This window comes from Lytechinus pictus, chromosome 12, assembly GCF_037042905.1.
Source record: "Lytechinus pictus isolate F3 Inbred chromosome 12, Lp3.0, whole genome shotgun sequence".
NCBI lineage: Eukaryota > Metazoa > Echinodermata > Echinoidea > Temnopleuroida > Toxopneustidae > Lytechinus > Lytechinus pictus.
The window spans coordinates 7196735-7340913 of record NC_087256.1 but is presented as its reverse complement, the minus strand read 5'-3'; the positions used below and the strand labels follow the sequence as shown (position 1 = coordinate 7340913).

The 144179-nt window shown below is 35.5% G+C and overlaps 3 protein-coding genes and 1 long non-coding RNA gene across 4 annotated transcripts in view; 2 read left to right on the top strand and 2 right to left on the bottom strand.

Moving 5' to 3' along the window:
* The first annotated feature begins 40808 nt into the window (after nt 1-40808).
* Nucleotides 40809-56210, top strand: LOC129273252 (single-minded homolog 2-like). Its single transcript, XM_064107855.1, has 8 exons — nt 40809-40821; nt 41522-41691; nt 48742-48945; nt 49601-49714; nt 50316-50506; nt 52097-52203; nt 52704-52845; nt 53225-56210. Exons 1-8 carry the CDS (start codon nt 40809-40811, stop codon nt 54588-54590), a joined length of 2307 nt encoding a protein of 768 aa, XP_063963925.1. The 3' UTR covers nt 54591-56210.
* Nucleotides 44509-45291, bottom strand: LOC129273454 (AP-5 complex subunit sigma-1-like). Its single transcript, XM_054910485.2, has one exon. The coding sequence runs from the start codon at nt 45202-45204 to the stop codon at nt 44608-44610; it is 597 nt and encodes a 198-aa protein (XP_054766460.2). The 5' UTR covers nt 45205-45291; the 3' UTR covers nt 44509-44607.
* Nucleotides 56211-61462: 5252 nt separating the features above from the next.
* Nucleotides 61463-118493, top strand: LOC129273453 (huntingtin-like). Its single transcript, XM_064107303.1, has 58 exons — nt 61463-61691; nt 66012-66095; nt 66521-66641; nt 67536-67595; nt 68479-68625; nt 70080-70151; nt 70629-70770; nt 71144-71325; nt 72039-72249; nt 72820-73359; nt 73795-74016; nt 74679-74843; nt 75377-75471; nt 76077-76216; nt 76533-76593; nt 77415-77515; nt 78146-78413; nt 78933-79105; nt 79477-79637; nt 80239-80459; nt 81387-81516; nt 85739-85857; nt 86726-86833; nt 87738-87815; nt 88200-88420; nt 89237-89306; nt 90011-90172; nt 91549-91604; nt 91969-92117; nt 92949-93085; nt 93778-93894; nt 94718-94840; nt 95286-95494; nt 95985-96136; nt 96902-97047; nt 97613-97804; nt 98262-98365; nt 100611-100744; nt 101509-101707; nt 102138-102264; nt 102710-102835; nt 103134-103592; nt 107161-107338; nt 107674-107745; nt 108689-109009; nt 109389-109480; nt 109947-110170; nt 110702-110816; nt 111445-111696; nt 112226-112381; nt 112851-113038; nt 113278-113395; nt 114214-114359; nt 115256-115438; nt 116266-116428; nt 116772-116932; nt 117471-117561; nt 118306-118493. Exons 1-58 carry the CDS (start codon nt 61570-61572, stop codon nt 118390-118392), a joined length of 9153 nt encoding a protein of 3050 aa, XP_063963373.1. The 5' UTR covers nt 61463-61569; the 3' UTR covers nt 118393-118493.
* Nucleotides 118494-141272: 22779 nt separating this feature from the next.
* LOC129272921 (uncharacterized) overlaps nt 141273-144179 on the bottom strand; it is a 6726-nt gene continuing 3819 nt past the window's right edge. Inside the window, exon 3 of the long non-coding RNA XR_010295343.1 lies at nt 141273-143833. This is a non-coding gene — a long non-coding RNA (uncharacterized LOC129272921). The remainder of the gene's footprint in view (nt 143834-144179) is intronic.

The window sequence follows — 144179 nt, the reverse complement described above, 5'->3', positions numbered from 1 at the left end:
ACTTAATCTTGGCAATCCCTAAAAACTCTATCATGGAGAATTTTGGCCAATATTTGAACTTGAGTCTTGAGTCTACATTGTGTTAGGTATATTGATGACTAATTGCATGCATTGTAAGTAATCCCTGTACTAATAATGAATCCGAATTATAATAGGCTCCATCGCGCTCAAAATTTGAATTTGTTTTTGGAGATCTGGGAATATAAGAACAGTTATATATAGGCTACATCAAGAATATAATCATTAAACAATAGTCCGTTTAATCCTGTTAATGGGAAATAATTTTCATTGTGCATATTTTCGAACTTCTAGATTATACAATAGGCTTCCAAATTTTCCATCTAAGTTTATTTCGGGTAGGTGTAAAAAAAAACCGGGGAAAACCCCAGGCTATATATAGCAATCGAACTTAATTGAATCGACGATGAGTGAATTGACTAATAGCTCAAATAAAAGTATAAGCCAATAACACTTACTATGGTCTATTAAAACCTCTTTTTAATTTTGTTTAAAAATCAAAGATTATCATATATTGTATCGTCTTTATTTTCATTTTGCCCCTTTTCATTTCCTTTGTTTACGTGCTCTCTTCGTTGCCAGCTTGTCATCATTATTATTTTTTTTTTGTTGATTCATTTATTCTTTAATATATCGATTTATTTATCTATCTATATATGTATTTATCTATTTTTATCTCACTTAAAATTCATTAGTGATCGCTTTTGTCTTTTTAACAACTTACCTCAGTGTAAGAACTCTTTGTTGTAATCTATCGATGATTGCATTTTGTAATATTTCGTCACCATTTGAAATGAAAGATTTTGAACAATTTTATCGATTTGCTCTTTTCCTCTCAATAATTTATACAACTTGAAAAAAAAATCATATGCAATGCAAAAAGAAAGCATTAGAACGCAGATTAAAACCACTAAACTTGGCATAAGATATTACTTAACACATACAAAATTGTCTATTTTCGGCGCGCCGTTGTGTACGAACACTTGGTGCGAGCAGCGCACAGAACCTTTTTTTTCAGTTGGACATTTTTTCACCTTTGTCGCCCCCTCCCCCACCTGAAACATGAATGACTCGTTGTTACGGCACATTTTGGTGTAAATTGCACCTTTGGGTAAATTACTATGTAACGGCACATTATTTTTGGTAATTTACCAAAATGTGCAGTTTCTAAAATGTGCCGTAATAGGGGCGTTCAGATGGGGGGGGGGGGGGGGCGGGCAAAATCATGAGTCATAAATCAACATTACAAAGGCGCTCGATCGCACAAACAAAATCTCTCTTTTTCACACACACACACACACACACCCTCCCTCACACGCTCACACACATACTACCCCTGACTTTGTATCTAACCCAATACCATAATTACTGCATTATAACCGTCAAATAATCTGGTTTATAAGTTGTTACAAAATGAGCATATTGTCCAAATTGTGCATGCACATCTGCAAAGTTTGCAAACAAAAAATCCCGTCAGGCATAGGTGCACTATCGGCACATTTTGGTTACCAATTTCCTTCAGCAAAATGTGCAGTTACCAAAATGTGCCGTATTATTGGTACACATTTTTGTAATTTACCAAAAATTATTGTGCAGTAACACTATACCCAGCTTCTCGATTTTCTCTTCCTTGTAAAATATATTTGAATTAATATTACCTATCAGAACCATTTACAAATTCATATACAAATGTAACAATGAAAACGAATTTAAATGTATAAAAGCAAGGTTAATTGGTCATTCGTAAACAAAATTCATAAACTTGTGCATCCAATGACACATCCGCCTTCAGTTCAACCCAAGAATGCAAACCCGCGAATTTCCATTCATTTATTTTGAAGAGAGCCTCAGCATCCACCTTAGTTTTCCTCTTTACGAACGCATGATCTGATGAAAAATGACGTCACCACGACGGCGACACCAGTCAGTATCTACTTCAGTTTAGCTCGGGCAAACATTATTGAGGTGGAAAGGAACAAACTATTACTAAACCGATGTTTTCCCTACCTTTCATTCATGCTTTCCATGTTTACACTTCTTTAGGACTTATCTGCACCGCTTTCTAAGGAGTGGTGTTTGCCCCCGTTACTCTGTATAGAGGATCATGATGAAAGTCAAAGAAAACACCGTTTTCAGTACTCTCTGATCGTAAAGATTAGCGGTATCTGATAAGATTGCGGGAAGTTCAGATGTACGTGATATCATCGACGTCTGTTGACACGGCAATGTGGACAAGATTATGTTTGACCTGACCAGAATTGTCGGTCAAGTTTAATTCAAGCCATCGGAGAAGTTCAATTTCTCAGTTCTTTTTCTCATTAGGTCATCATAATCAATATGTCAATAACTTTGAGGCGTATCTATTTCATAATGATACACTTAGTTCTGCTTTCTATTCATTATCATCATCATGTTTTCCTTTTCCAATACTATGATTTAGAGTAAAAAACGTGTACAAGGTTATATTCCCCAGTCTAGTAGAATAATTAAGCAGTATGATTTATGGTAATTAATTTTGCCGGTTTTATCTACATAGGCCTTATGAGATGTATGATGAGAACAGGAACAATTATGAGAGAGAGAAAAAAATCAAGCTTCTTCATTAGTATTTAGAAGATTTTATGAGGCAAACGGCAACCATTTATTCAATTATTTATTTTCTTAAAATCTATTTATCCGTTTATTTCTTTATTGATTCATTTTATCTAATTCCCAGACGAATTTTACACAGTAAAGTTGTAAGAAACAAACAGTATATTGACACTTAGCATATACATGCATGCAGTGCATCCAAGAAAACACGAAACCCGGAATAATCGATGCTTTATCCTAACTTAATCACAAATATGATAAAAATAAATGACCGATCGTTGTGAAGCTTAGAGTCTTCTCTTTTATCTAGTATACTTATGGATGAGCAAAACTACTTCAGCATAATGCGCTGGCACCGATGGGGTTTCGGACCCAGTTGCCCGATCGCGAGACCACCTCGAGTTATCGCACATATTCTAATTTTCCATGCATGCATTTTAATTGGTTTTATCAACTGAAAATTAACCAAACATACTTATTCATCCATATATAATTTGTATAAAATGTACTAACAAATATCCATCAATAAAATTCATTAAAAAAACAAAATGAGAGCCCGCAACACCGTCTCCGAGAATATTAAAAAGTGTTTTGTGGGTAAATTTCTTTTGCACTCATCGAATGTAGCCCTTCTCTTTTAAATACAAAACGAAAACATGAAAAAGGATACAAAGTAAAGGCCCTCAATGATGATCAATAAACCGAACACACCCACGCGATAGCGAACGCACACACACAAACACCCTCTCATCCACCCTCATACACATGTATAGACAATTCCTTACCCCGATACCCGTCTTATACACACACGCATACCTATATGTACCCACATACACCTACGCACACATTCCCAATTTTTTTTACCTACCCCACCACACATCACAGCCAAACCTTATACCAACTGACCCTGACACTTATGTGTATGCACCCTCACTCACACACTTGGAGGCAACACGAAACATTGTTTAGTTGAAGAGGTTAACTGTCTTTTTAATCTAGATTTTCCCAATATCTATAAAATCACTGCAGAAGTTAAAATATAATCGACCATCATTGAAATAAATTTTCTTTTGACCTCCTTGTAGTCCTTGAGCTTTACAAGCATGACAGGTACATTGTTTGTTTGATAATTTATTTTTATATTCACATAAAACATATAGTACCATATATAGCAATATAGTCAAATGCACGCAATCATATACATATTGATACAAATGAAATACGTCTAAAGAAATTACAGTGTCACTAAAATGTCTTTCAATTAAAAAGAAGGAGAGGATGAAACATACCAGTTTATCAGTGGAAAATGAAGAAAGAAAAAAAAAGCACTAAAATAATGCCATGTGGCCCTGCAAAATAAGTTCCCTTATATGTAACAAAATGAAGTATTATATTATAGAAAATAAGTTTCTGAAAAACATCGAAAACATTGAAAAAAATATGTTTTCAGATGTTATGATTTGGTAATGAATTCTTAATGATTTGTAGACTAAAAAATAAACCTTTCATGAAAATAATAATTAAAATCTTAAAATCCGAAACGTAACCAAAATCTTTATAAAATTTCTAATGACATTTTCTATCTATATTCATTTCTGCAGCTTTAAAATATAGAATGAAAAATGTACCAATGAACGAAAAACTCATTTGTTGCCGAATTGAAGGATAACAAATGATCAAACTCGGCTTTAAATGTTAAATAGATAAGTAATTTTCCCTAAAGGGTTAATTCAAACAAAATCGCTGGTCACTGTTATAAACCTCTGAACCCGATGAATGCCAATCACTATAGATTCAACGCCTTTGAATTCGAGGGAGATGGCTGATTAATTAAAGAGCAAATTTAGTTGTCATTCTTTATCAATAGGGGGTTGGACCAATGCGGTCGAAAAGAAGCGATTATAAAGATAAAATTTGTGATACCATTGTTTTTGCAATTTGCTGTGATTCTTTTCAGAAAAGAGGATTTAAGCTAGAGGAGTGTTGAATGTCAATGAGTTTGATGGTTTAGAACAGGATTATACATGATGCAAATGGATTGATTCATCGATTGGCTTAAAAGATTGCCTTCAACAGCTTTCTGATAATGAATTACCAAATTATTTTTGTTTGAATTAATCCAATATTATTTCATGGTTAACTCTAATATGCATGATGCATATTGATAAAAAAAGAGGCAAATTATACGTGATTCTTTTTATAAAATCCATAATTATCGATCAAACAATAAACACAAATAAACACAAGTATGAATATGTGAACATTTGTAATAAAAAACATAAATGTTAGCATACAACATAGAATATGTAGAAACATATGAACTTTCTTGAATATGATATCGTACACTGCTGTATATGATTAAAGTGTATGATAAATTGCAGGAGAAATATCAAATAGATATTGAATAAAATGCAGAGTAAAAACCTTTTGATAAACAAATATTCGAAAAACAATAGTGTTAAAGAAATTTAATTTGTACAAAATATGTAGAATCTTGCTCTTCGATTTTTTTACATAATATACTACTTGGTCTCAGGAAACAATTTTGGGTTCAAAATGATTAATTGATCTGATATCAACTTTATAAAATGAAGAAAAAATTGAACGAACAAAGACATATAAAACCTTTGGTTTTCTCGTTTTCTGTGATGGAACTAAGAATGTTATAAAAAAATTACCTCTAACATTATAATACTCATTCTAGTAGTAGTGCTTCTATATCTACTGCGGACGTCTACGATTTCCATGATAATGACGAAAAGTGAAAGTAGGAATTTCCTAAGTTTTCATTATATTATATACCGAAACCGCTGCATGCTCACATAATTTCTTCGATCAAAGTTAGTTTTAAATGTGTTTGCATATCGATCACCAACAACCGTTATCCTTTCGTTTAAAGAAATAAAGCTCATCCTTTTTCTTCGTAAATTATGTATCAATATATTCTCTTTGATAGGACATACAGTAGTTGTGTGTAATGGGCTGAATTTCGATATCAAACAATAACTGAAGTGAAATCCCAATCTTAACTCTTGACATTCTGCTTACTTTTGCTACTTAAGTAAAAACAAAAACAACAACTGAAAAAGCACGCATGTATCACTAACATAAAGAATTATGCATGCCGGAATATATAGATGAAGAAAAAGCAATTACAAAATATCAATGCAGTGTCACATAAAAACCATCGTTTTCCCTTCTTGTTTTCTTTATTCTTTAATCATGTAAACAGATAAAATGTTAAATTTTAAATATACAGGAAATTGTTGAAGCAAAACATCATTATTAATATGTTAAAGAAGAGAGAGAGGGTACGAAAAATGTGTGAGAAAGAGGGGAAGGGAGAGAGAGAGAGAGATGATGTTGAGAATACATATTTGCGTACTCTTCAGAAAAAGAGGGGGAGAAGAGAGAAAAAGAGATAAAAATTGATAACAAGAGAGGTTAAGGATGGTATGAAGTTCAGAAATAGAAAGAGAGGGAGAGAGAGATGATGGGGGGGGGGGGTAGGGAGAAAAAAATGCTGTTGTTATCTTATCACGTGTCTGGTTGTCATGGGCTTTTTGGTTGGCTATATAGACTCGTCATAATGCTTAGCGTCATACAGCAACCAAAGTTTACCCCGTTACTCGCGCTCTCCCCATCAATGAAAAATCACGCCGTCTTTTTTCCTTTTTTCATCTTCTCATCTGATGGTACCGATGGTTGGACGTTTAGTATTCGCCGTGGATCTAGGGAGGGAAAAAATGCTTAATTAAAAACGGCTATGAGGAGAGGGGAGAATGGGAATCAACGGATCCCGGTCTTTTAAAATTGTCTCATAATTTCTGACGTCTACCTAACTAGAGGGCTGGGGAGTATTACCCGCTGACTGAGTTCTTGCACTTGACTGCAGCTTAATTTTTTCTGCTCCGATGCATAGAATCAACATTTTTTTTAAATATCCCCTCCAATTTACGGCTTTAAGCTAAAGAATAAGAGCGATTCTTTGGTAGGTGTACGGTGAACATTCTCATGATTTGTTGGAGGTGTCCCATGTTGGATTTGTCCCACTAGTTTCGTGGATCTTTTGGTCAACCATGTTGTCACCACAGTTAAGTGAATTTGATATTCTTCAGAATATGGGAATGGAGACGGGTGCATCCCTTTCTCGTCCATCACCAAGACGAACAGGTTCGGCGGGACCTCGGTCAACCAACACCTCCAAAATTGACCCTAGGTAAGGTATCTTTCGAAAGTATCCTTCAATTCTGCAAATAAACATTTGTTAACGTTCTTTAAAATCCCTTTCCGCGTCTCAAGCAACGCGTCCAGCCACCGAAAATTTTCTTGATTGTTTCCGGTATTTGGTTGTTTTCCCTCTCTATTTATCCTCTCTCTCGACAGTTCATTGCAAGGTAAGGGAAAAGGGAAGGATATAAGGGCCAATACAGCTACTAAATTGCCCCCGCCATTGAATACTTAATGAAGCTCACGCGAGCTTGCTTCATATCTAAAATAATTATGCATAGATCCATCGGCATGTAGGGTTCGTGTTCTTGGGGAATGCGACCCAGAGGTAGATCGGGTGCACCCCCAACTAAGCCACACGTTCCTAAAATCACTGACGTATTAAGAACAAGCCCAAACTTCAGAACACTCAAACAGAGGGGGACAGATCTAGAGAGACGCCGCGATCGGCCAACCATCCAAACCACCTCGCTAACACGAACCCCCACTTTACGTCCTAATCACAAATCTTGGCGCATTTTGCACGCACCAACAAAAACTTCAAACTCCATCTTCCCCCGTCAGATCCTCTCTCAAAATTTAATTGTTGGCAATCAACAAGTTCGTTTTACCCATCATCCCTTCAACCTGAGCACGTTCTTACATTCTTCTTTGTCTCTCTTCATTTTTTTTTCTCCCAAACTTCCTTGCGGACTCTATCAACGCGGTTTTGAACGCTTCACACGTTTGTTACCCTTCGTCACCCCGTACCCTCCCGGGGCGTGTCTCTCTGTGTCTCCGCTGGGCTCGTGTTACCTCTCTCCGTTCTTTCTAATCCGCCACGACCTATTGTTTTCCTATCATCATCATGGTTCTACATGCGGACAGCTTCAAGTCCAAGAGGTACCGGGACAAACTCAGGGAACAGATTAAAGCTTTGGAGAATCTTCTACCAGTCGATAAGGCTACATTGCACAGGAAACTTGACAGCCAAACCGTCTTCAGATTGGCCATCTCTTTCTTCAGGATAAAGAGTTTCCTTTCAGGTGAGAACTGTCAGAAAACTACTAACGATTTCATATTCAATGTGATTGTTCCCCTGTAATTCATTGTGTCATTGTCGTTTGTTATGTCTATTCCTACATTCTTTTTTTCACTAGCTCATTTGCAGTTGATCCCTATTCATACCACCATATTTTTTTTTGTTTTTGGAAATATCGAGTAAAACATCGAGTGGAGTGATCATCAAATATTAAGTCCTATTTCAGTCCTTTTGTCCAGAAGAAAATAATAATTTTCAAATTTCACCTTCTCTCTTTCTTTCAAAAAGTAACCAGTTATTAGAAATATTATTAGATAAGCAACAACAACAATAAAACTACGGAAAAGGTATTTTTTTCTTTTCAGATAAATTATTCACTGTCTTAAGATTCGAATTCCAATTCAGATTAATTTATTGCCCCCACATATAAATCTGTTATTGACATTATATAATAATACACAGAAGTTAATAACAATAAGTAGTAATATTACAGTAACATGGTCATACGACAATGAAACAAAATAATATAATACAGATATTATCATGATGGTGTCTTTTGACATTAGAATTATCTACATGGAATACATAAACTCAATATTGATTTTTTTTATAGTTTTATTCCTTAGGTAATAGCAATTTTCTTCTACGAAAATGAGCATTATTTGTAATTGAAATTGTAAAATGTATGGCGTAATCAAAGCGACTGATATTGCCTGATTTTTATTTTTAAAATATAGGAAAATACAATTCATAATATTAGAATAATCGACTATACGTTATGTGAGTATACTCTTGAAACAAACATAATATTTATAGAAATTTTGGGAAATATATTAACCGACTTAAATTTTCCTTGGAGCAAAATTAAGGTTGGTGATTTAAACCTATTAGTAGTATATATGTATGTATATATACACACACAAACACACACACACACGCACATATATATATATATATATATACAAATATATATATACACACACATATACATACATACGTACACACATACTTACATACACTTATAACCCGATATATATGTGTGTAATATGAATACAGTGAAAGAGACATACAGTAAGAGGGAGAAAGCGCAAGAAAAAGTTACTTGATATACAAAAATATAAATTCGTTTTGTTGCATATTTTTTTTAATGAAATGTTTTTTTTAACCCCTTAACAATATTTATTATAATGAAGAATAAAAATAATGCTCATGCTGAAAAATGCTTCTGCTGATGAGGGTGATCATGAAGATAACTTAATAATGGTGATTGTGATGATTATGATAATAGTAATGTGATTTTGAATAATAACGAAATGGTACAAGGATAACATTCAATGGTTCAGAAAATCCTATCATATTATAGTAAAATGAGCACTCGATTTATGACACTACTGTGCACAGTACCCATGCACTCTGTGCAGTGTTAACAATTTCAGTCCTTTGAAAATGGCTGCAATCTACAATAGAGATTGATGGTAAAATCAAACTTCAGGTTAATCAAACAAAAATAATGAAATAGAAATGAAAACTTGTCTAAATACTTGTAGTTTGAATTTAAGAAAATTACCATTCCCTTTTGCAAAGTTATATTTTCATATTGCAATAAACAGGATAATTTTGTCGAATGACTGCGGGTGTTGTTTCTGTTTCTGTTTATGCTAACTCCCGTAGGAACTCGACAGGACAGCATTTGTGCTGCTGGTAAACGCCAAGCTGGTATATAACCAATCACCTAGGTAACATTTTACTTCTAGGTTAATTAGTCATAGCGGCTGACCTTATATGCGACAGATATCACTCTCGGGTCTTTTTATCAAAGTGGCGACAATGGCAGAATGGGGATTCGAACTCACAACCTTGCGATTATGAGTTCAATGCTCTAACCACTAGACCACACGACCCGTTGTGATTGTGAATGCCATAAAATTTCAAGAAACGTAAATCAGAGCATGACTCTGTTGACAGCATAAAATGAAGAAACTTGGAGGGGATTATATCTTTATTTCTTATGATCACTCTGAAAAATTTTATCCTCAAAACAAATACTTCCAGCAATAGAGTTTTCGAGAACACATATAATCTTACTGCACTCAGTAATCTAACATGCATTAAAATTACAGAAAATTGGTATTTGGTGTATGAAAGCTATATTCTATAAAGAAAGAAAGAAAAAAATTACTTTTCCTTTTTGAAAATAGACCTGTTCTGTTATTGCAGAATTAATTTTGGCATTATTTATTCAATCACAGGACGAGACAAAAAAAACATGATAAAGTTATTCCAAATGCAAATGTCGATAGACAACTTGTCTGATTATTGCACCCTTCGTCGTCATACAACTGTAAAAAAAAAATACTCATGGTGAAAAATGTTCAGATGTTTGAGTTTAGCGTCTGATATTTACAGATTGCCTAAGTTTGATTGATCTTCTGTTTTTGTCCCAACGAGGAAACCAAGCTGTTGAGTTGGAGTATTTTCGTCATAACCCATCTATTTAATGGATGCTTTCGTATGAATTATAGTCTATTTGCATGTACTTTTGAAACTGTTGAAATCCGAGCCCCTTTGTTAATTTTCTCGATTTTAGGTGAAATCATAGGAAAAGGGGATAATGAAAAGAAATCGCATAAATAAATGAAACACTAAATGGATGGATATAATCTGCATGCTAATGTTTCATTATAGGGTACTTTGATCATATTAAGATTATAAATAGAGGGTAAATGGTTGATCAATTTGTAAAAGATTGGTTTGTAGTTTATAAGTGAATTCTTACATGTATTTAATCAGAGTGATTTAAAAACCATTGTATTACCTCGGAAAACGACAAAAATATCGGCTACATTCGGTCATGATCGGACTTGAGTAACCCTGAGGGTCCGATTTGTCATGTTTGTCATATTCCGCCCTCCGTATTGCCAATATTCTTTCAAATGATTATTCATAAATAGATTGAAGAAATGCCTATAAAACAATGTGGTTTACATCATTGATTTTAGAATTTATACTCTGTATAACAGTTCACCCAAAATATTAACGATACATTCTGGGGCAGAACTAGAACATGATTCTACATTGAATCATCGCCCAGTCCTCCTTTACTTTTCCTTAGCTGCCAGCAATCAGTTCTGATTTCCTATAAACGAGAAAATAAGAAGATAAACGACCCTTTAATCCAACAAAATGAAAACATTTTGTGTTATGGTCATGCTGGCATTTGAGCGCGATTTTTCAACCCATTTTTGCCCGCGGGACATTTTCAGGGCGCGAGTCGCCTGTATACTGCGAAGATTATTACGAGGGACTTGATTAAATATTCGTCATAATTTAGCCAACTGGAATCGAGTGCACGTGCATTTTAACATTTCTATCACCTAAACTACATCAAGGCTAATATCTATATAACAATCTCCCTAACCATGTTGCAGGGATTTTCCTTTATGAGCATGAAAGAGGATGATTGTACATGATATGTAAATCACATTTTGATCATGTTTATCAACAAGATTATGGACCAAATTTAACCCGACGTTTCGCATGAAATTGGCGATGTTATTGCATTTCTTGAGGCACCATTTGTTATCTGTTGCATACCCCTTCACACAACAATGTCCTCTTCTGTTTTTATTCATTATCTGTGAGAAATTACTGAGAAAATACGAAAAGAATAGCCTAATTAACACTCGAACATCCGAAACCATATTTTAATTACTCAAAATTACAATCATAGGCCCTTTGTCACTATATGAATTCTCTGTATGTATTTACCTAAATGATACCGTAAGATTAATGTTAGCGATGGTTTTCAGTGGCCGGGCCTTTTTTTTCATAAAATCATATTTTTTGCGTGGATTATCGCTTTCCGGTTCCTGACAAAGTCAAGGTTGCACATCGTCCCTCTAACCACGCTCTACTGATGGAAAGCGGCAACGATTTTCGACGCTTGGTATATATTAAATTATGAGAGCTGGAGCATGAAAATGAGCATGACGATGGCGGACTCTGGCTGCCTCGCTCTCCCGATAGTCTCCCGCTATCTCGTCATAAGGTACCGCTCCCTCGCACATTCTAAAACTGGTCTCATAAACTTAAATAAAAAATAGGCCTACGAAGAAGAAGAAGAAGGAGATAGTGTTTTAAGGGGGAGGGGAGAATCGGTGATAAATTTTGCAATAAATCGAGCAAAACGAAAAAGAAAAATTCTATCATTAATCAGGGAATGTGAAGTATTTGATTAACGATTTGTTTTATTAAGTAAAAATAAATAAAGGAAACCTGTTTTGGCCAATGTGATCACGATTTTTATATTCATGATAAGTACCACTGGTTTCTGATGTTTTCAAAGAAGAATTAGAATAGATCCAATGTGTTTGATTTTCGTACGACTTTATCTTGCTTTCTATATCTATTATTTCAGTGACCAGCTTACAAATTTGCAATATACAAAACTGACTTTTTACATTAATACAAAGGAAAGTGGCAAAAATACCTAATTTCACATTTTAAGTTTTTCAGGGCCCCTTAAAAAGATCATTATCGAAAAGGAATACCTTTTTGATAGTTCTATAACCCGCCCAAGTCGGCTTTTAATGTCAGATCAAAAGTGTATTAAAGTAATTTGTTTCCAATGATCGTTGGTTGATTCCTTGTTGGGGTTCCATAGACGGGGATGGGTGTCATTTAAAGCTAATGAGCCAATGCAAATTGATCCCTTAATGGACATCATGCATACATCTTGCTTCATTTTGCATCTTTAATAAAGATGGTCATTCTCATTGTCTCCTTCGAGTGCCGTCCATTTAAAGTCCATGTATTGCTTATGCGTTTAATCGCTTTACAATTATAAGTATGAATAAGATTTTAATTTGATCGTACGGCTAAAAGTTCTTTATATTTCAACGGACGGCACTAAATACCGGACATGTTCTGGTATCTCTTGTTTCATAAGACGAACCGCGGCCATTCCAATATTTGTGAGCGTGCTTCCAATTGCTGCTCTCTCATGATTTTCGGAATTGAGTTTGGGGACACCAACATTGGGGATTTCTTCTCTCTTTTATTGAGATAATAGGATCGTTTAGTATTGAATGGTAAAGACAGTCTGAGGAAATTAATCAAGGAGCGATTAGGGCTGCGTAACGAGGAGGCAAAAAGAATGCTGGTAATTATTGCGCATTGCTCATGTCCTCGAATAATTGATTCGAACCACGAACCATCTATCAATGTGGGGCTCGCTATTTTTTTTTCATTTACCCAAGAATTTCAGGCTTGTGTTTCAAAAGTGGAAGGATGCCACAAGAGAATGTAAAGGGATGTCTGGGGAAAGAAAGGTTTAGAAATTGGGGATAAGTAGGCCTATCAGAGGAAGGTTGAACGATTAGGTCATCAAAGACAATATAAATGATGCTTTGCGGATTGCATCTGTGGCGGAGTGGGAGGAGGGAGAGAAAAAAACAAAAGAAAGGGGGAGAGAAAAATTAAGATGGAGAGAGAGAGAGTACAGATTTTCAAAATAAGAAAAGTAGATTAAGAATTGTAATTTCAATAAAGGAATGATATATCAATTTGTTTATATAAGGTATATCAAGAGTTGTAAAGCAGAGTAAGAAAAAAAGAAGCAACAGAAATAGTAAGGGAGAGAGGTAGGCAAAGAGATGTATGGAAAGAGAGGATGAGTGAAAAGGGTAGAGGGAGAGATAGAAAAAGAGAGAAGGGGCTGTAAATAAAAAAAAAACGAAGGACGGCGAGAGAATATAGGGAAATAAATATCCGAGTTCTGCTTGACTAGCGCGAGTAATGAAGCCTGTACATAACGGAACTTGCCGACTCACCACAGCCGAAGTCAAAGAGGAGGAGAATCGCGAATACCCCGTCTCGTATACCACCATCCTCGCATTTATGAATTTGACGAACCAAAATCCCCACAGTCATAATGCCATGATTAGCATCATAAACGGCGATCTAAGGGAGAAAGTAAGCGCTTCAATACATTTGACAAGTTAAAAGTGACATGCTTCCATTTTTCTACCCTTCGGCGTTGTGTTGTTTCTATTTCTTTCCCTTTCCTACACTGCTTAACTATGAAGAATATTTGCATTAAATTAAAGGGTTTTTCTTATTTTTGAGGCAAACTTTCACGTCAAGTGTCGTTGTTTTTGTCTCAACTGTTAAGGTATATAGAAATCAGCGTAATTAGAAAGTAGTTTAAGCTAGCTTTTTCATAGTAAATAAATGAATGTAGTATATACCCTCATTATTTCTGACTACATTATTATGACATTATTCACGAATGGACATACAGGCGCGCACGGGCACACACACACACACACCCTCACCCCCACACACAAACCTTCTCACACTCTTTCTATTTCATGCTCTTTCTCTCTCTCAACCTTAAAAAATACTCTTTCCAATAAAATCATTGTCATCGTCTTAATCTTTCTATTTCAAACACACTCACACGCACACACACACCCCATAACGCACCCACACGCATACGCACCCAATAAATTTCCCACCACAGGGCCTAAGGTTTGATTTAAATGACAATGGATATAATAACTTTCCTCGTGAAATTTTTCCATGCACACTGTCGTGGTTTGATCATTTTACGAACCACTATGAATACAAAATCACAGCCCTTTGACATCATTCGGAATTTTCATCATATTGTCATTAACCAGAATGTTCATCCTTTTGACAATAATGATATTATCGAAAATCCCAAATCATTACACGCACTTCAGATGTTCAAATAGCGGTAATTACAGTAGTATTAGGGCGTGTAATTTGCGAATAGAGAACTTGAGTGCATGCCGCTCCAAAGTTAAATCATGGAATCATTATCAGATTGGGCATTTTCATATGTCTTTATGATGGCAATTACCACTGTGCATTGTGAGAATGATTTTCATTGTGTTTTCAGAGACTAGGATAGTTCTAATTGAACTGAAGGCGAAAAGGTCATTATCATTGAAGCTCAATTGCCCATCACTTCCCCGGAATATTGTAATAATCTGCTTAAATTCGTGTAGTCCAAATAATTATGGTGTATAGTATACCATCAATATTTGCATTATTATTACTCGTTGTGGCATTTAATGTTCTATTTTGAGGTATGAATTGTATCAGTGTTGAAAGTGAAATCATTTTTATTCATCAATCAATTTTATTCATTTTTACACAACAATATGTAAATGGATAGAATGATAATTTGTGATAGTAATTCCTTTAGTCGTTCGTCAACCATCTTTCACAACATCCAATATTTAGATAATAAAACATCCGAATTATTCTTAATATGTATCTCGGTTCTTTTTCGTTTTGTTAACTTAGTATTTCATGAAATAATCTTTTCGAGGATTTCGGTTACTTCTTATATCCATGTATCTTGTAAGCCTGTTTATTGTACTAATTTGACTGATATATCGCAATTTTTAAAAACAAATGTGATCATATTTGTCTGACTAGCAGTATTGTAATGAAATACATGTATACCTAATTCTTGTCCAAGCATGACCAAATTGTAATTAAGTAATTTGAGATCTTCGGATCAACTGGAAATGAACCAATATATTCAAAAATTCAAATTTCAGCAAAAAATACCCCACAATACTATGATGTGGTCGAATTGACTACTACTCTAGTCAGACTTTAGTGAAGTTTGACGAGACTCGTGCTGGTGCCCATGGGATCAAGTTAAAGTATCTTACACGAATTACCTGGTCACTTTGACTATATCCTATCCGTCTGACTTTAATCGTCCTTTGAATAGGTTATCTAGATTTGATATTATCGTTTCTGAAGTCTATACATTTTGGATTGGCTTATAATACTTATAAAAATTCGTCTCATCTATTGGAAATCCCTCTCTGGCATATATTTGGGACATGGGAAACTAGAAAATGTCTGCATAGACAGATCAGCATACATGTTAATGAGTCGGTTTGTTCTCCAATCAGTTTCTTTAACACCCATTCGGGGAGTAGGTTGATAAATCTAGGTTATGGCTAATGTAATAAATTGAGTTTTAATCGGTCTCTGAATACCACTCACCACGATTCGCATGGCTTTTAGCCTCCATCTTCTCAGACCTAACTTGCTACACAAAACGAGAGATTTGCTTTCGGTGCGATTATCCAAATTAATTTCGTAATCACTCATGATGTATTTCTCCTTTTTGTTTTCAAGTTTGCCCAATTAGAGCATTCGTAGTCGGGATAAATTGGTTTAAGAGTTTGTGTCAATAGCGCTGCCATTACCTCTTCGTCCACAAGTCGCCGCCTCGTGAAGCCCGGGAAGAGATACATCGCATGCGGTAAACCAGCGCTTTGACTAAAGATGCAGCTTATGTAGAAACCTTTCGTTGACATAACGAAAGAGATCCGATTTTAAGAGGTTTGTCTTTCAGTCGAACAACGCATGTGTCCACAAATTAAATCATCGGATTAATTTTGTTGTAATATGCGGCTAATTGTTATCAACACTTGTCAATACATCTCTCCATTACAACCAATGTTTGTTTATAATTGCCTCAACAAAGCTTAGTCTTAAGCACACATCTCTATTTCATTTTATTCCTGACTTTCTTATCATTATTAGCCAATTAAGATTCGTAAAATGTTACAATTGCACCGTACCCGAGGCTGTAGGTTTATTTCTCTGTGTTGATTGGTCGAAGTTTCAGAACTGCAGTGCAGCGCGGACTAATGTGTGGTTTCGGTAGTTTCATTATTTAATTCCCCTGACTAATTGAAATAGATAGCTGGATTATGATCCATAATGAGCCTTAATAGATCCCGGTTGTACAGATGCTCTTTGCTACAATAGATTGATCATTCAAGTGATTTTGACCCTTCTCCTGTTCAGCTACACGACAAGGCCCTTAGGATATCCGACAACAGTATGTCATTCTTGCAAGACAGTATGCACGGTATATCCCACAAGCACAACACATCAATTGTGGTCAATTATTAAGGAAGACATCTTCCATTAATCATCTTATGCATAAGACACCGTTTACAACGAATACCACTATATATGCAAACTTCAATGACATATGAAAAGATGATTTGGTTCCAAAGATAGTTTAGAATTTGAATTGAAATGGAAATTGTTTAAGTAATAAAACGCAATACATTATGCTCAAAAGCATTGTCAATATATCATGAGGGTCAGTGTTCATAAAGCTTGTTGATGTTGGCATTGGCAAAAAGTACTAGCACACACTTAAAATGTTAAGGCAACTTAATGTCCACTGTGTTGGGTTATGTATGTTGGTAGAATTATATATTCTGGGCAATTATTATTGAGCAAATGTATTACCCAATTATTAGTTTTTATTACCCAATTTGGACAGATTTTAACCAATTGTTGTGTGGACAGTATGTAGCCCAGTAATTGTTAAAGATTGGGCCTTTTTTTGCCCAACCCTTGTAAGAGTGTATTAGGTAATGAATCGGGGTTTTTTTATCAGGTGAAAGTCTATTATATCGGGAAAGAGCATTGACATTTCCGTGACAGATTTACTAGCCATGCTTTCACGAATGTATAAAATAAAGTCAAACACTTCGCATTTCAATCCACCTTTCAACGCGTGTCAACTTTTGTACGAAATATAAGAATGATAATCTCAATAATTCATTGCTTTAAAAAAATGCACGATTTTCCTGGAAATGTGTTTGTTCTTCCGAGTGTCAGATAAAAGAAATACTTAGTATGAACATTGACCACGACCATTTGATGCAGCTGCGTAGAAAATGAAAAAAATAGGAGGGAGAAATGGTACGCAAACACTTCTAAGGCCACCTGTTTCAACTCATCTCTGGAAAGATATGCATTTGTGTTGAAAATGTGGTGCTTAAATGTCAGTGGAAAATCCACAACTTTAAAAATCGAATGATATTCAAACATCAAATATATTTTTCTACGTATCTATGATGCATAATGCATGTCATTTACCTCAAATTTGGTTCTATAAATCTTAAAAAGGAGTGTTTATCGTTTGGATAGTGCATGGTTGACAAAGCGCTTCAGCATGTTCAAAATGATAAACCGGTCGTTAAATGATTGTCATCTCATCTCAAAGTATCACGTCGTTACTGTTCGTGAATGTGGTAATAATCTAACATGTCCAGTGTGTAAATTGGGGTGTTTGCTCCAGTCACAGAAAGAGGACAAAATAAGATGGTACTATAGGGATGTCATTGGTCCGCCATTGTTCATTAATGTGGTAATTGGCACTAAAATGGAGAACCGACTTCCTTTATAAAATCACCAAAAACAAAGTTAGAAAACTTCGCCTACATGTTCAAAAACTCTCGATAAAGAATTTAAAATGTATACTGTATGTATAGAGGAGACGGGAGGGAGGCAGGAAGAGAGAGAGAGAGAGAAAGAGAGAGGGGGAGGTTTGGATGATCTCTCCTTTGCTCCTTCAAAGTCGAGAGTATGAAACAAATTAGAAGAGGATTTTGGTAAACATTTCCACTTTGGTGGCCGCAATAAATATCAAATGAAAATCTATAGTGAGAATGATATGATTGAGGCTGTGATGAAAAGATGATTCCCAATCTTACCATAACAAATCAAAATGAAAATCGCAAGTAGGAGTGTGAGGCGCATAATGGCAGACTTCTATCGAATCTCCTTGGGCGCATCGCCCCAAGGCTCAGGGGAATTAATTGTGAAGTGACCGCCAGGGCGTTGAGTTTTCATGCTTGGGAAGAGATCTCAAGACGTCACTTATTAATAACAATATTCTATAGAAAGCTGGTCAACTTCAAAAGTGTTATTTTTCTTTATCTATGTGTTTCAGAGTGACAATTGCGATGGGAGAAAAATGTGTAACCCTTTCTTTGGTGTGTAAACAAAACGGCGGGTGGACCGTTCAAAGGGATAGAAATAAAATGCGTCATTGAATACCAAACGTCATATGCACTCTTTATAGAAAAAGGAAGAAGTCGTCATCGAAATAGGCAATAAGGAGATATACCATTCATGACAAATGATTTCTGACAGAATGTCAATTTCACATGGTTTCACAAAGATCATGATTCGTAAGAATCTTGTTGAAGTGATAAAGTATGGTCGGTTTTCGTGCAAAGAATTACAGAAATTGACCAAACAATTCAATGTAAACATCGTTATATTTGCTAGTTGGTCCTGATTCAAATACCGTAGGCCTAACGGATGTTTTTCCCCTTGTATCCGTATCTTAAACATATTGGAGATATTGTTTGATATAAAGTTTAGTTGAGCTAAGGCCAAATTTGTTTGAAAAAAATAATGTTTTTGTAAAGTGAAAGTTCTATTTTCAACAATATTCAATAGCACAAATGTAAAAAAAAATGGCAGAAAATATCTTCCAATAAAGGACATGCAGAGACATGCCCTCTCTTAAGTATCGTAATGGGCCAAAAAAATGAGGGGTCAAATATGTTATATGGGGCAGTGTTTCTAACCAACTGCGAGCGAGCAAAACGAGCAATTTGACCTTCTTGCTACGAAACTAATGTTGTTATAGATTTTGACATAATATTTAGGGGAAATTTTTACCTTTTCTCTCTTGTTCTTGGACGTGAAACTTTCTTTGTGGGGGGGGGGGGGTGACCCCCAAATGTACGCCAGTGGCACTCTTCAAGTAAACGACAGAGAATCGCCTGCCATGCTTGACCCAGCAATTTTATGCTTGGCAGATTGCACTAATGCAGGCAGGCCTAAATGGTGTTGTTTTTTTTATAATTAATATATGGTATAATCTTCAATAATTGTAAGATGAAGAAAATCTTTCTGATCGTTGTAAAAAAAAAGCTTTACTGTCATTACTTTGAAAGTAGCGATTTTTCTTCCATTTGAATATAATGAGGCACTTCCACGGAGAAATCATAGTTGCTATGGTAATTATCGTACTCACCAAGAAAATATATTTCACAACCCTATAAACTGTTTTTTTCAGAGTCGACACATACTGTATATTACGTTTTCATCATCTTGGGAAGATACACGAGCTAGCCATAATTATGAAGATTCTGAAATCGTGTTGTCCATAATCTCATCGTTAAGGAAGAGTCTGCTATTCCGAAAGTGCACTCATCATGCTCGTATACTTCTTGGTGCAGAAGTCCATTTGCGTCAATAAACCCCATAAACATGGAAAAGGGGCATCATATTTTGAGGGGGGGGGGGGGCAATTATGGTTGGGCCCTTCATATTAACAACAACCCGAAGATACCTTTCGAGTGCCATCTTTTAGAATAAGACTGATGTCTGATTATTATTCGTTTGGTGCAGGCTGGAGCAGGAAAACAGAAAAAAAAAAAATTTTAAATGTATGTATCACGTATAAAGTCTCATAATCACGCGATATTCAAAAGAAAGAAAACAATACTTTACATTGATTTGATTCAACGTATTCTAATTAAATGTTCAATTCTTGCGTTACTTCCATATCTACAGCTTATTATTATGATATATATACACTTTCAAACAAAGGTTACAAAGGTTAAAAAAGAACATGCATGTTTGGTAAAATGACGTCCAATGCTGTGGACCCATGAAATGTGTTTTTGTTACCCAACGAACCTGCATTTACCCTTTAAGCCAAATTTTGCACAAGTTTAACTCCTTTTTAGTGGAAATATAAGGTGAAGACCAACAATACAATATTTAAACATTTGATCAAAGCACACGATATTTACATTCCAGTTCTAAAATAGTACTTAAAACGATTTAATGTGATTTTTTAAGTTGATCAATCTACCATCAAGCATTGGAAATCGATATCATTATTCCGTAAGCAAAATGAGTTTTTGTATCACTCGGCAGAGACTATAGGAGTTGATTATTACAAGAAAAGTGGAAGGTTGCTGGTAAATTACACATTTAAAAGGGTATATTGCACAAGTCAAGTTGAAATCCAGAATCACTGGCAATATTTCATACTGGATTCTCAATTGCAAATCAACGTTTGATCATAAAGACTAACAGTCATTCATATCAACTTATCTTTTGATTCTACAAATTTTATCCAAAATAATTTCCTGTGATTCATTTTTTATCTCTAATATCAATACCAAATACCTCCTGCGACTATTTTTTCTTTCCTTTCTTCTAATTCCCTTTCGTTCACACTTCACACCCATTTTATCAAACAGTTTACTATAACACTTCAATAGCCGATCCTTACCTCAACAGAAAGTTACGTGGGACTTTGCGAACGAAAGAATTATGAAGCGCTTCTTGGGTTTCTCATTCTTTCTTTCTTTCTCAAATCATTTAAAATTAAATTAAGTTAATTAAATTAATTAAGTTAATTGAATTAAGTTAGTTAATTAATATTCATAAATTGAGAGTGTATAAAAAAGTGTTTGTTAAACTTCAAATGAGATTAATTGAATTATTTCGTTAAATGAAAAAAAAAAAACGGTTGAAAAAACTCGGGCTCTTATAATGGCACTTCATTCTTCATCGATTTGTTAAATAGCAACTTTAGCATGCAAAGCATTGCAGACAAGGGGGTATTTCATAAAACTTCCGTAAAGTTCCGATTGACATTATATACGTACTGCTGTTGATATCATGTATATGATTCTTAATCTTATCAAATTAATATCAAATACGATCTCTATGCACTATACCATCTATATTGTTGACAAACTTTGCAATGGAGAATTTTTTTTTCTTCATTCGAAATAGGAATATCGGAAATATAGTCAGATTTTGGTGGTCAATCTGGAAAAATGAGCTCACTTTTTGGCACTTCGTATTCAAGTAACGAATAAAACAGTGCTTAAAATTAATTTGCAAACAGCTTTAGAAAATCAAAACGTTTGTCTTACTACAAAAAAACATGGCAAAAGTTTATTGAGTGGGCATACCCACTTTTGGTTTATTAATCATTTTATCATATACAAGTGTAGCCCTTATTGAAAAACAAACTGAGATTGAAGTGTTTGTTATCCCAGAAGGACATATATAGATTGATTTTGTTTGAGTTATACGTCTAGTCGTTTATATATTTTTTTTAACACTATTTCATTTCAAAAGAATTCTGTCATAATTTTGCGTATCATCGTGTACATATTGTCTGTGCCTTTTCAAGTATCATTTTCTTTGATGAAAATGTTATAACGTCAATCATTGTAAACCTGGTAAAAAAATGAATGCTTGACGTATTTTTTTTTGGCGTAGGCGTCGATGGTGTGCTCCACCTTTTTTGCCAGTCTTGAAATTGACCATATCTTCATGCGAAGTAAACAGGTTGTTTTATGGGGGAAAATGAAATACAATGTGACAAGTTGAAATAAGTCGGTTATTAATGGGGAATTAGAATTAAAAAAAGAAAAATCATAGACTAGGATTTCCAGAGACCACTTTCGTGTCAGATAGCGTTATGAAAATAGTCTGATGGTGGTAACCATGGCAACTGATCGAGCTGCTTCATGCACGTATTTCATTGGGTTTCAATATATTTAGCATAAGCATGAATTATGATAATAACTTCTTAAAAATCATCAATTATTGGATAGAAAAGGGGATTATCTTTAGAAACAGGGCCATTTCTTTTAGTTTCAATAAACACAGTTAATTTGAGAAAGTGCACCCTTACTTTAATTGTAGTTATTGTAGCATCGTTTGCCGCATAACTTTTGTATAAATTTCAAAGGAAATTTCTAGTTCCGACGTCTCCCGAAATCATGTCGAAGTTCCGACCTACCAGATGAGAATGGAAAGCAAACGTATTTATCACCTTTTATAATTTATGTATCTTTAAATAAGTGTGGTTATCACTATATACTTTCATTATCGCATTTTATGAATTTCATGTTTCAAAGGATGTTTTACAGCACTGACTTTTTTGTTAGTATGTTTACAATACAATAATTGTGGTTAAAACTGCCTTCATTATCGAATTTCTATGTTTCAAATGATGTTTTATAGCACTGATCTTTCCTAAAGTTAAGTCTAAATCCCGATTTCTTATCAGAGGAGAGTAGAAAGCAAAAGTATTACTCATCGTCGTTACTTTTAAATGAAATGGCTCTCTACCTTATGGGATTGCCTAATTAATTACCGTATAACCTTTTGCGTCACTTTTGGTCGAATTAACGAACCAATAAACTGGACGATGTAGTGCTGATAAGGACCCTAGGTGGGTACCCTTTTTTCGAAGGGGGGGGGGGGTATTCCGCTTCCTAATTCTAATGAGCTGTAAACGAACCTAGCTTAAGAAAATATGAGACCAATTAGGAAGCATGATTCTGTAAAATCGAAATGACGATGAGAGCACAAAGGCAATATGAGGGGTATTTAACACGGTTGGTTTGCTTCTCGAGTAGGACTGAAGTCATAAGTCAGGTTGACGCCGCGCGATCGACGCGAGTGGTGGCACGCGAAGGTTTTCCTCCACCCGTGCTCGTCTACCATAAAACCACCGCACGATGCACCCTTGGAATCGCATCCTCTGCTCTTGAAAATGGGGTTGATTTGATCTGAAGTGCTTGCAAGCGTGCGAATGTCACTTTGATTAAACATCAAGTCGCTAAGGATTCTTTCACAAATTGTCTTGATTAACTGTTATTCCATAAATCAGTATTTGTTTTTTGGTTTACCCCCCATAGTTGAAATCGACGGGGGTTCCACTTTCTAAACAGGGGCTGGTGAACATAAGACTCGGCTCTTCATGCTAACATAGCGCTAACTGTTGACTTTGTAAATACATCATCCTTTGACTATGAAAATATTTGTTGCCTAGGAACACCGAAACAAAGGAATGTTGATTTGTATTCAAAGAAAAGTTAGGAAGTTATCTATTTTTTGTTAGTGAAGAAGTAATTACAAACATACATGTTAAATTTGGTCATCGAAATAAATTTTCAGTCAACTTTTGGAAGGAGAAATAATGAAAATGGCCTCGCAATGCAATCTGAAAACAGGTTTATGTAATGAAGGTCCGTGAACTTTTTTTAATACTTCTCAACGTATCAAACGAAACAGTGGCGTACCGTGGGTCATGGCATTGGGGGGCACCAGCAAAAATTTTGAGTCACTAAGAGAGCGCGCAAAGCGCGCTCAGTTGCCAGGTATACTGATCTAATAGAAACATTTTAAGGACCATGAGGACAGTGCCATTGAACGAATATGTATCTCACTGATCAAATAATGCGAGCGCGAAGCGCGAGCTGAAAATTTTTGATATTCAGACCTAAAAAGGGACATTTTAAGCACATTTTTGTAATCATGATACGTACCTGTCTCGCAAAACAAACAATGCGAGCACAAAGCGCGAGCTGAAATTTGTGTATATATTGACCCCAAACAAGGACATTTTAAGGACTATATTTTAGGAATCCATTAAGAGTATACATATCCCACCATAGTCATCTAATGCAAGTGCTAAGCGCTTGCTGACTTTGTTAGAATTACATCTAGCACTTTTTGTAGTCATTGTAATTATGATTATCATACGCATCTAACTAATCAATTATTGCGAGCGCGAAGCGCGTGCTGAAAATTTGAACATTCAGATGTGATTAGGACATTCTAAGGCTTTTTTGTAGGAATGCACTAAGACCATACGTATTTCACTAACCAAATGATGTGACCGCGAAGCGCGAGCTGAAAATTGTTGATATTTCAGATCAGAAAAGAGGACATTTTAAGGAGTGATTTTAGGAATTCATGAAGAGCAGACATATCTCACCGATCCACTAATGCGAACGTAAGCACGGACGGGAAATGTAAGACCTTAAAATGGGGCAATCACTTCAAGTAGTCATGAAAAAGAAGCATAAGTCACTACATAAAACAATAATAACTCAAAGTGCGAGGAAATATTGACTTGAAAACAGGTTCTAGTACAGCAGGATTATATATCTCGTTAAACAGACAATGCGATCACCAGAAACAATGAAGACATAGGCCCTGAGCAAATTATGTTTCATAAAGTATGAAAAAATGTTTCTTATGTAATGTAACATAATATAATTATTATGATATGACATTATAATGAACAATAACTTCTTTTTTCCCACTACGTTTCTCTTCCTTTCTCCCTATTTTTCTCTTTTTCGTTTTTTTTTTGCCAGCTGACGGGGGGGGGGGGGGCACGTGCCCCCCATGCCCCCCCCCCCCGTAGTTACGCCACTGAAACGAAGAATGATGAAACATTTTTCTTATCAAAGAGAGCGCATTGTTTCTATAGAATTCAAAATAATGAATAATTTACAGTGTAAAACATTATAGACTATTTAATTACCGTCATAAATTCCAAAACCAACGTTTTCTGTATTTTGATCATATCACCAACATTGTCACATTCACCTTGGAAAGAATCAACTTGAGTAAAGGGGAGCTTGTCATGGAGATTTTTGTCAGTCACTTTCACGGACAAATGTTATAAGCTACTGGATTACTTGCATCCGATAGGCTGATAGTAAATGAGTCAATTAAAATAATCGAAAAACAGCATGAAATGCTTTCCTGAACTACACAAAATGTTGTACGATTCATTACCCAGAATAGTTTGATAATGCCTTATATGTCCCGTCGAGAAACATGTAGAATGGAAATACTTATATTCCATTCTTTTTTTATAACTTTTAACATTCATGCAACAACTATTCCCTATAAACCGAGGAATGGCTGCACGCTTGCAAACATTTTTTTTTCGATTAGGATCAAGTGACTATTCACAATAAACCGATATCGAAATAATAATTTCGATTCTTTTATCAAAAGGTGTATAATCAAGTTAAAGTTCTCGAAGGTTACATTCGACTATTGATAGGCCTCCCACTTATGGTGGATGGTTTCACTCTAAAGAGACATGCGACCTTTCTTTTGTATAATATTTCACTTGTATACAGCAACAAAAGAAGTAAGCATGTGTTCATAAAATAACGCTCACTCTGATACCAACATGAAACATTGCACAAATACTATATAGAAACGACCAATTACTGGTCGAAACTTCATTACTTGATTGTTCTTTGCTCATGAATTGCCATATTGTCCATATAGGAGAAAGGAGGACGGATATCTCAGTTAATTAAAGTCATTTAATGTGAGACATACAAACGGGAAGAGTTCAAGAACACTTGTTCTTTATTTTTCTATTTTATTGAATTGGGCATAACATTAAAAATGCCAAGATAGCTAGGTTTTGTCAGAAATGTTATTTCATATCAAAATAGATAACATCAAGGTCTTTATTTCAATAATAAGCTGGTTTAGAATGTGAGCATACAGCAGAGGACAAGGTGAATGAAAAAATAGAAGAAACTGAGAGGGGGGGGGGGGCTTCGACGTCTCGCACATGCTATTGTGTCAACGCACACGTTCCCAACATGTTGAATAGCAGCGGGCGCATTTGTGGTCCACACGTTTTGCGCGCGCCCTATTCTTTTGGCGGGAAAATAGAGAACAAGAAATCTATTCTCCTTGGTCCTGGTGGTATTGGGGAAGCTTAGCGTAGTAATTGCGATACAAACATCTCAAATATATTGATATGAATACTACCACCAGTTCTCTATTGAAAAATAGCAACAACGGGAAATGGAGCCACTCGCTATTCGTTTGACTGCTAATGGGAAGATAATTGCTGTCGTATTATTCAGGAATTTGTAAGAGTTTCTTTTAGCTTTGAAATCTATTTTCCTGTACTAGCCGTATGCAGTCCGGGAGAGATAGGGACTGTATTTCTTATATTGAATGAAAAGTGCAACAAGCTGGAAAAATATTCCTCATAGATATACCTTTACAATATTAGTTTCAGTCTGAATGGCTATGAAATGAAATATTACCGAAGGACATCTTTCGATATTTAGGAATATTACTGCGGATAATTCAGATTCATTAAAGAACTAAGTAGAAATGAATGATATTGTAAAAAAAGTATCATACAAAAACTAGAGTATTGAATAGGAACAGTTTCTTCCTTTTGAACCAAAGTTTTTAGATTGAAGTAGGAGGCCTAATTGAGTACGGAATCGAATGCATTTTTATTAGGTTTTTCAAATATATCTATTTTGATATGACGTCTTGTTTGGACAATAAGAATAATAAATATATTTAATTATTTAGAAAAAAGAACGAAGGAAAATCAGCCAATTATTCAAATCAAGTACCCTATACTTTAATCACGATTCCTTACTCTTTCTTAACTTTTCATTATTGCTTTCGGAATAGACCCAAGTTAGCCAATTGCAAGGTTTTTTTTAAATATCTTAATAAGTTGCCAATAATATGAAATTTTCAGTTTGAGGAATATTTCTGTAATGATTATAACATGTATGACCACAATCCTTGCACATCACATTAATAATGATCCGATATACAAACTATAGGTGATGCAAAGTCCGATTCAAATTTTTATATAACGTAAATTGCCAAATTTTTAGTGCGTATAATTGTATCAGTATTTTCAGTGCCATCAAATAAACATGATTTTATTCATTTTCCAAGGATGCTTTATTATTGAAAAATTCATTTAAGTTTGAGATTTAATTCACCGATAACTCTCTGGATATCCAGTCATCTTCTTCTTTTATTGGAAGTTGGGTTTGTAGCGAGTCTCGGAGATTTTCTTATAAAAACAAGATGGCCGCCTCTTCCCCCGGGCTAGCCCGGCAGTGTTTTGATATCAGATTTTTTTTTCGCAGTATAGTTCGCTTCACTTTCCGCCCTGAGAAGCATGGGTACAGTAACGCAAAGGAGTTTCTAAGAAAAACATGAAACCATTCTATAGGTATTGGTAAACATTAAAATTACTACCTGGGATTCAATTTGTCGTTGCAAAATTAAGGATACTAGTCTATAAAAACAATGTTTAACTGTCAGTGTCAGTGAGCTGACAGGGTCGGAAAATAGAGTAAGAGCAAGAATGTAAGGAAAATCGGAAAGATAAAGGAGAAATAGAATGTAAATGTCAGGGAGATACATAGGAAGGGTGTAGGTTGATAAATTGTGAAAGATAGAAAGAGAGAGAAAAAAGGAAGAAAGAGAGAGAGAGAGAGAGAGGGAAGAGGGAAGACAGACACTATGCAGAGGTCTGACGTCGGAGGCTGTAGTAGGCCTAAAATATGCTCATACCTTTCGTATACCTGGGAGCACTCTTTAAAGAAATGAGTTTTATCCGATAAGCCTTCGCACTAATGATCGCATTTAGAGCTTGGATTTAATTTGCGCGCCGTAATATAGGAAGTGACATGATCTTTCTGTTTCCCGCCAATTTCGCCGTCTTGGATCCGTTATCCTGGGGGTATGCGGTAGTATATTAACTCATAACGACTGCCTCTTGATATTGTAATCTGTTTGTTCTTTTCTTGCCATAAACTTCCTCCAAAGTCTATTTCTAATCCAACGGCAACCCTTTCTTAAGAAAAATTAAACAGTGTTTCTATCGAAAAGTGAAATGAAAATAAAAAATAAAAGAACAAACAAAATGGAGAAGCATCGTTGGGTAACACCCACTTTAATATATATATATATAATGAGATGAGGCGAGGCCAACTCAACAGATGACGCAGGACACCATTATTTGCTTTAGCTTTATTTACTTTCAACAAAGTACAAAAACATCACAAAGCCAAATAGTTAAAAATTTGCAGTGATGTGATGTTCACGACATCAGTTACATGTTTCACTAAATTAAGGCAAATCCGAGGTTAAAAACCTTTCAATGGCGACTAATAAACTCTTTTCACTTTCCCACACGTCTTCCACAGTAGGCCTACGCTTCACCATACACGTCTAAATCACAGGGATTTTTTTAATCACCGTTTTTGGCGCCTCGACCATTGCTACCGTCGCACCGTGTGTATGTTGCGTCGCGCCTGCTTTAATTACCTCGAAATAAATCCCCTAATATCACCGGGTTATATGACATTGATCTCTTTATTCTAGTTGATTATGTTAGCTGTTTGCTGTCATATTTTTGCTAAATGCCAAATTAGTACCTCGGTATTAAGGCGGATTTCATCAAAATATGGATATCCACTCGTCAATTTCCCACGAGGATGAGAAGCAAGGTGCTTTTTAATTCAATCAATGACCGTTTGATTGTAGAATAGTTCAACAGTGTACGATAGCATATTACTTTGTTTGATAGCAAGGCGATCAATGTGTAGGTATAAATAGCCTTTTCGGTCTCGTTTTGTCATTAAGTGGAATAATTGTTTTTACAGCAAGTGATATTTTCCTCCTTGAATGATGTATGACCAATCAATACTTTTGAAACAGTTGAGCCTTCCAACAAGTAAACAACGATACACTCTGATTCGACGTTGTTTTGAATATATTGCATTTCAAACTACCTGACTATGTATGCACCATTTTCTTCTATGAACCTGGCTTTGCACAATAGTCGAAATACAAATCCTGAAATGGCATTTGAGCAAATCTTTTATTTATATCTACTATATATTTTTAGCATTTAGCACGGACAACAATCATGTTTGTTTGAAGAGGGAACAACGAGATAAATATTATTTGAACATGTGGATCTAAATTTTGCAAACGTACATAATTTTTAAGTAAACCAATCTTACACTTTTAAAATGTTGGACAACATACTGTCCACAAAACAATTGGTTAAAAAATTGTCCAACTCTGGGTAGTTTTCAACCAGTACTGTGTAGTTTTCACCCAAAGCACACATTATTGGTTTAAAACTACCCAGAATTGGATAAAGTTTTAACCAATTGTTGTGTGGACAGTATATTGCCCAACATTTGTAAGAATGTATGAAATATTCGGAGGTGTTTTATTTTTTTACCATTCGTATCGTCTCACAACATGTACAAGGCATATAAAAATTTCGGTATATGTTTTAGTGGAGCGTTGTGGCCCAGTGGATTAGTCTCCGGACTTTGAAACAGAGGGTCGTGGGTTCGAATCCCAGCCATGGCGTAATTTCCTTCAGCAAGAAACTGATCCACAATGTGCTGCACTCAACCCAGGGGTGAGGTAAATGGGTACCGGTAGGAAGTAATTCCTCAAGAAGCTGTGTGCGCTGTGAACGCCTAGCTTAGCCGGGTAATATAGGAGCGCCTTGAGCACCTAACAAGGTGGATATGTGCGCAATATAAATAACCTATATTATATTATTATTATTAATAATGAGAGATGAAATAAATAACATGGGATGATGATTACAGGAAGTAGCATTGACAGAAAAGGCAAAGACAAACATTTCATCAGTAGATGTGACGCTCTTGTTTAGTGTGTGAGTGGGTGTGCGTATGTCGGTGGGCGAGGGTGAGCGTGTTTTGCAATGATTTCAGTTAATTTCTATGAAGGAATTATGATGGGACGAGTGTGGATCATAGCCAATGGTGGATGTTTGCATGTATGTTGCATGTGAGGATGTGTGTTGGTGTGTGTGTGTGTGTGGGGGGGGGGGGTGAGTGTGAGAGGATGAGATATAGAAGAGAACCTTTTGAGAAACAGGCGTGAGATATCGTAAAAATCATATAAAATATCTACCCTACATGTATATTAGTTTAATAGGGAACGTGTGCGTTGGGCATAATACGAAACCAAATGATGTTTAGATTTTACCCTAAGTGTTGATTACTATTTTCCAATAAATTATCTATTAATAGTAAACCTGAAGATGGGGGCAAAAGTTAACCCAACCAAATTACTATCAACATATTCCCTTTCCACCGAAGTTTGAGTAATTTTTACTCAGGCCCTTTTTAAAGTATACAAGTGAAAAGGGAAAAGCAAGGAGGGGGGGGGGGTTAGAGAAAGAGAGGAGAGAATGTGTGTGTCTGTGTATGCGCGTATTATTTTGTATGCGTGAGAGGGAATGAAAGAGAGAGACTGGAGAGGGAGATTAATGAGAGGGTCTAAATAGACGGACGATCTATTGCTGAGGGTGATCGCACGTTCGGAAGGAAAAAAAAGATGCAGGAGGAGACCGATTGGGCTTGCGACGTTGAACACCGGAAATCGGCTCGAAAGCGCAGATACCATCGTATCTTCAGATATCGGGGGCCCCTCTCCAAAAAAACGCCATATAACCACCCCAGGGCAGAAAGGGCGGAGGACGGCGTTAGAGAAAAAAAAATATGGCGGCCCACTTAAGCTCGCTGACAGAGACTGATTGTAATGAGAGTACGCTAGTGGGATCATTAGTAGTAATTCACCGCAATGAGTCGACGAGAAAAGGGGTACTTAACAGCTCACAGTGCCGCGACTGTTCACGTTTAGCATCACTCATAATGTGGAGATAAAGCTACCACTGATGAAAGATGTATGTACGTCTAGACCGTTCCCATAAATTTCAGAATCAGCTTGGTACCCCGTTTTCCATTAACTAGATAGGGAGAGAGTGAGAGAGGAGGGAGGTAGAGAAAGGGAGACGGAACATTTCCGAATGCGACATTAATAATGAGAGAACAATTGCATTTATTCCATTAAGACGATCGGATATCACTTTGTTTTACTGTACTCACGAATAATAGTTTGGAAGTCTGACATACTATAATCTTTTCCATTGCTCTTCGGCTCAAATTGATTTGGTTAATTTTCTGCTTTTGCTTGCCTAAAAACAGTTCCTTATTGATGTATGATTTCTCAACATTTTTAGTGATGTAATTTTCTCAGGATCGTTGTTTAAATGACACATAAAATGAAAGAGGCAATGTCACATGTGACTTGATTTGTAAATGTACTAACGTTTGAATATATAGTCTGTACACACTAATATATCATCTATTTAATTCATTTATTTATTAACTATCTTCTATTTTTATAAAGGGTAGCTTCATCAGTGGTCTTATTATATACCCAGACGTTAAATAACCTGTATTTGTAGTTTTACGATATTGCCCTGTTTAACAAAGTATTAGATAGGCCTTCATGAGAAAAGGGCATTTGAAACAAAATTAACAAAACTAAGACAACATCATAAGTCCCTAAATTATAGATCTGATGTTCAAGTTAATACATTTTGATACAATCATTTGGTAATTAGAGATGATTACACATTTTCATACATTATCCTGTTTTCGAAATATCGAAATGTTCCAAATGATTTTTATTCCCACTCTATCTTTTTAGGACACCTTCATACCAGACTGAAGTTCCTTCCATGAATATTATAAAAACCTATGCATTGTTTTTGTCTCTTTTAAAAGCCATTTAAAGTACTTTGGTCAGGGGAACCATCAAAAACAAAAGCAGAACTATTTCATTTAAACAAAAAGACTATCAAAATTGCTTGGGCAGTTCTTGCACTTGTCTTAGCGAATGCCCGCGAGCTTACAAACCATTAGATGCGCCTAGTCATCAATATTCCCCCGAAACTCTTCGCATGGATAGTAAAGAGCGAGGGGTGTAACTACCGCGAGGGACAATGTCGTAAATAGATCATCTGAGTAATGATCACCGATTTACGCTAGTTTTTCCTCGCATTATCTTCCCCTGAAACATTAAGCAAGTGGGGTATATTTCATCTGCTGCGTTAACGATAAATTCAGATTCTTTAACAAAACACCAAGCTGTGATATATCACCCACTAGAGAATGGATGCATTAGAAATAAACTTGAACGAGGCAGAATATGGGACAGAGGTTGAAATTGAAAGAGTACTCTGGATGTAAACTCTCAAAAAGTGTAGAAAATACTTAAGGGTATAATCTATTTCCGATTGGAAAAAAAAATCATTTCCCTTTTTTCATACGCTGAGTATTTCTATCGGCAACTTGGCTTAGGTCAAATGATTGGTCTAAAGCACCAGTATTTATACCCTTTAAATACAAGGGAGGAGTGGGCCAAACATGCCAAAACAAAAAGTTGATATATATACCTGATCGTCATTATTATTTTGTTCGTAATGGAAAATATGTGATGTTTTCAATACTCTGAAGAGTTCAATTTTCCCTTAGTCATATGGCATGTCTGATGAAGAAAAGAAAAAATAAATCATCATACATAACAAAACAAAACATTATCCTATGGAGGCATAAACCGAAGAGATGGAATAACAAACCCACCACTATAATGCATCCCCTGAAGTTTGGAAATTTTGCTAATCCCAAAAAAAATTAGGGTTGTGAATTCGTATTATATGGGGGCAACTAGCACTTTCGACAGACATGTTAAAGAGAGTGAGTTTTTACTTCTTTCTCGGATTTGAGAATTACTTCTTATGCCGATGTATTCGGAAGGAAAATGAAGAATCAATTTGATTTTCTGTCTCTTTTAACATTTTTTAATTTCCCATCAGAGAAAAAAAATTACTCAGCATCGTCTAGAGCATGTGAGTTGCGTTTTAATTCGAGTTGAGTTTATATTTGATACTTTGCAAGCAATTTGATTATGTTGAAAATCGCTCTTCTGCAAATTTTGAATGTTTTAATAATTTGGTAGTTGATTCATAATTGTTTAAAATGATATTTTAGTCCATTTATTTTCTCTGTCATTCTTGCCAAAAATTAATAATCAATACATTATGTTCGATATGTAATGAAAATGTATCATATACGAATGATATAGAATGCATAAGAAAAGAATGAATTAATTCAAATCAAATCAAATTTATTCATTATTATAACATGACTGTGATACGCCATTGAACTACTTTATGCGAGATCGTTCCCTGGATTATGCAAGAAAATAAAAAATACTTTAATTATTATACGAAAAAAAGAGGCGGAAAGGGGAAAATAAAATAAAGAGAAGGAACAAGGAATATAAGAAGAAAAAGCAGCATATGTTTGATTAAATTTTATTTAATTTGGCTTGGATTTTTTTTATATTTTTATCATTCATAATATTTAAACAAAGTCAACTGAATGCAGATTCTGTCCTCCTATAGCATACCTGGAAGACAACATATGCAAAATGTGTTTTATTTGTTGCATTTTAAGGCTGCAAAGAAAGGTATTACCTTTTTGTGAAAATTCGCAATAAAATAGTAGGTTTTCAAAATTTCATATATGTACGATGGTGCTCATAATTTCCACCACAAAGGCGGCATAAAAGTATCCATACATTATTCTATTTTTTTTGTTCTGATTATTAAGCAAAATCTCACTGTGAAAGACATGTGTCCGTATTCCCAAGAAGACACATCGGAGAAGTTGGGGGAGGCAGGACTTACACGCGCCGCTACTCTTAAAACCACTTCAATGCGTAGCATCTTCAAGAATTATTGCTCCTCTAAACGAAGCAGTTCTCGGCATTACTCGTAAAAACACGAAAATACACACGTATCCTAGCTGTGTTCATTAAATATTACCTTAGAAATTCATCTTCGTAGACTTCAAGCCGCTCGTGATTTTTGCATACTTGGAAAGGGTGGGAACGGGTATACTATGCCAGTTGTTGTCATGTTGAGTATAGCAATTCATTCTGAATGCGAGAACATTAGTTTTGAAGTGTACCAACATTAATTATTAGTGTATAAATCTTAGGGTACAAGCTTTTCCATTATTTTTTGTCTCGTAATTTCACTCGCTCTTGAAAGTAGAAATGTTGAGAAATGCATCATATGTGAATCATTCTGGATTATTTTTTGACACGAGAACTTTGGCAAATGATAAACTTTCAGAGATTTCTTCAGTCCTTGACATTCAACTCTGGCACACGGAACAGTCACACCAACGAATCCGACTCCAAACTGACCGATGACAAGTCATTTAAAATAATGTAATAGCTTTGATCGGTCTGGAGTCGATTTTATTTGGTGTGATTACAGAAAGTGCAATACATAAGACCAAAGAATGAATAGAAACCTCTATGCTGATAATCTTGGGCTTCACCGTTACCTTTTTTCATACTGCAAGAAGCTTATTTCCGATCTAGATTGAAAACACGTACCTGATATGACCATTGTTAGCAGTCCTACATTTGAAATCGACTCATAAGACATTTCTCAATATATGAGAGGCCTTGGAAAAGAATATGGGAAAAGGTTAAATCATACGGAACTCGTTCTTGATTTTTTTTCAATATTGTCAATTGATTTATAAATATATGCTATAGGTTGATTTTCAGTATGAGAAAGGAGCATAGACATATCCTAAAACTTATTGACTATCACAACTTTTTGATTGACTTCGCTAACTTTTGTTCTTAGTTCTGAAGTTACCAAGAAATATGATAACAGCAAAAATCGATAATTAGAATGATGGTGACGAGGTGATTATTGTGATAATAATAATAATAATAATAATAGTAACAATAATAATGATGATGATAAAAATTATAAAGAAAATATAATAACACTGATACTTTTAAGAGTAATAATTAGAGACATATCTAAATATGATAACAATGATAATATAAAAAACAGTATATATAATAACAACGATGGTAATGATGATTACAATTGCATAAACCTCTTTGCAGATGATTGTCGCTTTTAAAGACTTGTTGATTACAAACTGTAGAAGCATGTGTTTTCAAATATTCATCGAATCGGACAGGATGTACCTGAATGTCACATATAAAACTTATCAGAAGCTAATTTTGAGGTGGGAAACCCTAATCCACCTCTTCCAGTCTCAAAATGTTCTCTCTTGTTTTTGTCTGGCGATTGCAAAGATCTATCAATCAATATGAATGACAACCTACGGTTTGGATCGGAGAAACAGAATTGTTAATTTGTAAACCGTTTAGATCTCAATTTATCCGGATTATAAAGATTATTCTAGCTTGTTTGTGGCGGAAGACAAACAGTATGAGAGGGGTCATGGGGTCAAAGCGGAAACCCGTCAGATAAACAACCATGCTATATTCCTCAGACGGTAATAATGTTGCTGATTCATTGACTACTTAAATTTATAACTAATAAGAATGTTTACCAGACTTTAAGGTGTGCCAGTTTGCATTAATTTCCTTTCTTTCATTTTTTTTATTTGGGTAAAGTCAGTCGATAACAACCCTTTTAATAAGTTTTGTATTTTTCTCTTCCGTATCATTTTGACTTTGCATTGTTGTAGATGAAGTGATTTCCTCATCTTTGTCTCGGTCACATTTTGATTGACCCAATGAAGCAGGGTAGATTTCCTAATGAATTTTGTTTAGTCTTTTTTATTAATCATTAAATTTAAATATATTTTTAGGAGTAATATAACTCCCCAAAAATATTCGTCCAAGTGAAGCTAAACAAAAATCACGGGTTCAAATTGAAAACACCGTGGAGACAAATACAAATCTCTAGAAACTGATGTAAGAGCCTGCCGAAGTGTTTTCAAACAGAAAAAGGTGTTATGACGTATGAATCTCGGAAGTTTTTGGAGTGTCTCAAAGTTCTTTTGCCATCATACTTGAGGGTTAGACATGAGAAGTATGAGTGATCAGCTCCTTCTGGTGTAGACGGTAAAATTTGTCCAAGTCCTCAACTGTAACGCCTGTATGAAAACGTTAATGCTCCAGTCACACCACGGGAACCGACTCCAATCTGATCGATGGTATGTCATTGGATAATATGTGAAATCATTGGTCGGTCTGGAACCGGTTTCGCCGGTGTGACGGCGGCTTTAGGAAAAAGCTGCGCTGTGTAGGCATTGCGTGCTAACCCCGTGGCGTCAACAACGTTGTAAGGCTATTCAAAATGGCGCCTCCGACTGTGCGCCACTCCATGAACATGAAAATAATGATGAGAAGTGTACTAGAAATGATTGATTTTGTGTTTTGTGTATTTCTTCGGGACATGAATGTTATTCGGGACTGAGGGAGTGTGTGAGTAACCCGAGGGGTGTCTGTTATGCGTTGGATGTGTGTGTGTGTGTGTGTGTGTGTGTGCGCGTCGTGTGTATGTGCGTTTAGATGTATGCCTTTGAGTGTAAGGGGCAATAAAAAGATAACAAGAAAAGCATAAAGTTGGAATAATTATTGTTAGAGACAATAATTTATCTTAAATCATATCTGATATCCATATCCTTTCCATAAAAGTCGATCCTGAGAATTTCATTGCGGTCATTCAATATCATATAGAGTACCATGATTGTGTAAGGAAATTATTATTCTTTGTTCTTTGAAAGCCAAGAGTTAAAAATGTCACAAAGTTTATTCTATTTACCAAAATTGTAAACCACAAAATACACAGTCGAATTCATACTGTGTAAGTTCAGTGGGTCATGTCTGCAACTCTATTTTTCTCATGTCATTAGCCATTATAATCTTATTTCGTAAATTGTCACAGTTATCACTGAATTACAAATCCTACATTTTTAATCCCGACATCTCTCTTATCAAACACGTTATATAATAATCAAATCTACGATTAGTAATGATAGCCCTATGTTTTATCCGGGGTAGGGCTTTATATGTCAATTTGATTGTGATTTAGTTGTGTAGTTTGTTGTAAATACACACGACTTTTCCGGTGGAAATTGGCTGTCATTCAATGTCAGAAGGTTTAAAGTGTTGATAAAATAATGTAAGCTTACACAATTACCATTGTTGTTTGTTTTAATTTTTAAATCATATACTTCCCATTATCAATGTAGTATGCACTCTAAAATAATCGAAGAGATATCTTATTTTTTATGTTTAAAAGAAAAAAGGTGCTTGTCGAAATGACTAAATTATGTTCGTAAACATTGACATTCAAAAATACCTTGAGATATTTAAGAACATTATTAGCAAAAGACTCAGATATTTTCAATGCAAATTTTTATGTGAATGTGTTTTAAAATGTTCATTGAAATGGGTAGATTTTAGCAGTTAACAACGTACTTTACTTGCAATCGAAATGCTTATGTCCCGAGGAAATAAACCTCATTGATTTTTTGTTGATGAAATTTTTAAATATGGAATATCTTAATTTGAAAGACCTTAATATCAAATGCAACCACACTATCTTAAGATAGATTTGTATTATACTTAAACCTTATTTGAAAAAAAAAACTATCATTGGGGGAGATATGAAAGTAACTTCGTTCTTCTTCTCTCGATTGCTTTTCTTGTGTTAGCCATGATAATAGTTTTCGAATGCCTTCAAAATCCTTGCCTATAGTTATCGACCTGATATTACAAAATATCAATAATCACATTAATTGGAAATAATCAGGCCGCTAACCTGCACCAATTATGTACAGCGTCAGAGTTTGATCACGTGATTCAAGAAGAAGGTCAGATATATCACCTCCCCTGAGCATTAATTTAATTTCATGTGTGCACCAGAAAACATTATTGTTTTTTAAAGGAAAATATTTGTACTTATCGAATTGCCTTCATCAAACCATGATAGTTTCAATGAAATAAATCCAATGACCGGGGTAATAATATGCTGTAAAAGCGCTTTATTATTATTATTATTATTATTATTATTATTTATTTGGCCATAAAAAACATACAAAAATTGTACAATGTAATTACATAAATACAATTTGAAATTGAATAATTAAATATAGATAAGGTAGAAATGAAAGAGAAGAAGAAAAGAGTAAGAAAACTGTTTTTCCATGGGCCAGGGCTCGCAAAAGTAAAATTCAGTACTATTGCCCAGAGGCATGCGAGCCCTCATGGAAAAACCGTTGAGAAAATATTGCACATTCAATTTATAAAATTGCACATTATTAAAATTCAAATAAAACACATTCACAAACATTATTTTAAAAAGTATGTACGTAACGCCAGGCAAGATACAGTAAAAGAAATAAAGACGGGTATTGGGAAGAATTTGAATACCCATGCCGGACTGATATGTGTGTAATGCTTAACATAACATAGCACAAAGATAACTTAGATTTATGTGAGGTACTAGAGCCGGAAAAGCAACAATGAAATGAAATAAGGAGGAATGCCCTAGACAACAGCAAGAGCATGCATCCACATTCCTATTAATGACATGTGTACTCGCCAGGCTCCAGCACCTAATACATAACAATCATTGAGACAACAAATAGTAAAATTACAGGAAACTCGCCTCCTTTGATGAAGAAAAAGAAGAGAAATTAAGAACTGCATAGTAATAATATGGGAAAAGCGTTATATAAAAACTAGATATTATTATTATTATTATCATAAGATTGCATTTATATAAATGATACTGTTGTTGTTGCTGCTGTTCGTATACAACGGCTGAAAATATATCGTATATTGAATTCAAAACGAATTGATCCTTATTATGATAACTGTTTTAACTTGAAATGTGGTTTAAAAAGTGGATTTATTAAGGGTGACCAAATGCGACACAGTCCTCTAATAGTTGATATTTAGTTTTTCAGCTAATTTTTGCGCTCAATCTATTCACACTCGCGTAGAAAATCAAACTACAATATTTTTCATACCCTTAAAGCATATAAGAAGAGCCAAGTAAACATAAAACTATGCAGCGTCGAATTTCTTTGTACATATTTGACTACCAGCAAATTTTACCACAGATTTACACCATCGCTATAGTTAAGACATAGGTTAGAATGCATATACATTTTCACAATTTTGTTGTAAATCAATTTCACTTATTGCTATTTCTATATACTCTAGTCTGAAAGGGTCCTTCCTCGGTCGGGATACCAACGATGGCAAGTAAATTGGGCCATTTCCCAAGGCTAGGTTTCCAGCCTTTCCTCTCTGTATAGATACCCCTTCTCATTTTCCATTTTGGATTGTTGATTAATCAAATAGCGAGGCGTAAAGAAAAGGTGTCAAAGGGGATGAGCCTCCCCTCCTTTGGACATTGATCACCGCGACTTCATATTCAGTTAAATTTGTTATGTACATTTTCAATCATTACTCTATTGGTCAAAGCCTAGTAACTATACTAATACAGTTTAAAATAATTTCTAAAGCCATCGTTTTCTGTATGAAAAAAATATTTGAGTATCATGAAGGTGTTTTGTCAGAATTTATAAACTTAATTAAAAGATTCTAATGATATAGATATAATTGATTACAATTATAAGTTATATCGCATTTCATATTGTAGTACTATACATGTGATATAAAATACAATTAAAACATAAATGTGATATTTCAAATGGTAAGACAAACCCAATAAAACATACAAACAAACAAATAAGCATTCATATGTCAGTCAATATCATTACTTGTCTACAAGTCTGGTTAGTTGTAATGCGATCTAAGAAGAGCTTCGAAGGTTCATTGGTCAGAGTTGTGGTCTCAAAATCACACGACCTTGGTTCGAATCCAATTTGACGCACTAGTGACATTTTGGTATTGTCTAAATCCTTATTACTACACCCAGAGAAAATTGTAAGCATGTATTCTTGTTACAGAGTTGGAGTAAAAAGCAACAAACAAATATCACTCCTGACCACCTTAAAACTCCATATTTTGCATAGAACTATCATGGTGGTTGATCTAATAGCAATTGGCCTCTATCATAGACGTATCGAATCCCCGACCCCCCCCCCCCCCCCCAGTCCCAGACAACTTCTTCCACCACTGATTTTTGACGCAAACCAAACATGATGTCGGGCAATGCCGGAGTATGTAGCGATGGATATAATAATTAAGTATTTCTTGGCGCTCTGCCGCGAGGAGGGGGGTTAAGTTAAAACCCCGATAGCTTTGCGGACTTGCTTCTCGATATATGATCGTAGCTCTAACCGTATTTAATATCATTCGTTTCCCCCTTTCATTTTTAATTGAAACAAGGTGGGTTTCAAAAGTACACGCTCTATTATTGGCGCGAGAAAAGTGCATTAACAGGTTTCTCTCCTATATAACGTTGTTATCACAATATACTTTTCGCTTTGTGATGTGGCGTACAATAAATGTGTTGAATGGTTTATAAAACTATCATTATGACACCGAAACACTAGCACTTTTTATAAATTAATAATACCCTTAGATATTTAGAGGTCCCTTATTTATAAATAATAGTACAATATGCATACCTCTGACTTACCCCTTCTTCTTAAGTTGATTTTCAAAAGTAGAATATATCAATTAAAATGAACGCCAATGTTTATAAAGAACTATGAAACAGAAACCGGTTATATAAGGCAAGCAAGCAATAATGGAAAGTGTAGGTAAAAATTGATTTTCCCATTTCCTCATTTTTAACGTTGTTATTTGGTGAAAAACTAAAACAATGTAGACCTACACATCATTTCTTTATCATAGGCTATATTATCTCCGTCTGGGATATAAGGGCACAAGAACCCACTTCATTCTCTTAGTTATATCAATCAAACTCCAATTTTGGAAGTTGTTGCTATTTTCCCATAATGTTTTTGTAATAAGTATCATCATCATTATTACCACCACCACCACCATAATAATAATAATAATGATAATAATAATAACAGCAACAACAACAACAACAACAATAATAATAATAATAATAATAATAACAATAATAGTAATAACGGTATATTTACCCAGGGTATAGCCACTTCAGTTCCGAAAACTGTTCTCCCAGCGGGCCCCGCTATTATTATTACCCGGCTGAGCTAGGCCACCTATTTAGGTGCAGTGTGCACACAGCTTTTTGAGGAAGTACTTCCTGCCGGTACCCATTTACCTCACCTGGGTCGAGTGCAGCAAAATGTGGATGAATTCCTTGCTGAAGGAAATTACGCCATGGATGGGATTCGAACCCACGACCCGCTGTTTCAAAGCCCGGAGACTAATCCACTGGGTCACCATTATCATTATTATCATCATTGTATAATTCATTACTCTTTTCACATAATTATTTTCATTACTCTTTACTATTTTTTCAAATAGCCGCTGGCCTTGAATCGCCCCAACCATCATCTGATCAAGCAACGATTGAACTACCCGATGGCAGTCTTATCAAGGAAGAGTTTCCCGGAGAACAGCCCGTCTCCGTAGATGGCTCGCCGCTACCTACCAGTAGATTGGAGGGTCAACTTGAGACGCAGTTATCCCTTGAGGTAAGTCATCTGGTTATATTTCTCTGGTGAGGGCTAAGCTTCTTCTTCTTAATATTATTATTATTACTGTCATTATTATCATCATCATTCTTCTTATTACTATTATCATCAATATTATCATGTTTTTTTCTCCTTTCCCCTTTCTATCTCATTTCCCCCTCCCCCTCTCTCTCATTCAGTCCTTTCCTTGTTAAATGAGTCAGGACTCATTGGACTTCTCACCCCTTTCTTCAAATTCCCAATCATTCTATATTATCTCTGCATATCTGATAAAGAATATGGGTCAATACTCAATAGTGTAACCAAGAACTGTCCTAACTCTCCAGTTGTCGTGGGTTGGTCGTCATATCTTGGGTTTGTTTAAGTCGAATCGGATGTTTTTACCCATTCTCATTCAGATCGCGTCGAAAACACTCGAGAAAATCTCCCACAAAGTACACAAGTCGCCAAGGGTAGTGGCCTTTTTTTAACACCGTCATCTAATAGTAGATCAGAGCTGTGTAGATGGACAGAAGGGCGTAGAGGTTTGGGTTGGGGAAGGAGGGAAAACTTAGGAAAGACAAGTGTGTGTGTGTGTAGTGTGTTTGTGAGAGAGAGAAAGAAAGAGAGAGAGAGAAAAAAAAAAAAGAGAAAGAAAGAGGGGACAGGTAAATCAGAAGAAAAATTATGAACAGTAAATAGACAGACATGGAAAGAAAGGTAGTTGACAGAAAGAAAGAGAGATTCAGAGGGAGTAAGAGGGGAGACAGCGAGGCAGAATAGAGGGAGAGAAAACAGAGAGGAAGAGAAAGAGGTGGGGAGAGGTAGATAGACAGATAGATGGAGCTGTAGAATTAGGGATGTACACAACCTTTGGTTTGATGTTTGCTAGATTAATCTTATAGACAAATGCCCTTTTTAGACTTTGGTTCTTTAAACAGGCCCGATCACCCACTCCCTTGTTAAAAATAAACCACATACACGTACAGCCACACACTCTCATTGTACCCGGTGCTGTTATATACACATATATCATACAGACATACCTTTAAAGCACAGTAAGATAATATTCTGTGTTGAGGTATTTAGAGACATTTGATATTTTATTAATTATATATGATTATGCTCTACTGTACATGTAGAATAATACCATGGTAACAGGGCTCAGCAGCCAATCACAATCAAGATTTCCATGGAAAATTTACTATAGTCATAAGTCTTTTTAAAATGGGCCCCAGAACATCTACCAGTGCATTTATGTAATGGTACACGAGCACTTTGTATCAGTATACTGCAAAAGCTAAACACCATACATAGGCCTACAGTGATTTGTTTTACTTCCTCAAAATGGTAAATGTACAATCTTACTAATGATATTCTACAGGATGCTCCGGGTTGAATATATACATATATATCTCTCAATAAAGTAAAATAGAGTAAAATTCACAGAGCAAAATGCTGAAAATTTGATCAAAATCGGATAACAAATAACAAAGTTATTGAATTTCAAAGATTTGCATTATTACGGTGAAACAGTTCTAGGCATGTCTTCATGAATATTCATTAGGTTGAATATTCATTAGGTGGGCTGATGAATGATGATGTCATATCCTTACTTGTTCTTACGTATTGTATTTATGAAATGAGAGTTATTCAAAAATTTTCTACCAAGAACTAAAACAATTGGATTGAGAACTGATTAAGCGCATTAGTTATTTCTTGCTGCAACTTATTTCATCATAATGGAGACACTTCATTTACACATTTATAAAAAATGAAACAATTATGATTTCATGTAATAACGTAATAAGAAAAGGAAAAGTGGGGATATGACATCATCAGCCCAGGTAATGATTATTCATGAAGACATGTCTAGAACTGTTTTCCAAAATAATGCAAAACTTTAAAATTCAATAACTTTGTTATTTGTAATCTGATTTTGATCAAATTTTCATCATTTTGCTTTGTGAATTTACTCTATTTATTTAGATATAAATATCTTCAGCCCAGAGCATCCCTTTAATCCCAGTGATATTTTCCACGTGTTCTGTATGCAATATAACTACATATCGTTGTATATTTTATTTCCAAAGAATTGGATTATGTAATTATGTACCTTCAAATGTAAAATATAGGCCTAAAGATTTTAAATCGTTTCTTTTTAATTTTTGTTCATAATTTATAATCAGTATACATATGTTATCTCTCTAAATGTTCAATTAAAAAAGTACAAATGCATTTTAATATGAATGTGTAAAGTAATTGTTCAAGTTTCACAAATTTTTCATCATCAACATTGCTGCTTGCAAATAAAATGGATTCATAATTCCAAATATTACAGGAAAAATACTTTTTTGCACTGCTGTACAGTATGTAATTTCTTACAATTACAAAATTAATCTATTTTATAGAGAAATGCATATTAAGATATATTTTACCTGTAAACATTGATTAATTGTTCAGAGAATGTGAAATATAAAGACATGGTAATGAATTATGTTGCTTAGCTACTTCTAGATTGTGTAACACGAATAAAATTGGTAAATATAAGAACTACATGTATATGGGGAAAGGGGCTATGTAGAAAACCTATGAATAGAGTGAATTAAAATTAAAAAAAATTTCTCCTATAAAACTATATGGCAATCCAATCCCAGTATTGCCTAAAAAATAAAAGAATACAAAATACGGAATATGTGCAAATAAAACTGTCAAGCGTTTACAATGCATACATTACAAATGACAATTATCAAAAATAAATATAATATAACAAAGCAAAGTTTTGTAACTTATTACAGGGAAATTAACCTACATGTAGCAAACAAGTTGAACCATAGTGCAATACATATTTGAAATATATCTTTGAAAAAGTTGGAAAATTATATAAAAGCAAATACAAGCAGATATCTGTCAATACAAGCAGATACTGGCAGACCTTCATTTCAGTTTCATTGCAATATCTAGCTCCTTTTCAGTTTGTTTGATTAAAGCATGGTTCATGAATATTATTCGTCCTGACGGCAAGAAATGATGAAGAACCTCCATCACACGATCACCCTTCTCAAGCACTTCGGTCGGTTGACGAACAGCCTTCACATGCTCCTGTAAATTCTTCACCAACAAACGCAATTGATTCTCCACCTGTAAACGGTTCTCATGAGTCTCACAAACAAGGATGAATCCCGTCTTTCCAACCCCTAACCAGACAGCGATTTTCTCTGTCTTGAATGGATCACCGGCCGCTAGTCGGAACATGCCAAGCTCTGCATCTCGCAACAAGTCATCCTGGCCACTGCTCAAGCCATCACTGTAAGTTACTCGCTCCGAAACAGCCTTCTGGAAGGAGAATTCCGATTGAACCTGACGTGCCACCAGCGCCATTTGCTCTTTCCGAAGCGTTCTCATTTCCGTGACAGCACCCTCGTTTTCGATGCTACGTTCATCCAACTTGGCATTCTCAAACCCAAATGTGCAAGAAAACAACACCCGGCATGTGTCCGGTGGTAGCGTGTGGATAATGAAGGCATAAACCATTCTGCTCCCCCGTCTACCGTTTAGCGCTAGAAGTCCCACCTTGGCCGCTAAACTAACTCCGACGTCCAAGCACAGGTACGTTCATGAAAACTACGCAGTTTTGAATAGCACGGGACTGAATTTATTGATGCAGCTGCAGTTCCGTGTTGCCCATTCAGCAAAGAAACGCCAAGTGTTGCTACTTCCTGTCAATAATAATAAAGCATGACGAATTCTGAGTAATGGTCCTAAGAAACTGATCAGATTTTAAAATGGTAGTTAGAAGTTGCAGTCCGCAAGTAAACTACCGTAAACTTCGTCTTCGGCATCGCCATTTGTTTACTTCTTATATACTATGGCAAGCTGTTGGTTGTTATTTTGTATAAATAAATTTATTATCAATATTCTGAAATACATATGGTAATTAGTTGTTACAATGTTTCTTTACTTATGATAGTGATCAGAATTCAAAATATTATTTAGAGGTTACAAATGATTCGCAAGTTGATAAGTGGGCGTCGCCCCCGGGCGTTGCCATCTCTTGTTTACGTTTGATGATTTATGGCAAGCTGTTGGTTATATGTATTATCAATACTTGATCCGATCATTAAACTAGATGGAAATCCAACAATTTTAAAACATTTTTTTTTTAATCCAGTAACACACTGCATATTCAAGAAAACAATGAATGTATGATTCTACATCACATTTCGAAAATATTTTGAAGAAAATGTATTTTAGATGTTGACATTGCTAAATGTATATCTTTCCATAGTCGTGGCTGATATCGTTCACTTACTGAATTATTGCATTTTTGGCATATAAAAAATCTTTATGAAAATTAAACGGGCCTGGGGTCCGTTGCAGAAAGAGTTGCAATCAGTCGCAACTCTAAAAATCATGCGTAACTTGATTTTCAACCAATCAACAGCACGCATTTGAGACTTGCGATTGATTTTTTGACTTGCGAAAAAAGTTTACACTTTGAAAAAGCCCTGGGAATTAAAAAATATCCCATACAACATGTGGGTAATTTTTTCACATATAATCTTGGGTTTGGGTCTCATCTATCCAATGAAAGTGAACGTTTTGACAGAATGTTACACTTGAGTGAGCACTGTCTATATTTGTAAAGCTCGCAGAAATCTGTTTGCGCAGAAATGCTCGTTTTCACGCTGTGTCAAGGGGAAAGGGCGAAATCAACTTACCCTGCGAAACATTTCTCATACATTTCCTTTGCACTTTTCGTCAATCGAAATAAAACGGATACATTCAAGCATTTTGTAACAATTTTGCCACCCAAATTGAAATTTCAACACTTAGTAAGCACAATCTTTACCCTTTTTGTGCCAGCTGGATCTGAGGACATAACTGACTCTGAACAAAAGTTTATATCAGACATTTCCAGCATTTTTTCATGAAGTTTTTATCATTTAAAGTGGGTTTACATTTCATCTATAATTTAATACTTGTTTCTCCACACTTTTTCCAAGCTTGACAATGATTAACAAAATGAAAATCAAGCCTAAGCCATTTCTTGTAAATCACAGCTCAGTGTAAAGCAAATATCGTCACGATGGACTCGGTGTGTGGGGGAGTGGGGTGGGTCGCAATGCACTCTTCGGAGTGTTTTGGGCAAGGAAACAAGTTTAAAAAGGTAAAAGATATCTTAACATCAATTTTACTAGCTAATTTACACGTTTTCTTCATGATTATGGTCTACTTTTATTCGCATAACTATTCCAAAGTTCTGCGCAAATAATTTTTCACTAACTTTTCAAAAGAAAGTGGTGCTCACTCAAGCGGAAATATTTTTCGACAGTTAAATCGTCATTTGCTTAAATGGATCTGTATTTTGTACCAATGTTGAAATGTGGAAAAATCTTCAGGATATTACAAATGTATAATTTAACAGAATTTTTTCTAAGTGTAAACTTTTTTTTGATACGCACTGTATAAGATACACATTTATACTGCCCTTAAATTAGGCCATAGCCATGATAGCTACATGGGGGTGAATCACCCTAGAATTTTCTGGGGTATTTTTTTGTTTTAATCACCATTGTTAGGAGTGAAAACTTTTTTTTTGCTTGTCAATTTTTTGGGGAACTAAAATCATTTTCATTATGGAGCGAAAACTTTTTTTTTGCGGCATGTCAATTTTTCTCTCCACAACCAGCACCCCTTCTTAAAAAATCGTTCCCATGCCCTTTTATACCTAATCACTTGACGCCATCAACGAATCCAGATTTTTCTTCCTCTTTGTTTTTATCTTGCTGCTACTTTTCCGGGGGTGTGGTGCTATATATATGCGGCCTAATCACCCTGGCACAATTAATATTTGCGTTTAAAGTAAAAAGAAAAGGGAAATAATAATTCACACTTCTTATTAAAAAAACAAGATGGGGAGAGGGTCAATGGAAAATACGGGGTTGAGAATTGGGACGCCAAGATCCAAGAAATTAACATAACTGTGACAAAAGTTAAAATCGTTCCCCCTCAAAAACAATTTCATGATGGCGTGGCGTTGTTATACCTTTTCGTCTAGTCCCTGATATCAACATGCATGATCAAGTCGCAAAGATTTCTATTTTTTTTTAGGATTGGAGATAGTAATGTCATTCTAAGGTGTGGATTGTATGGATAGCTAAGAAGCCACACGTGCAATTAAGGGCAGTGAATAAAATTGTATGTATTCTTGATTGGGGGTATTACCGGAGCGCATTATCGAATTTTGGCAATATATCTTTAAAAAAAGAAGAAATAGTAAGTCTTTATGCATGTTAGAGTCAGTGGTCAAGTCCTTTTTTGTTGATAGTTTTATACCAGAACACTTAATTTATTATTGCTTTCTCCCCCAACTGTGTATTTTTGGTACGTTTGCAATGCACTTGTATCAGAATCGCATCACCATAATACCCACTAAAGATATTGAGTCAGGAAGTCCTGTTCTATATATAGCATGTGTTTCCTGTTGTTGTTTCTTTTTTTTTTCATTTCTTTTATTCCCTTTTTTCGATTTTGGGGGTCTTTTCTTTTCTCTCCATTTCATTTTTTTCTTTCACTTTCTACTTTTTTTGTTAAAACTCTTTTCTTTCTTTCCCCTGTTTCCAGAATTTCTCATGCATGGGTGTGATTACAACACCTTTGGCTGTTTATACTTTAATCATAAATTATTTTAATAATAACAATGATGATGATGATGATAATAATAATAATGATGATAATAATCCGCTTTTATATAGCGCTTAATCCGGGACGACGTCTCTTAGCGCTTTACAGATATACCCTGGTCATCGGAACCCGGCATGCTCGCATACGCTGTATGCACTTTCTCCACTTTCTAGGGAGCATTTCAACAGGAGTTGCAAGACTCAAGACTTTGATGTTAGTTTAACACCACAGAACCAACTGGTGCCAGCACCCCGCAAGTTTTTTCCCATTGTTTATACTTATAGTTTGTAAACTTTAATTCATGTATACTTTGAAACCGAAATAAAACAAGTCAATTAAAAACAGAATGAAATCAATCAATTATCAACGCTCTTCTTTTTTCAGGCACTGGATGGATTCCTCCTCGTCATCACGGTGGATGGGACGATCCTCTACGCCACCGACAACATGTCAAGCCATCTTGGTTTTCATCATGTCGACCTCGTCCACCGCTGCATCTACGGGATCGTACATCCAGACGACCACCAGGAACTTCGCATCATTCTGGAAGAAACGTTGGGTGTTTCCCATCAAAGACAATCTATGCAGGTACGTATTTGCGCCATCAGTGGAAGAGGACACTGCTCCATGCTACTCAAAGCTTCTATTAACAAAAATGAAAGTGTACATTGTGCTGTTGTGTCCCCTTATTGAAATGAAAATATTTGTCTTTATCTTGTCATCTTGGGGGGGGGGGTATTATTGTGCTTAATAGTTAAAACTTCGTTGTTGGTTTGCTGTTTCCTCCCTTCTTTTGAAACTGTTTCCTAATTTCGTCGTATTTTTTTCTTCCTATATACAGTGGTGCTAGAAAGTTAGTGAACCCCACCAGATAATGACCATAATAAAGTGTTCAGTTTCTGCTATGTTATATATATTCAATTGTGAAGTTGTGTGATAACGTCTTACATTCAATAACGTTTGTTTCTCTGGGCTAGCTGAACATTGTAGTGTTTTTGTTTACATTCAACACTCGGTATGAAGGAATTGATTTTATGTTGGGGTTCACTAACTTTCTAGCACTACTGTATATCTTGTAATCATTACGTCTTTTAACGGCATTCAGTTATACTAAAAAGCAGTATTAAGGTGATATGATTTTAACCGTGAGTGAATAAATAAAATACTACACAAATATAAGTACTTCCTCGTTGCATGAGATCAGGTTTTCATTCAAGTATCATTTTTTATGTCTGGTTTCCAGGGTGCTATGTCGGGAGCAGAATCTACAATGCCATTGAGGGGTGCCGGTGCAAGTCGAGATGTTTCCTTCCTCTGCAGGATGAAATGTTTTAACGGCACGAACACTGGCTTCGTGGTAAGATTTTAAATAAGTTATTCGAGACAATAAACACTGGCCTACGGGGGGGGGGGGGGGGTTCTCGTCACCCTAGAAAAAAATATACCACCAAGAAAAAAAGAAGAAAAAGTTGAGAGAAAAAGGAAGTATTGCGCCAGATCTATCAAAATTAGATTTTCATTAAAAAGAGGTCAATCAGATATTTTGTTCATAACGTCCCCGGGATCACGCCACTGCCAATAAGATATTTATTATAGTCCCATTGAAAACTACGGCAATATACAACTGTATATTACCAGGCTGGCGCCTCCGAGTATCAATTTTATTGAGAAGCCTTTTTTTGTCACATTAATATTCACTGTTACCTGTTTAGCAGATTAACTTATGTAAAGTGGGAAGAGAGGTGGAGTAAGAAAACTTTATCGTCTATTTACAAATAAAAAAAACCTCGTGACAGATGAATTGATTAAAAGAACAAAATACAGATAAAAATGAAAATACGAAACAAAAAACAACAGAACGAAAAAATAGCCCCCCCAAAAAAAAAAAAAAAAAAAAAAAACCCGATATTGTTTCTTGTAATAAGGGAGAATTTATTCTATCTTCTTTTCCCCTTAAGAAAATGCAGTGTACTGGTACAATGAAGTCATTACCAGATGCTCAACGTGTTGGCCACGCCCCTCATCAGGTACTCTTTGCCGCCTTCAGGCCGTTTATCCTCCTCGCAGCCGACACAGACATCGAAGCAAAGCCAGGAACATTCTGGACGACACACGATCTCGATCTCAACGTCTCATCCGTTGACAACAGGTATTTGCTTTACAAATTCATGTACAATGTAATTTTACTCTGAAATATCCCATTTAGGTAAAGATACTGATATTATGATGACAGTGATGAGTTAAACAAGATTAGTTGTTATCATTATCGTTTTCATTATTTTCGTCAATATTAATATTAATATAAGTTTTACCACCATCATCACTAGCATCAACATCATCATCATCACCACCACCACCACCACCACCACCATCATCATCATCTCCACCTCCACCACCATTATCACCACCATCACCATCGTCGTCATCATCCCCATCATCATCATCATCATCACCATAATAATAATAATAATAATAATAATAATAATAATAATGATAATAATGATAATAATAATAATAATAATGATAATAATAATAATAATAATCATCATCATCATTATCATCATCACCGTTATCATCATCGTCATCATCATCATCAATATCATCATCATCATTCATCATATAATTTCCTTCCTAATTGTCATATTCATCATTATCATCATTCACCATTATCATCATCATATTTCATTTGCTGGCCAAATAATTAAGAGATCCTTATTGCCTTTTCACAATTTTGCATATTTAAAGAAAACCTATATTACAATTAAGACGAAACAAGCGATCAAACAGTAACAATCCACTATAAAATGATGAAAGGACTTTTATCTTTCTTTGCTGTTGGGGTCGGTAGGCTAAGGATATTATTTTCCGATGATATACGATTGAATCGGCATGCACCTCTAATTAAGATTTAATGATGAACATGCATCAGTTTCCATTGATGCTCTGAAAATTAGACGCACGAATTTGAAATTCTATTGTTCAAGATTCAATGAAGAAGCATATTTTAATTACAAGACAAGTCCAAGGCCTAGCCCCTTTCGGTCAAGATAAGAAGTATTATATTGCATCTCGGAGTGGATTACTCTTTAATTGAATGCGATGACGTTGACATAAAGAAGAACACTTGATAGTTTCATATTGATATATATTTAGATGAAAATTTCATTGATAACCACATTTGTTTATACATTCAGGTACTTATACAATTATCAGTTTATTTGTTGAAGTTATTATACCAAGAACGCCTTTCATTTTTAATTCAAGGAGAGAAAAGAATGCCTTTATCTTATAGTATACCTTTAAAATTATGTGATACACCAATTTACACACTTCAGAATATTTACAAAACTGCACTATGGCGTGAGGACAATAATATAGAGTCATCCTATATTGTCTTGCTATCAATATTAAATATTTTAAATATTCAATATCTGTTCAACGGAAATTCAGTCCGGTATTGGCATCCATACAAAACAAAACCAAAATATCAATGTTCATCTGAGGTACAAGCATAAAATATAAGAGGTGTGAATTATTAAACAAAATGTATACAAGCATAGCAAAATTATTGATAATTACTCTCCCAAATGCGTCATCAGTTCAAAAAGCCTTCATGACAAGCATTGCAGGATTTTATTTGATTTAACATAATCATGTTTCCCACTTATTCTAAATATTTTCTCAATTATTCAGCATTATCCTTACGATTTGATTCCAAATATTTGTATCTATTTGACAGGTCGTGTGAAGTTATCGGTGTAGACTCGTCATATCTGGAAGGAAAATCCCTGTATCATCTTATTCATCCTGACGATCTCCTCGCGGTATATGTCTGCCATAAAACATGTAAGTATCAAAATGATTAATAATAATGATAATACTGATTATGATATTGTGATGCTATTACTTTTGCATCAGCTCTCACAATCTAACAATCTTTAAAGCGTTTTAGCGGAGTGGTTATTTTTCTCCATGGGAAAGCATTTTTTTTTTTTACTTCTAATTGTTTTCATAAATAATCATCTCGGCTTGAAACCATGCAAAATATCTTTATAATGACAATAAAGCTTTTCTTCGCGATCTTGACAATGGGATAATGCTCACATTAGAGTAATTAATACAATTAATCATATTACTATATGGTTCCGCCTTGCTACATCTAAAATGGTGACTCCGTACTCCAAAGCTTCCTCGCCTGAATATGATTGCCTATCAGCAGTTTTGTTCATGGTATTACATATTCTCTCTTCTCTTTCTCCTCCAATTATACCCATCACCTTCATCTACCCTTCCCTCTACCTCTTTTCTCTCATCATTTCTCCCCCTTTCTTTTTCACTCCGTGCAGTGATAGAGACGGATGAGGTTCATACAATGTTCTTCCGTCTCATGCGTCTTGATGGAAGCTGGCAATGGCTCCACACGAGAGGGCGTGCGATCACAAAAAATGGCAGAAAGAACTCTCTTGTCTTCGCTCACAACCCTGTGAGGTAAGGATAAAAAGTATGATAAATTATGGTGCATGTAATTTGATCTATAAAAGGGAAAACGTCCCTCTCCCAGATAATGAATACTTAATTTTTATTTTAATTGTGTGTTCTTCTAATGCATACTTGCAGCAACTTCGTCGGATGTTCATGTCAGGTCTGTTAAAACTCAAAACATTATTTTTCTTCCAATTGGTCCACATCTTATATTGCATTCCCCCCGGATTTTTCCCTTCAGAATGTCAAACATAGGAGTAACAAAGGGATCGAGATACAAAGTATAAAAACAGATATCTCATACTTCATGGTTATGAAATTGTCCGAAAATTTGTGAGTGCATGAATCGACGGTTAAAGCCTTTTTCGTCCGATTTGTATTTCAGGGAGGAAGATATTCCATTACTGCGGCAGGAATCGGCATCCAGGAGTTGTTACGGCCAGGAAGATCTTTTGAAGATGTTCTTGTCGACGCAGTCAACAGATCAATCTGATCAACTCCATGCAGGACCATCAACCAGTAGCAGTACGAGTACTAGCAACATGGATAGCGTGCCGAGGAGAAGGTGGATGAGTAATGACACTTACGTTGTAGCGAGTCAGACAGGTCCAAAGCTCAAAGACGACTACTCTGTGTCGTTGCATAGTCCACATGGAAGCTGTCCTTCAACATTCCACCAGGCTTCAGATAGTCAGAGTCCGGATAATTCAACAAGCGGTGTCTTTTCTTCTAAGATGAAGAGTCAAGAAGATACCATGGGTGACGAGCAAGGATTTCCGATGAGCGTTGGGGCAATCCCGCAGACTGATATACCGTACGCGATGACAAGCAGTTACTACAGTCCGCCTCAGTTGGGGTATGGAGAGCCATCTCTTTACAGTGGGTTTGAGCACCAGCCCTTGTCGATGTACCAGATGGTTGCGCACCTTCCTCCAGAGATGTACGATGCTGATTCATACCGGAAGCATGCCATGCGCGTCAGCGCAGAGATGCAGCAAGAGGACCTTCTGATTGCTTCACATGGAGGCTATGGTTCACAGTATCACCTGCCACCAACACCGCAAACATCGCCACCATCTGCCTATCCTGGGGAAACGTCCTACCACATGCAATACATGCCTAGTGAACCTGTGTGCGGTGTGACGGCACCACCGTCGCCGCCGCCGTCCCCAATTGCGTCGGGTTACCAAGGGACGACATCAACACCCTTGACAACGTCCGCTACGTCGGGAGATTGTAGCAAAAGTGGCTACCCAATGGACTGTTGTACAGGACATATTCCTCCACGGACAGAGTATTGTGCATCGTATATAGTCAATGGTGCAGTTCAGGTCAAGCTGGTTAGTGGTGCACAGACGGGGAACCATCCATATTCCGATTACGAGTCGCCGTACCTCCCATCGTCGTCGGCTGCGTACTCGCGGAGAGACCTCTTCGAACAATGCGACAAGAAACCATTCCAGCATTATCAGGGGGACAAGAACGTCTTGTCCGAGTGGGAATCAGCTATCCGGGGTTCCAGTGACTATACCGTCGGCGGGTCGAACCCTTACCATCAGAAGACATTCCTTCCTTGTCCAATGGCCAGCACGAAGTCGGGTTGTCTGGCGCAGAAAACTTTCCGCCTGGATGACGCCGAGTTCAAAAGCAGAGCAGCAGCCATGTTACATCAGGGAGCTCTATCGGAATTACCTCCTATTGGTAGTTTTCTCGATTTCCTCAACGAGGAACTCAATGCTTTACAATCATAGACTTGGATTTATCAAGTGAATTATTTGAATATTTTTTTTGTAAAGTTCGGATCAACACAAGTTTGAAACCTTTTCTGTTTTCTTTTTTTTGTACTGCCAACTATAATGCAATAAGATTTCGTAATTGAAATGACATTGTCACAATCATTTCGTAAACAAGAATATTTAATATAGGACGAGGGTCAAGTGATTTATCACTTTTCATTTTAATGGAATATAACATTGTCATGTTTCTTGAAGTAACCAAAAGTCAACGACTCTGTATTTGGGATGGCTGAGTATGTAACTCATTTAGATTATATTCAATTGGAAGATAAATGCACGCGTGCAATATCCCTATTCATTGCAATTAATTATATAGACCTATACACGACCACTAGGCATATTTTAAAATTAAGAGCATCATTCAGATCATTTGCATTGACAACTATTGTACGTTTTCTATTACACCAATTTTCAGGAGTATACTCCACAATATAAACTGAAAGTATAGCATGCCACATATATCTTTTGAAAAGATATGGACCTAATCATTCTTCAAGAATCAGTTTTAAACTCGGAACGTCTGACTTACCAATGGTAAACGATAAGTAAGTACTAGTACGTACAAGCATGATTATTTATAGTTTATAACAACATTATGTAAATCTTTATTTTTTTTCAAAAATGATAGTCAAGTGAGAATAGCCACGAGTAATCACAATACAAAAATAGTATGAGACACTCTTTTGAGAATCGTTAAAAGTTGGATAATACTGGAGAGCAGAACTTGGAGAATCGTAGAAATTTGGATAGTCGTAATAATTGAATGACTAAAAATGAATAAAAACTGAGGAAAATATGTTCGCCTTTCTGTGGTTCAATTAAACCAGAAAATGTTTAATGAGCCCGGTCATTGTCCAGAACACTTTTTTTAAATACAGCTCTTGGTTTGTTTGTTTTTTGCAAAAATCATGTATTATTTATTTCGTCATTGTTTTTTATACATATTTTAGCATTATCATCATCATTTAGACAAACCTCAAATATTTATTTATGTGATATGTATATAATACTAGCTCAAAAACTGTATAAATAGATATCAGATAGGAATATAATATTCTTTTGTACGACTTATTTTACTTGTATATAACTTGCACTCAACGATACATTGCCAAAATAATTCAATTTGCCAAACTTTTATGATGTTTTTATTTGGTGACATAAAGTAGCAAATGTTATTGTAGAAGAAAGGCCATTCTGGTTGGTATTATTGCAGAGTAAGTGGAATGCTACTCACTTCAAAAGAATCAGAAAAAGAATTATCAAAACAATGTCGAAATTCGAAAGAATTCAAAAGTATTTTTATTTGTCTTTTTAAAGTCAAAGAAGGGAGTAAGATTTGTCTCCTAATTCTGAATTTTCTGAAATTCTAAATAATGCAATACGATTTCTATATCGGGGTATTAAACTTTAGAATTTAACAGCATTCCACAGCGTGTTTAATCTGTATAGAAACGACTGGATGGCCTTTAATTCTGTAGACCAGTACTTTGTAACAGACTTTAGGACTGAAATCATATTGATAAATTAGGGTATATTTATTTGTACATTCTTCAATAAATGAAATACTAGATAAAACTTTACCTTTATTTGTGTGTTCAATCATTGCAGGCAACAACTGGGACATCTATTTGTTATGATGATTGAAAAGAAATACAGATGAGTCTTCGGATATAGAAAGAAAAGGAAAGAGAGTGGATGAAAAGATGGGTGAAGAGAAATGGAAGAAGGGAAAAGGAATTAGGAGAAGGAGAAAAATAAGTAGACGAAAGAGAGGAGGGAGAGAATGAGAATGAAAATATAAAATAACAAGTGGAACGCCTCCGGCAGTCTTGCCTGCATTACGCAATTCAATATACACTGATATAGCACCAGTGCTGACTTTGAAAACAACTACATGTATCGAATAATTATTCACAAAAACACGATAATAAAATACTATGTTCATTGACCCAAAATGACCTATGACCTTGATCATGTGACCTAAGACATGTGCAAAACAATCAGTCATACTTGATTACTCTTATGTCCACGTTTTATGAATCAGATCCATAAACTTTCAAAGCTACGATGGCAATTCAACAAATACTCCAACATGGCCAGAGCTCATTGATTTAAAATGACTTTTGACCTCAATCATGTGACCTGAAACTCAAGCAAGATGTTCAGTTATATACCTGATTAATGTTAATATATCCAGTTTCATTAACTAGGTCCATATACTTTCTAAATTATGATGACATTTCAAAAACTTAACCTTGGTTATGATTTCAATGTTGACGACGCCGAGTCCGCAGCCGTCTGAAAAGCGGTGCCTATAGTCTCGCTCTAGCTGTTACGCTGGCAAGACAAAAACAAGAAATAAGAGCGAAAGAGAAAGGAAGAATAAAGGGTGAAGAGTGAGAAGAGAGCCGGGGAAGAGAGTAGGAATTGGAACGAAGACATGAGAGACAGGGGAAGACAGCAGAAGCATCCTACTCGAGCTGTAAAGTGCTCTAGAAACAGGATTTTCACTCTTCAATTTGTTCAAGATTTTCTCACATGGTAACTGTTAGTCATAACATTAGGTCATTAGTATGGAAGCTTAAAAGTGCCACCCTGATGTTCATTACAATCATCCCTTCTAAATCATTTAGACATGACGAGATCCGAGATCTTGCCATCATATCATCTCTTCTAAAATATTTAGACATGACGAGATCCGAGATCTTGCCATCTGATCATCTCTTCTAAAAGATGTAGACATGACGAGATCCAAGATCTTGCCATCTGATCATCTCTCACACAGGATGTAGACATGACGAGATCCAAGATCTTGCCATCTGAACATCTATCCCACAGGATGTAGCCATGACGAAACCATCTGATCATCTTTTCTATAAGATGAAGACATGACAAAATCAAGAATCTTGTCATCTGATCATCTCTCACACGAGATGTAAACATGACGAGATGATTATATGAACATCTGGATGGCACTTTTAACCTTCCATACATTAGGCCTATATAAAAATCCAACTTTATCTCGCGCTTCGCGCTCGCAGTGGCTGTTGCGTATAATAATAAGCGATCTACTCAATGGGGCTTAAAATATCAAATTTTCAAGTCAATCTGCACAAATCATTCTTCTCTTTATTTGATTTTTGCAAGATACACATCCTGTTCTAAAGTGCTAAATGAAAAAATATCAGCTTGCGCTAGGCGCACCCATCAGTTGTTTAATTAGATACCCACCCTGTTCGTGGTTTTAAAAATGTGCTTAGAACGTTAGTTATCAACTCGGAATATTAAAAAAAAATCAGCTCGCGCTTTGCGCTCCTATTATTTGTTTGTTGAGACATCCTTTTTCATAAGTCACTGCAAACAGTCCTTAACAGGTATCTTTTTAAGTCAATGAATAAAAATAAAAAATAAAAATCAGCGCGCGCTCCGTTCTCGAATATACAAAAACTGCGCAGAATGTTCAATTTTCGGGTCTAATTAATACATAAAATATTTTTGAAAGAATTGAGCTCAGCTCGCTGCGCATTATTCATTTAGGCCATGCGAGATACATTATCTTGTTTGTAACTATAAACTATGCTAATCTCCAGTCTTAGTTAGGACCATGGCCCTGGGAAGCGGGGCCGCTGGGGGTGATGCGTGTATTATTTTCCATATAGGCAGCACCCCCTGGTATTGGAAGGTGAGACGAAATTGAAAAATGTAACAAAAATTACCTAAATTTTGTACAGACCCTCACCCTAGCTTTTTTTTTTGGGGGGGGGGGGGGGTTGTCAAATTTCTGCGGACTCAAATTACTTTCATTTTGTAGTATTTTTTTTTGCTTGTCAAATTTACATCAGCACCCCCAATCAAATAATCGTTCCCATGACCCTGGTTAGGACTCCCCATTCTATAAAACATAAACAAAACTTAGCTTCTAGGGGGTGATCGGGGATATAATGTGCATGAAAATAGTTTTACTCCCTCTTTCCTATTGAGTATTGGCAGTCGAAATCCCGCTTTATAAACTGTAATAGAAACGCCTATGTGTGATCTGCCCCTGGACTCCTCGATCCATACCCCAAAATGTGATTCCAAGCACCCAAGTCACTAAAACTCGCTCTTCACACTTGATTCTGTGAAATACGCAACAACAAAACAAATCCCTTCTTCCCCCATACTTTTCGTTTGCCCTTAGTCCCCCCAGTTTATAAATCCTGATGCCGCCACTGTAAAAATGATTCACATCTCACTATAATCAAATAATGAGAGCGCGAAGCACAAGCTGTTGGTTTTTTTTTCATATTCCGACCTGAAAACTAGGTACTTTTTGTAACCATGAAATGTACAGGTATACCATTTATGCGGACGCGAAAAAAAACCCTGTTGAACAAAATATACGAGCTCGAAGCCCTAGCTATTTGGTTTTTAGATTTTAATCTAAAAATGGGACATTCCGCTATGCACTTTTTGTAATCATGAAAGGATTGTATCTAACTAGATAATAATAGCGCGAAGCCAGAGTGTGTTTTTTATGTGTTGAAACGAAAGAATCTAAACATTTAAACACTGTTTAACATGCAGGAAAATTGTGAAGAGGATATGGAACTCACATGATGCGAGCGCGAAGCGCTGGTTGAAAATTTTAGCCGATTTATACCTATAAACGGGACATTTTAAGTACGTTTTGTAATCATGAACAGGATGCTTATCTTCAATGCCGTGAATGCAAAGCGCGAGGCTGCTAGCTTTAATTAAATACTTGATGTTAATGATCTGAAAAGGGACCATTCAATGGCATTCAGGAATTTTAATCAAAAGGATATTCGTATCGCATTAAAATGAGAGCGCCTCAGGCTCATGCAAGGCCCAGTACTGGCGAGGCCGCAAGCTGACTCATTTCTAGTCCAGACATTATTTTATGTAATTATGAACTAGATGCGTATCACACTCAAACAAAATAATGAAAACTCGAATCTCGAGCAGAATAATTTGTAATTATTGACTTGAAAACGTGATACTTTTCGGCCTCATAATCCCTCATAATATCCTCTTGAGCAGATTACTGTCTCACTCTAAAGGCATTGCGAGCGCGAAGCGCGAGCGAAAATTTTATGTTTATATGACTCAATTAAAAAAAATCCTTTCCTCCCCCTCTCTCCTTCGTTTTTTCAATTTTCCCCCTTTTTTCCTCTTTTTTTGCTTTACTAACTCAGGGGGGGGGGGCGCTTCGGCCCTCTGTGTCCGTCTATATGTAAGAATTGAGTAGATAAGGATAGAAAATGATATGATGAACATGATACAATACATGGCCACATGGCCCCCAGTCCCAACACTTTTATCCTTTAGTTGTTCTATCCTGGACCGGAAAGCTGTGGGTATTTCAAACTTAACATTGGATTTGACAAAGTTACGAGGATTTATACAATTTACTGAGGCGAACTTGAAAGTCCTATAGGAAAAAAGAATAGAACACGAACCTTTACATATTAATTTTTTGTTGCAGTACAACATAATGGACAAAAGTAAAACACCATGGGTCTCATTTTGACTGTGGAACGCCGCCATTCATTTAACAGTTTATAGAAAATACACAGCATCAATCAAGGTCTTGAAATTCAATAACCATCTCTCTTCCAGACCTTTCCTATATACCACATTGAATTTTCATACTATTGTGATATCCATAAAGGAAAATACCAATAATTTAAGAATGTGGTAGGACACCATTTTTTCATAGCGTTAAGTTGATCTTTGCATAATATAGTTAACTATTCAAGAAATGAATTTGTGTTCTACATTGTGAGGAGCTAGCTATTCCATCTATGTCAGAAATCGAAACAAGTTTGATTAATTTTTTAAAATACACATGTAGATAGATAGATGTTTCTCATGTCCACATAAATTTACATGTATGTTTTTATTGAAATTCACCGAATATCACAGGCAAATAAATAATGGGATCACTGTGCGATTCTCATAAAATAATACAATTTTAATGAAATGTATAGGGCTAATTGATAAAATAATAATACCAAATTTAATTTTCTTGAATATAGATAGACAATTAGATGGTTTAAGAAGTTCGTTGTGTCAAGAGCCGAAATGTGATGGATACAAACGGCAATTATTGATACTTAATCCAGCTGGTCTATATGATATCATTTGATCTTTAAAAAATACTAAGATTAGTAAGTAACGTATAATTTTGTTGTGATTTATGTCCAAAAGTCTAAAAATTAGCAAGTGTTTGTTGTGTCTCAATATCACACAGCTGAATTCCTTTTTTTTTTTGGGGGGGGAATAATAATACCAAAATTAATTTTCTTGAATATAGATAGACAATTAGATGGTTTAAAAAGATCGTTGTGTCAAGAGCCGAAATGTGATGGATACAAACGGCAATTATTGATACTTAATCCAGCTGGTCTATATGATATTATTTGATCATAAAAAATACTTAGATTTTAGTAAGTAACGTATAATTTTGTTTTGATTTATGTCCAAAAGTCTAAAAATTAGCAAGTGTTTGTTGTGTCTCAATATCACACAGCTGAATTCCTTCTTCTTTTTTTTTTTTGGGGGGGGGGGGGATTTTTGCGAGACCTAGAATGATGTTCACGCCCCTTAGGGGTTAACAAGTACAGAGAGCACATGCCCATTTTTTTTCTCTAGGTGATTATACTCCATACCTCTATCTATGATATAGTCCCACTATCTAAGTTATGTTTAAAGAAAAGAAAATTACTTTAGTTTTTATGTAAAACTGAGACCTCAGCTTGCTTTTTATATCTTCATTTATTTCACCAAATTTGCATGAACAAAATGCGAAGCAGATATCTGCCGCCCTCTTACGTTTAAAGATGACTAGCTTTTGGATTACCGTGAATTCGCCTGCGATGATGGTGGAAATTTCAAGATAATTCGTGAATTCTGACTACAACCGGTCATCATGAATCGAGCGGTCAGTGTATCAAACATGGAGAAGCTGGCCAGGTCCTTTGAGGCCTTGAAAAATCACCAGCAGAGCTCGACATCAGTCGACGATACGACGAGCACTGGCAAAGATGCAAAGTGAGTATCGAGAATCACTCCCACTGACTCACCTGACTGTCACTGCACTGTGTGCACTGTGATTGAATGGAGATTGTGAATGTGTGAGGGGGGATCAATTGAATGGCAGAATGCACAATGAATGCAAATTGCAATATGTAGGCGTGACTGTCATGACTGTGACTGTGTGAGCCTTGTGTCTTTGTGAGACAGTGTATGAAATGATTTTGCACTAGCTTGTGCCTAGCCAGGAGTAAAAATCATTAACTAAATTAAATATTCTCCACGACTACGGGCTCGCGGAGCCAGGAATTGTGCCCATCATGTGCGTAGTATAAGTAGGACGATCAAAGTTGCAACTTTCGCCCCCGAGATTTCTACCTTGTAAAAGTTCTTGCCCTAAATCATGTAAATGGGCTAGAACTTCATTTCCAATAATTATGCATTATTGATTACATTTTTAAAACAATGTAAATTAAAAAAACAAAACAAATTTATTATGAGAAGATTGGATGTAACGTACCGATGTTTACGTTGCCATCTTGCCCTCTTTGTTTGTAGCTAAGCTACGACACGCAGCAGCACAATATCATGTCGCCCTCTATATGCGTGTCATATACATTTCAATTTGTTTATATTCATTCAAAATTTAAAACAATATATACAAGGTAAACAAATTTATAATGAAATAAAATGCAGAGACAGCTTAAAGTGATCATTTCACTTTGTTCTGATTTAAAAAATTCTCCTTTTGGTTCCTGAAAATGGGCTAAACATTAGGCTTATAGTGTAAAAATACCATCCCAAAAGTTTCAAAGTATTATATTTACAGGATCAATTTTAAAACCTTGGAGATGTAAACCAAAGTTTGAAATAATTGGGAGTTGGTTTCAATGACTATGTGTATACAGGGAATCTGTGCACCACAACACATTAATTCTAGATGAACACAGCATGACCTACATACAGTGTGTACAAGGTATACACTGAATGTACAGTACAGCTAATAGTGTGTGTATAGAAGATACACACAACAGAAGGCAGGCAAAATAGCCAACAGACTTTTTGAATTGGAGAAAACTGGTCATAAGCTGAACCCGTCTACTAGACGGTTCTCAAAATCAGGCTAATAAATTGCTACTTGTATCTAAATTAGAGTTTTTCATCCTATATTGTGGTCTGTTTCAGGGTTTTTGAGGACAAATACAGGCACTCATACGCACGTTTCAACTCAGTTTGAGAATTTTTTAAATCAGCTGCTCACAAAGTTAAACGATCCCTTTAATATAACAATGTCTTATAATGCTGCCACCAATATTTTCCATCAATTGTAGGGTGGCCTAGGGCTAACATTTAGGCATGGTCTATCCAAAAAGAGTTGTACAACATACACGTGTTCACCCCCTGCTTGCCTGTATAGATCTGCCCTGAGCCAGATCACGATTTTAACCTTGGGGGTTTATTTTGCATACATGTCTACATACTTGGTTTGCATGGCAAAGAGAAATAATGAATATTCTAATAAGCACAGACAACCAATAAAATAATTTATGAATATACATAGAACATGAAATATGAATAGCTGCTACTGAATATTCAAGGCTCCACATTAACTTTTTTCGGTGGTGGCCCGTTCAGGCCACCAAAACCTTCAAATAATTTTTTTTGGTGGCCCGATATTGAAGTTTGGTGGCCCGGAAAATATAAAGCAAAAAACATTAAACATTCTGAAAGATTAATTCTGCAGCCACTACCACTAAGTTACTTTCACTTTGTACATCTTGTGTGTAAACCTTGTTTGCTGTATTTTACTTTGCTAATTGATTTGTGGTAAAATATAGATTGTTCTAACTTCTATCATTTATATGAAATGATTGAAAGAGAATAAATGAATTGTGTGGACTTTAAAAAAAATCTCCGTATAGACACAGATTCATAATGGAAAAGTAAATAAATACTGCATAGCAAACTCAGATAGATGTACAAAACAATGATTTTTCCTTTCTTCCTCTTTGAATCCTAAAATCTAGATTATGGAGGCCCCAAATCCAGTTAATTTTTTTCTCTTTTGCATCATATTATAGCAGGAGAAAATCACAGAAAAATATGCTGCAAAATTAGAACAATGCATAAAAGGGGGAAACAAACAAAAATAATTTTCAAAAAGTATATTACAAAAAGGAAACAATAATAATAAAAGAAATAAGTGAAATAAAACAAAAGAAAGAAAATGAAGAAAAAACAAAGAACAGGAAAAAATTAAAAGAAAAAGAGAAAAAAGATTTAGACTATAAAATAAACAAAAGAAAATAAAAGAAAAATGAATCAAACAAAATTTATATAAAAATGGGGGAAAGGAGGAAAAATTAAGAAGCCATTACAAATATTTTTTAACAGTCTATTCTGACTGGAATATAATTAAAAGCCAAGCAAATAATTTTCACTTATCTTTTGGTAATGGCGCATTTCTATTTTTATATCCTTTAGTTTGCATTATTTTTTAGTAGAAACATTCTTTAATCAGGCTTATTCAATGGGAAGGGGCATAAAAAAATGAAAGAAAAAAAAAGAAAATGACATAAGTTATATATCCTGGAAGAAAAAAGTGTGAGAAAAGTCATTCCCTATATTTGCCAAAATGTTGGAAAAATTCACATTTCATATTAATGAAATGACTTCCCAAAGTATTTACTTTCTCAAGAGTGGTTTAAGAAGTCATGTATAAACAAGAAAGAAAGAAACTGTTTATTTTTGGCTAGAAAAGACACAGCTCCGAAAGAAACAAAGTATCAACATACATACAAATGCACACATGGGACTGTGATGTACTCACCTATGGGTTTTTATGTGTATTAATTCATTTGGAAATCGGTCTTTTTGAGTCAAAAGAGAGGTCATAATTCCTCTTTTTAATGCTTGCAAATAATCAGGGTACACCAGATTTTTAGTAATATGGACTGTAGAAGGGCATTTCATTGGTGTAAAATGTGACTTTGACTAAGATTTTCAAAGTTCTGTGGAAGATTTCTTAGCAGCAACATTTCATATTGCAGCTCCCTGAGTCTGAATAGGCTGCCAGCGCACAGCTAGCTACGCATGGCTGGCCGGCTCACTCCAGCCTGCCGGCACGGGCGGCTGGATAATAGCTACTGTGTGCTGTAGCGGTAGTACTGTCATGACTATGCAAAATCTGTGTGTGTGTGTGTATTTGTGTGTAGATCAACAAAAAAGGCGCATGACGAACTGGCTTGCAATTTGAATTGTAGAAAGTTGATAAATGCGTGCAAAATCGGGAGAAAAATTGTGCTACTTTGAAAACTATTGGTTGCCCGATTTGGGCCACCAGATAATGGTTGCCCGAGGTGAATTTCTGGTGGCCCCGGGCCACCGGGCCACCGCTAATGTCGAGCCTTGGAATATTGATGAACCTAAGTCTGCTGAAAGAACCAATCAGAGAATAAGAACTTAACTACTGTGAAGTATGTGTGAACATGAACAAAAGAGACAAGGATGGAAGGGTGAGTGTGGTATGTCGGAAAGGATGCAAAGAAGGTGATGGAAGAAAAAATGGAATTTTGATGACTAACATAGGAGAGAGAATGGTTTATTTCCAATTCGTTTATTGCCAATTCGTCCAATTGCCAACTCGTCTACTATCATTTGGTCTACCATCAGTTCATCTACTCACCACATGGTCTGCTTTCATTTAGTCTAATGCCATTCTGTCTAATAACCAGTTATTCCATATACATGTACCATTTGGTCTAATTGGACTAAGTGTTAAATTGTGCAAAATGAATGAAAATGAAATGGATATTAGACCAACTGGTTATGAGACGAAATGGTCATAGACAAAATGGTGATTAGACGAAGTTATGATTAGTTCAAATGGTTAATGGACCAAATGGTTGTTAGACGAAATGTTGATGGACGGAATGGCATTAGACTAAATGAAATTAGACCATGTGGTGAGTGGACGAGTTGGCAGTAGACGAATAGGCACTTTACCGAGAGGATGAACAAGAATAGTACAAATTTATAGATAACTACCGTATTTCAGAACCTTGTTCACATTACAGCTCTACACAATAAAAGCGCAAGTATGTGCAAGAATATAAAATATCATATAGAATATGTTATATAATATAAGAATATAAAAAGATCATTTCAAATATAATAAAACATAAAGAGCATAATATGAATGAGATAAATAGAACAGTTAACAAGAACTATACAAACATAACATCAAATTAGTAGAAGGTTCTGATTGAACAGTACACTGCTTTGTTCCATTTTCCGTGCTGTTGTGTGATCCCTTGTCTTTTGCTTCCTTCCTTCTAGGAAAAAAGATGTAACACTAACCAAGAAGGATTACATTGCAAACCTGACTGTCATTGCAGAAGGGATTTCCACTGCTAATTTCAGGTACATGTATGAGTTGTATCTTAGACTCTATTCATTAGCTAAAAAGTGTAGAATTGTATTTAGCTGATTGTGCTTTTCTTCTCTGTAAATGTATGTTACCCCTCAAATATTTGAAGTAAAGTTTTGTGTGTTGCCCAGTAATTATATGTTTAATTTGAATTGTTCGGTATTAATTTTGGCGTAGTCTGGGGAGTCCCAAGAATAGCTATAACACTTTTATACACCATTTTAATACATGTAATGCATCAAATTTTGAAATTGCTTTTTGATACAACTCTTGAAAAATTTTCTTGAGCAATTCAAGTCATACACATTTTGACAACAAAAGTAATGGTAATGTCAGGTTTATCCATGACTAACAATGAATTCTTGAAAATAATACTTTGTACATCATCTGAATCATTTTTCCTAATTTCTTAATATAGAACTCTTGGAGAGTTCCCCAAATTTCTTGGGATTGCTATGGAGATATTTCTGACATCATGTAATGATAATGAATCAGATATCAGACTGAAAGCGGATGAGTGTCTCAACAAAGTCATAAAGGTAATGATGATGGTAATTAGCCTCTTGGTATACACCCATGTCTACCTTTTGTTTGGTCTCACTCTCATCCTACTTGGTCTATACCTAGTTCGTCTACAATCAGTTTGTATACAAATCATTTGGTCTAATTGCCACTTATCTTGTATGATTAGATGAATTGCTTATGAAACAAATTTGAATTTGACAAAGTGTGTGACAGTAAGTAGACGAAATGGAAAGTAGACCATGTAGGCATTAGACTTAATGACAGTTGGTCTAGTGAGTGTAAGACCTAAAATAATGGTTAGATCAACTCGCAATTTAGACCAAATTGATAGTAGACCAATCGTCTTTAATCATGATGATGTTATACAATCTTAGAATTATTCCAATGTTTTTTTTTAAGATGATGATATGGATCGTGGTCAACTGATTGGATTATGAGTATTTGCGCAATGAGACATTTATGTTTCCTAACAAGTATTTTTTTTTACTTAATTGAATTACATGACTGATATTTGTTTGGAGATGATAGTGATTTATGAAATAACAAGGATTGAGATCACTTTTTATTTAAAAAAAACCCATACACATCATTTGTTTGAGCATTAGTATCTGCTTCAGAAATTTAAGAACTATTCAAAAGGGATCTTGTGTGGGTAAGTTTCATTAATGCCTTCCTTCTCTGATCTGTATCAACTATTTTTTACCCAAGATGATTACTTAAACATAATTATTACCCCTCACCATTTTATATTTTGATTACTCTTTTGTAAGACCTTGCAGTCAGTAATAAGTTTACATGCACTTGCATTATCAGCAAATCAGATTTCTATTATAATTCAAGACTTGTTTATTATTTCAGTAAGGTTGAATCATGTATTTTCTTTTGTTTTTCTTTGTTTTTAATTTCAGGCTTGCATGGAAAGCAGTTTAGGTCGGCTGCAGTTAGAGCTGTACAAAGAAATTAAGAAGGTAGGTGTTGATTAGATTTCAAGTGCTCAGAAAGTTAATTCATAGATTTGATTGTGTAGATTTTAAAAAGTTTCTCCTACATGTAGTTATTTTATTTTAGATAAATGTGAATGATTAAAGGCCAAGTCCACCCCAGATTTTTTTAAATTTGAATCGATAGAGAAAAATAAAACAAACATAACGCTGGAAATTTCATCAAAATCGGATGTAAAATAAGAAAGTTATGACGTTTTTACGTTTAGCTTATTTTTCACAAAACAGTTAAACGCACAACTCGGCGATATGCAAATGAGAGAGTCGATGATGTCCATCACTCTCTATTTCTTTTGTTTTTTATTGTTTCAATTATACAATATTTCAATTTTTACAGATTTGACAATAAGGACCAACTTGACTCAACCATAAACTGTTAAAATAATGGTAATTCCACATGTTCAGGGAGTAATAAAATTTTGTTTCACAAGACAATAGGGAGAAAATGAGAATTTTTCATATTTCATATAATAAAATACAAAAGAAATAGTGAGTGGGTGACGTCATCAGTCTGCCAATTTGCATACCGTCCAGGATGTGTATATAACTGGTTTTGTGAAATTAAGCAAAACTTTAAAATGTCATAACTTTCTTATTTTACATCCGATTTTGATGAAATTTTCAGTGTTTTGCTTGTTGGATTTTTCTCCTTTTATTAAAATTAACTTTTTGGTGGGGTGGACTTGTCCTTTAAGAAGGAAAGATAAAGGTTTTTTTTTTTTATACAGTTTGATTCAAAACTATATACCCTTTGTGACAGTGAAAAAAAATGAAAAAAGTATAAAGAAAGTAAGAAAGAAAAAACACATGAAAAATGTACTGCTAATATAATACATGTATATACATCTAGAATGGACTTTCTCGAAGTCTTCGTGCAGCCCTATGGCGATTTGCAGAGATGGCCCACCTGATTCGGCCACAGAAATGCAGACCCTATGTCATCAATCTCCTACCAAGTATTGCCAGGATATCGAGGAGACCTGAAGATATTGTTCAGGTGAGAATGGGGGTTATAACACACCATATGATATCTCCCTGGGAGGAGAGCCAGCTCCCCTCTCCTCCAACTACTGAGAGTTGAGGAGAATGGATTTCGGGAGGAGTTCCCTCCTGGGATATCTACTTCAGGGGAGCTGTGCTCTTCGGTGATTTCTGGTGGGAATCATGTCAGCAGTATGTGTCCTTGATGGGATACAAATTGTATCTGGGGGAATTGTCCTGTTTTTGCCTTAGGCCCGTATTCTGTACTTCGGTTTATATTAAACCCTGGTTTAAAGTTGTGGTTTAACTATGGAGAGCCAATTGGGGCACAAATCCCTAGCAGTACACATAATCTATCAGTACACATACCTATCAGTACCTAGCAGTACACATAATCTATCAACTCATTTGACACCCAGTTGGTCAAAATTGTCTGGGAATGATAACTGAAGTATTTTGATATATTTTTTCTTCATTATAAAAGTAAAATGGCACAAAATAGTAAACATAAGAATTATACAATATAAACAAAATTTAGGCTCCCCATAATTTTAGGCACAGACTTGGACCGTAGTCTAAGTTAAACCTGACTTCAGAATACGGCCGTGCCTTCGTGTTTTAGCATTTACCGGTAGTTTTCATTGTTGAACCTTAGAAGTAATGGCGATCTTAAGTAAATCTGCTCTATGGCCTATGCTTATTCAAGCGAAGTAAATAGTGAGCTGTGCAAAACTAAATGCAGTTGAACTCCAAGGCCCGTATTCTGAAGTCAGGTTTAACTTAGACCACGGTCTAACTCTGTGCTAAAATTATGGCAAGCCAAAGTTCAAAAAATTTGTTTATATTGTATATTTCTTATGTTTACTACTTTCTTTGTTTCCTTTCACATTTATGATGAAAAAAAAAATATTTCAAGTTATTATTCCCAGACAATTATGAACAACTTGGGTGTCATATGAATTAATATATTGAATGTGTACTGTTAGGGATTTGTGCTCCAATTGGCTCTCCATAGTTAAACCACAACTTTAAACCAGGGTTTAATTTAAACCTGAGTTCAGAATACGGGCCCAAGTGAAGAAGGTGTTATCAAGTAAAGCAATGATTGCTGAGTTATCCTGTCTGCTGGCTGTGTATCAGTTCACAGGAATTATAATCCTGTGGTCCAAAAACACAAAGCCAAGAAATTGACCTCATCATTGATTTGTATGCTGATTGCACATAATGGTCAATGCAACTGAGCATAAAAATTAAGCCATACAATCAACTGTCAAGCTTTGTTTTTTTAAATCTACAGTCACACCAAAGAAACCGATTCTAAACTGACCAATGATATGCCCATCAAAATTTTGTAATGTTTGATTGATCTGGAGTCAGTTTTATTGGTATGACTGTAGCGTAAAGGGGCTATGTGGTATTATGTGCCTTATGAATGTGGATTATATTAAATTATTATTTTCTTACCAACAGGAAGCCTTGATGAATTTCCTCATCAAAACTCTTCCAGTCCTTGGATCTTTCCTCACGGACACAGAAGTCAAGGTAAATATTCATCTTATTTTGTTAAGATAAAATTCAAGGAGTATTCTCTGTATACATATTTAGTTTCTCCAAACATAAATAGCTTCTCTTTTAAAATCTTTGATAAGATGTTGCTTTCTGTTTCCAGGGCCATGCAGGGTCAAAATAATTATTTCATTACTATCTTTTCCATAAAATTAACTATATTATGGTAACTTTGCCATGCAATGGTAAGCACCATAGTCAAAAGATTCCATGGAATTTACCTTTGTAAAGATACCATGATAGTGACTTTTATACCATGGGCCCTCAATCATCATCATTACATTCTAAATGTTAAGTCTACCCCATCATCAAGTTGATTTGAATAAAAATGGAAAAATCAAACAAACATCGCACTGAATATGTAATAAAAACATTTAATTTGCTAGCTTTCACTATCAAAATATACTAAAGGATACATTGCAGATTATCTTAATTTCAAATATTATCTTTCAGAACCTTATGAAGGTGTTGTTTCCAAACCTCAAGCATACGTCAGCCACTACCAGAAGAACAGCAGCTAGGTGTATTGTTCTTATCTGTCAATACGGTCGCAAACCAGCTCTCTACTTCTCGTGGCTTGTGCAAGCTCTCCTCAGTAAGTTTCTATCCAGTCATCATAGAGATATTCCAGGGGCTTGTTGGAGATACAATTGTGTTTAAACACAAATAGGAAGATCGATCACATGTCTAAAATATGCACTTCTGATTGGTTGAAGATCAAATTGCATTTAATCTATGGAGTTGCATTTGATTGCACCTGTCTTTGCAAAGTGTCCACATGACTTGATGGCCAAGACTCCACTAAAATCACAAAAGGAGTTGAACTGATGCAATGCAGTAATAGGTTATATAACCATAAATATCTAGACCTTTTCTCAGTGATTGGGTATCCCCTTTAAAATGTTGATCTACTTTAGAATATAGAGCATCAGATTAAAAGGTTTTCAAATATTCTATTTAATTTTCAGTGTTTGTAATACCAGTGAAGGAGAGTTTTCCAGTTCAGATCCACCTGGGTGTCCTGCTGTGCTTGCGTTACACCGTTCCTCATCTGGTCATCCAGAGGTCAAAGGAACAAGGGTTGAAGGGCAGCTTTGGGGTCACCAAGAAGGAAGAAGAGACAGGGGTCAAAGATGAACAGCTTGTAAAGGTATGTTTACTTCATCAATATCATATTACTTCATATGAAGCTTGTATAAATATGAATTGAAGATTGAAATTAAATGATTCTTTTTCTCATGTCACTTATTCTGGCAAATTATTGAAATCAGGTTTTGTCATATTCACTCATAAAGTTGTTTCTAGAAGTCTTTGAAATTACCATCTTTATCATTGGTGTCATAAATCGGTGTAACCACTATCATCATCGTCATCATTAATATCATCACAACATGTATGATCATTGCCAACACTTCCACCACCATCACTACACTGCTACCATCATAATCCATTAGAAAAATCTCAATTTCCCACTTACAAAGGATGCTAATATTTAAACCACAATACAGTTTTAATGCACCTTCTGTCACAAGAATCCTCTTCATTTAGACTTACTGCATCTTATATTTACTATACCTTTTCATGAAAGCTTTGAATTTCTTTTTCTCTTACTCCATTATCCCTCCCTTATCCCATAGTCCCAATATGTCCATATTATTTCAAAGAATTTTCCACCAGTTTCCCTGCAAAGATTGTCCTGCTAATGATATAGATGATCTTCCATATGACAGGGAAGGGAGCTTATATAATGCATGGATCAGTGCGTCGTCAGAGCAGTAATCTTCATAACTTGGTGTATCCAGATTGTATGCTGAATCACTTGTTGAAGTTAACAAATCCTCGTATGATTTTATTTTCAAACAGATTTATGAATACTTGATCCACTGTACCAAACATGCTGACCACAACGTCCTGACTGCAACGCTAGATGCCCTTCAGCAACTCTTGAAGGACCCACCCAAACCTTTGCTGGACATCCTGATGTCCAAGAAAGGGATTGCAAGGGTCAGCATCTATGAGGACAAGGAGAAAGCATCACCCAAGCATGGAGAAGGACCTACTGCAACAGCCACAGGTAGGAATACTGGAAGTATAGGATGAAACATGGGTAGAAGTTTAGAACCACAGTTCTTAAGTGCTCTTTAGATGTCAGTTTTGGTAAACTTTAATAGCCCCACATCTATTCTTTCAAGGGAAATCCCAAGTTATAGTTCAAGAGATTTAGTTGATATTCAGTTCAATTTAAAAATGTTCAATTAAAAAATGTTAATCATGTTAAAATTCTATATTTATTAACTGTAGTCTACTCGTAATCTCTTCCCATTCTACTCTCTGACATTCTTCCTTTGTATACATTTCTCTCTGAATCCCATTCCCTATATTATACATTGATATACGTTGTTTTTTTTATACTATGTTTGTATACTGAAATTTTATTATATACAATTTCATTTAATTCAGCCTTTGGCTGCTAATTGAATTTGATCATAATAAATACCATTTATCTATCTAATTGGTAAGTTCCTGTAGTGATATGCAGTAAAGAGCAGAAGTCTAGATTAAGAGGCATATTTTTTTAAAGATTTAGATGGATGAAGTTAATGTTGTCTTGCACATTGGATATACATGTATTGATTTCTCACAGAAGCGGAAGTAGGTAGCACTTTCACATCCGACTCAGGACTCGATGAAGACCAGTACTCTACGTCAGCACCGTCAGAGACCTCATCTTCCGGTCTCGCGACCACGCCCACCTCTACCCCGTATTCCTCCACCAGTCTAGAATCCATCCCCTCCTCTCTCTACTCCGCCACTCGGTCAGACCGCACCTCTAGGGATCTCTCCGCTTTTGGTGACCAAAGCAGCGCCAGTCTTGCCGATCTCGAACCTGAGAGCTCGGAGCTCATTGTAGACGATGGAACGTCGGATTATTCGAACATGGCAATCGGTGGTGAGGAGGACAACACGGGTGATGTCGGCAGGATAGAGGGTGGGATGGAGAATGGTGGAGAAGCCGTAGAGCAAGCGGTTGAAGCAAGTGATTATGCTGCTACAACGCCCTCTAGTGATGAGATCTTGGATAGTCCAGGGGATACAAATGACATCAGTCCTATACGAGAGAGAACTGCCACCATAGATGAAGGCTCTCCTGATGTAGAAATGAAGTTTAGAGCTGGAGATATTGGTGAGTTGATGCAAGTTTAGGGTTCAAAGCTAAACATGAGAAGTTGGAGCCTTTAAACTCAAGGATAATTGTTATGATATCACCAGAAATCTAGAGAAAGTGAGTTTTTGCATATTTTAAGCAAGGCAAAAGTTTTGAAGTGATGAAAAAAGCTTAAAATTAGGCCTGAGTCTAACCGGTTGGTCCACTGGTGCCGACCTAAGGCTTCCTGTCACTGATGCATTTTTATGCATACTAGTAGACCAATAAAATAAAAGAAAAAGATTATAAATTCACAATGTCAAAGGTTTTGACACTTGACAAGTTTAAGAGCTTTTTTCCAAAAGTTTTGTAAGATATTAGTTTTCACTCAATCAGGTGGGACCATAATTGGGGATGTCTTAGTCTGCACAAAGCAAATGCAATCCTTATCATTCATGTTATCATTCATATCAGGATCGTATACGGATGAGGACTTGCCACTGCGTCATCTTCTACGTCTACTCTCCAGCTCTTTCTTGCTGACCGGCTATCAGGGGTCACTTATACCTGACCGCAAGGCAAGGGTCAGTGTCAAGGTATTGGCCATGGGCTGTGCTAGTCATATCATTGGCATGTACCCAAGACTCTTCTTTGACCATCTCTTCAAAGGAACAGAACAGGGAGTGAAAGTAGAGGGTGAGTGAAATATATATAGGGTTTTATATATTATGTACATGGGCTACGAAACCTCATACTTATAAAAAGTTCAATCAGGGGCCTATTGCAAAAGCTTTGTATTTAATTGCAACTCTCAGCATCAAATGCATGTCCCAACTGTATGCTTCAGATTGGCTGAAAAGCACATTGCTTTTTATTGTATAAGATGTGTTTTATTGCTTTTTATTTCTGCCATGGGCCCCAGGAGATGAAAACAATTATAGTCGTCATTAATCTATGATTCTTCTCTTTGAAATAAAATAATGGCTGTATTTTAAGTTGTGATTTTGAGAGGAGCTAGATTATCTAGTCATGCACATGAATAAAAATATTATTAGGGTTGTATGATAAATTAATAAGATGATTGTAATATGTGTTGTGCATTAAAATTATTAACAGATATCAATCTATTTTGAAAGGCATAAAATCCAAATGGTATTATTTTATTATTGTATCAAAATCTTGAAAGCAACATTGAAGGAAAATATAAGTAAATTAAACTGAATTAAAAAAGAAATGAACAAATAAATGCAATAAAAAAATGAATTATTAATTTAATTGAAGACAAATGTATTATCTAATAATTGAATTAATTGATAATTTGGTAATTCAACAAATCAATCAATTATCTTGATTGACAGATGAGCAATACATCCGTGACCTTCTCCTGTATGTGGGTCACTCAGACCCCCAGCTGAGAGGACAAACCTTGATGCTGATTGGTCAACTGTTACATGCCTCTCTGATTGAATCCAACTACCAGTATTCTGATTGGTGCTGGCAGATATGTGGAGAAACCAATACAGGTAAGCCAGTATTGTAAGAATGGAATTGAATGAAAAGGAGGGGGGGTTCTCACAAAGATGTTTAAGTAATTAATTACTTTATGCGTGACTGAAATATGATAAGACAAATGGGTCGCTCAATCACATTAATAACACGTATTGAAATATACACAGCCCTGTTGCATAAAATGACTATAGGAAACTCTGCCTAAGTCAAATCTCATATGACCACAGTAATCTTTTCGACTTGGGCAAAATTCAACTTGCGGAAGATAAATAACACATATCTGGCATAATTTAGTCTCAGTATTGCTTTGACTTGAATGTATGCAATTATTTGACCTATAGAAGGTTGATTTTTGTAAAGTTGACTGTACTATGGTATTTTAGTAGTCTAATGGTAAGTGCCATGAATTCAGATCTCAACAGTCAACAAAAAGGAAATACTCAACGGAAGTTATCATTGGATGGTGAAGTTGTCATGGTAGTTACTGTTATGTCAAGTAACATGATATGTATTAAGTTTCTGAACACTATTTTGTTCTTCTTTTCAGATCCAGTAAGCATTGAGTATCTTGTGTCCCTGCTCTCTTCAGCTGTCTCTGATGATTCTTCTGTCACTGCAAGAAGTATATGTCAAGCTTCCAAGGTATGTATAATCATCATCATCTTCACCACCATCATTATCGTCATTATCATGGTCAGCTTCATCATCACCATCATCATCACCATCATTATCGTCATTATCATCTTCATCATCATCATCAACAACAACATCGATATCATCTAGGACCTTCATCATTATTAATAATTATCATCACCATTATCATTATTATCACCACCATCGTCATCACCACTACCATTTTCATATTTATAATAAACAGTTCTTGTCTATCGCACATCGCATTATGATGCAATGTCTCTTAGCTGAAGGAATTGGATTTTATTGCTTTGGCATTACAGTACACAAGCACTTCATGCAATTGATTCCTGCCTGATACTCATTTACCTCACCTGGCTTGAGTGCAGAACAATGTGGATGAATTTCTTGCTCAAGGAAATTACGCAATGGTTGGGATTTGAACCTACAATCCTGTTTCAATGTCTGGAGACTAATCCTCTGGACCACAATGCTTTAAATAATTCCATCCTTTTAAGTCTTCCTAATTCTTTGGTTCATTTGAAAGCATTGAAATTTTACAAGTAAGAACTCATTTCAGTGAACTATACTATGTACTTTACATCTTTGTACAGCTGTGCCTTCAAGAGCTATGCAGAAGTTGTCATGGCAGCCTAGGCCTGACGTTGACCTATGACCTATTGAAATTAACCAGCACAACCTATTGGTTGGTACAAGTGGAGTTGCTGGAATTGATCAGTGGATTTGACTTCAAGTAAGTGATGATAAGTAGAAGCTGTTTGTAGATGTATAGTCTAGTGCCACTGCTCTATGTTTATGCTTGAGTTTGCATATTTGAGATGCTTATCGACCAAACACAAGCTTTTCACTATTCTATAGTCCTAAGAACGATAGCCTTTCAAAATATATGTAATTATATAGAAAAAAAATTATTAATATCAATAAAAAGTTTTATCTTTATTAGGTTTTCTCATTCTCTTAAATTTTTTTTTTTTTTGTCCCTTCCTTATCACTTTTTTTTATTTGTCTTCTATCTTCTTTCTCATTTATTGTCTTTGATTCCCCTACAGATTGCTTCACTATCTTGAGTCAAGGAAAGTGGAAGAATTGAGGAGGGGATATACATTTATGGTGAGATATATGAGTGCAATCTGTGATTCATGAGTGGATGAATGGAAGCAATCAAGACATATGTATGAGTGCAATGTATCATGATGTGTAGAGGCAATTAAAGCAGTGGAGAGCTAGAGCTAGCAACATTTCATCACATCTTAACCTGTTTGCTACATGAACTGGGTGTTCCTTGTACATATGCAATTGACAATTCAGTGCTGTAGCCTTAACCAAAAATTAAGGCCACGGCCGGGCATCAAGGCTCTACAGCACCGGTATTTAATGTTTTAAGAATGATTCCAACCTTTGTTTCGGAGTAGATATATACCTAAGTTTTCCCAAATGGGTGATGTCACATGCGGGGGGTGGGGGACCTGCGGCTTACAGAGTTTTGTTTCAGTATTTGTCCACTCTTAATATACTCTGTACTCTTGACTGGATGTGTTACATCTACAACCTTAGAAAAACCACTTCAAGAACAGAGTTGCACAAAAGTTTGGGGATACAATCTATAGTTTTCTGATGTTCTGTACATGAACAATAACTAAATCTGTAAGATAATTGGTAGGCCTTTATTAAGAAACAGCATTAAATTACTGACAATCTGTCAAATTCAGATTTTCATAAGAATCAATCAGTGAAAATTAAATGCAATAGTCAGGACACCTTTTAAGATGGAATGCTAGAATGATAGTGCGATATGATTCATATTCTTAAAACCAAGTTTTTGACAGGCTTTAAAATTACTTCCTGAAAGCATGTTACCATGATGCTGTGTGCTGTATACAAATTGAACATCATTATTCAATTCATGGTTGCTTTTTTTTCCATTAATACAGAGGGAAGATATACAAAGGGTCGTCCTAGAGGAGGTTGTATTCAAGCTCTTAGGAAGCGAAGATGGCAGAGTCAGAACTGCTGCTGGAGATGCACTCTCCAAGTAAGTCAAGGGCCCGCCACTCACATTCGCCTTTTAGTCCTTAGTTCTGCTATTTCTATAATTCTATTGATATTTTTCTTCTGAAACTATTTGTGTGCTGATTTTCATTAAAGAAGACAAATAAAGGTTATCATTTCAACATTTGACAATCACAAGAAGGTTTTCTCTTTCCTTCAGATGCCATGTTAAAATCTGAAAGTTTACAAGTATTTTATTGACCATGGCCTGTATTCTGAAGTCAGGTTTAACTTAGACCATGGTCTAAATTAGTGCTAAAATTATGGGAAGCCAAATATGTCAAAATTATGTTTTCATTGAATACTTCTAATGTTCACTGTGCTCTTTCCTAATTTTTTTATGGTGAAGACAACTATCTTATTCACCCTTCCCAGACAATTACGAATTATTTGAGACTAAAATGAGCCGATAATTCAACCTCTACTGTTACAGAATTGTGCCACAACTGGCTTCCCATAGTTAAATCACAACTTTAAACCAGAGTTTAAATTAAACCCGACTTCAGAATACGGGCCCATGAATTTATGTCCACTATGAATCAATATTCACAGGAAATGGTCTTTCAACAAGATAGGATTTAATACTTTGATTAATGCATTTCTCTACGTGTAGACTTGTACCAAAGCTGTTCTATCCAGTGGACCAACCCCACCAGGAATCCATCTCATCCCTAGCCAAGACCCAAGTCACTCGGTACCTGGACCCTGTGATGAGGGACCTCCAGCCCTACACACCTGCCATCACGTCCACCATGGATAACCTACCAGTATTTCACAGCAGAGCTCCAGAGGGAGGGTGCACATTCTCTGAATCTGCCCTCTCTAGAATGGTGGCTGTTCTCTTTGATGTAATGAGTAATACCATGTCAAGATATAGCACTGTGAGTTGTATTCTTAGTTTTCTCTATTCTACTTTGTACCACACGGGGTACTTAAAGCTTCATATTAATGTTACGATTATCTATACAACTGTAATATATTCCTTGTGCTCACTACTCTTTTATCTGCTCATCACTGCAGGGACTTCTCAACTCATCTACTATGCTGCTCCAAGTCATCATATTCATCTGGTTTTCACTCCTTTTTAGGACTTTACCTTTATCATGAAAGATAATTTTCAATGTCACCTTTCTCTTCTTGCCTTTCAATACCCATCTCTTATCACTTAACCATCCAACTATCTTTTTCAGGACTAAGTACGTCTCCGTAAGCCTCCTCTACATTCTTAGAAGAGATGAGATGGGGCAATATGCAAATTTCAATCGTATCATTACTTTAATTTGATATTTGACACATATTGAATATTCATATAAAATACAAACGTCAGTTGTCAGTGAAGTTGTAGAGGATTGCTGTGTCACAAATACATAACATATATTTTGTTTGGTTTCCAAATACAGTATGGCTGTGTACGTGCCCTCGCCCGACTATCGGGCAGTTTTCCAGTGACAGTCCACCCCAGTGCTTGGGGATGTTCACAGAACCTTTCATCTTTGTCTCGCTCTCATGAAGGATCTCATCCTAAGCTACAGAGACAGAGTAGTCTTACATACAAAGGAGGTTCAGGAACGAGGTTAGTGAGATGTAATCAATTGGTTGATTTATTTTAAATCTAAATCATTTTGCAAATGGGTGACTGATCACCCTGGTCTGAGGGATGCTCCCAGAATTTGAAATACCCCTACTCACCATAAAGAGGCAGAGTAATTATCTGGTGTTTCCTACCTATCTGGAACAGTTCAAAGCTTCACTCAAGAATATTATTCTCAGCCATGCATTCAAAGGCATACATTTTAAGAGTCAGCACCATTGAAAGATTTTTAACACATACAGTATATGGTGCTATACAAATACTATCAAGATCGCTTCCCTTTCAAACCCATAGACCCCAAACTAGTTTTATTCACCAGGATATTATATCTGTTCCCATATTTTTCCCTGCAGTATTGGAAGCACAGGCAGTGGAGCGAGCGCTGAGGAGTTGGCTGGAGGGACTGGATGTGGGAGTCTACCAATGGTTGTATCTCTCCTCACATCCTCAGTGTGTATGCTAGACCTCGCAGCCCAACATGACATGCTGCAGCTGGCTACCAATCTACTGCTAGGTGAGGATGTAAATGATAATATTCCACTTTTATCTAGTGCTTCATCACATTGCTTATCACATTGGAATGACCTGTATTTTACAGATATCTCATTACTTATGTCATTTGATTCTTGTTTGCCTACATATTGCGAATACACAATCTCCAGTTCTCTGGGGAGTATTCTAGCAGTGAGCAGTCGGGTATCCATTTAAGATCTGGGTTGAGAATGGCAATTTGTAGATATATGTTGGGATTTGAACAAGTGAAAGTTGGAACTGCTACACTGTGACACTTCCACTATGCATATGTATGAAATTATGTGTGATAATATCTAATTCAAAAAGTAATACACTTTTTAGCTTTCCAATCACTTGTGTTGTAATTAATGTTCATGATCATTGTCGAGTTATTATCTATTTACATGTAAATATAATGTATTTTAGGATAATCTTAATCAGAATATTTCATGAGCTAATCAGAATATTGTATAGGTTTATTTCAATTCTGCATGCAGATGGTTATGTACTTTGTTCACTCAGATGTGACTTAAACCTGCCAAAGTCTCTAGAAGACACATTTCAGAATGGTTATAGTTTAGATGTACCCTGACCTTTAACAGGTGCTGCGGCCAACTCACTCAAGGGCAGCTCCTCCAAGAAGACCGCATCTCCTGCCACCTCCCCATCCCAGGAGGCAGAAGGGAGCGGAGAGACCTGGCAGTGCCTCAACAATCGGCTCCTGGTCCCCATCGTGGAGCAGGTCCTGCTCCATGTCACGCGGCTCGTCAGTATCTTCAGTCATGTGATTGATAACCACCAACCAGGTCCAGCCAAGTCACAGGTATGAGGATCAAGTGAAATGTTGTTTTTAAAGACAGAATTTAATTCTGGTTGTGAATGGGCATTATAGAGGAAACTGTTCAAAATTGATAGTGATAGGCTTTATATAATGTACATGTACCTAGGAACTGGCAGGTTTCACAGAACTTGTTACAATAACAAATTTGTAATTATTATCTTTTAGTGATTTTGTTTTTGGCATACCAGGTGGAAATTGTTGTAATTTTAATATTCTACATGCTAATTATTATATATTTTTCAACTAGATGTGTAAAAGGTATTTGTCACATCAAGAGAATTTTAAATATCAGCATGAGATACAATATGAACATCCAGCAAAATAAGTTTATTGTATATCTTGATGGATCGAGGCAAATCACAGCATAATACTGTATGTGATGTGTTACATGGTTTGTGTTTGATTATATGCTTTTTGGAGAAATATTGAGTAACAGCTTTCTTTGAACAAAAGACATTCCGATAACAGTTTAAAGCTACTGAAATCCTACAATCTGATTGGCTGATAGTATATTTGTTAACGAAAGTTTGCGTTTGTTGTTATGTAATGGGACCCTTGTGTTTGCTATAATGCATTGAAATCATCAAAATTATAGCAAAAACAAGTTGATGCAATTCTTGTTAATGTCACATACCCTCACACAAATTGGCATACATGGGACTACGCCAGAATTTTCTGCCTGGCAGTTCCAGTCCTTATTTGGTCTAACTTGAATGTGAGGGCATTTGTATAATATCCTTCCTAAATATGAAGAAAAGAAATTGATAACTGAAAGATTATTTCCCTCTTTTCCACAATCTTCAAGACCATTCTCCTGCAGGAAATAAAACAAAAACAAATTACTGTATGTCACATCTGACATATTAGACATCTGTTAACTGTATGTACATGTTTATTTATCCCTAACAGACTGCACTTCCATCATTACCAGCTGGTCCTTCTCTTAGTCCCATCAAGAGGAAGAGTAAGATTGGGAGAGATAAAGATACACCAGACCAATCACCAGCAACCCCTCAGAATCCTAACAAACCAGCTTCAGGTAAAAGAACTTGATCATTCCCTAATCATACAATCCTAACCCATTCTAAGTCCCATCAAGAGGAAGAGACAAAGATACACCAGACCAATCACCAGCAACCCCTCAGGATCCTCACAAACCTACTCCAGGTAAAAGAACTTGATCATTCCCTAATCATACAATCCTAACCCATTCTAAGTCCCATCAAGAGGAAGAGACAAAGATACACCAGACCAATCACCAGCAACCCCTCAGGATCCTAACAAACCAACTCCAGGTAAAAGAACTTGATCATTCCCTAATCATACAATCCTAACCCATTCTTAGTCCCATCAAGAGGAAGAGACAAAGATACACCAAACCAATCACCAGCAACCCCTCAGAACCATAACTAACCAACTCCAGGTAAAAGAACTTGATCATTCCCTAATCACACAATCCTAACCCATTCTTAGTCCCATCAAGAGGAAGAGACAAAGATACACCAGACCAATCACCAGCAACCCCTCAGAACCCTAACAAACCAACTCCAGGTAATAGAACTTGACCATTCCCTAATCATACAATCCTAACCCATTCTTAGTCCCATCAAGAGGAAGAGACAAAGATACACCAAACCAATCACCATCAACCCCTCAGAACCCTAACAAACCAACTCCAGGTAAAAGAACTTGATCATTCCCTAATCATACAATCCTAACCCATTCTTAGTCCCATCAAGAGGAAGAGACAAAGATACACCAGTCCAATCACCCGCAACCCCTCAGATCCCTAACAAACCAACTCAAGGTAAAAGAACTTGATCATTCCCTAATCATACAATCCTAAACCCATTCTTAGTCCTATCAAAAGGAAGAGACAAAGTTACACCGGACCAATCACCAACAACCCCTCAGAACCCAAACAAACCAACTCCAGGTAAAAGAACTTGATCATTCCCTAATCATACAATCCTAACCCATTTTTAGTCCCATCAAGAGAAAGAGACAAAGATACACTAGACCAATCACCAGCAACCCCTCAGAACCATAACAAACCAACTCCAGGTAATAGAACTTGATCATTCCCTAATCATACAATCCTAAACCCATTCTTAGTCCCATCAAGAGGAAGAGACAAAGATACACCAGACCAATCACCAGCAACCCCTCAGAACCCTAACAAACCAACTCAAGGTAAAAGAACTTGATCATTCCCTAATCATACAATCCTAAACCCATTCTTAGTCCTATCAAAAGGAAGAGACAAAGTTACACCGGACCAATCACCAACAACCCCTCAGAACCCGAACAAACCAACTCCAGGTAAAAGAACTTGATCATTCCCTAATCATACAATCCTAACCCATTCTTAGTCCCATCAAGAGGAAGAGACAAAGATACACCAGTCCAATCACCCGCAACCCCTCAGATCCCTAACAAACCAACTCCAGGTAAAAGAACTTGATCATTCCCTAATCATACAATCCTAACACATTCTTAGTCCCATCAAGAGGAAGAGACAAAGATACACCAGACCAATCACCAGCAACCCCTCAGAACCCTAACAAACCAACTCAAGGTAAAAGAACTTGATCATTCCCTAATCATACAATCCTAAACCCATTCTTAGTCCTATCAAAAGGAAGAGACAAAGTTACACCGGACCAATCACCAACAACCCCTCAGAACCCGAACAAACCAACTCCAGGTAAAAGAACTTGATCATTCCCTAATCATACAATCCTAACCCATTCTTAGTCCCATCAAGAGGAAGAGACAAAGATACACCAGTCCAATCACCCGCAACCCCTCAGATCCCTAACAAACCAACTCCAGGTAAAAGAACTTGATCATTCCCTAATCATACAATCCTAACCCATTCTTAGTCCCATCAAGAGGAAGAGACAAAGATACACCAGACCAATCACCAGCAACCCCTCAGAACCCTAACAAACCAACTCAAGGTAAAAGAACTTGAGCATTCCCTAATCATACAATCCTAAACCCATTCTTAGTCCTATCAAAAGGAAGAGACAAAGTTACACCGGACCAATCACCAACAACCCCTCAGAACCCGAACAAACCAACTCCAGGTAAAAGAACTTGATCATTCCCTAATCATACAATCCTAACCCATTCTTAGTCCCATCAAGAGGAAGAGACAAAGATACACCAGTCCAATCACCCGCAACCCCTCAGATCCCTAACAAACCAACTCCAGGTAAAAGAACTTGATCATTCCCTAATCATACAATCCTAACCCATTCTTAGTCCCATCAAGAGGAAGAGACAAAGATACACCAGACTGATCACCAGCAACCCCTCAGAACCCTAACAAACCAACTCCAGGTAAAAGAACTTGATCATTCCCTAATCATACAATCCTAACCCGTTGTTAGTCCCATCAAGAGGAAGAGCAAAATGGGAAGAGACAAAGATACACCAGGGGCCCGTTGCAGAAAGAGTTGCAATCAATTGCAACTCTGAAAATCACGCGCAACTTGATTTTCAACCAATCAACAGCGCGCATTTGGGACTTGCAATTGATTTTTTGGCTTGCGTTTAAACGCAACTCTTTCTGCAACGGGCCCCTGACCAATCACCCGCAACCCCTCAGAACCCTAACAAACCAAAACCAGGTGGGTGTTTCATAAAGCTGTTCGTAAGTTAAGAGCGACTTTAAGAACGACTGGTGATCCTTTCTTGTGGTAAATGGTATATCATTGGCGATAGTTAAGCGCGTAAGAAATGTTCACCAGTCGTTCTTAAAGTCGCTCATATCTTACGAACAGCTTTATGAAACGGCCCCCAATTTTTGCGATATATCTGCTGCGCAAAATTTTTTGACCTCGCCGCTCACTGACTTTTTACTTTCAAGTCTCGCGCAAATTTTGAGACCAAATTTGTGACGCCCGGGTACGCGGTTACGACATTACGCAACATTATGTAAGTGCATGTCAGACCCGAAATTGCTCATAAACGTGATTTCATGTACAAATCCAATGCAAATTGTGTATTTGGCCAAAATTCATAAATGTATCATTATTTCTACTTTTAATGATCAAACTTAATTAATTTTGCCTTGTTTATGATTAGAATTAAGTCTGGAACGATTTCCATTGAAAAAACAATAAAAAACAAAAAGTGAAAAAATAAAGAAATACATAAGAAATTTAAAAAACAATAAAATTCATAAGAAATCAGTCTTGGTACCAGAATTTTTTTCATTCACAATTGTTAGGAATGCTATAAAGAATATTTTCACCAAAAAATAGCATTCTAGGAGCTTTATTTAGTGAATCAGAGCAAAAAGTATGATTTCATGAATAAATTAGCATAATTAATTCATATAAAATAAAAATATATGAATTCAGTGAAATTTACCAATGCAACTGCGTAGATTACGTCATTCTCTACCATCATGCAAATTTTCATTGTGATCGCGCAATCCACGGCTGAGATCTTAAGGGGGGGCCATAATGGCCCCCCCCCCCCCGGAATGACAAGAATCAGAATGCCCCGGGAGATTGAGGGTTAAATTACCATCCTAACTCTAAAAGTTTATGGATCTAGTTCATAAAACTTGGACATAAGAGTAATCAAGTATCACTGAACATCCTGTACGAGTTTCAGGTCACATGACCATGGTCAAAGGTCATTAAAGGTCAATGAACTTTGGCTGTGTTGGGGGTATTTGTTGAATTACCATCCTAACTCTGAAAGTTTATGGATCTAGTTCATAAAACTTGGGATATAAGAGTAATCAAGTATCACTGAACATCCCCTGTGAGTTTCAGGTCACAAAACCAAGTCAAAGGTCAGTTAAGGTCAATAAACTTAGGCCATGTTGGGGTAATTGTTGAAGTGCCATCATAACTTTGAAAGTTTATGGATAGAGTGAATGAAATGAGGACATGGGTGTAGTTGACAGTCTTAAGTCTCCGTTCAAATGTCATTTATGGTCAATGAACGTGGTATTATGTCATTATATGAATGATGTTTTTGTGAATGATTATTTTATAGTAGTTTTCAAAGTTAGCACTGCTGCTATATTAAATTGCATAATGCAGGCGAGACTGCCAGAGGCGTTCCACTTGTTAGAATTATGTTAATACATAAAAATCCCCCTTTCTTTCACCCTCTCACTTTACGCTCCCCTTATCCTATACTTTCTACTTTATATCATCTCTAACTCTAACCTTCCTCATCTTACCACTATCTTACTATGTTTCTATTCTCTTTATTCCACTGTCTCCTTCCAGATAAGTCTGATGCATCTGAGGAGAAGAAGTCCACCAAGTCAACCTATGGTTCATTCTATCAGCATGCCCACTACATGAGACTATATGAAGTATTAAGAGGAGCATATAAGAACTATAAGGTACTGTTCTCACCAGTTTTTTTCTTTTTTTTTTCTAGTGGTAGGATATTAATGGTGTGACTCTCTACTGAATTTATCAATTTTCTCACTATGTCTGCTGCTATGGACCACAATTACATGTATGTGTTAATACATTTATGAAAAATCTCAGCATTTTTCTTCTCTTTTTTTTGGAGGGGGGGAGATTATTGCCTATCTTGTGGGGTTTTGATTTATGTTGCTTGCTGGTCAGAATTTTTGAGAAGTAGAAGGTTCTGACCACTGTAGTGACAGAACTTGGCATCAACAAATTTCCTGTTCAGAAATTTGATCTCTCCTGGTCAAAACTTTTTGTTATCTACCAGCTTGTAACTATTTGTATGTCATGATGTAGGCAAAGAATGTTAATTAATTTTCTCTTGTAAGTAATATCACCAAAGATTTTCAAAAGAAACTGACAAGACTGCCACATCTCTTTCTCTTGCAGGTTGCTCTAACAGTTCCCATTAAAAAAAAGCACAGAAAATTTCATACTTTTTTAATATTCACATTAGAATAGTGCACCACCAGTCAGAAATAGAAATTAAGTATCTTTTTCAAGTACTAGTATTGTGAATATTTTTTTTTTTCAAATTTGTTACTCACATATATGTTCACATTCTTTATAAATCTATTCAGAGACCCCCAAAGAGTGATCTACCTATTCTTCAATTATTTGAATTTTGAATTTATATTGGAGCCTATTACCCAGGCTACCAAATATGATTATTGATGATATTTAAATGTGATATACAGGTGTTATCTTTTCCTTCAGATATTTCCTTAACCTTCAGCTCATAGAGTTACCATCAATTTCTATTTCCTTTGTCTTCGAATTTGTCATCTATAGGCTACATTAGAACTCACCAAACCTGACAAGTTTTGTCTCTTGCTAAAGATGTCATTATCATGCCTCAGTCAGCTACTAGAACTAGCTTCAATCACAGAAGTTGGTCATGTAAGTTCATTGTATCATTTGCTTATGCAGTTTTCTAAAAAAAAAAAAAGGCAATTACATGTAGATTTTAAAACAATCTTATCCCAATCTCATCCAACTTTTTGCCCCTTTGCTTAAAAGGGGCGGTAACTTTGTCATCCAATGGTAACTTCCATGGACTTCATGATTTTCATTGACTGTTGAGAATGGTTACCATGGAAATCACCATTGGATTGCAAAGTTACCATATTAGTAAATTTTATGCAGCAGGACCCAGCTTTGTTTTTGGTTATGGTGCAGTCACATTTCGCCTACAATGGCTGTCTTTTTGGACCAGCTAACTGTATGTTGTTAGTATAGAAATCCATAAACAGCTGTTTTGACACACCGTGCGAACATCGTAGGGGAAATGTGACTGCAGCATTGATCTACACCAAAGAATGAGATATATTCTTTAAGAAGATGTACGTATCCATGTGCATCATTCAAACACCAATGTGTTCATTCCACGAGATAACAATGCTGTTGTACTTCTAACATTAATGATAATTACTGGATTTATGGCACCTGTTCCAGAGGGTGCATAGTGCGACTACCATTACCCTAGTTTAAGCTCAAGCTGCTGTTTGCTTGGATTCAGTGTATCCAAGTCAGTGGACCCAAGGATTAATGATGCTAGGTGGGTGTTTCATAAAGCTGTTTGTAAGATACAAATGACTTTACGCATGACTGGTGACCCCTTCTTGTGCTAGATGATACATCCCTATGTCATTCATTTAGGACATAAGAACATGTTCCAGTCGTGTGTAAGTTGTGCGTAACTTTACGAACGGATTTATGAAACACTCACCTGGTACCCACTTTATCAGGTTGGTTGAGTGCAGTGTTAACATGAATGTATTTTTTCTTTTGTTTACTTCCTTAGTACGTTGAAGAAATTCTGGGCTACCTAAAGTCCTGTGTCACTATTGAACCCACGATGACCATATTGTGTGTTGAACAGGTATGTATTTTGGTGCTTTATGAGGGTACACATAATTTGTTGTGGGAATAATCAAGTTCTTGTTGATAACATTTTCCCAATATGTAATATTCTTAGTTGTTTGTTGCTGTATATGAATGTTTGTTTATTCATTTCACCAGAGAATGCTAGAAAATAGAGTAAAATGAAGGAAGAAAACAATAAATTATTTAATACAAAGTTAGCGAGAAAGAAAGATAGAAAGTCGTTTGTATATGCCTTAAATATATAATTTAATCTTCAGTATTATGAGATACAGTTATTATTCAACATATTTTTCAAATGTTCCTTTTACTCTATAATGCTCACTTTTGAATTGTGATGTTCAATTTTAATCTAAAATTTTATTTACAATCTTTTATCCAGCTGTTGAAGGCTTTATTCTTCACCAACATGGCAAGCACCCAAGAACTCTCCTCACCTCACCATGCCCGAAAGACGGGTAAAGCTGCCCGTCTGACCTCCAACATGAAACCTGGGCTATATCACGATTGCTTCATTGCACCATACACCCAGTATACTCAATGCCTGGCTTCAATGGGGCCTAAGCTTACCACTACACCAGATGCAGAGAATGAAAGCATTGGGTAAATTAATTCATTGTGATCTCTTTTAATTGAATAAAATCAACTTTTTTAGAAAATTCACAAATTTTTACAAACTTCAATGATATTAATTCATTCCAACATATCTCTTATAAAGTTTATTTATTCTTATTTATTTCTATCATTAAAAGAGAGTACTTAAATGTGGTGAAAAATTATTTATGGCCATTTCCCTTTATCTGTATACACTTACTATGAAAAAGCATATGCTTAAGTCAGCAATACTTGAATCAAATTGTGTTTATGATATTGATTTAATTGATTCAAATATTGAAAACTTTGCAATATCGAAGACTGAAAGTTCTGAATTAGTTTATTTGAATTTCTATTATAGTTAATTCTTATTTTGTTTCTCTTTTCTTTTTCTTTTTGATGTAATTCCTAGTGTGGAAGAGCCGTGGTGTAGTGGTTCTGACTCTCGCCTTGTAAACAGAGGATCGTGTGTTCGAATCCCACTGCGGTCTAGCGTCCTTTGGCAAGGCGTTAATCCACACTTTGCCACTCTCGACCCAGGTGCTAAATGGGTACCCGGTAGGATGCGAAAGATATTGTATGTTTGATTTTGCCAGCGCCATAATGAGGCTGCGATGAATGCAAGGAATGCTCCCCAGGGAGTGGAAATTGTGCATTATTCGTGCGGGATTGAAATGAATCCAATGACCGGGGTAATAATATGCTGTAACGCGCTTTGAGCCATTCTGGGAAAAGTGCGTTATAAAAATTGGCTATTATTATTATTATTATTATTAATTCCTGTGTGACCTCCTTGTTTACTTGCTATTTTGTCATATTTCATAGGGTTTTTGGTTGGATCAAAACCAGGGCAGACAGAAGAGCTAGTCTATCTTCAAAGAGCAGCAAGGACAAGGTCAGTAACAAGAACCAAATTCACAAATTACTTGTCATAACTAACAAATGACATATTTCTATCACAAATATGATATCATCTAATGAAATGCCTTGATTACAGTAACTTTAGCCATTGTCACTTCTTGTAAACTGTAATTGATAATAAGTCTTGTGAAATGGAGACAGGTCCTGAAAAGCAAATTTTACTATGTTTAGATTGCTCGTACATTACCTGCTGAGTAAGAGCTTGCCTGTGTCTTTGTGAGAGTCGTAGAGGTGAAATGCAATGTATACACTGTGGATTGTGGAATATGATGTGAGAAGATGACATGGTTATTTTCTTCAACCTATCCATCCATTGTCAATGATACGCAAACTGTTTTGTTGGTCTAGAACATCCTTAGTCCCACTTATTAATTTGTATTTATCACTCCATGTACATGTATTTCTGCATTGCTTAAATGTGTTTGTGTTTATGTGATGCATTAAAGCACAGTTAGGAATACATACATGTACATAGGGTCTGGGCTATATAGTATGAATTAATCTTATAGTGGTGATTATTATATTACAATGAAAAATGTGCCGTAAGTGTGTGTTGTTACAGTACAAACAACCAATCCTCTTTGGATCTTGTTTTTGTTTACGTTGTTGCACCCTCACACTTATCGTCACATAAGCTCTCTGAACATACTCACTTGCTTACTTCTATTTCTTTTGTAGACTGCAGTTCAGAACTACATTCGTCTGTTTGAGCCTCTAGTAATCCGAGCTCTGAAGCAGTACACTGTGAGTAGTTGTGTGGTGCTACAGCAACAGGTCCTTCATCTCCTAGCCCAGCTGGTCCAACTCAGGGTCAACTATTGCTTACTGGACTCTGATCAGGTACAGGACTATGTATGACCTATGCGATATCAGATTTTATTGTGTGTCTCGGCAGAAACTTGTGTGTAGGACCCATGCATGGAACTTGAATACGATATCAGTTTTGTATGTGGGTATATAAAATCAATCATATACAAGTACATATATGAGCTGTATAAGAACTCCAATATCATATCGGTTTTCATTGAGAGTCATATATGAGCCATGCATTAATGAGTTGTACAGGAACTCTGATATCATATCGGTTTTCATTGAGAGTCATATATGAGCCATGCATTAATGAGTTGTACAGGAACTCTGATATCATATCGGTTTTCATTGAGAGTCATATATGAGCCATGCATTAATGAGTTGTACAGGAACTCTGATATCATATCGGTTTTCATTGTGAGTCATATATGAGCCATGCATAAATGAGTTGTACAGGAACTCTGATATTATATCGGTTTTCATTGTGAGTCATATATGAGCCATACATAAATGAGTTGTACAGGAACTCTGATATCATATCGGTTTTCATTGTGAGTCATATATGAGCCATGCAGGAACTGCAGTATCATATTAGGTTGTGGTAGGTGTTTCATTAAACTCTTTGTAAGTTAAGATCGACTTTACAAATGACTGGTGATCCATTCCTATGCTCTTATTCAACATTAAATGTTAAAGACAGTAGTTACAGCAAACAATTATTCCATGAGAAAGTCTTAAATCAAGGTTAATTGTCCAAATATTATAATTCATCTAGATCTGGTACATCATTGTAAACTTATCTTTGTAAAATCATGAAATCTTAGCTCAAAATCGATAATTCTGATCACTAACACAGAAAAGCATATGTGGGACAGCGTTTTAATATTGCTTTGAAAAATACCAGACATTTGATTGAATTCCATGCTTATTTTGCTCATTTCTCGGCACTTATGCATTTTCTTCCAGAGCTATTTGGCACATATTGTTTTATTTATACATACAAACACTTGGGTGGTAATTTCATTGGATTCTGTTCAAACTCATTTTGAGATTGTTACCACAACTGGTATTTATCTTTAATGAAAATTTGGTGTATGTTACATGTATTTACCACAATAAAGGCCATCAAGTGTTTGTATAGTTGCTCATTACTTTCAAACAGCTTTTTGAAACACCCACCTGGATTATCAAAAATTGTCTGTACCGTGAATGTAGATCTTAGTAATTTTTATCTGCCAACTCGGTTCATGTTGTCATCATGTCTTTTTTGATAGCAGCTAAATCATACAAGAAAAATAACTTGAAAAGTAAAATGTGAAGAAACTTGTTTGCTGTTAAAATGATAAAAGTTTTTTTTCATTACTCCACGTAACTATCTGTCTTTTTGTTCTGTTTCTATTCAACAGATTTTCCTGAATTTTGTTATCAAGCAGTTTGAGTACTTAGAAGAAGGGCTTGTCAAGTAAGTATTATATATTTATATGGAAAGTTTTGATATACTGCTGCAGATAAAAGAAATATCACATCAGCATATTTTTTATTTCAATATGCATGCTCATGTATGATCATATACTCATGGGGATAATAATCAAGTACATAGAAAGAAAAATTAAATCAGTGTCATATCATTTTGAGCTCATCTTCTGATACCATTATGATTTTTAAATTCAATGCAGTATTTTATGCAAATACCACCTTTAATTCCAAATATGCTGAATGGTATATCTAACATGCTTGCACAAGAGCACTCATAGTAATTATATAATGAAAATTCAGAAAAGAAGGGACAACCATCGACAGTCTTATAATTTTATTTTATTTTTCAGGGGATATGAAGTTTTGATTCCACACATCTTCAACTTCCTTGTTCTGTTATCGTACGAGAGGTTTCATAGTAAACCAGTTATTGCAATGCCGAAGATTATTCAGCTGTGTGATGGTATCATGGCTAGCGGACAGCAAGCGTCTACACACAGTAAGTGGTCGTCAAAATCATGATAATGATGCAGAGTTGCCAGTTGGTAGGATTTTTTGGGGAAAATGATACTATTTCCCCCTAAAATAGGATGTGTAACAATGATGATTTTGGGTACTATGTTTATCAAAATTTCAAAGAAAAATTTGATTTTAGGCGTGAAAATAGGATAAAAAGAAATCAAGAATAGGATTTTTTCACAATTAAGGTAGGCAGGTCTGATGAAAAGGATGATGATGACGACGATGATGATGATGATGGTGGTGGTGGTGATGGTGATGAAGATGAAGATGATGATAATGAGGATGATGATAATGAACATCATGAGTCAAAAGTAATCTATTTGTATCCATAAACTTAAGTCCTTGAGGATCATTTCAAAAAGGTTTTGTCAGTGATTTTATCTGATCCATTTTCATTTAGCCAATCAAAAGCAGAAGCTTATAAATAGAGTCATGTATTAGTTTCAAGAAGTGCCCCCAGGAATGTTTTATGAAGCAATTTGTCAATGATTTTCACTCAATAATTAGCTCTTAGCCAATCAGATGCAAGGATTTACAGTAGCCTGTAACAACAATCAATGAAAATCAGATATACCTGTTTAATGAAATGCACCCCTCCCCTATATCTTTCCAAAGCTATCAAGCCTCTTGTCCATGATTTCTTCATCCTCTGGAAAGAAAGAGTTTCATACCTTGTTAGTGATTTTCACTAACTAGTTTTGTCTTAGCCAATCAGATGCAAGGATTTACAGTAGCTTGTAACAAGAGACAGTGAAAGTCAAATATTCCAGTTTTCATGAAATGCTCCATGTTGTCTTTCTTTCCATAGTTGTTCCAGCTCTGAAGCCTCTAGTCCATGATCTGTTCATCCTGAGGGCCAATAATAAATCAGAGTCAGCCAAGGAATTGGACACTCAGAGGGAAGTGGTGGTTTCCATGCTGCTTAGACTCATTCACTATAGTCAGGTAAGGTATCTCATGAATATTATCAGCCCCATGATTAATCACTATTAAAGCTTTATGTTTTGGGTCCCCAGGGGCCGTTTCATAAAGCTGTTCGTAAGTTAGGAGTGACTTTAAGAAAGACTGGTTATCCTTTCTTACGCGCTAAACCATCGCCAATTTATTATACCATTTACCACAAGAAAGGATCACCAGTCGTTTCTTAAAGTCGCTCTTAACTTACGAACAGCGCCCAGGTGTGAGATCCCATAGCAATCTTACAGTATTCTCAGATAGAGGGATCTGTCTTTGGTTTTCATTGTTATCACAATGGTGATATGACTATATACAACCAAACCTGTATGTAAAGTCCATCCAGGGGAAACAGAAAAAGTGACCACTGGAGACAAGACTCTCTGTTTGAAAAGGCCTTATACAGTCATAGAAAAATAAAAAAGAGGAAAAAGAGAGAGAGAGAGAGAGACAGACAGACATAAGTCAGTGAGGCAGTGATGTACATAGACACACAGGAAGGGTGAATATGCACATTGATACTTAAGTCTCTTTTCAAATGGGAAACAGGTTTGGTGGTCACTAAAGGCAGGTTTTCACAATAGTCAATAGTCAGGTGGGTGCTGAGGCGGGTTTGACTGTATATATATCCATTCACGTAATTTACAGGTAGTTCAAATTCTTGCTATGGTAAATACTTGCAGGTCCTGGAGATGTTCACAGCAGTTCTACAGCAGGCACATCGCGAGAATGAAGAAAAGTGGAAACGGCTCTCCAGACAAGTTGTAGATATGATACTCCCTCTCCTGGCAAGACAACAGGTACTATATATTTGAACTCAAGGAATCAAAATTTGTATGCATTATTAATCAGTGTCTGTGGTTGTTCAAGGCGCCCTGATACCATCATAATGCAATCGCCACAGATGACTCTATTGCAATTCAATTATTTATTAGGTAAAAATCACATGAGTAAATATATACATTGTAAAATATGAGAATCAAGCACCCTAGAAAAGCCATTGGCTTGAAAATTAGGGGGATCCATAACAAATAAATGACAGTAGCAATCAGATAGCAATCCATACTATATCTTTTATTCAAAAGAATATCACAAGCCCTCTGTATGGCAAACATTGTACATTGTGGTGGACTCTATTACTCGGCACATTGCAGACAGTCATATTTTCAGACAAGGTATAATTTAATTCTAACGTTCATTATCATGGTTTTGAGATTTGAAAATACATGTTGAGTGAAATCTTTTATAGTATTCAAGAATTGAGTAAGGACTGGGTAACTTTAAACTCTTTTGACATTTCTTATTAATGCACTATTGCTGACTGGAAATTCTCGGCAGCCACGAGTCACTTTGCTTTTTTGCTGCAACTTGGTGTGCAGTTTACCCAGTGCTGTTGACGCCACACTGATGTATGCAATGATGTGTAATAAAAAAAGCTGTCTAGTTTAAAACTTTATATGTTTGTCATTTTTCCTCCGACGAAGATTCTGCTAGGATCGAAAGCTTAGGCCCCTTTTTGACTTTCTAATTTACTCCATTGGCTCTCTTTTATTAGATAAGCAGTTTTCAGCAGCTTCTTTTTGCCATAGTTTAATACTGGAAACTTCTCTTTTTTTCCATCAGATTAACCTAGACAGTCCAGTTGCTCTTGATGTTCTCCATCATCTGTTAGGGACAGTGGCTCCCAGCTCACTCAGGCCTGTTGATATCCTTCTGAAGGCTCTTCTCTTAGTTCCATATGATCAGGTAATGTACCTTGAGAGATACTTCTGGCGAGTGTTTCATGAAGCATTCTGTTAGTGATTTCTCACTAACAAATTTGCTCTTGGCCAATCAGGTGCAATGATTTCAGTAGCTTTTGACTAATTTAAGATTCGTGACAATTTCGTGAAATGTTCCCCTGTGCAGTAGTGTCACAGGATTTAAAGTCATACACATACCACTTTATAGTAGTTAGTGAAAGATAAGGTAACTATTAATTGTATTGTATTGGAATCATAATCATTCCCACCATTATCTTCAACATCATCATTATCATCATAACTCTCTTCATTTTGTTCGCTTTGTTTGCTTTTATTTATGTGTGTAGAATAATACAAGACATAATATAAAATGTGTTAACATTTACAATATAAAGAAATAATCCAGGATATAAATGATATTGCTCTTATAATCAATAATCGATTTCCAGGTCAGTGTTGTATCCATGCAGCGATGGCTAGCCATGGCTCTTGCTCTTTTTGGCGTCTTGACCACGCAGTCCAAGGAGGAAACCATCCTGTCTCGTCTCCAAGAGCTAGGTTTGACCTCTGACCTCTTCATCTGCGTACTGGATGCACAGCATACCAAGGAGGACGCCCTCAACGCCAACATGACCCCTCCTGAGGAAGTTCTTGCCAGGTCAGTCAACCAATTTTATCTTACAAAAAGACCCTGTCTCAAATACATTTTCCTGATCTAGTTTCCATGAAATCATATTGCAAGATCAGTTTAGAAGATCGCTTTTTTAGCATTCACAGCACCTCTTCTCCTGAACTGGTTTCCAAAACCTGTTCAAATAATGTGATCTTTCATTCAGTGTCCTTTCTGGGAACATTTTCAGGTCGACAGGAGTCAACAGGAGCAGTCGACCATGCATGATTAGTGGATGTGAATGCTATTCTCATTCCGATCTTCCAGAATCTCTGATATCAAGAAATTAAACTGGTCTCTGGAGAGATTCAGAAAATAAAGCTACATGACATGAGGTGATTGAGGTGCAAGCCATCTAACCTTTCCAAGTGGATGGAAAAAAAATCATTGTTTTATCAAAATTAATGTAGACATTGACAATTTCTGTTTCCCAAGAAGATAGCATTTTATACTATTGTGATTGATTTCTCTTCTAAAGATTCTTGCTGCAAATTGTAGGATTTACTGTCACCACTGTGCAAGATTTCAGATCCTCTAAGTCCATAGATGGGTCAGGTGACCAGTCACATGACTTCCTAGCACAGGAGCTGTCCAGACTGCTTCTGTCTATGACACACATGTTTAAATCTGGTGAGATCAAATTCTTCCCCTCTTTCTCTCTCTCTCTCTTTTTCTTTTTTCTTATCGCTCATTCTTTCTAGAATTCAATTAAATTCATTTATTTTCATGTACGAACCAAACATATCATTCTCATCCCTACTATGCCTCTCTTTCAGTTTGTCTGTAATGAAATCAATTGCTTTTTTCTATTTGTCTGCTGGTTTGTTCTTTGTTCTTGTTTGCATTTAATATACATGTAAATATTTACATGAGAAATTGACATGCAATATATTTTCACATTGTAATTCCTTACATGCCATTTTGAGAATTTAACTTTCAAAAGGTATTGATTTTTTTTTTTCTATCAAGTTTCTTCTTATACAAATATTGGAACAGTTGTCTTGTCAAGGAAAAAAATATACTCGTATCAATTTGCATTAAAAACAATGCTGGAGAATAAAGGAAACCTAAGCATAATTCTCAGGGGATAAAACTGTGTTGCATTGTTTCAGTAGTACACCTAGTGCCTGAAACTAGGCATGTCTTTGTTTGAGTTAAGAATCAATGTGCATATTCACCCTTCCTGTATGTCTATGTACATCACTGCCTCACTGACTTATATCTGTCTGTCTGTCTCTCTCTCTCTCTCTCTTTTCCCTCTTTTTATTTTTCTATGACTGTATAAGGCCTTTTCAATATTTGTTTACAACTCATGAACTATTTTGTTTGATCATGAAATAACTTGCAAATGGTAATTTAACTTGAATCCCGTCCTGTCTATTTTTCCGTAATCAGGAACATTTAGGAAAGTTGGAGTGATGATGGCTAGTCTAATCTCCAGACCTCAGCAATCGAAATGCTGGTTTGCTCTGGACAGTTTGAATGAAGCATTCCATTCACTTATACAGACAGACCCAGTACTGGTGCTACAGTGGTGTCAGGTAAGATAACAATTAGGATGATAATGGTGGTGGTGATGATGATGATGATGATGATGATGATGATGATGATGATGATGACGACGACGGTGATAATGATGGTGATGATGGTGATGATGATAATGATAATTTTTGACCAAATAAACTCATTGCTAAATGTGGATGATTTCTGAAATATTGTAATTCAGACAATTGCTTGGTTGACCTTAGATCTCTACTCTATTCCTTTTCCAGCTTCTATTACTGCTTACATCAGTCCACAAATTGCAGATCCAACACTTCCTCAAGAGACACTGCTCTCTTAAAGACATTTTTATAGATTTATCCAGTCATTGAAACAAAAGGGTGGTTATCCCAAAATTTACTGTACAAAGTCTTGTCACCCCCCTGCAGGGATACAATCCTCTTACGTCCTGCTGCTAAACCTCCACTCTGAACGGTGTGTGATATTGAGACAAAATATTATCTGGTCATTATAACAAACAAAAGAGTAATTTCCCCAAAATTGAGGATTGTTAATGTGACAATACAACCTTCAACACTTCGCTATTCTCTATTACACTTTCAGCTGCTCCTGCTACTCAACTTTGATTCTACAGATTGGTGGATGCGGATCCTGCACACCCCTAAGAAACCTCCTCTCTCCAAGTCCCTATCCTCAGGGAGCCTGGATCACCTGGAGACAAATCTGGAGACAGAGCTCTCCACCGCAGAGGAGGTGGTCAAGCAAGGAGCACTTGTCCTTTTCTGTGATTATGTGGTGGGTAGAATTACTGCTGTGCAAATCCTTTAGAATATGTACATCAAACCTCTTTTGTTGGGGACCTCTGTGAAATGATTTGTTTCCGTTTTTTTAGTTCATATGTACGGTATATATGGAAAGCTCTAATGGCTTCAGCATTTCATAGTGAAGTAAGGATAGAAAAAAATGCAGGTCAGATGTTGATTATTTTATGGAATTGCCAAGTAGAGTATTTTACTTGAAATCATAAAGATTGTAATGTAGGGATGCCACCTTTCAAGACAATAGCCTGAACCATGATTGCTCTTTTACTCTATTTTCAGGTCATAGAGTAGGCTTCTTTTCCAGGCTATAGAGATAACCTCTGTTGTGTGGAAATATCCATTTTCTAACTATGATCTATGAACTTGCAGTACCATGAAATGTTTAAAAAAATATGATTTGTACTCATTCTTTAAAATTTCTTTTTTTTTAGTGTGAGAATGAGGCGGATGCAGAGCCTCTATCATGGCTAGTTGTCAACCATGTTAATGACATTGTGCAGCTCTCCTATGAACTACCCGTTCAAGATCTTGTAAGGTAAGGTTTTGGTATGATTATTCGTAAAGTACCTATTCATGAGATCCAAAGTGCATGTCCTAAAGGAAAAAAGTATACATGTAGGTCTAACATTTCGTAACTACAAACATACGTAATGAAAATATAAAAATAAGAAGAGCTCTGTTTTTGTCTCGCCTGCATAGCAGAGCGAGACTATAGGCGCCGCTTTTCCGACGGCGACGGCGGCGGCGGCGTCAACATCAAATCTTAACCTAAGGTTAAGTTTTTGAAATGACATCATAACTTAGAAAGTCTATGGACCTAGTTCATGAAACTTGGACATAAGGTTAATCAAGTATTACTGAAGATCCTGCCTGAGTTTCAGGTCACATGACCAAGGTCAAAGGTCATTTAGGGTCAATGAACTTTGACCATGTTGGGAGAATTATTTTCAAAATCTTAACCGAAGGTTAAGTTTTTGAAATTACATCATAACTTAGAAAGTATATGGACCTAGTTCATGAAACTTGGGCATAAGGTTAATCAAGTAAAAGTGAACATCCTGCTTGAGTTTCAGGTCACGTGACCAAGGTCAAAGGTCATTTAGGGTCAATGAACTATGGTCAAGTTGGGGGTATTTGTTGAATTACCATCATAACTTTGAAAATGTATGGATCTAGTTCATGAAACTTGGACATTAGGTTGATTAAGTACCACTGAATATCCTGTGTGAGTTTCAGGTCACATGACTATGGTCAATGGTCATTTAAGGTCAATGAACTTTGGCCGTGTTGGGGGTATTTGTTAAATTACCATCCTAACTCTGAAAGTTTACGGATCTAGTTCGTAAAACTTGGACAAAAGAGTAATCAAGTATCACTGAACATCCTGTACGAGTTTCAGGTCACATGACCATGGTCAAAGGTCATTAAAGGTCAATGAACTTTGGCCGTGTTGGGGGTATTTGTTGAATTACCATCGTAACTCTGAAAGTTTATGGATCTAGTTCATAAAACTTGGGATATAAGAGTAATCAAGTATCACTGAACATCCCCTGTGAGTTTCAGGTCACAAAACCAAGTCAAAGGTCAGTTAAGGTCAATAAACTTAGGCAATGTTGGGGTAATTGTTGAATTGCCATCATAACTTTGAAAGTTTATAGATAGAGTGAATGAAATGTGGACATGGGTGTAGTTGACAAGTCTTAAGTCACCGTTCAAATGTCATTTATGGTCAATGAATGTGGTATTATGTCATTATATGAATGGTGTTTTTGTGAATGGTTATTTTATAGTAGTTTTCAAAGTTAGCACTGCTGCTATATTAAATCGCGTAATGCAGGCGAGACTGCCAGAGGCGTTCCACTTGTTAGATATTTCATGACAGTTTGTATAAAGCAGAGAATTCCAAGTTTTGTGGGCTGCAGTTGATAAGGCCCTATCACCCATTTGTTGGAATGGTTTGAGGGATGTCTAGAATGGTACACCCTCCTTTTATAAGTTATTACATGCATTTGAATTGATCTTTTATGAATTCCCTCGTACTTGCAAAGACCTTGGGCCGTAACACAAAGCTTAGCAATGATCATAGAACATTTTTCTATGATTGATTGCATCGACTGCAATGTACAATCAATTGTGAAAATCAAGCGTACGATTAATCGCTAACCTTTGTGTTAGGGGAACTTGGTAGAAGGTATTTCCAACCTTACCATTCACTTAAAAAATTCAAACTTGAAATTATTCTTTTCTTATTTATTGTTTTGTAAATTTTAGAGTATTTTTTGGTTTTTAAATTTTAAATTTTTTCTGTTTTTACAACTAAATATTCCAGGATGTAAGTTTTATCAATTACAATTTTGTTTGTTTGATGTTTTAATTTCTTGAATAGTGCAATTCATCGAAACTCGGCCGCTAGCGGTCTATTTCTTTGTGCAATAAACATTAGATTCAATCACATGAACAACCCATGTCTTGTGAGACAGACCCTGAGGTTGCTAGAAGGCATTCAACTGCAATGTACAATCAATTGTGAAAATCAAGCGTACGATTAATCGCTAACCTTTGTGTTAGGGGAACTTGGTAGAAGGTATTTCCAACCTTACCATTCACTTAAAAAAAATCAAACTTGAAATTATTCTTTTCTTATTTATTGTTTTGTAAATTTTAGAGTATTTTTTGGTTTTTAAATTTTAAATTTTTTCTGTTTTTACAACTAAATATTCCAGGATGTAAGTTTTATCAATTACAATTTTGTTTGTTTGATGTTTTAATTTCTTGAATAGTGCAATTCATCGAAACTCGGCCGCTAGCGGTCTATTTCTTCGTGCAATAAACATTAGATTCAATCACATGAACAACCCATGTCTTGTGAGACAGACCCTGAGGTTGCTAGAAGGCATTCACCTTACACAGTCAGGTTAGTGGTTCAAATCTCATTAAATATTACAGTTCTTGAAAACTCTATCATGTGAGAATTACTTAGTGGGAATTTGTGTAGGATGATTCGGAGTTGTGTAAGACTCAGTTTCTGTTCGTGTCAGTTATATTTGTGTAATAATCACAAGAAAAAATATATACATGGAGAATGATTTTTAAGATATGACAAATTTGATATTTCACGTTGGTATATGTAGTAAATTTAATTGCAGTGTAAAAGTTACTTGAAGATGATGATGATGAACAGTATTTGCATAGTGCATTTAGTCTATTAGATGTAGGTCATGTGTTATAGATATCAAGCTTCAATTTTCCCAATACTGAACCACCTCCTAATTTGAGTCTCTATCCACATTGTGCTGCACTCATCCCAGTTGAGGTAAGTTGGTACCTGATAGGAATTTATTCTGTGATGCACGTAATAGCTGTTCTACTATTAAAAGCCAATGTATTTATTCTGCATTATTGCAAAATGCTTAGAAAACATCTGATAATGGAAGTGATAAGCAAGTATAATTTGTCATGTCGGTGCAAGAATGCCCTTAACACTGCATTATCGTGCATTGCATTCGTGCAAAAACGCCCTTAGCAGCACGCATAACTGTGTTGCGTAAGGGCGTTTCTGCACTGATGCGATGCGCAAAAATGTTTTGCTAAGGGCATTCTTGCACCGACATGACAAATTATTATATTGTCTGTTGGCTATGATCTAGTGAGAGTGGAATTTGTGACCCTTTTTTGCAGGAATGCTTCTGACCCTTCTGATTGAAAAGTTCCTGACAACACACTGGCAGTCCATTGCCAGGGTGGCTAGTGGGCTAGCGTGCCGCAGAGTGGAGATGCTACTAGCTGAGAGGGTGGATCAACACACGAGGGCGCAACTCACCCATGAGGAATTGACGAAACTTGAAGGCTTTCTTACTTCAAATAGGCTAGCTCAAAAGTAAGTACATTTTGCTTTTACATTTTGCTTTTACCATGACTTGATTATATGTTTACATGGAATCCTGTTTGGTCTGTATTAACAATAATGTATTTAGTTTATTGTAAACCATAATTTGAATATATTTTAACATGGCTCATTAATAAATTATTATGTAAACAGATCTGTGATTAGCTTTTGTTTTTTCTTTTTTACTTTTGTCATTAGCAAGCTTTTTTTTTAAAGCTTTCTACAGGTGCTCCTTTTTTTCCCCATTTTCTCTCTTTCATATCTCTCTAGAAATCAAAGATTAATGTCTTTACTATGTAGATTAAATCTTAATCTGACAGTAGAGCAACTGGCTCCATCTCCTGATCTACCAAATGACTTGCAAAAGAATCCTGTCAATTTCTCAATCATAACATCTCTTTCTCTCTTCATATCTCTGTAGAAATCAAAGATTGATGTCTTTACTAAGTAGATTAAAGCTTGATCTGACAGTAGAGGAACCGGCTCCATCTCCTCCCGACCTACCCAGTGACTTGCCAAAGAACCTTGCCGATGTCTTCCTTGATAAGGTATACTTGGACTTTGTTTCAGAAATACTGTTTCCAATGACAACTTATTAGCTAATGTGAGAAGCAACTGAAATCTTGCCATTTTACTGGCTTCGAAAACATTTCATTTAGAATTTGTTGTCAATTTATATAATGGGCAATTATTAATTACTTGCATACAAGGGCATTTCACAGAAGTATTCTTATGATTTTAAAGCTTGATTGTATATTGACAATATGTACAATCTTCATATGATGATTTCTCATATGTTATGTATGTAGGTGTATTCATTATAGAATTAACAAATTCCTTATATAGATAATAGAATCCAGTGGCTAGAGTAATAATATATCTGAAAAATGGTTTGAAACAACATGCTGTTTTCTAGTACTTTGTACAAAATGAATTGTTATCATCATTATTATTGCTCCATGTTTGAACCAATAATGATATGTTTGTTTTCAGGAGTGGTATTTGTCCATTGTTCAGTCCTGTTGCTGTGGAACCAGTCCATATTCTTCAAGCAGAGACTGCGCTACCATGCTATCAAGACTATCCTTTGAGGATATCATGGCTATTTTGACACTAGAGGTAATTTCAATCAATTTTTGGATTTAAGTGGTGCTTATGGATAGTGGGTAGAATAGTTCATTAACCAGCAAAGCCATGTTTTCCGAGACGTTAACTGTTTTATAATGGAATTTCTGTGTAGCTTCTCTGCCCTCTTTATCCGATTTCGGATATTGCTTTGTGTATGAGCTCTTAGTGGCAGGTTTGAAATAATACCCTGAATAGAACAAATGTATGTCATATATCAGCATGATATTCATGTTTTGTGCAACCAATATTTTTTACTGAATTTTCCCTCGACATTGACATATTAATGTAGGACTTTGACCACACCTTGATTGGAGAATGCATCAGCTTAGGATTAGCACGCACCCAGCTCGGAGCACCTGAGCATGCTCAAAGCCCTTCAAGTGCCCAGCCACCCGATGCTACCCCAACAAGTACCGCGCCCTCATCAAGTAACGAACACCCCCTTCAGGCAACACCAGTCGACGCCCTCCTGAAGGCAGCCATGCCAACCCTCGTCACGCACCTGAAATCATTCGCTGCTCTCGTTCCTCGGCCGCATCGGATCCTTGAGCCGGGTTCTGAGAGCCAAGATGCAAGGGATTACTGTGCAAAGATGATGGAATGTTTTCAGGATGGAGTGTGGTGTCACCAGCTCAATGATATCGTGGCAGCGTTGGCTAGGTATTTTCTGGCCTGTAGGACATTGAAGATTGATCTCGATATAGAAGCTTCTGAATGTATGATGTCTCTGACGATTGCATCATTAGAGGTGAGAAAACTTATGCATCTCTATTTCAATGATTGTATCACATCTTGTTGTACATGATTTTACCACAGCCATTTTTTTAAACGTTAGAGGTCTTGTAAATAAATTTGATGATTTTAAATATGTTTTTTCAAGGGCACTGTCTGATGTTGGAATAATCGGACTTAATGAAACCTTCTGCAGTGACGATATATCTAATGACGATATTTCCTTAAAGGATTTTCAAATCTTTCGCAAGGATTGCAACAGCCGAGGTGGTGGTGTATTAGTTTACGTGTCAGCCGCGCTATCGGTATCTCGTAAAGTTGATCTTGAATGTGAAGACTTGGAAATGATTTGCCTTGAAGTCCGACCAAAATTTTCTTCACCTTTTATGTATATTTGTTTATATCGACCGCCAAATGCTACAAGGGACTTTTTCCACAAACTTGACAATGTTCTTAATAAAATGCCAGACAATATTGAGGTAGTTCTTATGGGTGATTTAAATTGCAATTTTGATAAAGATAGATCATTACCAGAAACACGCGCTCTGGAAGCACTGAATGAAACTTATCAATTTGTTCAAATGATTGACACTCCTACAAGGGTGACGCAATCAACAAGTAGTATTATTGATGTACTACAGTGTACGAAACCAGAATTATTTACGGAATATGGTGTGATTACCTTAACTATCAGTGATCACTTTATGATTTTTGGAATTTTGTGTGGTAAAAAGATTAAGAAAGAATCCAAATGTATCACTTATAGATCATTTAAAAAGTTCAATGAGAATAGTTTTAAGCATGATTTATACAATGTAGATTGGAGTTTTTTAAATAGTGACGAAGGTATTGATTTTTTATGGCAAAAATGGAAGCAATCTTTATTGAATGTCGTAAATGCTCATTTGCCTATTAAGTCACGGAGAGTTAAAGAAAAACATACACCATGGATAACAAATGATATACGAGATGTTATGATACAACGAGATAAAAAATTAAAGAAATTTATGAAATCAAAATCAGAAGAACACTGGGTCATGTATAAACAAAGTAGAAATACAGTTAATATTATGGTCAAATCTAATAAAAAGAAATATTTTCATAAGAAAATTTTTGATTGTAAAAATAACAGCAGCGAATTATGGAAATGTATTAAAGAATTATTACCTTCAAAACATAAATCTTCCTTGAATAAGATTGTTTTTGATGGAAATGAATATGATGATCCACTGAATATTGCCAACCATTTTAATGATTATTTTGTGTCAGTTACCAAAGACTTGATTGAAGATTTTAGTCATGTCACTGATATTAATTCTTCACCACATGAAACTTATCATCCAAACTCATCCCAAGAAGATTTTCTTTTTAACTTACCGATAGTAAATTCCGATCAAGTCATAAAGGCTATTAAAACTTTAAATACAAATTCGTCTTGTGGCCTTGATGGAATAAGTTGTAAAATAATTAAATTATGTGGTCACGTTTTGATTCCTTCTTTAGTATCTTTGATTAACAATTCTTTTTCATCCTGCTCTTTTCCAAAGGAATGGAAGGAAGCTAAAATTTTTCCCCTTCATAAAAAGGGTAGTACTGAAGAAATTAGTAATTATAGGCCGATTTCAGTGTTAAGTATTGTTTCCAAGATTGTAGAAAAGATTATCAATACAGAACTAGATTCCTTTCTGAATGTTTCTGGATTATTATGTGAAAGCCAATTCGGGTTTAGAAAAAACCATTCAACTGAAACTGCATTAGTATATATGGTTAATGATTGGTATACAAGTATTAATAATGGGAAAATGGTCGGTGTTATTTTCATTGATTTGAAAAAGGCCTTCGATTTGGTAGATTTGGATTTGTTGTTATTAAAATTGAAAAAATATGGTTTCTCACCAGACTCAATCAAATGGTTTAATTCTTATCTATTTAATAGATCACAACGTGTTAATATAAATGGGGTACTTTCTGAAACTAAAGAGATGCGGAGAGGAGTACCGCAGGGATCCATATTGGGCCCAAAATTATTTTCCATATTTATAAATGATATGCCTAACGTATTGAAACACTCCAAAATAGTTATGTACGCAGACGATACATCTATTTATGCCGAAGGTGATAGTTTAGCTGAAATACAAAATAAATTACAATTGGATTTAGAAAATATAACCTGCTGGTTAGAAGATAACCGTATGATGATGAATTATGAAAAAACAAAATGTATGATTATTGGTACACGTGTTCGACTTGCAAACTTTATTTATTCCAATGAATCTCAGTTAAAAATAATTTGTAATGGTCGCCAGATCATACAAGTCCAATCCTTTGAATGTTTAGGTATACTTATTGATAATGAATTATCATGGAAAGAACATGTATCTAAAGTAGCCAATAACGTTAGCAGGAAGTTGGGTATCCTACGAAGGTTAAAAGGTTGTGTCAATGAAAATACTTTACTCACTCTATATAATGCTATGGTTTTGCCAATTCTAGATTATTGTTGTATTGTCTGGGGGGATAAATTCAAAGAAGATACCGAAAGATTAAATAAATTACAGAAAAGAGCTGCAAGGATTATTTTAAATGCCCATTTCTTGACCCCTTCGGAAAATTTATTTGCCCTCTTAGATTGGAAAAGATTTGAAGATAGAGTTCGTATTTTCAGATTTATTTTAATGTTCAAATGTATGAAAAGTATTGCTCCCACATGTCTGTCCAAACTATTTACTTTTAGAAAAGAAATTCACTCACACTGTACAAGAAGTTCCTCACAAAATAAGTTACACTTCCCCAAATGTCATATTGAATCATTCAAACACTCATTTCATTATCAAGCCGTCTCATTATGGAATAGTCTTCAATCTGAATCTCAAAACATAAATTCCCTCTCAATTTTTAAGAAATATTTAAAAGATAACCTTTAAATCCAGTTGCAGCTTTTTTTCCAATAGTAGATATCTCCGATGTCAATTTCGATTATTATGTTCTATGTACAGACCCTTCTTTCTAATGATGTGCGTAGTTAATAGTTATTTATAGTTTCGTTTATATTTGACTTCAACTATTATGTTCTATCATAATGTATGTACATTTTCTCATGTTAATTTTACTGTGTATAACAAGATATATTGTGATTGTTTTTTTTTAATATGCAGGACCCCAAGGGAGAGCAATTTTATGTTGATTGGGTATCCTGTTGAAATATTGTTAATAAATAAATAAATAAATAAAGTCACAAATTGGGACCGCCTATTACATAAATAAAAAACTTACATAATCCAAGAGATCTGCAAGGCCTCTAGTATGCTTAGAGTATTTCTTTTATTTTATGTGGTTAATGGTTGTTGATAAGTTTACTTGACTACTTAGAGGATATTAATATTCTTCAAAGCTCTCGTTCTTCTCTAAAGGACCAGGAGCCTGTAACACAAAGTTCAGTGACTGAATGTTGACTTAACATTATGTGATCTATTAAGTCGTTTGTATATTTGTTAACATATTCTGAAATATGGCCTTGTAGTAATATCCCTGTAAAGTGTTCAATTGGGAAAAAGTTATCATATCTTTTGTTTTCTTTGATCCAGCTTGTGAGTTGGAGTATATCAGAAGGTAAACCAATATCCTCGGCACAAGCTCTCGCTTCCATAGAGTGCATCGCTGAAATACTCCAGCATCCTGAGCTCTCAACTCTGATTGGTGATCCAGATCATGTGACCTGGTTCTGTTCAGCTATTGGTAGCATCTATCACATCATCCAAGCAGGTGTGTTGCAGAGCAAATTTTATGTTCTGTTTTTTGTTTCTTTAAGATGAAAAAAAAAGTATTAAAAATGGGGTTCACTTGTCCTATCAGGCAAGATGAATATGATTTTTCATGAGAAGTACACCTCAGTTGAAAGGTAAAAAATTACAAGAAGTAAGAACCATGTATTGGAAAACATGATGCAGAAGCTTGAAATAATAGAGAGTGAAAATCACTGACTATATGTTTCATGAATTGCTCCCCAGCCATTTAAATCTCACTGTTTCTACCTATCTTATATGCAATAGGGAGGGTTCTTTTAGCTAATTTCAATATTGATTTTCTTTTGTTACCAGGGAAAGTCTGGAAGGAAGAGCATGAACCGTTCACTGTGCCAAAGCTTCAGGAAATGCCAGGATTAGATTTAAGTAAGCAAATACATAAGTCTCCATTTCTGTCATGTCAAAAAGGTACACCTGTATGTTTCAAATATTGATTTAATGAATTTAAGTGTCGTAAAAACCAACAAGTACAGTAATCACCTTATTTGTGCATCCTACCCCCATACCCCTATTCTTACTCCATTTCATGTAAGTTAAGAGCATATAACCTTTAATATACTAAAAATTGGAGCATAATTATTTCAAGAAGGTTGTATATTATATAGAAGGTCAGACATACAAATTTCCAATTACATGCTGATGCACTAAATATAAATATCATTTTTAATTTCGAGAGTATTTTGAACTGCATAATTAATTATTTCAATTTTTTATCATCTATTCATACTCTCACTTCATATTGTTCCACTACCACCAACAAAACTACTCTATGGACTACTACTACTATTGCTGCTAATTCTTCTTCTACTGCTACTTCTACTGCTGCTACTTCTTCTGCTACTACTACTACTACTACTACTACTACTACTACTACTACTACTACTACTACTACTACTACCACTACTACTACTACTACTACTACTACTACTACTACTACTACTACTACTACTACTACTACTACTACTACTACTACTACTACTACTACTATTACTACTACTACTACTACTACTGCTACTACTACTACTACTTCTACTCTTACTACTACTGCTACTACTGCTGCTACTACTACTACTACTACTTATGCTAATACTACTACTACTACTACTACTACTACTACTACTACTACTACTACTTCTACTACTTATACTAATTCTACAACAATAGATTAATGAGGGTTTATGACACCACATAATGTGTTCAAATAAGAATGTGTGACTCAACATCTTTAATTGTCCATGATTGAGTAATAAGTTCCATAGGAAGAACGAAGAAAATTATTCTCAATTCCTTTTTTTATGTCCTCCTCCAGGGTTTGATCATCAACTCCAAGCCTGCCATCGGATCTCTGAACTTGTGGAACTCTTGAATGAAAATATGTCCCCCAAGGAACAGGAAGCCTTCCTCACCAAGACTCCTCAATTCCTGAGGGAGCCCATGAAGAGCGTGATGGTTGGCCTTGCTCGCCTGCCCTCAGTCAATGGCTTTGCAAGGACCCCTCCCATCCTTTGGAAGATGGGATGGTGTCCAAGCCCCCTGGAACGTGCTCAGACCAACCTGCCTCCTATACCCTTGGAGTTCCTCAAAGAAAAGGCCGTTCTCAGAAGCTTCATTCAGAGGGTCAACTCAATAGGTAACCATTCTGTCATGTGTTTTGTAGGGTTTGAATATTGGACGCAGAGGGAATTACATCTTTAAAGGGATTAAGGTCTCTGTTTGAATTTTACTTTGAAAAAAAGCGATATGTATAGCATTTGTTTGAAACACTATTTGCCTGCCCAACTTTTATGTTGACATTCTTTGTTCATGGGCTGATTTGAAACATATTGATATGTTAGAAGTATGAGATATTTAGAATAAAATAATTTGGTACAATGATAGTTTGAAAGCACTGTAATTTTTATATGAACTTGAAAACAGAAACGAAGCATTTTGGGAAGGTACCGCATATAGGATGCCGGACATACTTTATGGAACGTTGGTAATACCCTGTCTATTTTTTTCTTTTTTAGGATGGACAAGCCGTTTTCAGTTTGAGGAGACCTGGGCTTCACTGCTAGGCTTATTGAACCCTGCTGACAATCCTGAAGATGTCATGATTGAGGTAAGGTTATGATTACTCTATATCTACATGAAGGGACCAATTAAAAAGGCTGTGACAGGATGTGACTGTTATCCTTATCATCACTGATATTACTACCATCATCACTTTCATCATAATCATCACAATCATCATTGTCATTGTTATCATCATCATAATCTTTATCACAATATTAATCTCATGTTTTTTTATTATCATCATAATCATGTTGAGAAATTGATTTCATTTTATTTTAATATTTAGCATCCATTAAAGTACATGCATATACGAGATAAAATAATAAAGAATATGCAATCTTCAGTACAATGATAAACAAAAAAATTGATAATGAAACATACACATGCACTAAAAAAAATTAGCGGCTGCAGGGCATCAGAAAAAGCCATTGACCCGTCAAAGCTGACTCCTTCAATTAGGGATCAACATTTTTATCATGATTACTATTGATAACATCATGATTATTAATTAGGAGGAGATGGAGCAGAATGAATTGATGTGTTTAGCCATACGAGGGATCACCTCCTTGCTACTGAACACTATCCTACGCCCCTCGGCCGGCAACCCCACCAACAGTCGACCCCTCTGTATCCCACGACACGACAGCTTGCCCTTCCTTGCCACCAAGAAAGGTCAGAGGTTAGGTCGACTCCGAGTCCTTGTCGAACGAGAGATGCTAGCTATGCAATCAACAAGGTCAGTCATGTGTTGGTTTGTTGGATGGTTCATGCCCTGGCCTCACTCTTTGTTCCTTTTGAGCCCAAACTCACAAAAGACTTACAGGTGTTCACACTGGCAACTCATTCATGTATGTTAATTTTAGTGGTTTAAAAACCTTGGGAGCTATTTAAATCCTGTCAATGATTTAAACCTCCTTTGTGCTATTGGGACCCTAGGATGCCTTTATATTCTGGACTTGATATAATCTTCAAAATGAGAACTCTCTCCTCTCTCTTTTCTTTGTTAAATTTTTTGAACCCTTGGTTCTTGTTAGCAATAACCATATTGTGATCCCTAAAATTCTGCCATGTGAACTCTTTTTACTTGTCATTATTTGAGTCATTTCTTCTCTTAGAACTTTATGTTTATCTTTATACATTCCATTTCCACACAAACTCTTCCAATTCAAAGCATGGTTAATGAAGTTTGTTCTTTTAAAAAGTGAACAATGTCCACTGTGGCATGATGTAATACGTCAATCGTGTTTACTTTGCCAAATAAACACAGATCTCAAAAGACTTTGGTACCTGCTACAAGTACAGCGATGGAAGGACCGTTTGATGAGATGCTGACAGCTAACATGGAGACAGAGGGTAATGAGGATGAATTCACATTGGGACAGGTAAGGCACTCCCAGCCTTTTAGTTTATATTTTAGAGATAATAATAATTATACTTGCTTTTATAGTATTGAACTCTTACATTATCGGAAGTCTGTACTATAATGCATCATAACTGTTCCACGCACTGCACTTGAAGGAATAAATTCATCCCAGGTCCCCATTGACCCCAGTTGAGTGCAGCACAATATGGATGAATGTCTGGCTGAATAACATCAACACCTGGGTCCTTTAACACAAAGATAAGCCATTAATCATACGCTTGATTTTCATAATTAATTTTACGTTGTAGTCAATGCAATCCATCCAAAAAAAAATGTCTATGATGATTGCTATTAAAGCTTTGAGTCACGACCCCAGATCTCACAAATGACATGTTTTCAGGCAGACATTAGATATTAGGCCTCCTCAGTATTAGACCTTAAAAGCTTTCATTTGATTATTCATATTATCTGAATTTCTCTATCCAAAGTATGAGTAAATATAGGCAAGAATTCTGTAGTTTATATCAGGTATAACTGATTTGGGGAGGTCTTCTGTACAAAATTGAAAGATACATGCTTGAAGTCTCCCACTGAGACAGTGATATAAAAAACAATATATGGATTCAATTTGACTACCTTGATTGTAGGTCTCCGTTCACGGCATCTGGGCCATCAACAACATGATCCTACCGCTGGTTGAAGACCAGAACCAGAACCGACCAGAAGCCAGCATCATCCCCCTGGGTCGTACAGCTATCCCAGCCTCCCTCAGTAGGGTTCCGTCCAATCTTGATGTCCACTCCTGTCTGGTGTTGCTGCTGGAGGTATATGGTCAGTGGCTTGCCCCAGGCTCGGCCCGCAGGACATCACTCATGCTACTCTGTGAGACCATCAAGTCAGTAAGTATTTCTTTATTAAGTCCTGATAAGATGTTGTCACTTGCAACCAAATAATACACACACATATCCCATTGACCTCCAATTCATCTCGAATTTATTTATTTCAAGGGCGAAGTGATCTAAAAGGGGATTTTTTTTTTCTTTGTACGCTTTGATAGGATGAAGTTCTTCCTCCCATTACGCTACAGTTGCTACCTGCAGATGATGATCATTGGGTGATGGAGGTGGATATTATTTCCTGAAAGGAATGATGAAATCCAGCTACTGTTGTAGCACAGTATTTTACAAGTGATAGGTCAACAATGTTGAATTCTGTTGAGTATGATTATGAACATCTTGAATTCATGGTCTTGTAATGCCATAAAAGTAATGTGTTATTCTGACATAGTTTTGCTTGCTAGTTTGTTCACATCTAATATTACAACATCATTACAAATATGTTGAATTGTATGGTCTTGAATTACTTATGTGCTCCTTGATTAGTTTGTGCAATTATGTAACATTTATTTATCCGTTCACTCCCCCAAAGGTACTGCTTATCTCAGATATATTCACCGAGCGATCTCAGTTTGAATGGATGTATGAGACATTGCTGGAGTTGAACAAGATTCACCCTGTGGAGGATGAGTTAGTGACGCAGTATGTCATCCCAGGCATCTGCAAGGCAGCATCCGTTCTAGGAATGGTATGTTATAAAACAAATATGCATGAGTTTATGAAGCTCCATTTTTTTTGGGGGGGGGGGTAGTGAGTTGGGTGGAGGGAATGAACTATGACTTTGTTAGTGGAATTTTTTATTTATCCCTCAAACAGATATTGTGATGCATTATTTGATCAAAGCATCTTCAGATATTTCTGGGAAGCGTTTCAACATATGTTGTCCGACAAGTTGTCAGATCCAACAACTTTCCTTGATTTTGATTGGCTGAGAAGCACTGTTCCTATAGAAACTGTCTGATAAAATGTATACTCTGTCGGATCAAACAAGCGACAAGTCCTCTCATGAAAACACTCCCCTTCTCTGTGAGGGTAATGAAGATGGAAGATAACTCACTTGCTATGAGAAATAGATGACATCTAAATTCAGTTTGTGGGAATTTTTTAGTGCAGAAGTCAACAAGTTTAGTAAAGAGACACTTACGATTCTCATACAGGACAAGGATGTCTCTGAGAAGGTCAGCAAGCTTCTTGAGGTCACGTTACGGAGTACGCATCTTCCCAGCCGAGTGGGGGCGCTCTACGGGGTACTCTATATCCTGGAGTCAGATGCTGTGGAGGATATCCAAGTCTTTGTTCCCATGGTAACCGATTACATCACTAGAAACATCAAGGCTATATCAAAGTAAGTAGATTTGATATTGATAATAATATAAATAGGAAGTGAATCAGAACATTTTCTATAGGGGAAAATAGCGGTCGGGTACATAATAATAATGAATGATGCATGTGACTATCATTTAGTGTCATATAATTGATGAAAGATTGGTACTGTCGATATGTTTATAATTGTGATATATGTGGAGTTTCACAAAGAGTTGAGTTGGAATTGTACCTTTTTAAATTCCTTTGTTAATGTTGCAGTTGCAGTAGTTCCGCTTGTCAGAAACATGTCTTGGTGATGTTGTCAGTAGCGTTCTATATCATGGAGTACTACTCGGATCTAACTGCAGGATCAGACTTCACTAAAGCTATCCTTCAGGTGAGATAAAGAGTTTAAACATGGGCAATTCCATAAAATGTGTACGTCCGACCCCCTATATGTGGGGCCTTCGTGAAATTTTCTGTCTCTGATTTCTTGTTCGTTTGACAGTCAGTAATGTTCTCAAGGGTCCATGACTTTGTCAGTTTATAAAGTGAAGTAAAACTTGAGAAAAATGTGGGGCGGACGTACAAAAAGGTTGATTATTTTATGGAATTGCCCACATTTAGGTGTCTTTGCAGGATGTTGGAGTGTCATGTTGGAAGGTTAAAAAGGAAATCAAAAAATTGTTCATGTAGTTTGTCTTTATTTTATTGTTGCAGTAGCAGTTCAGCTGTAATATTTGTAGTGTTTGGAAATTTTCCAAACTAAACTGTATAACATTGGTGATATTTGCCACCTTGTATGGATATCAAAAGTGAAAAGATGAATGAAAGAAATGAAACGAGAAGAAAAATGATTAAATTGAGAAATATTAGGGAGGAGGGGGAGGGTGTCAATTATGAGGGCTTTATTGATGAAAATGTGATGATAGTTGCTCCTGCCCATGGTAATGATTACAGGTGTTTAATGCAATTAGATATTCAGTGAAATGCTTATCTGACATTTAGGGCTTTATTTTTCAGGAGAAAAAGTGAGGTAGATTATGCTATGCATGAAGATAACAGGAATGGTGATACAATGAATTGCATCAGACAATATGTTAGGTTCCAAATTCAAAATTTTTAACATTCACATAAATGTATACATTAAAAAAGCATTAAAAATGAAGTACAGGAAGACTGATTTAAGAAAATCTCTTGCCTTTTCATTTTCAGCAATGTGTAGTAATGGTGCTGATGAGTGATGAATCTACTTCCTGGTTGGTTTACCATGCCATTATGGTAGGCTTTGAGAGACTTCTAGTGGCACATGCTCTGGGCTCGCAGGAGAGAGATATGCTCAAGAAGCTGAGCGTTGACAGGTAAGAAATCAGCTGATTGGGTAACTAAGTTTATTATGATGGCAGTGGTGGTAGTGGTATTGTGGGTGGTGGTGGTGGTGATGGTTGTGGTGAGAATGTTTGTGCTGATGATGATGATGGTGATGATGACAACGATGATGATGATGATGGCAATAGTGGTGATGATGACGATGAAGATGATGATGATAATGATGATGGTGGTGAAGATGATTATGCATATGGTGGTCTTGATCCTTGTCATTCATCCAGAGTATCCTGGGTTGGAATCCAAACAATGCGATGTCTTGCTTAAGCAAGAAATGTATCCACAATATGCAGCATTAATGGGTACTTATGAGGATTAGTTTTTTCAATGCACTGGACCAGACCTGCCAACCAGTACGTTTTAGCCGTATTTAGTACGTTTTTGCAACCAAATTTTTTTTTTTTTTTTAACTAAATCGTAATTTATTGAGAAAAATAATCTCTATATGTCTCTATTTCATAAAACGTGCACAAATATGGATATTAGATCAATGTAATTTCAGGTAACTTGTTTTTTTTTCAATCATTTTGTTCGAACCAGGGTGAAGATATACACATGTTTTAATGTGTTTTTTTCATCTGCAAGAGCAGTGCGCATTTTAGCTTGCATGCAGCTTGAGCGCAGCGATGAGCGAGTGCGCCAAGCATTTTATTATGAAATACACTTTTTTTTGGGAAAAATACATTTTTTTTAATCACAGAATACAGTTTTTCATTCCCAGAGGTTGGCAGGTCTGCTGGACATGGCAAACCAAGCTATAGCTGGGGTAGTAAGAATAGTGACAATGAAACTAAATTATTTCTAGCTAGATGTCACCATTTGAATGATACATTATTGTTAATATTAACATTTATCCACTTTGCTGTTCCAGGTTGTGTCTACCCTCCCCCATGCATGCCCTGTCAGCGTTGGGTCTGCTACTTACTAGTATGTACACTGCTGAAGATGGTAGAGGGATGTCAACTGATGATGATGACATCCACCATGAGATGCAACCTCAAGATCCTGAAGAAGTCCTTCTTGCCATGGAGAGAGTTTCTATCATGTTTGATAGGTTAGTTTAGAAGCCCAGATTTTCTGTGATATAGAAAGTGGGGGGATGGAATTCCCAGAAAACACATTTTCAACCAAAAATAGTTGAAAATTATGAAACTTAAAACAAAAAAATTAAAAAAAAATTAAATGAAAGAGAAATCATGCATGAGTAGAGAATTGCCCATGAGACCTGTTTGTAATGTTTGAATGTGTATTCCAACCTTCATCTGCATGGAAACTTATGCTTTTCTCAGATTTTTAATATTTTACATTTGCTTTAGCTGGTGTATTTGTGTTACTGAAGAGCACAGAATGTGATGTTTAGAACGCTGAAGAACATGGAATTGGCATTTTAGAAGATGGAAAATTAAGGTCGTTGGTTAGCTGTGTCGGCATTTCAACAAAATTCTTTGCCATTTGGACCTTGGCAATCAGTTTTCCTGCTCTGTATCTTCCCTTGTTATCCTCCAATGGAGTATCTGAATAGAAACTATATATTTCCACTGGTGGCAATACCCATAATATGTGAAGGGCAATTCCATAGAGTATGTACATCAACTCCCTTTTAATATGCGGGACCTTATTCAAATTATTTTTATCCACGTTGTACTCTTTATTGAGTGGTGTATAGCTCTCAAATTATGGTTTGCATAGTTCATAAAGTGAAGTAAATATATACCAAAATGAGGGTGAGACATTGTTTCATTAAACAGTGATGTGCATGGCATAAATGGTATGAGATGAAGTATGTTGGTAATCTCATGATTTGTTATTGTTTCTTTGAATGAAATTAGGATTCAGAGAATACAGTATTCAAAAGGGTTAAATTCAAACTTTCATTCACAGGATACGAAAGGGATATCCATCAGAAGCAAAGGCGGTAGCGTTCATCCTCCCTCCATTCTTGAATGACTTCTTTCCACCTCAAGATATCATGAACAAAGTCATAGGAGAGTTCTTATCCAACCAGCAACCACACCCCCAGCTTATGGCAACTGTTGTCTTCAAGGTTAGTTATATTGTAGGCTCCGCCCACTGTATGTGGTTGCTGGAGGCATTTTGTTTTTGGGTAGTCTATTCATACATCCTGCTTTCATTCTTGTGATAATTAAAGAATTATTTTTCGGTCCAATTATACAAATAACGGTGATGGTGATCTGATAAGTTTGGGGGTATCAATATGTATTAATTTCTTCCTCAGTTTTGTAAAGATCATAAGACAAGAAATTATTTTTAATTAGCATAAGAAATTACTTGTTAACATACAGGAATATGATGGAGTAAACATTAGACCCTGTAACAATTGAAATGTAACGGTATAGACAATGATCTCTATTTCTTGATGTCAACAGGTGTTCGGTAACCTCCATCGGAATGGCCAGACCCAGTCTGTGAGGGATTGGGTGATGCTCTCACTCTCCAACTTCACCCAGCGTACACCGGTTGCCATGGCAATCTGGAGTTTGACATGCTTCTTTATCAGTGCCTCCACAAACAAATGGCTCAGAGCCTTGTATCCTTTGAAGAAGAATGAAATTGTCCTAGATTGTAAATTAGCCTTCCTAGAGACATCTGTGGAGTCCTTTAAAAGTTTTTTTTCTTCAAAATTCTTTATGAACTTAACTTGCACTTAAATAGGACAAGAGAAGGATACCAGTCATGTTTAAAGTTGTGCTTAAAGTACATACAGTTAAATGAAAAACAACCCTGGGGCAGTTTTCATAAAGCTGTTTGTAAGTCTTGACTTTTCTCACAACTAGAGACCCTTTCTTATGCTCACTGATGTATCCCTATACAGCTGGTTTGTTGTGCATAAAGTCATGCATAACTTTACAAACGGTTTTTTGAAACATAACCCCAGTCTTTCTCAGTTAGGTACAGTGTTTTAGCTTTGACTAGTCAAAGATTCATTGACCGTTGACCTTTACCATAGCAATGTCATTGCAAGGCATACAGGTAGAATGTTTCTATTTGTCCATTTTATTAGTTGTCAATCAATTACTATGTTATTTTTACTTTGACTATTGTCTAATTCCTTGACCTTTGATCAGACTGAGTCATGTGATTAATAGGATGGGGAAGCTGGAGCCGGTGGATCGCAAGTACTTTATCCTTGCAGCTAAAGATTTCTACAATACTCAGGTGAGATCTCCACCATTTTCCCAGAATAGTTCATACTAACCTTTATCTGTATTTATCATAAACCTGAGTCAAATCTGTTGGGTCAAAAAAAATCTATTTGACTTAGGAGAAATTTGGCCTAGACAAGAGCTATGTATACATGTTTTTGTAATCTGGTAAAAATATACTGCTTCAACTTAGGTAAATATTTGACTTATGGAAGGTTGAATTATGCAAGTTTACCTGCATGCTAAAAAATTTGGAATATGATGCAAATGAATTCAGACTAGTAGCTTAGAATGAATCAGGCATACATTCCATTTCAAAACCTATTGTAAAAGGAGATTTTATAATGAACTTTTTATTCTGATCTTTCCATTCCGAGTGTGTTTATGAGGGTGGATTTTGTTATGGAAATTATTCAAATCAAAGATTTATAGCTGTTTCAGAACAACTATTGTAATTTAGTAAGTTTGATGTGGGAAAATCTATGTAATAATAATTCGTTACCTATTGATCAGTGACAGATTAGGAAAGGAAATAATTGGAAAGAAGGTAAACCCTTCATTACATAATGCTGAAAATAAGTTGTTTTATTCTTATGTTCAACTTCAGTTCATTATGAAATTATTCATTCAACGCCAAATCTATTATTTTATTAATCTAATGTTTTATCAATTAACATATAAAGAGCGTATCATTGAATCGAATAAAATATGTTGTAAAAGTTGCCTGATGTGATGTGATTTAATTTGACCTCTTCAGGTAATTGATGAAGCAAGCCGGAGAGCCTTCACCGCTACATTCCAGGCAGTCAGCACCACAGATGCTGCCTATGCACTGCTTGCCTAGATATCACTTTATCAGAATCGGTCCTTCATGAGGAGTCTCCAGAGCCATGGCCTTGTTTGTCCAGGATGTCATAAATTGGCCGTAACGAACTCGATAGACCTCACCATATCAGAACCTTTCCTTGATGATACTTTCTCAAGGGCTTTGATGATCTGTTTGTGAAGGATGTCAAATACTGGTTATATTGAACTACCCAGATCTCACCATAACTGGACCTTTCCTAGGTGATGCTGTCTCAAAAAATGATGGCTCTGTTTTACAGGATGTCAAATACTGGGTGTAAGGAACTGAATATGGATCTAAATTTTTAGCGGTGTCGTGGGTCAGTAGATAATTCCCCAGATTATGAAACATTAGGTTCCATGTTCAAATCCCACTGTTGTGTCCCTTGCTAAGTCATTAATCTAAACTTATTTTATTTATTTTTTATTTATTTTATTTCCAGGCAAAAGAAAACAAGAATATGTACAATAGGAATAAATTACCACCGACTAGTGCCTGAGGATGACTAAAAGAAAAACTAGTTTCTGTTATGAAGCTCTCCTCACTAGTCGGGGTTTACTCTTTATCCAGGGGGCCGTTTCATAAAGCTGTTCGTAAGTTAAGAGCGACTTTAAGAACGACTGGTGATCCTTTCTTGCGCGCTAAATCATCGCCAATCATGCAATGGTGTGTACCATTTACTACAAGAAAGGATCACCAGTCGTTCTTAAAGTCGCTCTTAACTTACGAACAGCTTTATGAAACACCCACCAGGTGTTTGATAACTTTTACACTCAACTGGTGACCGTTTCTTGTGAGTTTCATCGACACCAATGTAAATATTGGGTACCTCATTTTAATACCACAAGCAAAGGTCATTAGTTCGTATAGCCATGCATAACGTTATGTGTTACATACATACCTGGTAGGGAAATGGAAGTCGTTGTTTACCCAGCATTAGGAGTACCGCTGTGATGCCATCAAATCTGATTACCTGGGTGAAAATAAGCACTCACATAATATGTCTTATGGGTCTTATGAAAAACTGGATAATAAATCATAACATTCATTTTTTATAGCCTGCCCACCATTTACAATTGTGGAATGTCCGATATTTGGTTATGACCTCGTATAATGGTGAAACATTACTTGAATTTCATTTGTGAATGTTCTGAGAGAGAATCTACATATTACCCATCTTATCTTGTCAAAGTTTGAAAGAGAAATTGCTATGATGAAGTTTCACTCCAGGAATGGAATAGCATATTGAGAGCATGTATACTTGGGTATCCTGCAAAGGCTACTTAAGGCACTTTGATCAAATCACCAGTCTCTATTTGCCAATTCTCTCCAGGCATGTTACATAGATGATGTTATTGCAAAGTGTAGACATCACTTATGTAGAGCCTTACAGGACTTGGTACAGTATATTCCTCAAAGTGCTTGCCATATAAAAGATATTTGCATTAGATTTGTACATTTCAGGGATATATGCATTGGGTATCAATTTTTAATTGGAAAATTATTGCACTTTTTTTTTTAAATAAAGAAGGGTATTGACTTTATCTTAAAACAGACTACCTACATGTGTATGATGTTCCATCCCACATTAACCCTTCACTTTATACATACATTACATGGCAGAAGTTCATGGTTGTACCGTAGAAATTGTTTATGACAGTATTTATATTAGTTTGAAAGGGACTTATGGAACAACATGAATTGGTTTATTATATAGTACACAGTTATTATAGCAGAATATAAGGAAGAATGAAATAGGGATATTGTATTTATTCATATCAGTTATGTGCTTCTGTTACTATTGTTTTGACAGTTATTTTGATAGTTACATGTACAAAGTACACTACAGTATATCATTTTCAGGAGCACAGTATCATTTTTACCAAAAAGATCTGATTATCATTCCTTCTGAGTATATGATTTATTTGCATTCATATTATCTATCAGAATTATATTGAAATTTATTATTTGTAAAAGGTACACAGTGTATATGTCTTTCGAAGTATATGTTTATCTATATATCACATTAATTTTTGTTACAGGGCAGTACAGTTTTGTATTATCATCTAGTTTCTATTTTTTAAGTCAAAAGCTGTATCCATGAGCTTCGCTGCACATGTATGTTGCTATAATACTGTATAACTACATTTTAATAGCTGAATTGATTCTTCTAGATTTCTTTTTTACGCTCAATCACAAATAAGTCTGCGATATTAGGACCTTTGTTCCATCTTACAAAGTGTTGAATTTTATTCAAATCAGTCACAAGTCTGATATTGATCTTAATTTTTGCCTCCTAATAAGAACCTCCAAGCAATTTTTTTTTATAATCATCATTTGGCATTTTGCACAACCGTAAATACATCATATAAATTACACTATCCACATATGTAAAAGTAGTTCAGGTATGGGTGCATCAGGCCACCTGAATAAATAGATCAATTTTGAAATTAGATCTATTACAACTTGGGTCCTGTGCCCTGTTGCATGTATAAAAGTTATTGCTATGGTAACTTTGCCATCCAATGGTAAATTGCATGGTATCCTTGATTCTGATTGGTTGTTTAACATTGCTATCATGGTAATTACCATTTGATGGCAAAGTTACCATTACGGGAGCCTGGAGATACCCTGTCTTACAAAGAGTTGTAATAGGTTCAAATCAAATTTAAATTGCGATTGATCTGAATTGTGTAATCAAGAGATAGGAATTTGAGTTCCATTGTAATTTGACTACATATATCACAACTCTTTGTTATACAGGGCTCTTGACTGCTACAATTCATGCTGCTAGTTTCTCATATCATTTGTGGATTAGTTGGTTTCCAGACTTAACATGTGTTTCTTTTTTTTTCTCCTTCGCTAACAACAACAATAATGACGATAATAATAATGATAATAATGATAATTGTAATACTATTAATAATAATATTAATAATAATAGTAATATTAATAATAATATTAATAATAATAATAATAGTAAAATAGCCTTAAAAACGGACATACTGAAGCTTTTCGACATGCACTCATCAGAGTAAAATCGCATGAATGTCTAGAACGCTAGAGCGAATCAATATATAATAGAACCGAACGAGACAATGGGCTAAACGACGAGCTGTGATTGGCTATAAAGGTAAACAATAATTAATAGTAATATTAGTAATAAATAATAGTAAGTAATAATGATGCTTCTTGTAAAGCATATTTCACATGATATAATGTCCCTTTGCACTTCCAAAAGGACTTGGAAATCAAGGAACTCTAGAAAAAAAAATTAATATTACTTATTTGTAACCTTCATGTATTTGTACATGGCATGAGTGGTATGGCCTGTTTAAAAAAAATGGCTGTCATATTTAATTCAACTGAGAATCAATCTTATAATGAAGTTTTCCTTACAGGAAAATGATTGATATATGTGTATTGCAAGTAAAAAAAAACACTGATTGAATTTCTGATTGAATTTTCTTAGTTGACAAGTATTAAATCCCCAATTAATTTTGTATCATGTTGTGTCTTTCATGTTATGAAAAAAAAAATAATTCCCATCATTATGGGTTACTTATTTACAAATATTTACTTCTTGCTCTATGTAGTTATGTATGCAGTGAATATAAAAATTAGCACAGTTATGATAATTATGTAATTACTACTTTACAACTCCAAATGTAAACACGATAATGATACAGTTTTCTGGATAATGATTTAAAAGTTGTGTGTTCTGGCTTTATACAGATGAAATTTCTTTGTAGATAACTTGGCATATCAGTAGGTAAGATTGAATTGAGTACATGTCATAAAATTTGTGAGCCTCTTTCATCAAAAGGTGTACTGTACGTACATCATGGAAATGTCATATATACCCATTGTCAGTGCTGCATGAATTTTATAATGGAATGAATTTTGAAATGTTAAGTTAATACAATAGCAGAATATACTGATAAATTTCAAAGTGACTGATGGCTTCTGGGCCTTTTCAGAATAGAGTTCCACATTGTAATATTTATCCAATGTACTCTATGTACATGTAATTAATGCTACTGGTATACTGTACAAAAAAAAATGCCCCCACTCACCCACACTCTTTCACCCTCCTTAAATTGGCAATGTGGTTGATAAAGAATCACTTTTCTCCCATGCAAATTTTGCTAATTTCTTGCTTTTAAATATATTCATCCCTATTTATTTTTTGTCAGTCTCGGTCCATTTTAGGTTAAGAAACTTCAAAGAAAAAAATCCAGGAATGATTGAAATATGCTGTAGTTGCCAATTTGAAAATTCAAAGCTGATCAGAAGCCTTGAGCTTGTTTTCACAAAGTACCCTAAGAGGCAAAATTAATGATTTTTTCAGTTTTGATTATTTTGTTTTTATATTTCAACTTCAATTTCAAATGTCTGAAATCTATATAAAAATATAAGTCTTTAACAATTTCATTTCCTAGTAGATATTGGACTGTCATGGTATAACAAAAATCAATACAGTCACATTTTAACCCTACACAATAGCTTTTAAACACATTTTTCCCACTAAAATAATTTTGGGATGGTTCTTGATAATGAGGACAAAGTGATTCTCTTAAATTTGAGGTTTAACAAATTTATTAAAACTTCCATGCATGTATGTCCTTAGTCTGTAGTCTGAAGTCCGCTTTAACTTGTATATCTATATTTCAAAATTATGAAAACAAAAAATGTCAAAATTTGTTTATGTTGGATGTTTCTTATGCATACTTTATTCTTTTCGCTTGATGCAATGGTCAATAAATCTATTCGATTATTATTTCCTGACAGCTGTGAATGACTTGAATGTCAAATGAGCTAGTAAAACTGACCCATGAATTGTTAAATATTTTTGTGTCAATTGGTTACCCCTACACAAACCACAACTTTATGGTAGAGTTTAAGTGAAATCAGAGTTCAGAATATAGTCCTTTAAGTCCAACTCCTCTGGTAACCTGTTTTTGTTGAAATAATACCATATGATCCTCTTCATAACATTTTGTTGTAATATACATAATATGATGACACGTGGATGCAGTCTTCAGCAGTTAAATATGATTAAATATATAGTGTATCTATCAGACTCCTTAAGCACTGTAGTCTGGACATGCCATGGTATTACATTATCTCTGGGGTCCATAGAGTGTCGTAATGAAGACAAAAGTAATTAATAACTGTATTTTGTAAAATGAAAATGTGAGTCTGAGCATATCATGGTGTTAGATTCTTTCAACACTGGGGGTCAATACAACGTTGTTATGATAGAAAGGTAGTGATTAATAACTGTGTAATGTAAAATGCATATGTGTCCATGCTAGGAAAATGAAAATGTATATGATGTCTTGTTCGTTTTGGAACAAATAATTGAATAAAGATTATTATTATGTGAATAATAATGAATAAAATTGTGTATATTGAGATAAAAATGAATAAATGTGATCGATTTGTTTATTCATTCAAACACCCACTTGCTTTGAGGGTCATGTTAAACCAATATACCTTCTGAAATAGCATAAGTAATTCAAGAAAAGTCCATACTCTTTAAAAAATGTACTTTTGTTAAGGTACATTTACGCAGGAATTTCAATACATAGGCATTCTTTTTTGCCAATGAATAAACAAGAAATGGCAACGCTTTTTTTTATAGGTGGATCCAAGTCAGTTATGTATACTTCTAAGTTGATTTTAAAAATTACTTAAAATTCCCCATTTCAGTTTTATCATAAATCTCGGCAAGCGATTTGCGCTCGCACTGTTAAAAATATATGTACCCATGCATCCTATTCATGATTAAAAAGTGCTTAAAGTGTCCAGTTTTCAAGTTTTATTATCAACAAAATTCGCGCTTTCATAAGGCTTATTAGATATATAAATAAGATAACATATCTATGAATTCCTAATAATTACATTGTCCTTTTTTTTCAGAATGGAATATCGATGAGTTCATCCCGAGTTTAGGAAGAGGAATAGGAAGGTAGTCAATATCGTTCATATCATGACAAAATGTCCTTAAAATGTCCCGATCCTAGGTAAAAAATAAAATGCTAACCGTAACTACTTCACAATTTACCTATATACACAGTGCTTGAAATAATGCTTAAATTGACCCTTCTTCAGATCGGAAGATCACTTTTTTTCAGCTCGCGCTTACATTATTGATTTCATAGTAAAATAAATCTATTTAGAATGCCCAGTTTCTAGCTCTAAATCTAAAACACCGTCGCACGCATGTAGATACACAGCTTGTTCTTCATTTAAAACGCGCTGGAATTATCCACTTTCGCGCTCCAATTATTATTGTAGGAAAATACCAAATTACCCATCCTTTTCATGATTTACAAAACATGAATAAGTGTCCAAATTTTAGGGCTAAATCTCATTTTCCCCACTCGCGCTTCGCGCTCGCATCGATTGTTTAGTAATATATACCTATCCTGTTCATGATTACAAAAAGGGCTAGAATGTCCAGTTCAAAGGTCGGGGTGACAAAATTTTCCAGCTCGCGCTTCGCGCTCGCAGTGATTTTTATATACGCATCATGTTCTCTTAAGACAATTTTCAGAATACGGCCCCAGGATCACAAATATTGATCAAAATATTCAATATGGAATGATGATACATTATTTTTTGCCCCCCCCCCCCATCTAAAAAAATGGATCGACGCCCCTGTTCAAAACGTTCAATCAGTGAGGAATGGGTGTTGCGATGAATATCTCAATTTTTCGAGTCATTCCCGAGATATAGATTTAAAGGATTTATGCGCACTAAAATATCCCAGGAAAATATTTGCTTTGAATATATTTGCTTGCAAATATTGATCTAGCCCCCCCCCCCCCTCCGAAAAACACTTAAATTCATGCGCCGACCTTAATTATTATTACAAATTTCCCATGTAGTTTGGAGCAAATGAAAAATGGATTAAAAACCTCAATTTTGGAACAACAAATCTAATTCCATTACTTTTATCGCGAATTATATTTATATTCGTCTATATACGTGCGTCTATCGCGGCCGGGGGTATCTTTGTTTGTTTTGAAACGTTTTTTTTAATTCATAATCAAACAAATCATACATGCATCACAAAACATTGCAAGACGAAATGAATATTGCAAATAATTATTAAAGGTAACACTTACTGAAAATTACACAATAACATTATAAAACATTGTTAAATACATGTACATACTTGAAAAAAAAAATTTACTCTAAATCCCGCTCTAAATCAATCTGTTCCAATTTCTGGAGATGTATTGCCAATTAAGGTATTCCTCTCTTGTACAATCTTATATTCCTGCCTTGCAGAATAAATCTCTTTTTAAACTATTAAAATACTGTATTTAAACATTTTAGCATACTATCAATCCCTAACAAAGTGTTCTCCAATTCTTTTAACCGTTATGTCCAATATTTTTCCAATGTGCTTGAACATTTGGGCAACTTTTAAATAAGCTTCAAGAGTCAACTTCTTGATAACAAAACGAACATTAATTTTGTTAGATGAAATATTTGTGCCAGTAAATAACCCCGTAGAGCTGTTAAAACTGAAATTCCCTAAGTTTACATTGCACGGTACAAAAACGAGGTCTCATAAAAATATGCCGAATTTGTTTTACTGTGAACCTGAAGAAAAAATCCGATTGATTTTATGCATGTCATCCGTCTTTTTTAAACCGTTAATAATTGCTTAACAGATCTTGTCTAGTGTTACATACTTTCTTCCCAATAGTTCTACTGAGAGATATGGTCGTCATGGGACTGATTACTTTGTGAATGAACGTTTCCACCCAATTGGCAGAGAATTATATACCATATATTTTCAAAATATCATTAGAGTCCAAACCGCGGTTTGAAAAGTAAGATACTGGCCTTCAGTGGCCGTTTCCATCAATTAAATGAATAAGTTTAAATATGTTATCAGTATAGAGTTTTATATCAAATACCATTTTGCTATATGTTTGTTATTAAGTGTTTGAAACACATGCAATCATTCTCCTTTGTCCTACATTCCGTGCCAAACATTTCAACCTGTTATTTTTCAACATAGAATCTTGGTAACTTTGCTTTGATCGATCTTGGCGGTATTGTTACATTGAAAAATGAACACACCACCAATTGATTTGCATAAACTATTTAACAGCGTTTTCCAAATCTTTTCATCCACATTACACGTTTGTCATGAGCCATTTACTATTTATAAGTTGTTTCTCTTTTTGACGAAATACTATTTTGTTTTTGTTTATCTGCCTATATTCCTTGAATTGTATATATTTGTTTTGTATTATTTTGTACTTCTTGTTTTGAACAAAATGTTGGCGAATGCCAGTGACGTTCCAATAAATTAAAATCAATTCAATTCACGTTGTACTTTAATTAACAGTTCAGAATTTGTTACTCGTAAACCTCCATTTTCAGTTTTGATACATTGTGTTTCTTTTTATTTTATCTTGTCCATTCCAAATAAATTCGAATGTGCAATTCTTTCTATAAACCCACTTCGGGACAACAATCAAAGATGAGATAAATCAGTTGTGAAAGCGCATAAATTTTTAGAAGATGAATTTTCCATAATATGGTCAACTCTCTTTGCTTCCACCAACTCAATAACTTTGCTTAATATTTCTTTGTAGTGTAACAGTAAATTTTGCTAGGTTTATTTATAGAACATCGCGTGCCGCCAAAGTTGAGATCCAACGTCAAGTTGATGACTTACTTGAGCGTAACATCAGTCCGGCAGCCCAGGAGATTTATTCAACCGAAAGCCGGACAAGCAAATGACCCCATAGCTGGATGGCATGGACCCTGAAGTTTACAAAAATGCATTGCTGCCGGGTTTTCCCGCCGAAATGACGTAATCTATGACGTCACTACAAAATGGCCCTATTTCACCATTTTTTTGACCTAGCTTCTACACATAGCATAAAGTCAAGGGAGAATATCTCAGCCAAACCATGCTTGTTTTGTATGAAACTTTCAGAATATATTGTTCAAGTAGAGCAAAAGAGACATGCAAAATTTCATGAACAGAAATTATTGTTAACATATGCAAATTACGTCATAAAATTTGCATCTCATTAGTTTGAGAGATTTCTTGCATAAAAAATTGTCGAAAATAGATTCGGAATTTTATTTTCTTTTTTAGTGTAATTTCTTTGATATATTTCCTGTCAAGCATAATACCATTCTCTTCATTTATATCTCTACTTTTAGAAAATATATGTCAGTAATTGGAAAAGACATTATAGACTGTGATTTCAGCCCCCTATTCAATATGGTTCGCACATAGAGATCGTACGTTTTGGGCCTATTTTCAGTTTTCACCATTGGCTCAACCTCCCCGCGATGACCAACCCCTGACATGCCAAACATCTACCGCATCCCCTTCTGCGGAAAATCGAACTTTGATTTTACACCCGAGAGAAGGAACTCAACCCACTATAAGAACTAGATCTGGTCGCTCTATTAAGAAACAATCAAGATATAAAGACTATGAACAAACATTGAACCGGATCGATCAGCCAATTCTTACGACATTCGAATGTACAGCCTTTAATAAAAAAATGTCATCAACAGAAGATTTATTCTACGCCAGTTGAATACAGACTTTGATAGAACATTCATCGACGGAAGAATTATGTGATGAGAATTTTCTACGGCAACACATCCTTTTTTTTCATCGATCAGAGAATTTCCTACCGATGTAATTTGTGTTTTCCCTTTTGGATATTCACTAGAAGGAAAATACATTTGCAGTCATAATTACTTGTTTGAAGTTTGGTTTTTTTTAATCTTCTTTACTTAAAATTAAACACATTTAATGTTTCAACAAAGACAAAACAAAACGAGTGCAAGAAATATTAAAGTGGTATATTTTATGGCTTTAAATGATATGCTCATAGAACTTATTTTCATTTTACCTCGATTGGAAAAAAAAACACCTTAATACGTAAAAGATTGAAAATGGAATCAGATATAAAAAGCAGCAATCGGATTTCATGATTGTAATGCAATTTTGACTGCACTGTATTTACCCTCCAGGAATGTGTTGATACTGCATTTCAAGATTTTATTTCTTTAAAAAAAAATGATCTTGGCAAATTTTGAATGCAAAAAAAAAGAGTTTTCTTTGAATGATATATGCATTAATGTCCTTCTCTGACTGAGATAACATCTATATGAAAGTGGCAAAACAATTGGTTAAAAATATCTTCAAATCAACGGATAAAAAATTGTTTGGCAATACTTTTGATTGTAATGTAGATTTCATGAAAATTTACTCTCAGTCACTCTCGAAAAAAAATGAAAAAATGCAATGATATTGAAGATTGGATTGTTTCGTACAAGAAGAATTCAAATCTTGATCTAGAAACTTAGAAAGTATTCAGTTGCAGAATTTATAGTACATATTTATGTGAATATTCTTGAAAATATCATTTTTGCAACTAGCCATACTATTGATTAACTTGATTTTGCCATGACGAAAAACCTCAATTTGAGAACACTATACCCCAGTTTTTTCACCAATTCTCTTCTCCAAGTACTATAAGCCCGAACTGCCCCAAGCATGAAAGCAATTTAAGTATCAAAACACCTGTTTCTTGACCTCGGTCCGAAGATAACACGACAGCCCAGCACATACGATCACAGCAGGGGACCACACACGATGGATTGCAACGTGTCTAAGAGCCTGCTATGGAGTTCCGTGTATACACGCGGTGAAGTGCAACTTTTTTCTTCTTTCTTCCTTCCTTCCTTTCTTTCTTTCTTTCTTTCTTTCTTTCTTTCTTTCTTTCTTTCTTTCTTTCTTTCTTTCTTTCTTTCTTTCTTTCTTTCTTTCTTTCTTTCTTTCGTTCTTTCTTTCGTTCTTTCTTTCTTTCTTTCTTTCTTTCTTTCTTTCTTTCTTTCTTTCTTTCTTTCTTTCTTTCTTTCTTTCTCTCTTTCCTTCTTTCTTTCTGTCTGGCTGTTTTTTTTTTCGAACGTTAGGACTGTATCAATGCGCGAGTGAACGGCATGCATCCCATATTTTCTTGCTGGACGGACATAAACTATGGGATGCATCGCAGCGCTGAGGGCGGTCCCTGCATGCAAAGCATACCGTAATTTTCATTCGCTTATTTTCCTTATTTCGAGGTCGATTTTCTTCATTCGAAATTGAAAAAGGACTAATATTGGATGTCTGAATACAATATGCCTTTGAAAACGTGATTAAATATCGAATACAATAATTTCATTCCGAAGGTCCTTCTACAGGCAGAGAAGTCTTACGTAATAGCACAGCTGTTGTTTATCATTTCGTCCTTGGCTTTACTGGCCTGTGGAGGTGAAATTGAAACAACGGGGATTACCTGGCCAAGATGGGTTTATCGGGGCTTGGAAAAAACCGCAGTTTGCGATCCGAACTGCGGTGACGCCTCAAATGGGGTATTTTCGTAATGGCACACAAAAAAAGCAAATAATTGTTTTCGTTGTATATCAAATATGGATACTTGATTTTGGAAATACAATGAAACCAAAAAAAAAGGAAGATTTTATATCTCTATTCCATCAAACACGAAACAGTATGTTTGGAAAATGGAATGGAAATCGATTTTGTTATTAAAGACAATTTGAATCTTAAAGGAAAAAAAGCAAGGACAAAATGTTTACGAAACAAAACTTTGTTGGTGATTTGTTTGTTGATGCATGATCCATTTTCGCTTACGGCGTATATTTTTAATTTTTTTCCCTTTTGGACAAGCAAAGCTTTTTAAGGATATTGGTTTTCAATACTTGTGAAAAAAAAGGAATATATGTTTAAAAAAAAATAATAAAGTGATTTTATTTAAATTCACAAATATCGCAAGAAATAAATTAAGTTTGAAAAAAGAAATGGAGAAAACTAATTGTATATTCGAAAATGCTTATGCAACAACAATATGCTGATACATATTGTATTACTATACACGTATAATATTTGTGCTCTTGCAACTAACAGTCAGATGGCCATTTGTATAGTTAATACTGATTTGAATAATTCTTATTTCTCTTCGAAAGAAGTATCGAAGTCGAAACTATACATTTTTTTTCATTCTTTGAAATCGTCTGTTTAGGGATGACCGCTATAAAAGAAAGTATTAATTACTTAGATTGGGTTTGGACATTTGGAAGTTCTGCTGATTGTTGCAAAAGTAACGACTTATTTATATTACTGTGAAGAGTTAAAATTTAAGGTTCCTTCATTATTTTTGTTTATCCTCTTGAATTTTTGGCCTAAAAAAATTCATGCTAGAAAGAAAACATGAATCGAAACTTAAAGAACTTGGAGTGTATATTGAAAAATGAGGACATTTTTAATGAAGAGGGAATCTTATGTAACAGTAAATTTTGCTAGGTTTATTTATTTAATCTGTACTCTTACATTTGGCTTTTCATTCTTTATATTGTTTACATTCAACTTGTTTATTTCCATTCCAACTCATCTCATCCTTCTTTCCATCCTCACAATCCACATACATTGTCATGATCTCATCTTTCATTCCATCTCCACAATACATCTCACATAGCAACTAGCAGGTTCATTGCATTTCATTCTTTCATTCAGTTTCCCCTCAGTCATGCTTCCTGGTTTTCCATTAGCTAATTTCCACTCCACATGGTCTTATTGTTTATTCTCATTAGGATTCAGTTTAACTCATGATCACCCTTCTCTATTCTCTGATTGGTTCTTATTTTTAAATATGGTTAGTTCATTTTATAGTTCATACCATTTTCCTTGTATTTGATTGGTTGATTTCGATGATTATCCAATGTGGGTACATTGGCAGAACTTCCCACTCAGAAGATTAGATTGGAAAGTAAAGTGAGTGCTGATCTGGACTTCATCGTGTTAAGTTCTAATTTATTCTGTGTTCACCCTATCTTCAGTTTAATGATTTTAGTTTAATTTAGTTTAAGGAGAGCTTTGGAGATTGAATTTACAGGAGAGCATAGGAGACTGAAGTGCAAGAGTTTATGATTTTGGATCGAGTGTACATGTTACAGTAGTTCATTTCTTCTTTAACCTTCACATCCATGGTAAAATATATTCCCAAAATCTTCAAGACCGTGACTATTTTACCATATCGGTGGAGGTGCGATCGACCAGTTTGTGGCTCTGACCTGGAGAATTGATTCACAGTTTGATTCGCATTTACGATTAAAACTAAAAGCTTCTTGGTTCCATCAGACAAAGTAAGAATGAGAGGTAGATGCATAATTGGATCACAAACCATGGACCTACACAAACCAATGCCAGTCAACAACTCTCAGAAAGGCATTACGTAATACCCTATTCATTGCAAAATTGCTTTGAAAAACGAACGACTGAGCTGCAGATGCCATATGCATTGGCATGACTACATTATACGTTATAGTCGTGGTGAAAGTGCTCGGACCAAAAAACAGGTGCTTCAATACCAGGGCTTTAAAAATGGTTCTGCATTATAATAGCGGTAAGTCATCTTATTATGGCTTTATTTCTATCATGACTATGTGAGTACATATATATTACCTTATTACCGGATGTACTGGAAAAATGCAGAAAGCTGCAGCCAAGTTTCCGGTAGGCACTTATGATCCAAGTTTGAAAGGAGACTCGTAAAATGACGTCAGTCTCGCCGATGAATATTCATTAGATCGTGGTCGTGCGTGTTCAATACACACTGCGTGCAGGCATGCAGATAGTTACTAGTATACTGCGAGGAACTTTGGCTCCAGAGACAAGTTGTCAAATAACGTGTGTGTGTGTGCGTGTGTGTACCATCGGGGTAGTATACCATGCTGTCTAAGACTTCAAACGCGTCGGAGAGAGTGCATGGCAATTCGGTAAAACGAAGTTTCCGATATAAAGAGATAATAAAATAACACTATGTACAGTACGCCCGGGGGGGCCACTTACATTGACGAGTGGATACCATGCGCGACCAAAAAAACACGTAAAAGGGATGTCTTTTTCAAGAGAGGGCACGTTACGTACGTAACGTGATAAGGGTGTCAAAAACACAAAAATATTGAAAAAAGGGTATCTATTTCCAGTACGTTGAGAGGCAAATGTCAGATCAGGGGAGGCAGGAGTACAATCAGGTTTTTTTAAAGGGAAGAATAGTGTAGAATAAAAAGTACTAGCCAAATGATCTAGGTGAGGGAAGTGAACAATGATGTTTTTTTTTAAAAAGAATGAATATACCTTACCTGAATATTATGGTGAAGCCAATTTAAAAGGAGGTGAGGCAAGTTTTAATGGAGGTTTTTAAAAAGAATAAACTGTATTATGGTGAAGCCAATTTAAAAGGAGGTGAGGCAAGTTTCAATGGAGGTTTTTAAAAAGAATAAACTGTACTACAATTATGGTGAAGCCAATTTAAAAGGAGGTGAGGCAAGTTTTAATGGAGGTTTTTAAAAAGAATAAACTACAAATTATGAAGCCAATTTAAAAGGAGGTGAGACAAGTTTCAATGGAGGTTTTTAAAAAGAATAAACTGTATTATGGTGAAGCCAGTTTAAAAGGAGGTGAGGCAACCCAGGACCAAAATCCAGTTAAAACCAATTAGGGCAAAACCAATTGAAACCAGTTGGCCAACTGGTTTCAATAGGGAAATTGGAACAACTGGTTCCAATTGAAAACCAGTTGCCAATTGGTTCCAGTTAAAAACCAATTGAAAACCAGTTGCCAATTGGTTCCAGTTAAAACCAATTGGGCAACTGGAACCAGTTGGCAATTGGTTCCAGTTGTTCCAATTTCCCTATTAAAACCAATTGAATCCAATTGGAGGCAACTGGTTTCAATTGGTTCCAGTTGAAACCAATTGGAGGCAACTGGTTTCAACTGGAACCAGTTGAAACCAATTGGTTTCCAACTGGATCCAATTGGAACTTCCAGTTGGAACGAACTTAATTAGTTACAAATTAATTAGCATTTGCAGTAACTATTTCTCATGCCAACACAGAAGCAGTGTTATATGTCTATTAATACCAATGTAAAGGGCATTGATAAAATACAGACTTTCATGTATATATATTTATATGGAAGATCTTCAAATATATGTACTTTTATTTGATGTAATTTGGTAACAGTTAGTGGTGTACTAATTATCCTTTAATCTGTTTTAATTATAATCTATAACATTTATGAACATGGTTTTCACTGCTAAGTATTCTAAATACTAATCTTTAAAAAGTGTGGTACTTGAAATTGTAAAGAATTAAATAGATACATTGTTAATGATGATTAATCTCATAAAACATTAATCTGTGCACACTGGCAAATAATATGCAAATTAACTGGTTTCAATTGGATCCAGTTGGGTAACTGGAAAATTTCCAATTGGAAACCAATTGGAAATAATTTCCAGTTACCCAACTGGTTCCAATTAGAATTCATTTCCAGTTACCCATCTTTCCAGTTAGAAGTCATCTCAGTTACCCAATTGGTACCAGTTAGGATTTCCAGTTACACAACTGAATGGTTCAAGTTAGGATTTCCAGTTACCCAACTGGTTCCAGTTAGAAATCATTTCCAGTTACCCAACTGGTTCCAGTTAGGATTTCCAGTTGCCCAACTGGTTCCAGTTAGAAATCATTTCCAATTGGAAGTCATTTCCAGTTACCCAACTGGTTCCAGTTAGGATTTCCAGTTGCCCAACTGGTTCCAGTTGGGATTTCCAGTTACTCAACTGGTTCCAGTAAGAAATCATTTCCAATTGGAAGTCATTTCCAGTTACCCAACTGGTTCCAGTTAGGATTTCCAGTTGCCCAACTGGTTCCAGTTGGGATTTCCAGTTACTCAACTGGTTCCAGTTAGAAATCATTTCCAGTTGGAAGTCATTTCCAGTTACCCAACTGGTTCCAGTTAGGATTTCCAGTTGCCCAACTGGTTCCAGTTAGAAATCATTTCCAATTGGAAGTCATTTCCAGTTACCCAACTGGTTCCAGTTAGGATTTCCAGTTGCCCAACTGGCCAGTTGGGATTTCCAGTTACTCAACTGGTTCCAGTAAGAAATCATTTCCAATTGGAAGTCATTTCCAGTTACCCAACTGGTTCCAGTTAGGATTTCCAGTTGCCCAACTGGTTCCAGTTGGGATTTCCAGTTACTCAACTGGTTCCAGTTAGAAATCATTCCCAATTGGAAGTCATTTCCAGTTACCCAACTGGTTCCAGTTAGGATTTCCAGTTGCCCAACTGGTTTCAATTGGTTTCAACTGGAAATTGTTAAATTCCAGTTAAAACCAATTGAAACCAGTTGAAACCAATTGAAACCAGTTGGAAATCCAACTGGTTTCAATTGGATTTTGGTCCTGGGAAGTTTTAATGGAGGTTTTTAAAAAGAATAAACTGTATTATGGTGAAGCCATGCAGTTTAAAAGGAGGTGAGGCAAGTTTCAATGGAGGTTTTTAAAAAGAATAAACTGTATTATGGTGAAGCCAGTTTAAAAGGAGGTGAGGCAAGTTTCAATGGAGGTTTTTAAAAAGAATAAACTGTATAATGGTGAAGCCAGTTTAAAAGGAGGTGAGGCAATTAAGTTTCAATGGAGGTTTTTAAAAAGAATAAACTGTACTACAAATTTAAAAGGAGGCGACGCAAGTTTTAATAGAGGTTTTTAAAAATAATAAACTGTACTACAAATTATGGTGAAGCCAATTTAAAAGGAGGTGAGGCAAGTTTTAATGGAGGTTTTTAAAAAGAATATAACTGTATTATGGTGAAGCCAATTTAAAAGGAGGTGAGGCAAGTTTTAATGGAGGTTTTTAAAAAGAATAAACTGTATTATGGTGAAGCCAGTTTAAAAGGAGGTGAGGCAAGTTTCAATGGAGGTTTTTAAAAAAGAATAAACTGTACTACAAATTTAAAAGGAGGCAACGCAAGTTTCAATAGAGGTTTTTAAAAAGAATAAACTGTATTACAAATTATGGTGAAGCCAATTTAAAAGGAGGTGAGGTAATTAGTTAATGGAGGTTTTTAAAAAGAATAAACTGTATTACAAGTTATGGTGAAGGCAATTTGAGAGGAGGTGAGGCATGTCTACAATGATTTTTTTTAAAGAATGATAAGTGTAGAATATAATTCAAATGATGAAGCCATCTTGAGAGGTGCATGAGGCAAGTCTTCAACGAGGTTTCTAAAAACAATGAATAGTGAAGAGAAAGATCGCAATTGCTTTTAATAATCCACAAAATTAATTGTGTAGTTATTTATTTCATGCAAATTGCTATTAATTGATTATGCTCATTTGTGCATAATTATACTATACCTATTCCTCTAACTCCCTAAATAAAGCTCCAAATGTTCTAATTTTTGGTTTAGAAACTCTTTGTGGTGTTCTTCGATAATGTATTTCTTGTGTTTTTACCTTTGTATTGCATTGTTTTTTTTCAACGATGCTCGGACTCTTTTAACAGCATAAAATAAATCAGTTTAGTTCAACAAAACTAAAAACAATTAGGCATTCATGAATTTTGGTTGAAAACACATATTCCATTGACGTGGTACACAAATATCACAATTTTGAGCCATTTTTGTCTGATATGCACTTACAAATTGTTTGGTAATTTTCAGAACCCAGTACCCGGGCTTCGCAAAACTGGTCTCAAAACATGCAAAAGACTTTTTTTTTTAATCGCAGAGCTCAGAGCCCCCCCCCCCCCCTGCGTAAATAGGTTAAGTTTGCATTAATTTTGAACTTTTCCATTCCCAAATACGTAATATCCCCTCCCCAAAAATGCAATTGTCACTGAAATGGAATATACATAATATATTTTTTAATAAGCCATATTTGCAAAATAATCATCATGTCATCCTTTGTCAACAAAAAATCTGTACATGTCCTCTGGAAGAAAATAATACCTCGGCCGCCTATTAAATTCTAAGTTTTTATTTTGTAAGTATTTTACTTAGCAATTTGGCTGGCTTATCAAAATGCTTAAACTTGTATGCAGATCAGATCTCAGAATTTACCTTATCCAAATTGAACTAAATACTAATACCCATTGTGATGATATAAATTTTGAGCCAAATAGTGCCAAATGTGTGAATGTATTTCTGTGCGTATCATTTTTGTATATGTAGACTTAAGTCTAGTAGATGGCTGACTTACATTTAAGCAAAATATTTAGCCAAAAAAAATGCAATTGAATACCAAAGATGGATAAGTATTTTACTTTTGCAAAATACTGAGTAAAATATACTTGAAATTGTGGCTTTAAGAGTAGCATTGAATACCGGCCCTGTTCCTCATCATCATTATCATCCCACTACCACACCAGTTTCTGCAGCACAAACTTTAACTTTCATAGGTTGAGTCCATTTCAAAGCCAACACTCTCACTTTAACTTTTTTCTCTTATAACATGACGTCCACACACTGCCAATCACATCCTTACAACACCAACTGTCAGAGGACGACAGAACTGCAGTTACCATAGCATTACCCCCAAAACACCACTCAATTTTGAATTGATCCAAATGAAATATGACTGTGTTGCACAAAAAAAAGCTATGTAGTCATAGTAGATTTTATTGACTTGTACATTCATAAGGCTATGCATATATTTTGAGTAATTGTTGTGTTGTCTACAGTGATAGTTGGTACCCACTGTGCTTATGGCCAACTTTGGTAAAGGCATACATTGAATAAACTTTTATGTACTGAAAATGATGACAGAATATATTCTAAAAAAATAACATTACAAATGCATGACAGGTAATACAACATATTTCAACATGAACTATTTCACAATTTGCCAACATGATGACAATAAAAACTAAACTTAAAAAATAGTAGAAGCTGATGTTGGATGGAAAAGAATATTTTGTCATACAGCTTGAAAGACATTACATATGTATGCCTCACCTCCTTTTAAATTGGCTTCACCATAATTTGTAGTACAGTTAATTCTTTTTTTAAAACCTCCATTGAAACTTGCCTCACCTCCTTTTAAATTGGCTTCACCATAATACAGTTTATTCTTTTCAAAAACCTCCATTGAGGCTTGCCTCACCTCCTTTTAAATTGGCTTCACCATAACTTGTAATACAGTTTATTCTTTTTAAAAACCTCCATTGAAACTTGCCTCACCTCCTTTCAAATTTGTAGTACAGATTATTCTTTAAAAAAACCTCAATTGAAACTTAATTGCCTCACCTCCTTTTGAATTGGCTTCACCATGTACAGTTTATTCTTTTTTAAAAACCTCCATTGAAACTTGCCTCACCTCCTTTTAAATTGGCTTCACCATAACTTGTAATACAGTTTATTCTTTTTAAAAACCTCCATTGAAACTTGCCTCACCTCCTTTCAAATTTGTAGTACAGTTTATTCTTTAAAAAAACCTCAATTGAAACTTGCCTCGATCACCTCCTTTTAAATTGGCTTCACCATAATACAGTTTATTTTTTTAAACCTCCATTGAAACTTGCCTCACCTCCTTTTGAATTGGCTTCACCATAATTTGTAGTACAGTTTATTCTTTTTTAAAAACCTCCATTGAAACTTGCCTCATCTCCTTTTAAATTGGCTTCACCATAATTTGTAGTACAGTTTATTCTTTTTTTAAAACCTCCATTGAAACTTGCCTCACCTCCTTTTGAATTGGCTTCACCATGTACAGTTTATTCTTTTTTAAAAACCTCCATTGAAACTTGCCTCACCTCCTTTTAAATTGGCTTCACCATAATTTGTAGTACAGTTTATTCTTTTTTTAAAACCTCCATTGAAACTTGCCTCACCTCCTTTTGAATTGGCTTCACCATAATTTGTAGTACAGTTTATTCTTTTTTAAAAACCTCCATTGAAACTTGCCTCGCCTCCTTTTAAATTTGTAGTACAGTTTATTCTTTTTAAAAACCTCAATTGAAACTTGCCTCACCTCCTTTTAAATTGGCTTCACCATAATTTGTAGTACAGTTTATTCTTTTTAAAAACCTCCATTGAAACTTGCCTCACCTCCTTTTAAATTGGCTTCACCATAATACAGTTTATTCTTTTTTAAAACCTCCATTGAAACTTGTCTCACCTCCTTTTAAATTGGCTTCACCATAATACAGTTTATTCTTTTCAAAAACCTCCATTGAGGCTTGCCTCACCTCCTTTTAAATTGGCTTCACCATAACTTGTAATACAGTTTATTCTTTTAAAAAACCTCCATTGAAACTTGCCTCACCTCCTTTCAAATTTGTAGTACAGTTTATTCTTTTAAAAAACCTCAATTGAAACTTGCCTCACCTCCTTTTAAATTGGCTTCACCATAATCACTGGCGTAAATCCGTGTTGATGGGTGGGGGGGATGACTGAAATATTTTGGCATTTTTTTTGCAATCATATGTTTTTAGAAATGTCCACAGTGGCGTATCGTGGGTCACGGCATTGGGGGGGGGCACCAGCAAAATTTTTGAATCACCGAGTGAGCTAGTGCGCTAATGAGCGCGCGAAGCGCGCTCAGTTGCCAGTTATACTGACCTAATAGAGACATTTTAAGGACAATGTCATTAAACGGGTATGTATCTCACTGATCAAATAATGCGAGCGCGAAGCGCGAGCTGAATTTTTTTTATATTCACACCTAAAAAGGGACATTATAATCAAATTTGTGTAATCATATGTGCATGTCTCGCTAAACAATGCGAGCGCGAAGCGCGAGCTGAAAATTTAGATAATTCAGACCTGAAGTGGGGCATTCTAAGGTTTCTTTGTAGGAATTAAGTAGGACCATATACGTATTTCATTAACCAAATGATGCGAGCGCGAAGCGCGAGCTGAAAATTTTTGATATTCAGTTCAGCTAGAAGAAGGGAATTCTAAGGACTGATTTTAGGAATTCATGAAGAGCAGGCATATCACACCAATACACTAATGCGAACGTAATCACGGACAGGAAATATTTTATATATACGAAGACCTTAACATGGAGCAATCACTTTTTGAGTCATGAAAAAGAAGCATATGTCACTACATAAAACAATGATAACTCAAGTGCTAGGAAATATATTTGGTTTATATTGACTTGAAAAGGGGATGTTTTAGTACAACAGGATTATATATCTCGTGAAACAGACAATGCGAGCACCAGGCCAATGAAGACGTAGGCCCTGGGCAAATTATGTTTCATAAAGTTATGATACAAATGTTTCTTATGTATAATGTAACATAACATAATTATAATATAATATAACATTATAATGAATAATATTTTCTTCTTTCCCACTACGTTTCTCTTCCTTTCTCCCTCTTTTCTCCTTTTCCCCCTTTCCCCGTTTTTTTTGGTCAGCCGATGGGGGGGGGGGGGATGTGCCCCCCATGCCCCCCGTGGTTACGCCACTGTATGTCCATATGGCAAATACCCCTCCAATATTATTATCTGTTTTACCCCATGATGGTCTAATGGTTTTATTAAAGATTACATTAAAAAATTTTTGACATTCCATCTTATTCCCTTCCCATGCAAAGACCCCAACATTGATGAATTGGAAGAAATGGGGGTTTCTCTTCAATTTTATAATAAGGACATAAGTATTTCGTTTGGAAATGGTGAACTGGCTCTTTATTTGCATTTTATGATTCAATAATATTGTTTTATTTGTTAAGCGGTATTTTAGGAAGAATTTTCACCAATAAAACAACTATCTTTTGTGATTTTTTTTTCATTTCTTTCGTAAAAAGTGGGGGGGATGTTTGTACAGGCCATCCCCCCCTCCTCGAAAAGTGGGGGGGATATATCCCCCCCATCCCCCCGGGATTTACGCCAGTGACCATAATACAGTTTATTTTTTTTAAACCTCCATTGAAACTAGCCTCACCTCCTTTTGAATTGGCTTCACCATAATTTCCCTTATAAAAAAAATTGAATGGTATACCATTGAAATACCATACACCATACACCATTGAAACACCATTGATATACCATTGGAATACCATTCGCACAGCACCCATCATACACCAATGGTATACCATTCAAGCCCCAATGGTATACCATTCAAACTAATTTAAATAATTGGGACGTTACTATTACCATATTCATGAGCACCATTTACCATTCATATACCATTGATCAAACACCATTCACCATTGATCTACCATGGCCACTATAGACAGGTTTACCATTGACCACCATTCAGCCACCATTCACTGGCCTACCATTTACCATTCAGCCACCGTTCACTGGACACCATTGGTCTACCATTCACCATTCGCCTACCATTCACCATACACCGTTGACCTACCATTCACCGTACACCATTCGCGTACCATTCACCGTACACCATTCACGTACCATTCACCATACACCATTCGCCTACCATTCACCATACACCGTACACCTACCATTCACCGTACACCATTCGCGTACCATTCACCGTACACCATTCACCTACCATTCACCATACACCGTTCACCATTGCCCTACCATTCACCATACACCATTGACCTACCATACATTGTACACCATTGGCCTACCATACACCGCACACCATTGACCTACCATTTACAGTTCACCATTGGCCTACCATACACCATACACCATTGACCTACCAATCACCGTACACCATTGGCTTACCATACACCGTTGACCTACCATTTACCGTACACCATTGGCCTACCGTTCACTGTACACCATTGCCATACCATACACTCTATACCATTGGTCAACCATTCAATTTACACCATTGGCCATACATTATAGACCACAAGTGTACTGTGAATGGTAGACCAATGGTTTACACTGAATGATAGTTAGTAGACCAAAGGTGTACAATGTATAGTAGGCCAATAAAGTACAGTGAATGGTAGACCAATGGTGAACAGCATATATAGCTCGGGTTAATGGTAGGTTTGATAATGGATTAAGTATGCACAAGAAAAAAATGATGAAAACAGTTATTTCAAGAACGTCAAATGTTTTTACTATAAGAAGTTTAAGTACAGCATAAATGGAACACAGTATTCACAAGTATAGACTTTATAATTAAAGCACATAAGTTATGAATATATATGACTTTGCTCCTCGTTGACATCTATACTCTGTCAATCTTGGTATCTAAAATAAACATGTATCAAGACAGAGTTTAATTGAAAAGCACAACAAATTAATAACATTTCCAAGAATAAACATGTTCTCTCTGATGGCTTTTTACGTGGATTGAATACTTGGCAAAACCACTGTTCTGCAAACAAACCTGATACTTGTAATACAATAACCTTGATTTTAAATCTGTTGCGTGTAATTGCCTTCACACAGCTACTTCAATGACATTAATAAAATATTTTTTTTACTAATAAGTTCAAGTACAAAAGAGTAGAACCCAGTATTGACAAGTACATGTATGGCATAAAAGCACCAGCATTATGAATACATGTGACTGCACGACTCTACAAGAGGTCAATGATTGCACTCCACATAGATGTTATGTTAATCTTCCTATAAACAAATCTAAATGTAAGACAGAGTTTGGACAACAAACTGATGAACACCAAATTTCGAAGATTAAACTCAAAATGTGTGATAGCCTTCACATGGCCAAATGATTAAAGGAAAAGAGTACCAAACTTAGAGGAAATAAATATCCCCAAAAGGGGGGGAAAATAGTACCCCCATAAAAATAGAACCTCCTAATATTTCTCTATTTTCTTTTCACCTAAAAGATATATCAAACGGCGTGTTTCTACATAGAATCGTTAAAAGGTATTACCCGCGTAAGTATCCAGAATCCCGGAAAACTTTCCTGTAGAATTTTGTAGAAACAGACGCGATGCAGTTTATTGATAAACTGTTTCAAGCAAAATATGGTTTCTCATAACCATCTCTGATTCTCTGAGAGGTGGTTATTGCCATGTTAATCCGTTTAACTTTTCTGTAAAAACACACAGCAAAATAGCGTATCGTGTCTGGCGGAAGTGCTTAATCCCGGAAGTGCAATTTCGCAGTAAATAAATTTGCACATTCTGGCCTTTTCGATCTCGCCAGCTGATCGTGCAACACGTATACCTGCTACATTGAGTGAGATCTACCACAAATTTTGAAAATTTTCCTAAGAAGATGCAATTTTGGACATATGTACAATGCAACGTGAGGTTATAGGTTGAATTTTCCAATTTCCGCCGTATTTGCAACGTGAAAAGCGAGTTAATCAGATTATTCGGTTTGTAGAAGCAGGTTGGTTTAAGGGCAATAAGGTTTTTCGAGTCCGGAAAAGATAAATCCTTTTTAATGATTTTCTGTAGAAACATGCCAAAAGTTTATCATAAATACATTAAAGATACATAAAGAAATAAATAATATCTATATCAAAAATAGAATATATAGAATAATAGAATAATAAAGAATATATCATGAAAATAGAAAAAAAAACAAGAAAAATAGCGACATTTTTAAAAAATATTTTGCAAATCATATAGAAAATAATTCTTAGTAGCACATCTATTTTTTAACTATTTCCCATAGTTCAAATATACAAGATTCCCACTTATTTCTTTTTTGTCTATTTTTGTTGTGTTGAATCAGATGAATAACTCAACTATGTGTGAGAAATAATATAATTTTTGTCTTACACAGTATATCAGTAGTCAATCGTAATTTTTTACAACCTAGCTTGGACAAAATTTGAATTCATATAATACAAAAAAATATATAAATTGGGATCTTGTATATTCATGAGGACTTGCAGAGAACAGTTTTACCAAAAAATAACAACTTTAATTCATCATAATGTCGTTAATCCTCATTCAATTTTGATGAAATTTTCATTTTTTTTTTGTCTGATGTACTCTTTGAATTAAAATCACATAACTTTCAGTCTAGAGTACCTAGCCCTTCAATCAAATGGGTTGGACGACCGGTTACATTTTACATATAACATAGTTATAAGGAGAATGAAGGGGACCATAAAAAGAAAGCATGAGGAAAGGGGAGATTAAGGTAGGAAGAGAATTAATCAGAAAAGCATAATGTTGACAATTTCGTAAAAATCTGATAACAAAGTCTTTGATTTGAAGGTTTAGCAACATTTTGGGAAAAATTACTGGAATGTGCACATGATCGTCAGGAATATGTGTTAGGCTTATGTTATAAAATGAAATCATAATAATTTCATATTTTCGTACACGTGTGTATGATATGTCCCACGTAGCATAAAATGATTTCAAGCAATGCATGTGTTTACATTAAATAAATCTTCACTCCACTTTTTAGTTCTTGGAGGTCAAAATGTGAATAAACATGACTTCTTGTTATAAAATACAAAAGAACAAGTGGGGGTATGACATCAGCTTGTTAACTGTGGGTGCGTCGTGGTCTAGTGGTTCTGACTCTCACCTTTCAACAGAGTGTCGTGGGTTTGAATCCTAGCAATGGTGTTTTCCTTCAGCAACACATTTATCCACTGTGCTGCACTCGACCAAGGTGAAGTGAATGCGTACCCGGCAAGATTAATTTCTTGCAGCTGTAATAAAAGAATATGGGATGAAAACAATGCAAAGGACAGTATGTCAGCTACGGGTTCAAAACATCAATGCTTGTCGTGCGTGCAAGCTTTCTTGAGAAATTGATATATTTTTCTAAAATATCGAGAAATTTGCATAATACACTACCCTTCAATTGAATAGTACCAATTAACAAATATCAACAAAACATTTTGTACAATATGATAAAGAAATTCATGTTTAACCATAGATTAGCAGAAAATAACCCATTATATTAATGGGAGGTTGCCCAAATGATGACAAATACCATACCACATGCATACCTGGGCCAAAGTGTCCACCCCCCCCCCCCCCCCGCCAGCATAT

Coding starts and splice junctions, on each gene's coding strand:
- LOC129273252 (XM_064107855.1), top strand. Junction 50,507..52,096: donor GTCTCATCCGTTGACAACAG/GTATTTGCTTTA, acceptor TCTATTTGACAG/GTCGTGTGAAGTTATCGGTG. Junction 52,204..52,703: donor ATATGTCTGCCATAAAACAT/GTAAGTATCAAA, acceptor CACTCCGTGCAG/TGATAGAGACGGATGAGGTT.
- LOC129273454 (XM_054910485.2), bottom strand. CDS start 45,204: ATGGTTTATGCCTTCATTATCCACACGCTACCACCGGACACATGCCGG.
- LOC129273453 (XM_064107303.1), top strand. CDS start 61,570: ATGAATCGAGCGGTCAGTGTATCAAACATGGAGAAGCTGGCCAGGTCC. Junction 89,307..90,010: donor CAAAGAGCAGCAAGGACAAG/GTCAGTAACAAG, acceptor TTTCTTTTGTAG/ACTGCAGTTCAGAACTACAT. Junction 90,173..91,548: donor GCTTACTGGACTCTGATCAG/GTACAGGACTAT, acceptor TCTATTCAACAG/ATTTTCCTGAATTTTGTTAT.